The sequence below is a fragment of the Pelophylax lessonae genome (genome assembly GCF_965119305.1).
Source record: "Pelophylax lessonae genome assembly, chromosome: 3".
NCBI lineage: Eukaryota > Metazoa > Chordata > Amphibia > Anura > Ranidae > Pelophylax > Pelophylax lessonae.
Genome location: NC_138770.1, coordinates 277,113,787 through 277,257,965, shown reverse-complemented (window position 1 = coordinate 277,257,965; position 144,179 = coordinate 277,113,787). Strand labels below are relative to the sequence as shown.

Below are 144,179 nucleotides of genomic sequence, written 5' to 3'. Positions count from 1 at the left end.
ATAAAAAGTGAAAAAGTGACAGAACAAATACTGTGATAATGGCTCTTTTACACCATGAGGTCTATGTTTAAAACCTTTGTTGTACAGACATGACAAACATTTTCACAATCGGGCCAAAAATTGCCTTAGTTCCTCTATAAAGTGTGATTCCTATATCATCAATGCCATCGAGTGCCCATAATTATCTATGTAAGGAATAAAAAAAAAATGTATTGTGGCCAATAGATGGTGTTGATGATGAGGAATCACACATAATAGTGGCAATTTTTGCCCTGTGTTGCATTGCATTGTTGTAACGCTGTTTGACTACTACATTTTTGACATGAAAACATACTTAAAACACAAAAACATCAGCTTTATATACAGTATCTCACAAAAGTGAATACACCCCTCACATTTTTTGTAAATATTTTATAATGTCTTTTCCTGTGACAACACTGAAGTAATGACACTTTGCTACAATGAAAAGTAGTGAGTGTACAGCTTGTATAACAGTGTCAATTTGCTGTCCCCTCAAAATAACTCAACACACAGGCATTAATGTCTAAACCGCTGACAACTAAAGTGAGTACTCCTCTAAGTAAAAATGTCCAAATTGGGCCCAATTAGCCATTTTCTTCCCCGGTGTCATGTGATTTATTAGTGTTACAAGGTCTCAGGTGTGAATGGGGAGCAGGTGTGTTAAATTTGGTGTTATCGCTCCCCCTTTCTCATACTGGTCTCTGGAAGATCAACATGGCACTTCATGTCAAAGAACCCTCTGAGGATCTAAAAAAATAAGAACTGTTGCTCTACATAAAGATAGTCTAGGCCAGTGATGGCAAACCTTGGCACACCAGATGTTTTGGAACCGTATCTCCCATGATTGCTCATGCACTCTGCAGTGTAGTTGAGCATCATGGGAAATGTAGTTCCAAAACATCTGGGGTGCCAAGGTTCGCCATCACTGGTCTAGGCTATAAGAAGATTGCCAAGACCCTGAAACTGAGCTGCAGAACGGTGGCCAAGACCATATAGCAGTTTAACAGGACAGGTTCCACTCAGAACAGGCTTCGCCCTGGTCAACCAAAGGGGTTGAGAGCACGTGCCCAGCGTCATATCCAGAGTTTGTCTTTGGGAAATAGACGTATGAGTGCTGCCAGCATTGCTGCAGAGGTTGAAGGGGTGGGAGGTCAGCCTGTCAGTGCTCAAATCATACTCCAAACACTGCATCAAATTGGTCTGCATCGCTGTCATCCCAGAAGGAAGCCTCTTCTAAAAATGATGCAAAAGAAAGCCCACAAACAGTTTGCTGAAGACAGACTAAAGTCATGTATAACTGGAACCATGTCCTGTGGTCTGATGAGACCAAGCTAAACTATTTGGTCCAGATGGTGTCAAGCGTGTGTGGCAGCAACCAGGTGAGGAGTACAAAGACAAGTGTGTCTTGCCTAAAGTCAAACATAGTGGTGGGACTGTCATTATCTGGGGCTGCATGAGTGGTGCCAGCACTGGGGAGCTACAATTAATGGAGGGAACCATGATACCAACATGTACTGTGACATTTTGAAGTAGAGCATGATCCCCTCCCTTCGGATATTGGGCCGCAGGGCAGTATTCCAACATGATAATGACCCCAAACACAACTCCAAGACGACCACTGCCTTGTTAAGAAGCTAAAGGGTAAAATCGATGAACTGGCCAAGCATGTCTCCAGACCTAAACCCTATTGTGCATCTGTGGAGCATCCTTAAACAGAAGGTGGAGGAGCACAAGGTCTCCAACATTCACCAGCTTCGTGATGTCCTCATGGAGGACTGGAAGAGGACTCCAGTGGCAACCTGTTAATCTCTGGTGAACTCCATGCCCAAGAGGGTTAAGGCAGTGCTGGAAAATAATGGCGACCACACAAAATATTGACACTTTGGGCCCAATTTGGACATTTTCACTTAGGGGGGTACTCGCTTTTGTTGCTAGCAGTTTAGACTTTATTTTGAGGGGACAGTAAATTTACACTGTTATACAAGCTGTACACTAACTACTTTACATTGCAGCAAACTGTCATTTCTTCAGTGTTGTCACATGAAAAGATATAATAAAATATTTACAAAAATGTGAGGGGTGTACTCCCTTTTGTGAGATACTGTATATTTATCTATATCTATCTTTCTGAAATCAGAGACCCCTTGGAAAAAAGTGGTTATAGCTGTTATTTTAATGTTACATTATATTTATGCTATTTATGAAATATATTTTCAGTGGAAAGTTCACTCAAATAAATTTTAAGACACACAAATGAAATATAATTCCCATTCAAGTGATTGTACAGGTTCGCTTTTTTTCTTAAAAATAACAAACATGTTATACCTACCTGCCCCGATCCTCCTCTTCTAGGGTGCCTGGCGACTCTCCTGGCTCCTCTTCTTCATTGGGTGCCCTCACAGAGAGCCGCTTTCCATGGGGACACCTGTGCGGGTGCGATCACGAGTCCTGCTGCTGCTTCCATTGACAGACAGCAGGACTCTGCCCCCGCCCCCCCCCCCCACTCCCATGTCACTGGATTTGATTGATAGCAGCGGAAGCCAATGGCTTCTGCTGCTATCAATCTTTATCCAATGGAGCTGCTGGGCTCGTGATCTTCGCAAGAATGATCGGGTTCAGGTAAGAAAAGGGAGGCTGAGGGGGGCAGCTGAAGCACAGAAGTTTTTTCCCCTAATGCATAGAATGCATTAAGGTAAAAAACCATGAGACTTTACAACTCCTTTAAGATAAAATATGAAAGATGATGTTGTGTGGAGTAAATAAATACAAAATATGCATCTGTGTAAGGGCGAAAAGCTACAGTACCCAAAATCATCCATAGGTGATGTTTTAAAAGCCTTGACTGCTGAGAAGCATAGGCTCATTTATGACCAACTAATAAACCAATACCTTGCCCCCCAAAGAAGACAAGAAAGCTGATTAAGTTTGAAATAGGGTAAGGCCACGCTTTTATTGAACTTTGCAAAAGTAACAACTTTCCAAATGTACCAAACAACAATGCCAGTCACGCTTATGCTGTGAGCACCCATAAACATAAACTCACATAGTCTAAGAGGCCTGTCCTTACCATCAGTGCCAGTCAGGCATTAGACTGACCCAAGAATTTACAAAACAACAATGCCAGTCACAGTTTTACAGTGAGCACCCATAAAACATAAACTCATATAGTCTAGGAGGCCTGTCCTTACCATCAGTGCCAGACAGACATTAGACTGACCCCAGAATTAAACTTGCGAGCATAGCCCATAAAGCAACATCAATTGCTGGCAAGGTCAAAACCGCCAATAAAACTGTGACAAAACATCACAACGGGCAGGGGTGGTCAACTCTTGTGACAGCTGCATCTCCTCAGAGCAGTTGGATGTGCCCCAGCGTAGCCTTTTCTTAGAGTTCAGGCTTTACCCAGTCACCTCAGGTATTTGTAGCAAATCCTAAGGGAGCTACTTAACTTCTCTTATAGGTTCACACCCACAGTGATGCCATGCTTCCAGCAGTCAAGGCTCCCTTTCCCTAAAGGAGGTTCAAGGGGCCTTCATTATAGGTTATCAGTTTTGAGTTAATTATGAAATTCATCACTAAAATTATCACTCTCATTCCAGCATGTGTGGTGATACCCAATATGTGTAGCATTATAGACTTTTTTGTATACATTCACTCCCAACACACACATTTGCATTTATATGTACATGTACGTAGGGAATTTTTACATTTATTTATTTTATTTAAATTTAAATTTTTAAACTTTTTTCATGATCCCACAAGTGTAGAGGTAATCGGGAGGTTTTATATCTGTCCAGATCACTTCTTCTAGAAAGCCAGAAGCTGGAAACAGAATAGTAAATAACCTTTGGTTACCTATCAGTGCTGATGTCTGTGCCACCAATAGGGTTAATTATATACATTCAAATACAAAAGCATATGTAATCAGAAAAAAAAACATTTTGTTTGGGTATAAAAGACATCTATAGTCTTAATAAAGTCCTAATCCAGCCAAAACATTTTTGTTTCGGATAGTACAGGAAGGGCTAGCATTTCTGTTAGATTTTTACAATTTGCTTTTCCCCTTTCAAGAGGTTTCCTGAGACCTGAGTCCTGAGATAGGATGAGAGGAACAGGAGGTGTTAGGAATTCTCTTTGATGAGAACAGAGACAGCAACACAGACATTTTTTTAGTATAGTGGGAAAGGTTAGAATCTTTGTGAGGTTATTAGTGATGTCATCTGTTCAGCCACATTTTTGCTAAGAAAAAACAGAATCAGTTTAGGCCCCTTTCAGACGGATAGACTCTGGCAGCGGATCCACCTACTCAGTAGGGAACCTGTTCACTGAACCCTGCTGAGCAGGTAGATGTCACCCCCACTGATGCATAGCGGACACAGACACAGCCCACTCTCCTTTATGGTCGGTTGCCTGTTTCCATCTGACCGGATCCCGCATCTGTTGACATCCGTCGCTCCATAGAGGGCAATGGATGGTCCAATCCTGTCCGCCTAAAAAACTAACAGGCGGAACTGATCAGTTTGCCCATGTGAAGGGGCTTTACATCAGTAATATTAATGTTCTGTTTTAGTTCTGTTTCGTTTAAATCCATTTACATCCATTTTTCATTCACTTCCGTTTTTTTAAACAGAACAGAAATGGGCCTTAAGAGAGATGTATAGCCAAAGCTTGTTTGGCTGTACATCTCCTAAAGATCACAGAAGTGAAGTTTGTTCTGCACTCCTGTGACCCGTTTTCAGCAGAGTGGGCTGAAGTCTGCTCTCTGCTGACGTCACAGATACGTCCAGGTACCACGTCATCACGACAATAAAAGTGGGGATCTGCCAGGTGCCTGGACTGACACCCGGCTCAGCCTCTCAGCGAGCCGTTGAGAGCCTGAATCGGCTGCTCCACCCCTCCACAACCCAGTGTTCCAGTGAGAAAGGAGGGGGTAGAGCTCACTAACTGACAGTCAGCAGCTCTCTGCTCACGGAGCTGTGAGAACCAAGTTATCGGTGGTGTTCGATTGCTCGGTTCTCAGTATAGAGGCGCCGGGGGACAGATGCGGCATCAGACCAATGCTGCATCCACCTAGGTAAGTATAATAGTGGAAAAACATTTAAACCCATACTTCTCAGCAGTGGAAAAACAGATGGTAATGGACAATGTCCGTTTATACCCGTTTGCCCATAGGAATGCGTTTCATCCGTCAACAGATAGATGAAAAAGGAACAAACAGAACCCCTATGTGAAAAGAGCTATATCTTGATCATGTTTGGGCAAACTGATATACAGAAGTGTACAAAAAGTGTGAATCATTTTGAACTGTGGTCTATGCAGTACATACCGTATCTCACAAACGTGAGTACACCGCTTATATTTTTTAAAATATTTTATTATATCTTTTTATGTGACAACACTGAAGAAATTACACTTTGCTATAATGTAAAGTAGTGAATGTACAGCTTGTTTAACAGTGTAAATTTGCTGTCCCCTCAAAATAACTCAACACACAGCCATTAATGTCTAAATTGCTGGCAACAAAAGTACCCCCTAAGTGAAAATGTCCAAATTGGGCCCAAAGTGTGTTACCCAGAAGATATGAGATTTAATTTACCTCAGACAATATTCGGGTTAAATGAGAGTTCTTTGACCATTAGTAAAAGCTTCAAAACAGCAATCGGGATTTATTGATAAATAGACTTGAAGCCTAAATTAATTCACAACAATTTTATCTCTAGTACATACAAAAAGGAAAATATTCAAAGTTTAACTGAACACATATAGCGCATGGGATTCAAAGTATTATGATATGCACCGCAAGACAGACAACAAATACTACAAACATGTATACATTTAAGTGCTAGGAGGTATCCTGATATTTATCAGTGGTTTAAGATGATATGGGGTCCCCTTCTCAGTTCCATGACTCCTCAATCTTCTCTGCTCACCTTGGAAATATACACCTCTATCCCATAGACTTGTATAGGGCTATTCTGATTGGTTCAGCTATCCTGCCCTGTTTCTCCCTCTGGGCGTATCTCGTTCAGGATTGGACAACTTCCTCCTCGCCTAGCTTAGCATAATTCAGCCCCTTGCTAACCCCTCCTCTCTGTTGGAGGGAGAATTTAATTATACATGTTGATTTGCTCTGAAATTGAAATTTTTAGATATGCAAGGTCATATCCGGGGGAAATTATCCAACCCTCAACAGATGGTCCATCTTCATTGCTTATCTTAATGACAGTGCCTTTGATATGGAGGCCGAATTTAAGGGAGGACATGACATGGTATATTAACACTATTGCATTGGCCCCAGGTTGTCTGGCCAACAGTATGTGTTTAAGGGCTCTTTCACACGGGCGTTCCTTTTTTTTTTGCCCGATCAGGTCCTTTTTTTTTTTTTGTAACGGACACGGATGACACTTGTGTCATCCGGTCCGTATGTCCGTTTTTCATCCCATCCGTTTGCGGATGAAAAACTAACATAATGCATGTCTATGTAAATACGGATGTCTGCGGATGACACCACTGACATCCGTTTTTGCTTCAGTTCCGTTTTTTGAAAGGAAGAAAAAATAGGGTTCTCCTCCGTTCAAAAAAACTGAACTGAACTGAACTGAACTGACAAAAAACGGATGTCAGAGGATGATCATCCGATGACATCCGTATTTACATAGAGATACATCCGCAAACGGATGGGATGAAAAACTGACATACGGAACGCCCGTGTGAAAGAGCCCTAAGTGTAAATAGCAGGCCACCTCCTAGGTAGCAAAAAGCTCACACTTCAAACAGACTTATCCTTTTATGTGTTTTAGGTGTAAATAGCAGGTGCCCCCTGGTAGCTCAGGCATGCATTTCAATCGGATTTGTTAACCAGTGATTACTACTGCTTGTCCGTCTGGATTACACAACTTACAAATCTACAATCATATATCAAATATGTGTTTGAAATCAAAACTTTGCACATTTATATTTACATCCATCTATTTACAATTACAAATGGAGATTTATACATAACTCCTCATCAGGCAACACACTAATGGAGATTTATACACACTAATGCAGATTACACATAAACTTCTCATAAGGCAACAAGTGTCAATATTTTGTTTGGCCACCATTATTTTCCAGCATTGCCTTAACCCGCTTGGTCATGGATTTCACCAGAGCTTCATAGGTTGCCACTGAAGTCCTCTTCCACTCCTCCATGATGACATCACAGAGCTGGTGGATGTGAGACCTTGTGCTCCCCCACCTTCCATTTGAGGATGCCCCACAGATGCTCAATAAGGTTTAGGTCTGGAGATATGCTTGGCCAGTCCATCACTTTTACCCTCAGCTTCTTTAGCATGGCAGTGGTCAACTTGGAGGTGTGTTTGTGGTTGTTATGTTGGAATACTGCCCTGCGTCCCAGTTTCCGAAGGGAGAGGATCATGCTATGCTTCAGTATGTCACAGTGCATGTTGGCATTCATGGTTCCCTTAAGTAACTGTAGCTCCCCTGTGCCGGCAGCACTAATGCTGCCCAAACCATGACACTCTCACTACCATGCTTGACTGTAGGCAATTCACACTTGTCTTTGTACTCCTTACCTGATTGACACCACACAAGCTTGATACCATCTGAACCAAATAAGTTTATCTTGGTCTCATCGGACCACAGGACATGGTTTCAGTAATCCATGTGATTAGACTGCTTGTTTTAGGCAAACTGTTTGCAGGCTTTCTTGTGGATCATCTTTAGAAGATGCTTCCTTTTGGGATGACAGCCATGCAGACCAATTTGATGCAGTGTGCGACGTATGGTCTGAGCATTGACAGGCTGGCCTCCCACCCCTTCAACCTCTGCAGCAATGCTAGCAGCACTCATATGTCTATTTCCCAAGGACAACCTCTGGATATGACGCTGGGCACGTGCACTCAACTTTGGTCAACCATGGCGAGGCCTGTTCTGAGTAGGGATCGACCGATTATCGGCAACACCGATATATCGAGGGCCGATATGCACTTCCCCCGATATATCGGAATCGGCCCCAGAAGTTACAGATATTGCCGATATTGTGCGCGGCGCACATGTGACGTCATTCTCCGGCACGCTGCACACGTTCTGCCTTCTAAGACTGCCTCCCACGCCTCGGACAGGCTCATGTGCAGCTAGCTGCAGTCCGGTCACGGTGTCAGCCAGCTACCCACAGGCCCCGGCCCCAGCCACCCACTAGGGTGCCAGCCAGCCACAGCAGGGTACCAGCCACCAGCCATTGACCCACAACAGGGTTCCAGCAAGCCACTCACCCACAGGGTGACACCAAGCCAGCCACCTACCCACCCACCACAGTGTTCCAGCAAGCCAGCCACACACAACAGGCCAGGGTGAGTGACACCAAGCCAGCCACCCACAACAGGGTGACACCAAACCAGCCACCCACCCACAACAGGGTGACTGCAAGCCATGCACCCACCACAGTGTTCCAGCAAGCCAGCCACACACAACAGGGTGACACCAAGCCAGCCACCCACCACAGTGCTCCAGCAAGCCAGCCACCCACCCACCCACCACAGGGTGACACCAAGCCATCCACCCACCACAGGGTGACACCAAGCCAGCCACCCACCACAGGGTGATACCAAGCCATCCACCCACAACAGGGTGACACCAAGCCAGCCACCCACCACAGTGTTCCAGCAAGCCAGCCAGCCACCCACCCACCACAGTGTTCCAGCAAGCCATCCACCCACCACAGGGTGACACCAAGCCATCCACCCACCACAGGGTGACACCAAGCCAGCCACCCACCACAGGGTTGATACCAAGCCAGCCACCCACAACAGGGTGACACCAAGCCAGCCACCCACCACAGTGTCCAGCAAGCCAGCCACCCACCACAGGGTGACACCAAGCCATCCACCCACCACAGGGTGACACCAAGCCAGCCACCCACCACAGGGTGACACCAAGCCATCCACCCACAACAGGGTGACACCAAGCCAGCCACCCACCACAGTGTTCCAGCAAGCCAGCCAGCCACCCACAACAGTGTTCCAGCAAGCCATCCACCCACCACAGGGTGACACCAAGCCAGCCACCCAAAACAGGGTGACACCAAGCCAGCCACCCACAACAGGGTGACACCAAGCCAGCCACCCACCACAGTGTTCCAGCAAGCCAGCCACCCACCACAGGGTGACATCAAGCCATCTTCCCACCAAAGAGTGACACCAAGCCACCCACTCATCAGAGTGTTCCAGCAAGCCATCCACCCACCACAGGGTGACACCAAGCCATCCACCCACAACAGGGTGACACCAAGCCATCCACCCACCACAGTGTTCCAGCAAGCCAGCCACCCACCATAGTGTTCCAGCAAGCCAGCCATCCACAACAGGGTAACATCAAGCCAGCCACCCACAACAGGGTGCCAGCCAGCCACCCACACTGCCAGGCGTCAGCCACCGACCCACAACAGGGTGACAGTAGCCAGCCAACCCACAACATGGTTCCAGCAAGCCACACACACTGCCAGGTGTCAGCCACAGACCCACAACAGGTTGCCAGCAAGCCACCCACACTGCCAGGTGTCTTCACCTGACCCACAACAGGGTGCCAGCCAGCCACCCACACTGCCAGGCGTCAGCCACCGACCCACAACAGGGTGACAGCAGCCAGCCACCCCACAACAGGGTGCCAGGAAGCCACCCACACTGCCAGGCCTCAGCCACCGACCCACAACAGGGTGCCAGCCAGCCACTCACACTGCCAGGCATCAGCCACCGACCCACAACAGGGTGACAGCAGCCAGCCACCCCACAACAGGGTGCCAGCAAGCCACCCACACTGCCAGGCATCAGCCACCGACCCACAACAGGGTGACAGCAGCCAGCCACCCCACAACAGGGTGCCAGCAAGCCACCCACACTGCCAGGCGTCAGCCACCAACTCACAACAGGGTGCCAGCCAGCCAGCCACCCACACTGCCAGGCGTCAGCCACCGACCCACAACAGGGTGACAGCAGCCAGCCACCCCTTAACAGGGTGCCAGCAAGCCAACCACACTGTCAGGCGTAAGCCATCAACCCACAACAGGGTGCCAGCAATCCACTCACACTGCCAGGCATCAGCCACTGACTCACAACAGGGTGCCAGCCAGCCATCCACACTGCCAGGTGTCAGCCACCAACCCACAACAGGGTGACAGCAGCCAGCCACCCCACAACAGGTTGCCAGAAAGCCACCCACACTGCCAGGTGTCAGCCACCGACCCACAACAGGGTGCCAGCAAGCCACCCACACTGCCAAGTGTCAGCCACCGACCCACAACAGGGTGCCAGCAAGCCACCCACACTGCCAGGCGTCAGCCACCGAGCCACAACAGGGTGCCAGCCAGCCACCCACACTGCCAGACGTCAGCCACCGACCCACAACAGGGTGCCAGACAGCCACCCACACTGCCAGGCATCAGCCACCGACCCACAACAGGATGCCAGCAAGCCACCCACAGCAGGGCAGGGTGCCAGCAGCCAGCCAGACATTTTTTAACCTTATTGTCTGTTTCAATTTGCAATGGAGATGGATGAAGACAGAAAAAGTAAAAGTGTGGTTTAGGACTATTTCTCGTCTCAACCATCTCCAGGAAAAGCAGCGTGCAACACATTCACAGACAATATAAGCATGGGATCAGTAACTGCAAAAAACAAAAATATGTCACATCTTTGGGCCCATCTAAGAGTTCATCATATTCAGTTATATCATGCAGCACAGAAAAAACAAAATTAATCTCAATGTGATTTTGAAAAACCTCCTCCACTATCCCAGGCAACAATAACAGATATGTTTCAGAAAAAAAAACGTGTCACTGTTTAGATTCAGATAGAAGATCCCAACTGCTGGACAGAGTAATCACAGAGATGATGGTCACTGATAACCAGCCATTTACAATGGTGTCTGACTCAGGATTTAAGCAGTTGATGTCCATACTTGAGCCACGGTACACACTGAAGAGTGAGAAGTATTCTCGAACCGAAATATTGGCAAAGATTCACCAAAAGGTCATTCAGAAAGTAAAGGCTATGCTGCAACCAGAGAATGCTGGCAACTCACTCTTATTCACGACTGACTGCTGGTCATGGCAAACAGAGTCACTAATGATTCTTACATGCCACTTCATTGACAGCGGATGGACAAAAAGGCAATTGGTGTTGAATACAAAAGTGATGCAAGGATCCCACACTGAGTTCAGTAGAGAAATGTTTCTAGGCATGCTTAAAGACTGGGGAATCAACAAAGACCAAGTGATGCTTGTGCTCCTTCGAGACAGCGGAGCAAACATGCGGAAAGGAATGCTTGCTGATATGTCAGACCTCAGTGTCATGGCACACAACACCCTCCAACTTTCAAATGATGGTCTGTCAAGCCAGAGAGCTTTGATTGATATATGTTTTCAGAAGCATGAAGAGATTAAAAATGTTGTGCTGGCAAGTCTTTTGAATCTTCGATACAAGAACAATGCTTTCTCTTCTGATGATTTATTGGCCAAGGCAAAACAATGGCTGACAGAAGATATTCAACAGGAGGTGCAGGAGGTTACTGCCGAAAAGACAAGTCCAGAACAGCATTTTTATAATCTGAAAGAGCAGCATGCTGCAAAAACAAAAAACGTCCAAAAAGACGACAACGAACAGAAGAGAATCTTCTTCATTGTGGTCGAATTGATCATGACATTTTCAGTGTTTTATTGGGGCCTCATGCGGAGGATTCTTCTGAATCTGCAATATTGAGCCTGGATGATGAACTTGCAGTGAGTGCACTACTGCAGCAGTAGCACTGCTGTATTTTGGCCCATACATCGGTTCGCACAGCCGAGCCAGCTTGCCGCAGTAATTCTGCATTAGGCGGTCAGCAAGTGGTTAACCACTTGCCGACCGCCCGTTGCAGTTTTACTACAGCAAGCTGGCTCGGCTACGCAAACCAATGTAGTACTACGTCGGCCGCACGCGTGGTTCCAGGGGGCCGCCCCCATTAGGCAGCAGGGACTCCAATGCCGCCCACTGAGAAAAAAGAACGGTGAGCTGTTGTAAACACAGCTGACCATTCTTCTCTCTGAAATGAGCACAGAGCGCCTGTGATCCTTCTATATATGATCACAGGTCTCTATGGTAATTTCAAAAGCCCCTCCCCCCCACAGTTAGTAAACACTCCCCTAGGCATACATTTAACCCCTTGATCACCCACTAGGTTAACCTCTTCCCTGCCAATGTCATTATTACAGTAACAGTGCATATTTTTAGCACTGATTACTGTAGTAATGTCACTGGTCCCCCCAAAAGTGTCAAAAATGTCAGTTAGGGGTCCGATCTGTCCGCCGCAATGTACAATATAATACAATACAATGTACAAATATACAAGTAGGCACTTTGTACCCACCTTTAATGTACAGAGAGGAAGAGGTTGAGCTCTAAGAAGAAAAGGTGGAGCCTACAGAGAAAGGGGTGTGGTTTACAGATGACAGGGTAGGTCTGAAATAGGTAGGGGTGTGGCCTTGAAAGGAAAGGGTGGGTCGTAGTTAAATTAGGGGGTGCACAAATGTAGTCTGGCCTAGGGCAGCACAAAACCTAAATACACCACTGAGCAGTAGTCCACTGACTCCAGTCCAATCCACTGTCTAGCTTTTGTCTAGCATTTTTTCTAGCAGTTTTGTACTGACTGCAGTAGTTGCAGTGAGTGCAATACTGCAGCAGTAGTCCACTGACTCCAGTCCAATCCACTGTCTAGCTTTTGTCTAGCATTTTTTTCTATCAGTTTTGCACGGACTGCAGTAGTTGTAGTGACTGCAATACTGCAGCAGTAGTCCACTGACTCCAGTCCAACTCCAATACACTGTCTAGCTTTTGTCTAGCCTTTTTTTCAGCAGTTTTGCACTGACTGCAGTAGTTGCAGTGAGTGCAATACCGCAGCAGTAGTCCATTGACTCCAGTCCAATCCACTGTCTTGCTGTTGTTTAGCTTTTTTTCTAGCAGTTTTGTACTAACTGCAGTAGTGATTTAAAATCATTGCAGTGAAAGCACTACTTCAGCAGTAGTCCACTGACTCCAATCCACTGTCTAGCTGTTTGTCTAACGTTTGTTCTAGCAGTTTTGCACTGACTGCACTGCAGTAGTAATTTATAGTAATTTAAAATTATTGCAGTGAGTGAGTGCACTACTGCAGCAGTTTATGCATCATTCACAATCAGATGATGTGAATTTCTGATGCCCCTGCAAGTGCAGTTTTCTATCAGTTTTCATGCAGTTAAGGTGTGAAGAACGAGTCCTTAATGTTAAAAATGTTAATAAATAAACATTAACATGTTCAGTAACAGATTTGTGTCGAAATTTGTGTTTATTTTGCAAAACTTTAAATGTTCAAAATATCGGCACATATTGGCTGATACCGATATGCAGTGCCCAAAATATCGGTATCGGCAACGAAAAACAGATATCGGTCGGTCACTAGTTCTGAGTGGAACCCATCCTGTTAAACCACTGTATAGCCTTGGCCACCATACTGCAGCTCAGTTTCAGGATCTTGGGAATCTTCCTATAGCCTAGGCCACCTTTAGGTAGAGCAACAATTATTTTTTTCAGATCCTCAGGGAGTTCTTTGCCATGAGGTGCCATGTTGAACTTCCAGTGACCAGTATGAGAGAGTGAGAGCGATAACAGCAAATTTAACACAGCTGCTCCCCATTCTTCACACCTGAGACCTTACCTTGTAAAACGAACGAATGACATGACAGCGGGGGGGGGGGGGGGGGGGGGGGGTTGATTGCTAATTGGGCCCAATTTGGGCATTTCCAATTAGGGTGTACTCACTTTTGTTTAGATTGGTTTAGACAATAATGGCTGTGTTGAGTTATTTTGAGGGGACACCAAATTTGCACTGTTATACAAGCTGTTACACTCACTACTTTGTATTGTAGCAAAGTGTCATTTATTCAGTGTTGTCACATGAAAAGGTATAATAAAATATTTACAAAAATGTGAGGAGTGTACTCACTTTTGTGAGATACTGTACCTCCTATAATGATGGAAGCACATTGTGTAGTATACTAGGACTACCTGAATACGCAAGGCATGATAATTCTGTCTCTTAGGCTACAGTTTCTTTTTGCAAAAAAAATATTTAATTGCATTTTATACGGCTTACCTAAAAATACAATGAGCATTTGTCTTTATGTGCAATCTGTATGCATTGACAGGTGGCATATCTGTAGGAAAGGCTTTGGTCTTTTCTTTTAATCAATACAGCATTGTAAGAGAGGATTTCCCAAGCAAATAACTTTCATTACTTGCCATCCAGTTTTTTGTCGTTTGTTGGCTACATAGCAAAATGGCAATTAAATGCTGTTGTTCTCCCTACAAAGAACAGGGCTGGGCAGGACCTGTGTTCACAGAGAAGCTTACTGGCACAATTTACATGTGTACCTGCAGAAACACGGATATGTATGAATATTCTAGCCACTAGAATGAAATTGTGCATTTACACCTTATGTACATAAATACACATATCAACGCATGTAAATAGGCACCAGATCAAGCATTTTTTTATACTATATTTTTCTGCCAGCTCGTGTCAAAAAGATCCAGTTTAAATGTGATTATTTTAATATTCCCGTGTACATGCAGCCTTAGGAAAAAGATAAGTATTTTTTTTGGTTGCCATGTAGGCATGCCATCCCTTCCTCTCTTCGGGTCAATTCACACTATGTGCGGTGACAGACGTTTTACCACCTGGTAAAATGTCTTTTACTGCAGGGGCACACAGGAAACAATTGTTTCCTATGTGTCCCATTAACACTGCAACACAGCCTAGCAGGGCAGCCATCAGAAAATTCGGGGCCCCTTACAAAGCTTTAGGCCTGGGCCCCCAAGGCTTGACCACCAACATTCCCCAGGGCCTTGCAGCGCCCCTGCACCCATATGGAATGAATGCACCAAGGGCAGGTGCTCCTCCCATCTCCTGACCCTGCTGAGCAGCTGGGCCCCTCAGGATGCCTGGGCCCCCTACATGTGTATGGGCTGTCCCCCCTTGATGGCTGCCCTGCAGCCTAGCATTGCACTTCAGCGTGCTGCAATAAAATTCATACATGCAGCGCACCCGAATTGCACTGCTATATTAGGCATTGCAGCGCATTGTGCTGTCAGACATTGCGATTTAACATATGTACAAGAGTGAATTTTCCCTTCAACTCCCTACTAACTACAGATCCTGAAGAGGAATACTAGTGGGTGAAGAAAGCAGGAGGGGAATGCACAGTGATAAGGAAGAGATGGGGTTGATTGCACCTGTAACACTGTCCCCAGTTTTTCAGGTGAACTAGATGTTTTATATATAAGCTAGGGCTGCACCAATACCAATATCGGTGCTGATGCTAAGCAGTTTTATGAGTACTTATACTCGTGCAAATGCTCCTATACCTTACATAGTTACATAGTTGGTAAGGTTGAATAAAGACACCAGTCCATCCAGTTCAACCTATGATTTGTGTGTGTGTGTGTGTAAGCGTTTATGTCAATAATAAATCCCATATCCCTGTATGTTGCGATCGTTAAAATGTCCATCTAATCGTTTTTTTTAAACTATCGTTGCTCCCTGCTGATACCATTGTTTGTGGAAAGGAATTCCACATCCTTACTGCTCTGACAGTAAAGAACCCTCTACAAAGTTTAAGGTCAAACTGCTTCTTTTCCAGTTTTAATGAATGCCCGTGAGTCTTTTTAAATCCCTCCCACTGAAAAGATTTTTTTCCCTATGCTAAGGTCACCAGTAAGGTATTTGTACAATACTATTATATCTCCTCTCAATTGTCTCTACTCCATGGAGAGAATAAGTTTAATGCTTGTAGTTGTTCCTTATAGCTGAGGTTATCTAGTCCCTTTTATGAGCTTTGTTGCTCTTCTCTGGACTTTCTCTAATTCCTCCACATCCTTCCTGAGGATTGGTGACACAAACTGGTCAGTGTACTCAAGATGCAGCGGGACCAGACTCTTGTAAAGTGGGAGAATTATCCTTTTATCTCTGGAGTATATCCCCTTTGTGATGCATCCTAATATTCTGCTGGCTTTGTTTGCAGCGGCTTGGCATTGCATGTCTTTGCTGAGCCAGTCATCTACTAGGACCCTCAGATCTTTTTCCATCCTGTATTCCCCCAGAGGTTCTCCCCCTAGTGAGTAACTTGCGTTTGTGTTTTTAGCACTCAAATGCATTACTTTACATTTTTCAACATTAAACCTAATTTGCCATGTAGTTGCCCACCCTCTAATTTATTTAGGGCTTCTTGTAAGGTTTCTAAATCTTGTTGTGAAGTTATAGTCCTGGTTAACTTTGTATCCTCAGAAAACACTGAGATTGAGCAATTTATACCCACCTTAATATAGTTTATTAATAAATTAAACAGAATTGGTCCCAAGACAGATCCTCGGTGGACCCCACCTTCCACATCAGTCCATTCTGATTCACTATTTATCACTATTTTTTGGATGTCCCCCTGTAACCATTTTTCTGTCCAGGTACTCACCCTATGGTCCATGCCTACAGACCTCAGTTTGTAAAGTAAACATTTATGGGATACTGTATCAAATGCCTTTGCCCACAGGTCTACCTTTATCTAGGTGGCAGCTCACTTCCTCATAGAAAGATAACTGATTGGGCCGGCAAGAATGATCCTTCATGAATCCATGCTGAATACTACTAATGATACTGTTTTCATCAGCAAATTCTTGGATATGGTCCCTTATAATCCCCTCCAAAACTTTACAAACTTTCCATGTTAGGCTGACTCGTCTGTAGTTTCCAGATATATATCTCGGACCTTTTTTTAAATATTGGTACCACATTGGCTTTTCTCCAATCAGCTGGTACCATTGTAGTCAGTAAAATGTACATAAATATTAGGAACAACAGTCTAGCTATCAACTTACTGAGTTCCTCAGGGACTCTTGGGTGTAAGCCCTCTGGTCCTGGTGACATTTTTATGTTAGGTTTTTTAAGTCCATTTCTGACCCTGGCTTCTGTTAGCCGCACATTCTGTGATGTGTTATTAACATTACAGTCTTGGTTACTATATTCCCCCTTTTCCTTTGTGAAAACTGAGAAGAATGCATTTAAAACCTTTGCCTTCTCCTTGTCTTTTGTAACCAAATTCCCCTGATCACCTCTTGTTAGGCCAATGTGCTTTTGCTTCACTTTCTTACTGTTAATATATTTAAAACATTTCTTGGGATTTTTTTTTCTCGACTCCGCTATGTGCCTTTCGTAGTCTATTTTAGCTACCCTGATTGCGCTCTTACATTGCTTTCTTCAATAACCCCTCAATTTTATATTGTTTTAAAGCTTTTTCTTTTGCTTTTTTATGCATTTTTACGTTAGAATTTAGCCACCCAGGCCTAATCTTAGCTTTTTTATACTTATTGGCCATTGGAATGCACTGGCCAAATTCTAACTTTATTATGCCCTTTAAGCACTCCCATTTTTACTCAGTGTTCCTCGCTCCTAGACAGGGTGGATTTGATTTAAATCAAGTCGATTTAAATCACAATTTAAATCACTTGTAAAATGCCTTAATTTTAAACTCGATTTAAATCATAATTTTTAAAGAGCAACTGTCATCTCTGTCCTACAGCGGCTCCTCCTCTCACCCGCTGCTGACTCACTGACAGTCACATTCAATTTAACGGGACATCTAGTGATGCGGCAGTGACACAACCAGGTGAGTGGATGCCCGCTAACAGGCGCTGCCTTGATGGATCTGAAATGAAAGGTGCTCTTTAAATTTAAGGACTCATTCTTGCTGGTAGTTAGTGTAAAATTGTGTGAATGCATCAATACAGTGCATGCTATCTCAGCTTGCAGAGCTTGGATTCATTGAATGAGTTTACCAAAAATGTAAATATTGCAGAATTTACAGCCTCATGATACATAACTAAGCTCCATTTCATTCTGAATAAACTAAATTATTAATGAATCTTAAATTGAAAATGATCTTTTTCGATAGATTTTTACTTCAAAAGCATTTTATTAACCTCCCTGGCGGTATGATTCTTTTGGATTTTAGGTGCTGAAAGCGGTACCATTATTTTGCATGTAATTCTTGTGAATGAGCAGCCCAAACCAACTGTATACATTTATTATATATTATAACTATATAATATTAATATATTAATATTATAAAATAGCTCCAGTCCCAGAAGCCAACTCTTCAGTGGAAACGCGTCGGGGGGAGCTAGCCGTGCTGTTACAAGTCTCGGATCGTACTGCAGACGTCCGCGACTACCCTGTATATGCTGCTTATTCATCTGGATTTTGTAAGTGTTACTTCACATATTTCTTAATAAACTGAAGGTAATGCACGGTACGGTCTTTTTGGCGATACCCCCCTGTTTGGAAGCCTACAGATCCCCTCAATTTGGAAGTAGCTGGTTGATCCATTCCACCTGAGAATCACATCATCTAGCCGATCAGTTTGGACCTCTGGATATAATACAGTATATGCTCACATCTCTCCATATTGTGGTAAGAGTCCACTCCTATCACTGGGTGTTCACACGTGCATTCAAGTTTACTAATATTCACTTTGGATCACAGTCTGGGAAGAGGTCACACCCACCTCCCATCACTCCCTAACCTCCACTATCTTTTGGACTGAAAGACTTTTTATAGTTTTATATTCCTTGGATATATAGGTTGTGTGTCAACTGCTGGTTCAGCAGACACCATTTCATGAACATTTTTGTTCTCATTATTTTGTTTAGCGCACTTTTGTAATCTATGTTCCATATGTTACAACCTTTTCACATTTAATTTTTTTGCAGTGCTGCTTTCACTTTTCATTTTGTCACAAGGTTCGCGCACCTAATTTCTCTATTCATATATATATGTATGTATACATATATTATGTATACATATATTATATTATATATATATAATAATGTATACAGTTGGTTTGGGCTGCTCATTCACAAGAATTACGTATATATATATATATATACGTGTGTGTATATATATATATATATATATATATATATATATATATACGTATATATATATATATATATACAGTGGGTACGGAAAGTATTCAGACCCCCTTAAATTTTTCACTCTTTGTTATATTGCAGCCATTTGCTAAAATCATTAAAGTTCATTCTTCTTCCTCATGAATGTACACATAGCACCCCATACTGACAGAAAAACACAGAATTGTTGACATTGTTGCAGATTTATTAAAAAAGAAAAACTGAAATATCACATGGTCCTAAGTATTCAGACCCTTTGCTCAGTATTTAGTAGAAGCCCCCTTTTGATCTAATACAGCCAGGAGTCTTTTTGGGAAAGATGCAACAAGTCTTTCACACCTGGATTTGGGGATCCTCTGCCATTCCTCCTTGCAGATCCTCTCCAGTTCTGTCAGGTTGGATGGTAAACGTTGGTGGACAGCCATTTTTAGGTCTCTCCAGAGATGCTCAATTGGGTTTAAGTCAGGGCTCTGGCTGGGCCATTCAAGAACAGTCACAGAGTTGTTGTGATTTTAGCTGTGTGCTTAGGGTCATTGTCTTGTTGGAAGGTAACCCTTCGGCCCAGTCTGAGGTCCAGAGCACTCTGGAGAAGGTTTTTGTCCAGGATATCCCTGTACTTGGCCGCATTCATCTTTCCCTTGATTGCTACCAGTCGTCCTGTCCCTGCAGCTGAAAAACACCCCCACAGCATGATGCTGCCACCACCATGCTTCACTGTTGGGACTGTATTGGACAGGTGATGAGCAGTGCCTGGTTTTCTCCACACATACCGCTTAGAATTAAGGCCAAAAAGTTCTATTTTGGTCTTATCAGACCAGAGAATCTTATTTCTCACCATCTTGGAGTCCTTCAGGTTTTTTATAGCAAACTCCATGCGGGCTTTCATGTGTCTTACACTGAGGAGAGGCTTCCGTCGGGCCACTCTGCCATAAAGCCCCGACTGGTGGAGGGCTGCAGTGATGGTTGACTTTCTACAACTTTCTCCCATCTCCTGACTGCATCTCTGGAGCTCAGCCACAGTGATCTTTGGGTTCTTCTTTACCTCTCTCGCCAAGGCTCTTCTCCCCCGATAGCTCAGTTTGGCCGGACGGCCAGCTCTAGGAAGGGTTCTGGTCGTCCCAAACGTCTTCCATTTGAGGATTATGGAGGCCACTGTGCTCTTAGGAACCTTAAGTGCAGCAGAAATCTTTTTGTAACCTTGGCCAGATCTGTGCCTTGCCACAATTCTGTCTCTGAGCTCTTCAGGCAGTTCCTTTGACCTCATGATTCTCATTTGCTCTGACATGCATTGTGATCTGGAAGGTCTTATATAGACAGGTGTGTGGCTTTCCTAATCAAGTCCAATCAGTATAATCAAACACAGCTGGACTCAAATGAAGGTGTAGAACCATCTCAATGATGATCAGAAGAAATGGAAAGCACCTGAGTTAAATATATGAGTGTCACCGCAAAGGGTCTGAATACTTAGGACCATGTGATATTTCAGTTTTTCTTTTTTAATAAATCTGCAACAATGTCAACATTTCTGTGTTTTTCTGTCAGTATGGGGTGCTATGTGTACATTCATGAGGAAGAAGAATGAACTTAAATGATTTTAGCAAATGGTTGCAATATAACAAAGAGTGAAAAATTTAAGGGGGTCTGAATACTTTCCGTACCCACTGTATATACATATATATGTATATATACGTATATATATATATATATATATATATATATATATATATATATGTATGTATATATATATATATATATATATATATATGTATGTATATATATATATATATATATATATATATATATATATATATATACGTATATTTACATAAAAAGTACAGTAAAACTGCAGGAAAGGGCACTGGGGGGCAATGTAATGTGATTTTATTTTATTTTGAATTGTATCAGTGTGTTTGGTGTGTTTTACATTCGAATTTGCCGCCGGTTCCACCCCCCGGCGGACGTCACATCGCCAGAGACGAAAAGCCGGGGCTCACAGACGATCGGGAGGAAGCTCCGCCGCCGCATACCGCCCGCATTCTTCGCTGGATCCCGGAGAAAAGGTAAGTAAAACCTCTTCCAGGATCCAGCGATCTTCCTAGCGCTGCCCCGAGTGTGGCTCGGGGTTACCGCTTTTGGCTCTAAAATCTAACCCCGAGTCACGCTCGGGAATACCGCTAGGAAGGTTAAAATACATTTTATAAAAATCCAAAAAATCTGATTAAAAAAAAAAAAATTATCGATTTTTATCCACCCTGCTCCTAGGATTTTATCCCATTTAATATTGTGTAGCATAGAGCGCAGTTTAGGTAAGTTGACTATTTTCAAATTCAGTGTACTTGTATTACCCTTGTGCTTCCTATTTCTGTGATTTATACTGAATGTAATTAACCTGTGATCTCTGCCTCCTAAGTTGCCCCTTATTTCCACATCCGTGATCAGGTCGTCTGTGTTGCTTGCAATCAGTAGGTCTAATAATGCATTATCTCATTATCTCTTGTTGGTACATTCGCCAACTGACCTAAAACTGATACTTTTCATGCGGTGCAATTTCAGCTCATACAAAATGAAAGGGGTCAAATCGCACTGCAAAGAATCGCATATGAGTGTCATAGTGATGTCCACCCAGAACGAGGCAAGCCCTGCCCAGCCATCATTTTACGATAGGCTGGGTAGGACTTTTCCTTGCTCCCGTGTGAACCAAGGGTTGTCATAGTAACTTCAGCCTGGGTTCACACAGGAGTAGCGCAAGAAACCGCATGTGAGTCGGATAGGAATCGCGCCGCATTCCTGTTTAAATCACATGCGATTCTTTGCAGTGCATTCATTTTATATGGGCTCAAATCACACTATACTACACAAACTACTACAAATAAATAAGTATCGAAAATTGGTATCAGTAAGTCCTTGAGGTAAAGTATCCTTTTTTTCTTTGTTTGTGTTATAAAATGTTGCAATTAAATAGTCTTTCTTCATAAATTTAGACCAAAATGTATTCTGTTCCATTTTTTTGTCGAAAATAGCCAAAATCAGTGTATATGTTTTAGACAGTAGGAAAGTTATAGAGTCTGCAGACTATGGTATATATACAGTTGGCAACAAAAGTGAGTACCCCCTAAGTGGAAATGTCCTAATTGGGCCCAAAGTGTCAATATTTTGTGTGGCCAACATTATTTTCCAGCACTGCCTTAACCCTCTTAGACATGGAGTTCACCAGAGCTTCAAAGGTTGCCACTGGAGTCCTCTTCCACTCCTCCATGGCAACATCATGGAGCTGGTGGATGTTAGAGTCCCTGCTCTCCTCCACCTTCCATATGGGGATCCCCCTCAGATGCTCAATAGGGTTTAGGTCTGGAGACATGCTTGGCCAGTCTATCACTCAACTTCTTTGGTTGACCATTGTGAGGCCTGTTCTGAGTGGAACCTGTCCTGTTAAACCACTGCATGGTCTTGGCCACCATGCTGCAACTCAATTTCAGGGTCTTGGCAATCTTCTTATAGCCTAGGCCATTTTCAGGTAGAGCAACAATTCTTTTTTCAGATCCACAAAAAGTTCTTTGCCATGAGGTGCAATGTTGAACTTCCAGTGACCAGTATGAGAGAGTGAGAGCGATAACAGCAAATTTAACACACCTGCTCTCCATTTACACCTGAAACCTTGTAACACTGACAAGTCACATGACACCGTGGAGGGAAAATGGCTAATTGGGCCCAATTTGGACATTTTCACTTAGGGGTGTACTCACTTTTGTTGCCAGCGGTTTAGACATTAATAGCGGTGTGTTCAAAGCAAAGCAGGAACACAGGATCAATGCCTTCCCCTAGTAAAAGCACCTCCCCCTACAGTACACAAGCGCTGGATAGGTACACATTTAATGCTTTGATTGCCCCTGATGTTAACCCCTTCCCGGCCAGTGTTATTAGTACAGTAACAGAGCATATTTTAGTACTGATCACTGTAATAATGTCACTGGTCCCCAAAAAGTGTCAAAAGTGTCAGTGTTCAAATTGTACGCCACAATATTGCAGTCCCGCTATAAATCGTTGATCGCCACCATTACTAGCAAAAAACTAAAAATATCCCATAGTTTGTAGATGCTATAACTTTTGCGTAAACCAATGAATCTCTGATATACAAAGACGACATGTGAACCTATATATGAACTATGATATAGAACAGGGGTGGGGAACCTACGGCCCGGGGGCCGTATGCGGCCCTCAAAGTCATTTGGTCCGGCCCCCTGTGCAGCTGAGTCTGTCTCTCAGCTGATCTGTCAGAACAAATCTGATGCTTCCTGTATAGTTCTGGCTCCGTTCTGACAGTCTGAGTGAGTCAAAGGCGGAGTGATATCAAATGCACTCCGCCTGTGACCAATACAGGAAACATTGCTTCTTCCTCCAGCGCAGAGCTGGAGTCAGACTGACCGACACAAACCTGGAAAACCAGTTGCGAGTAGCAACATCATCAATACCAGCTAACATCACACACCTCACCAAAGAGAAGCAGTTGCAGCCATCACATTAGGGGTGAGTTAAATGTTTGACCAAATATAACAGGCACATTTTTAAGTTGATAATTTTGTACGGCCCCCAAATGATTTTATAAATACCCAAATGGCCCTTGGCAGAAAAAAGGTTCCCCACCCCTGATATAGAACAAAAATCACTTTGTTTGGTTTTAAAGGGAACCTGTTACAATTGTGCATGTGCAGAACTTTGAAAACCCAGTAATAAATTATTGTAATTTTACTAGGTATATTTATGTAAGATGCTGAAAAATAAGGTGCGCTAAAATAATCAAAGTGACAAAATGCACAGTGTGAATACAAAATCAATATATACAATCATACATATACGTGATGGTGATCCGGTGAAGCTCAAATAGTGAAACAGCCAAAAAAAAGTTCACAAATCCAAAGGGATTTCACCAAGTGTCACAAGGTGATAAACTTATAAATAAAACTGCAAAAAAACTTGAGCGTGCAATGAACTAATATAAAATTGCAAAGTCCACAAAAGTCTTCACCAGATGCTATAAAATAGTGAAAAGGTTGAAAGTAGTATTTCCAGTGCTGTGTGATTGAAGATCCCGCCACCAACAAGCTATCCTCCTTACCAAATGGATTAGGATGGAACGCAGAGAAAACTCTGATTGTTAGGTTGGGAAGGAGGAGATATCACTAAATAACCACCCTGTGGTATGGTGCAGTAATAGCCTCTTACCAGATGGTAAATAAACCCAGCGCAGGAAATATTCAATAGATGATGCCTTTTCAATGGATCGAATACCAGTAGCTGTGTTCCACTCTCACTATGAGTCCGTGTTTCTATTGGCTCTCCAAGGCGAGCTTGTTTCTGTCTCATGTCCTCTGTGCAGGAGACAGAAACATCTATTGAATATTTCCTGCGCTGGGTTTATTTACCATCTGGTAAGAGGCTATTACTGCACCATACCACAGGGTGGTTATTTAGTGATATCTCCTCCTTCCCAACCTAACAATCAGAGTTTTCTCTGCGTTCCATCCTAATCCATTTGGTAAGGAGGATAGCTTGTTGGTGGCGGGATCTTCAATCACACAGCACTGGAAATACTACTTTCAACCTTTTCACTATTTTATAGCATCTGGTGAAGACTTTTGTGGACTTTGCAATTTTATATTAGTTCATTGCACGCTCAAGTTTTTTTGCAGTTTTATTTATAAGTTTATCACCTTGTGACACTTGGTGAAATCCCTTTGGATTTGTGGACTTTTTTTTGGCTGTTTCACTATTTGAGCTTCACCGGATCACCATCACGTATATGTATGATTGTATATATTGATTTTGTATTCACAGTGTGCATTTTGTCACTTTGATTATTTTAGCGCACTTTATTTTTCAGCATTTATTTCACTAGGTATAGTTCAGGTAGCAGCTTTAAGTTATCAGGGCACCCTTATTTACAATATTTATGTAAGATACCTTATTATGATGTACCTTATTTTCCGGCGTATAAGACGACCGAGCGTATAGGACGACTGGGCGTATAGGACGACTCCCCTAATTTTCAAGTTAAAACTTAGGTTTTGGGCTATACTCGCCATATAAGACTACCCCTCTTCCTAGGCAACCCTATAGGCACTTTTCCACTGCAAGTACGGGCTCGGCTCCACTCGGCCCTGCTTGGCCCTGCTTGGCTCTGTTTGGTTTTCCACTGCATGGTACCGCATGGTACGGTGTTGGAATGGTTCGGTACGGTTTGGTACGGTTTGGTTTTCCACTAAAGTAAAGTGGGTGGGATAACAACGGTTCTCTGACCAATCAGTGGCTAGTAGTGACAAATAGTTAAGGCTGCATGCAAAGGATTGTGGGATATGGTACCGGTACGGCCCTCTTGGAACCACAACTGAGGTGCTACTGTTTAAGCGAGCCGTACCGTTCGGTTCCATGTAGTGGAAAAGCGCCACCGTACGGTACCGAACCGTTCCAACACCGTACCATGCGGTACCATGCAGTGGAAAAGCGCAAAAGCGAGCCGAACCGTTCAGTTCCATGCAGTGGAAAAGCGGCTTAATTATCTCCAAGGTAAGTACCGTAAGTAGGTGTAATCTCTTAACTATCTCCAAGGTAAGTAAGTAGGTGTAACCTCTCAAAGCGCTGGCTGGATGTGTGGGAATACTGTTTCGGTATGTACCCTATGTACCGGTATGTACCCTATTCATTTCCAAGGTAAGTACTGTAAGGTATAATCTCTCAAATATCTGCAAGGTAAGTAAGTAGGTGTAATCTCTCAAAGCGCTGGCTGGATGTGCAGGAATACTGTACCGGTATGTACCGTAGCTTTGGCTACATACAGTATACGGCGCTGAGCCAATCACGGTGAGTGATGTATTCTATTATTGAATACAAAGCCAGCTTGGATTGTCGGAGTCAGAGGGGTGGGCTGCTGATTTTACTCTCTCTGACTCCGCCAATCCGAGCTGGCTTTGTATTCAATATCAGAATACATCACTCACCGTGATTGGTTCAGCACAGTATACTGTATGTAGCCGAAGCTACGGTATATACTGGTACAGTATTCCCACACATCCAGCCAGCGCTTTGAGAGATTACACCTACTTACTTACCTTGGAGATTTTTATACTCTGCGTATAAGACGACCCCCCCCCCCTTTTTTGGGGGATGTTTTTAGGGTTAAAAAGTCATCTTATACGGTAAATACGGTACTCCCTTATGTGGCATTACTTGCGTTGTCTAATCACTGACACTTTAGCTTGAGTGTTTGGAAGTCTGAAGTCATCTGAATTCTCACAGAGTGTGATGTAATGTAGCTGATATGACATCAGCTTTCTATAGACTCCTATATACATATACGTTTTTTTTAAAAAAACCTGTAGATTATTAAATTTCTTCATTATTTTTGTATATTGTACAACAGAGGTCCCCATCCTCCAACCCCAGACCGGTACTGGTTCATGGCCTTTTAGGAACTGGGCCACACAGCAGAAAGTGAGCGGAGGGTGAGCATGCAAAGCTTCATCTGTATTTGCAGTGCTCCTTATTGCTCGCAATACCGCCTGAGCTCCGCCTCTTGTCAGATCAGCGGTGGCATTCGATTCTCATAGGAGCACGAACCCTACTGTAAACTGCGCATGCAAATTGTTATTTTTTTTTTTTTTTTTGCGAATCTAGCTTGGACACTCCTTATAAGTATCCAATGCCTGATGATCTGCAGTGGAGCTGAGGCGGTGATGCTAGTGCTGGGAAGCGGCTGCAAAATTTACAGACTATCATTTGTAAATAAATCAGGTGAATCGACTTTGTCCGTGCTGGAAGAGGATCAACTGCTTGAGATCACAAGTTACGGTGGCCATAAAAGTATGTTTGAGACCACTTCAAATCTCCACAGGTTCTGGATTAAAGTCAAGGAGGAATATCCTCAGACTGACACTAAAGCACTGAAAAGCCTGCTCCCATTTCCCACATCCTATCTTTGTGAAGCAGTTTTCTGCAGTGATGGCCACCAAAGCAATATTACAGAAACACACTTCGGGGGTCACTGTCTCCCATCGCCCCAGATGGGACCATCTAGTTGCAGAAAAACAAGCTCAGGGTTACTACTGATGCTACATTATGGTAAGTTGTGTAAATATTTTAATATTAAGTCCAGTTAATTTTATATGATATTAAAAGATGAGTCTGATTGCACAGGGGACTTTCATGTATCTTTTGCTAAAATTAAGCTGACCTCAAGAACAGACTGCAAAAAAGTAGGTCCCTGCTGACCCATGGACACTCTAAATGTAACCAAGGAAACTGTTTAGCTCGTTAAAGTGCTCAATGTTTGAGAATTGAAAGAAGAAGGCCTTTTCCATAATAACAGAGACTCTGACTAATCTTTCAAATGTGTATATATAGCGATATTTTGACATTTTGAAAGAATATGTTCCTGTTTATATACCATGTATAAAAATAAACTATATTGTCAAAAGTATTTTACATGCACATAAACATTAATGGCATCCCAGGCTTAGTTCATAGGGTTCAATATTGAGTTGGCCCACCGTTTGCAGCTATAACAGCTTCAAATCTTCTGGGAAGGCTCTCCACAAGGTTTAGGAGTGTGTCTATGGAAATGTTTGAACATTCTTCCAGAAGTGCATTTTTGAGGTCAGGCACTGGTGTGGACAAGAAGGTCTGGCTTGCAGTCTCTACTCTAATTCATCCCAAAGGTATTTTGTCGGGTTGAGGTCAGGACTCTGTGCAGGCCAGTCAAGTTCCTCCACCCCAAGCTCGTTCATCCATGTATTTATGGACCTTGCTTTGCGCACTGGTCCAAATAATTTGGTGGGGGAGTTTGGTGTGGGGTTGTTTTTCAGGGGTTGGGCTTCCAGTGAAGAGAACTTTTAAGGCATTAGTATACCCAGACATTTTGGACAATTTCATGCTCCCAACTTTGTGGTAACAGTTTGTGGATGGCCCCTTCCCGTTCCAACATGACTGCGCACCAGTGCACAAACAAGGTCCATAAGGACATGAATGAGCAAGTTTGGGGTGGAGGAACTTGACTGGCCTGCACATTAACCTGATAGAACACCTTTGGGATGAATTAGAGCAGAGACTATAAGCGTGGCCTTCTCTTCCACATCAGTGCCTGACCTTACAAATGCACTTCTGAAAGAATGGTCATACATTCCCATAGACACACTCCTAAACCTTGTAGACTGTTTCCCAGTTGAAGCTGTTATAGCTGCAAAGGGTTGGCCAACTCAAGATTGAACTCTACAGACTTTGACTGGAATGCCATTTAAGTTCATAGGCGTTCAAGGCAGGCATCTCAACACTTTTGACAATATATTGTATATGTAAGTTGGGATTTTTTGAGGAAGGACATGAAGTAACAGAGAGGGTAGATGTTTAAGAAATGGAGCCTTCACTTTGTGTCCATTTCTTGCATCAACCTTTAGGCTCCTTTCACGTAGGCGATCAATCAAGTCTGCCTGTCAGTGTTTCTGGCTGACCTGATCAGAAGGTCTATTCATCCCTATGGACAGGTAGGTGAAAAGGGACTAATGTCTGTTTACACCCGCCTAACTCTTGGGTCGCTTAAAAAAACAAGGGGATCTACCAAGACATACAGACAAACTTCCGGATGTCTGCACTCTTCATAAACGTATTGTACATGTAAACGCAAGGTCATCACAACACAGTGAGGCACAAGAGAAAGATATCGTGTTACGACTAATCGTCAGATAGGCGAAAAATGCCTTAGCCTTTTCTTGTCCCCCTCTGTGTTGTAGTGCCCTTGCTTTTTAAGGTACAATAAAGTTCATGAAAAGTTCAGCCGTCAGTAAGAGGCTGGCGTGTCGGGAGTGCTGGGAAGTGCCTGTACCTTTCCAGCAAACGCATTGCAGGAAACTGCATAGATGTGAATTGGACCCTTTGGAAAAAAGGTGACAGTTGTGCTCAAAAGTTTGCATACCCTGGCAAAAACCAGGAAAATTTTGCATTGATATTGAAAACATTACAGATCATGCCAAAAAACTGTCTTTTATGTAGGGATAGTGATTATAAGAAACCATTTATTATCAAATAGTTATTTGGCTCTTTTTTTAATCATAATGATAACAGAAATCACCCTAATGGCCCTGATCAAAAGTTTACATACCCCAGAATGTTTGGCCTTGGTACAAACAACACAAGGTGACACACACAGATTAAAATGGCAATTAAAGGTTAATTTTCCACATCTGTGGCTTTTTAAGTTGAAATTAGTGTCTGTGTAGAAATAGTCAAGGAGTGTAAAAAGGTAATGGAGCCTTATAAAAATGGAAAAGGATATATAAAAAGATAACCAGAGTTAAGTGGAAATTTTGGGGATCTCTTGATATCAAGCCAAGGTCAGATAAACCAAGAAAGTTTGCATCCACAACTGCCAGAAGAGTTGTTCCGGATACAACGCAAAACCCACAGGTAACCTCAGGAGAAATACAGGCTGCTCTGCAAAAAAAAAAAAAAAAGACAGCGTTGTTTCAAGAAGCAGAATACGACAATACTTAAAATAAAATAGGCTGCATGGTTGAGTTGCCAGAAAGAAGCCTTTACTGTGCCAATGCCACAGAAAAGCCCTGTTACAATATGCCGACAACACCTTGACATGCCTCACAACTTCTGGCACACTGTAATTTGGAGTGACGAGACCAAAATAGAGCTTTATGGTCACAACCATAAGCACTAAAAACCTGATGTTTTCAGGATGTGAGGGCTCTAAAGGCATTTAGAAGCTTGTTAAAAGTGATGACAAGTTGAATACGGCATGTTATCAGAAAATACTGGCAGACAATTTGCATTCTTCTGCACAAAAGCTTTGCATGAGACGATCTTGGAGTTTCCAGCACAACAAGGACCCTAAGCACAAGGCCAAGGTGACCCTCCAGTGCTTACAGCAGAAAAATGGTGAAGGTTCTGGAGTGCTCATCACAGTCTCCTGACCTTAATATCATCAAGCCACTCTGGGTAGATCTCAAACCTACATGCAAGACGACCAAAGACTTTTTATGACCTGGAGACATTTTGCCAAGACGAATGGGCAGCTTTACCACCTGCAAGAATTCAGGGCCTCATACACAACTATTACAAAAGACTGCATGATGTCATTGATGCTAAAGGGGGCAATGCGCAGTATAAAGAACTAAGAAACTTTTGAACGGGTTATTTAATTTGTTTGCTTGTTGCCATGTTTTGTTTCATGATTGTGCCATTCTGTTATGACCAACAATTGTATATGAATCCCATAGGAAAAAAAAGAAATGTGTTTTGCCTGCTCGCTCATATTATCTTTAAAAATAGTACATACTGCATATTACTAATTCTTCAAAGGGATGCAAACTTTTGAGCACAACTGTAAATGGATTGTAATACATCTCAGACAAATAAATAGAAACATTTCCATCTTAACTTACTAGCCAGCCTGCAACAAACTGAATTGTCCTGAAAACGGGTTTAGTTTGCACACATTTGGAAATATATGTGTAAGCTGCAGAGGCTGCAACAAGGCACCCTAGTATTATCTGCAGTCCTAACTATACATTTTGAGAGCCTCCATAGAAGGAACCCATACATACTGTAATAATGGATAGATTGAGGGCAGATATGCCTAGAGAGAGCCCATTCCTCCTTAAAGGCACATGGGTGCACAGAATACCCAGCAAATAGCACAATGCCAGCAAAGGTTTCCAGTGCGCCCCTCACCAAATGCTGTAGTGCATTTCTCTGGATCTGTGAACGCACTAGAAACGCATAGATGTGAAATGCATCCGCTGCACGGACACAGCTGCTGTGTCCCTATGACATGTCGGTGCAGGTCCCTGAATGCACACAGGGTGAGTTCATGAACCCTCACCCACATGCACCTGCATTTCATTTAGGGACAGAGCAACTGTGTCCCAATAGACTAAAATGGGATACTGGCAGAGGGATGCACACAGCACCTGTGCGTTCCCATGCCGGTAAAAGATGGACCTGCATGGGACACAGAGCACAAAGGTAATTGCTTCATGTGAACGGGGCTTTATTTAACGTGTATGTGAACCCTCACATTGTACAACAACCCATTCAGTTAAAATAAAAACGAAAGGCAAAACATTTGTGTATACATATTAGGTGATCACCTTGTTCTCAGCTGCATAAGGAGCTCAGAGAGTTAGGGGAGCAGAAATGGCTATAAATGGGGGGGGGGGGGGGGTTTGTCAGCACAAGCCTGATCACTGGAGCAGAGCAGGCTGACTTCCCAGCACAGCTAGAAAACTGAACAAACTGTTCTCTTGTGCCTAGTATAGTCAGTTTTTAATAGGAAGACAGAGTGACTGGCAAGGACACCAGAGATTTCACACAAAGGTAGCAATGCACAGAGAAGAGGATACTTTTTCGTACAAGTACATGGTACAACAGTCACATATCTGTCCTTGCTGTAAAAATACAGTGATTATCGCTAGCGGCTATAGCAGCCGCTAGCGATAATCGTACGAGAAATATGACAGGCTGGTTGTACCCAAGTTGATTGATGGATCAGCTTGGTACATTCAGCCTGCCCATTAACGGTTCATATCTCAGCCTATTCACCATATTCGAACCGTGTATGACCGGCCTACTGCCTTTGTGGTGTGTGCAAACCCAATTTTAGACGTATTGATTTTGATTCTTAGTAGTGCAACATACTTAGAAGTACACTAATACACTACAGTATTGTTAGGCCTGTACAGAGCGACTGCTGTTTATCTACCAAACTAAAATGTATTGTGTATAGCAACAAATTTCAGTTATTCTTATAGGCAACCCCTACACTTTTCCTTATTTTGTTTTCTAAAATCAGCCCATATTTTCATTATGTTGCATTTTCTCTGCACAATCTTTCAGGAAAGGGAAAAAAGAGTTTAACTTACTAAAGGCAAATAGGCTATTCACTTTGCAAGGGAATATCTAATCATTGGCAAGAAAAATAAAATAAATAAATAAATAAAACATTATTTTTACTTGCACATGCTTGGATGACGGGAGTAAGCAGAGCTTCACCTCTCATTCACCAAGCTGGTGTGGAAAATGTCCTTACAAAGTGAAATTTCCCCTGTAGCGTGGCCTATTTGGCTTTAGTGAATGAACTGTTAATATGATTGTATCTAAACTAGATTTGATGATGATTCATTGGCTCACAGAGTCTGTGTTGTCTTCTGTTAGGTAAATGGGAAATATGTGTTTTTATTACTTGCTTGGGTATTTGAAGAGGACATTTTGTTTTCTAGATTTGATAAGTGTATTATTTTAAATTACTGCATTTATTAACATTTTTTTTTAATGCTAGCTATAGGCATGACATGACATTTGGAAGATCTAAAAGCTGAAAGATAGTCGTCGTTTTATTTATTTATATAGTCGTCATCTCATTTATATAGTCATCATCTCCTTTGGTACTGTACATAATAATAGGTACAACAAGGGTCAGTAGCACAGATAATACAATACATAAAATGTTAAAAATACAAGATAACAAGTACTTATAGTGTAGCAAGTAACAGTATAACAGTAAGAAGAAATAGCAGCAGAGAGGGCTCTAAGAGCATGCAGTCTAAAAGGGTAGAAGAGAGGTAAAGAAACATTTTTGTAGAATTGCCTAGTTAAAGGATCTCCATGGAATGAATGATCTGATTAATATTTTCCCAGACAATCACTGTTTTTACCCAGATAAAAACTGTCTATTCAGTGCATTAGCATGCATGTTCAGCCAAACCAGTCATGTATGTTAATGTAAATATTTTTCATAATATGATTGATATCCTAATCATCACCATCTAAGGCAGCTGTAGCATGCCTTAGGTTCTTTAGTAAAATACCAAATTGGCTATGTGCGGCTTACTTGTCACGAAATTACCATGTTTCTTTTTTTTTTCTTTCTAAAAAGGCACTCTTCAGAACATCAGAGCCATCCAGACTGCGTGAGCAAAACGTTTTTCACTTTTGCCATCGCACAGAACTGGGCAGATGATTGTGCTGCAACATGCCAGGCCTCCTCCTCACCCTGAGCAACCTACTTTTCCTTCTGCCATTGCAATGGGAAAAAGGCCAGTAGTCCTACCTACGCAGCCTCATTCACCAATACGAGTAGCCATTGCAGCCCAGCCACCTTCCTTGGAAGTCCTGAAGGATGACACCTTGGAGCAAGATCCGTCCTTGGAAGAACTGTGTAAACCTCTTTCTTGTAAGCTGTGTAATGTCACCCTGAATTCAGCACAGCAAGCTCAGGCACATTATCAGGTAAGGACCACCGATACAAGTTCTTGCTTCATTTGGATGTTATTCTTTTCAGACACAGAACCACGTAAAACATGTCATAGCTGTTGACTGACCTCATTGATAAGAAATAGACTTGACTTTATCTGTGTATTATCTAAATGGTAGCAAATAACAGATGACCTCATTATGTTGAATCATCTGCAATATAGTTCTGGTATATTTGGAATCATATAAAATACAAAATCTGATGCATCTTAGAATGTACTCAAAATGAAAATATCTAACAGGACTGAATCAGTTCTGCCAGAAATGTTTGCCTACCTACCTAGGTTCAAGAATACTGGAACATAAACATTTTTTCTTCAAGTGTTTCTAAAGTAAACCTTTTTTAAGTTATGGATAGAGTATTGAAAGATTAGAACCTTTGTCAGATGTGTTTTCATATCTGTGTTCCCACTCGGGAGATTTCCTCTCTCTGTCTTGAAGACCATTTTAAAAGGGACTGAAAGTTGAAAAATCCACATTTTGTGTTCTCTTCAGGCACAGGAAGAGTAGAAATCTTTTGAATAGAGTACTTGTTCAAGTGACTGCTATTTATTAGGTTTTTATTTTTTTACTTCATGGAAATTTCCTCTCACATCCTGTGGTGTCTACAAGACATGAAGTCAAGGAAAATCTTAATGGGACACAGCAAAAACTACAAAGTCGTATCCATTACCTGCTCTACCCAAAGCTAAAAAAACTTCTGGCTTCAGATATACTTTGAGGACAGGGATGTTGTTCTGCTTTACCTTCACTAGTTAGTTTACACAGCGGCGTGTCATAGTTAAGAAAGGGGCAAGGAAACTGTAGGCAAAAAATCTTGTCAGCAACTGCAGGCAACAACAAAGTCTAAGCTAAAGGGCAGATAAATGTAGCAAATGGTGTTGCCAGCAAGTTGTAAAGGGCATACTAAGAAGGGTAGTACCAGTAATTACCTGGTCTCCACTTGATTAGCCAAGGGCAAAAGAATGTACGGAGCTGCAGCAAACAGTTGAATTTAGAGACTGACCAGGATAGACTAAGTAAATAGCCGAGAATGCAAGAGAGCAAGAAGTGTAAGGACAGCAAAGCAAACGAGAGTAGCAAAGCAATCAGACACAAATTGAAAACAAATGCACAATAGAGACAAAGGCTTCAGTAAAGTAAAGGTGTGAGGCAGTGAAGTACAGGATAAAAGGCAAAGACACAAAGTGCAAGGTAAGAAGGTAGAAAGCAACATGGTAGGGAGACACAACCAGATAGACCATGAAGCTGATAAAGAAAAGCAGGGCAATAGGCTTTGAGTTTTAGCCGCATTGCATAATTGTAAAGAATCCTCACTTTGATATAAAATCAATGCAAAAAGAATGAAGATGGTGGTGGGATTCCTGGCTAGCAGAAAACTAGTTAGGTCTTAAAAGGCCTTTGATCGAGTGGCCTGGGACTTTATGGCTGCCATGTTAAGGGTGGTGGGTTTCCACACTTAAATGTGCAACAGGATCTTAGCCCTCTGCACAAATTCTTCTGCTAGTGTTAAGGTGAATGGATCATTATCAGATGCTTTCACAATTCATAATGGGACAAGGCAGAGGTGCTCATTGTCACCCCTGATATATATTCTTACCCTGGAGCAATTTCTTTATAGATTAAGCTCGGGCTGTGGTGTCTGGATGGGAGCCTGCCAACATCCATAATATAATTGTAATGGAAACAAAAGGGTTCCCCTGGGTTCGGGACTTTTTAGGCAGACAACCATCCAACAGAGTAAAGAGAGTATATGCATGAATGTAAAAAGTAAGTACAATTTATTCAAAAGTAAAAAGTTGATTCAAATTAACATATAGTGTGAAATATAGATACGAACAGTACATGTTACATGCGGTCTAAGTACATCAGATGGAAAACTGAAGAAACAAAGATCGTGGGTGATCTCCCAAAATAGTATCTTGACGCGTTTCGGGTAATGACCCTTTATCCAAAAAGGTCAATTTGGGGTACACTTCTAATTGTAAATAGAGAAAGTATCAATTAATTAAAATTCATAGTATCATAGTCATGTACAATACAAAAAGAGAAAATGTATATATACATTGCACCAGCCGTCTCTAATATAATAGAAATGTATAAGGTATACGTACCACGTATCCAGTTTTCAGGAGTTCATGATCGCATGTCTAAAACACTGTAGCGGTTAGGAAACCGCAATATTAAACGGGAGCGCGCCGAGGTGGAATGAGAGGCAGAGGCAAGGAAAGAACTCCCCTGTATATCTGGAGGGGGGGGGGAGCAAAGGTATAGCCAGCTGGAAGTAGTAGTGAGTTCTTAGTGCTTTGCTGGAAAAACCCTCCGTAACCTATCCCACAAGAATCTCATAAGGCCAATGGCCAGAGACGCAAGGATATCTGGGTAGAGAAATGATATAATAAAATGGAGTGATTACCATGAGTTCAAGAATGATATGGAGACAAGAAAGGAAGGGAAAGAAAAGAAAAGTATCAAAAAGAATCTCCAAAAGAATATACATGGTGTGTGTAAGTATAAAATTGATAGTAGTAAGGTATAAGTTACCTGTAATTAAAGTATCTTCCTTAAAAGAATATATATATTGTGTGTAAGTATAGAATTGATATTAGTATAAGTTACCTGTAATTAGAGTATCTTCCTTACACGTAGTGCTATAAGAAGGAGTAAATGGAGAAGAAGTTCCGCTTCCACAAAACGGATGGACCTAGGTATATACATGTCAAAGAATACTAATACTGGTAAAACGATCTCCGAGAGGAAAATTGAAGAGCCACAAGAAGGGAAGGGTGTAAAAAAGAAAGAAAAATAAAAATACAAAATAAAATGAAACATAAAAGAGAAGAGAAGAAGGGAGAAGAGAGGAAAAGAGGAGGAAAGAAAAAGAGAAAAGGAGAAAAAGAGGAAAAGGGAAGAGAAAATGGAAAGGAGGAAAAGGGGAAGGGAAGGGAAAGGGAAGTATGAGGAAAGGGAGGGAAAAGGAAGGGAAAATGGGGAGAGGGAGGGGGGAGGGAAAGGGAAGAAACGGGAAAAGAGGGGAAGAAAAGAAAAGAAAGAAAGAAAAAGAAAAGGAAGGAGAAGAGAGTCAGGGGTGGGGGGGGGGGGGGAAAGGATGCATCAGGTAGTGTGTGTGTGAGAAAAGAAGCAATGAACAGTGATGAAGTGAGAAGGTGATAAGTAAGGTCCCAGGAGGGAGCATTCGTGCAGGAAGATGGGGGTCAGGTGAAGTGACAACCCAGTGGTGACATGCCGGTGCATGTGGTAGGTGGGGGGGAGGAGAAAAGGACTGAGCAGTCCCTGAAGCAAAGTACCTAATACTGACCAGGATTTGAAGATCGAGGGATCGCTGGCAAGTGAGTGGAGCTGGAGGTAAGTAAATCAATCAGGGGTTATTTGCCATATTTAGTATTGGAGTTCAGTGGGAATGCGGAAAATAAGTATTAGAACAGTACCTGGTGGCTCGGCAGTCCTTGCGTGCTAACCACGGCGCGGCAAGAACAAACAGTCCCGGTCGCGCCGATTAAAAAGATGCCCGTGCATGCGCCCATCGGGCCAAACGTGCGGGCCGGTCCGATTGGCCAATGAGGTCCCCCGTGTCTGGAGCGCATAGCCCCGCCCACTGAGGGACGTTGGATGGGAGCCTGCGCTCCAGGCACGCCGACGCAATCAAGCCCATCCACTAGGTGACGCTCAACCCCGAACAGGAATGTGGCAGGGGATGTGGAAAAAGAGCAGATCCTGTCCCTTGTGTGCGCCGGGGGGATGGAAAGGAGGGTAAAAGATCGAGAAGCAAGTGGACAAAAATCTACTGGGAAATTACTAGTGCAATGTATATATGCATGTACAATGTACATATAAGGCAATACAGTATGCATACACAATAGACATGCCCATACAAATGTATCAAAATATAGTATCAATGGGAAATATAGAGAAAAGCAAGCAATGATAGAAGATGAGCAGACAAACAATACCAGAGATAGATGCCTTGTGATACCGTAAGCGTCATCCAAGGTATATATATTTATATTTTATATATATATATATATATATATTTTAACCAGATTTCAACAGGTATCATTACATCCTACTGTGTCACATTCTCTGAAAGGTAACAGTATCTACTAAGTAGTAGAAAAGCAGGGGATATGTAGTTATTAAACCTGTACAAGCAGATCATATATATATTACATGTAGCTACTCCCAGGGAAGAAAAGGATGATACCTTTAGGGAGGTATTTAAGCTTGAGGTAATTGTAGCCGTATTAGTGCACTTGCGACAGAGACAATTGAGTACTGTCCGTGATACTTTTTTTATTTGCACTAACATACAATTTTTCAGGACAAGCTTTCGGGGTATGTCCCCTTCATCAAGATCCAAGCAGTACTGCTTGGATCTTGATGAAGGGGACATACCCCGAAAGCTTGTCCTGAAAAATTGTATGTTAGTGCAAATAAAATAAGTATCACGGACAGTACTCAATTGTCTCGGGAGGTATTTAACAGATTTTTTTTAAAACAAATTAGATGGCGAAGAGGACCAAACAGTAAATCAATACATATAAATATAGAGGATACAATGCCAGATATGAATGAATCCATGCATCTAATTATGTTTGGCCTTTAGATATTGTAGGGAACCAGGAGGTTATTGTGGTTCCCAACTCCCTGAGGAGAATCCCTCTAGAAAGGGTTTGAAGCTAATGCTGTCGTTAAGGCCAGGAGGCATGGTGGCTCGTAATTGGTCGATCCATTTGGATTCTTTTTGCAGGAGAGTCTTGTCCCAGTCTCCTCCTCTGCTGCTGGGGTGCACCCTATCCAGGATGGTAAACTGAATGTATGGAAAGTTGCCATTATGTGTGTCGCGCACATGTCTCCCGAGGGGGAGGTCGGGGTTACAAGTGTGCATGGTAGAAATGTGGTAGAAATTCCTGTTTGGTCTTGCCGACATAGAAACAGCCACAGCAGCAGAGGAGGAGATAGACGACACCGACAGTCCTGCAATTGGCATAGTGTAAGGGTTTATATCTAGATCCATTGGGTAATAGGATATTATTATTAGTGTTCATAAACCTGCATAGGTTACAACCCCCGAATCTAAAGATGCCAGGCCTTTTGCAGGGGTCACACTTATATTCCCCCGCAAACTCACTGGTGACTAAGTGGTCTTTTAGAGACCGTGCCTTTCGATATGTTATCTGGGGTTTGTCTGCAACAAAGGAATTGAGGGTAGGGTCTATTGTGAGCAAATGCCAATGCTTGTTGATGATTTTGTATATCTGTTAGTGTTGTCGTGTGTATTTTGTTATAATGCGAGCTTGATGAGGAATTGGTGATTTTGGGTTGGATTCTGGTTTTGTTTTGAAGATCAATTCTTGTCGAGTTGGTAAAATGGCTCTACGATAAGCTTTCTTTAAACAGGCATTGGAATAGCCGCGTTGAAGAAGTCTTTGTCTTAAACTGTCCGCCTCTGATTTGAAAGAAAGTTCATTTGAACAGTTCCTGCGTAATCGCAGGTACTGTCCGTATGGTATTGATCTGATTAGGGGGGTGGGGTGGAAACTTGAGGCATGTAGTATTGTGTTGGCCGCAGTGGGTTTGCGGAAGAGAGTGGTAGAAATACGGCCCTCATTGTCCTTCTTAATAGTGACATCTAAGAAATTAATATGTTGTTTATCGTAATTCTTGGTAAAATTTAGGTTGTATGTGTTGATATTCATGTGTTTGATGAACTCTAATAGGGCTTCCTTGGTGCCTGTCCAGACCACCAGTATGTCGTCGATGTAGCGATTCCATGAAAGTACATATTGGATAAATTGGGACAGATGTTCATCTGATAGTAAAGAGCGCTCCCACGCCCCCAGGTACAGGTTGGCGTACGATGGGGCACAACAAGTCCCCATCGCCACGCCCTGTACCTGGAGGAAGTGGGAGCCATCAAAGGAAAACACATTATGTGTCAGTATGAATTCCAGGGCTCCAAAATGAAATTAAATGTCTGTGATAGATCATAATTTGATTGCCGTAGGACCTGACTAACAGCCCAAGTGCCCTGCTGGTGGGGGATGGAGCTGTATAGGGCTTCCACGTCTATGGCCACCAGCAGGGCATCCGGGGGTACGTACAGGTCCTCAAGTATTTGTAAAAGGTGGATAGTATCCTTTATGTAGGAATGTGGGCTTTGAACGAAGGGAGATGGTTTCTTGTCAATGTATCTACTTAAATTCTCAGTGATGTTACCTTTTCCAGATATTATTGGTCTCCCAGGGGGATCATGAGTATTTTATGTACTTTGAGGAGGCTGTAGAAGGTTGGAATTTTAGGGTACTTGACCCTAATGAATTCCCAAGTGGATTTATCCAGTACATTGGTAAGATACGTGTTATCTACTAGTGTGTAGAATTCTAAATGAAATTTATCAATCGTTATTTTGGGAATTTTTTTATACCAATTGATGTTGTCAAGGATTCTCTGACACATCTTTTTATATTGGTCGTTTGACATTACCATGATATTTCCCCCTTTGTCAGAGGGTTTGATAGTGAGGTGGAATAGCAGAAAACTAGTAAGGTCTTAAAAGGCCTTTGATCGAGTGGCCTGGGACTTTATGGCTGCCATGTTAAGGGCGGTGGGGTTCCACACTTAAATGTGCAGCAGAATCTTAGCCCTCTGCACAAATTCTTCTGCTAGTGTTAAGGTGAATGGATCATTATCAGATGCTTTCACAATTCATAATGGGACAAGGCAGAGGTGCTCATTGTCACCCCTCATATATATTCTTACCCTGGAGCAATTTCTTAGATGCTTGCGGGGTGATCCAGACATCGTAGGATTCCACATAACCGGGAGGAAGCACAAACTGACCGCATACGCGGGTGATCTATTGCTTCCTTTTTCCTTCGGGACCGGCATTTCTTGATACCAACACTGTAAGATGCTCTGTACTAATATCTCTTTCTATCCAGTTTTACAATTAATTACTCAAAGTCCTATGATCTAAGTGCTGACCTTTTGCAGCCGTAAATCGAGTCATATAAACTTCAATTTCCTTTTACATGGAAACAAGACGCAATCAGCTATTTGGGAATAGCACTCCCCTCTAACGCTGTGGAATGACATGAACGTATATATGTCCTCTTGGTGAAACAGCTCCACAAGGATCTACTGTTATGAGATCACACACTTCTGTTTTGGTTTGGAAGGGCGGCGGCACTGAAGATGAATGCTGTGCCTTGCCTTTTTTATGTAATGCAAATGGTTGCGCTTCTTCTAACTAACCTTTTTTTTTTCCTTATTTGCGTAACATGTTCCCAACCTTTCTGTGGCAGAATAAGGCAGCGAGGAATAGCCTTGCCTACCTTTCTCTCCTGAAGACAAAGGCAGGGATTGGCTTTTCTGAGATGCAAAAATACTACAGGGCCATCCAGCTGATAAGGATTATGGACTGGTCAGTCCACTCTGTTTGTAAAGATTGGGTCCAGATAGAACAGGACTTGGTAGATACACCTTTAGCAAATGTTCTGTGGATAAAAGAAAGTTAATGGTTTCTAGATCATCCTCCTTTCTGGGCAGCTCTGTAGGGTTTTTGTTTGGCTGTAAAGACTTGCGGCATATCCTCAGGTTTGGGTCCCCTCATTCCACTTCTGGCAAACCCAAACTTCATGCCAGATATGACGTTTTTTTTTATCAAATTGGCCACATAATTCTCCCCTGGCACACCAATTTTTTTCACAGGGGAAAGTTCTTGGACAGAACAGCCTTAATGAAGCATTTTGAGGGGATACCGTTTCGCCTTTGGTCCTATTTCAAAATAATTAATTTCTTGCTGATACAGAAGTAGAAACAGGCATTTGAAAGACCATTGTTTGTGTTTGAGGCCATTTTCTCTAAGCATTCCCCACAGAGACACAGTCTCCAAACTGTATGCCATTTTATACGTGCACAAGAATACTAGAAAAGGATCGGCGTGCAAAGTGTGAGCGTGAGTCAGAACTTGATTGCCAGTTGGATGATGAAGCATGAGAGCGAGTGAATTTGATGGCACATAAAATCCTCCCTCTGTATCAAGGAAAATGCCTACAAAATTAGAACAAGATGGTACAGGGTGAACTCTTGTTCACAAGCTTACACCATCTGCTTCGGACCGTTGTTGGCAATGCTATATAGAGGTGGAATCCTTTTTACTCATTTGGTGGTCCTGTTCAGATATTCTGGACTACTGGCAGTGGGTTCATGAACTGGTGAACAAGTTGTTGTGTGAGTCGCTGGATTTTGCTTCAATCTAATATTTTACACTATAATACACAAACATTGCAGAGCTACAAGAAATCCTTAGTGGTTCACATGGTTAACTTGGCCAGGATATGTATACCTGCTCATTGGTTACATACTCATCCTCTGAGCATATGGAAATGGCTCGTTAGACTAAAAAGAACGAAAATTTGGAGGAGTTGATCCATATATCACAGGATAAAATGTCAGCCTGTACAACAATGTGGGCTTGTTGGATCCACTTTAAGACCACTGATCTATATAAACATGTTACAGTAAATGGTGGGGAGCGTTGTCTGGGGAGCTTTAAAGCACATGATTAGAGCTCAACAGGTAAGGTGATTGTAGGGATGCGTGGGGATTGGAATGTGTGGTGTGCTGCCTCTGGAAATCTGGAAGCTTACATCATAGAGTGTGTCTCAGATTGTGCAAGGCCATTTTAATCATAGACATCTGCAAAATTGGTGTGGGGTTTTCGGCGGCTGTCCCTTCAGAGAGAGACAAATGGGTGAAAACTGGCGCACAACAGGGGAAGGGGTGTCCAAAACTTCACAAACTCCACTAGTGGACACAGAAACATGCGCTAATACAATAAAATCAGCAACACAATGGTGGCTATATTAAAAGTCCATAATAAAGTCCATATAAATAAAATCTCAAACCACCACACTCCGTAGGCTGCTCTGATGGCAAGTAGAAGGGGTTTGTGGCGAGCTGAAAGGAGAACACAGGCGCCACACTAAGTGCAGTATATCGAGATTTATTAGGGGTTAACCAATGAAAAGGTACTCACAAGAATGTATGTAAAAACAGCATGACAGACATCATAATACAGGCAGTGGTTCCCGGTGTCCTGATTCAGGATGGCTCGAGCGGTCTCAGGACGCTGGGGTGTAACCGATGAACGAACGGTACTTCCCAATTGCGGGGACACAACACTGACCGTCCTGACGTCACTTCCAAAATACGTAATGGCGCCGGCGACGTGTCGTCGGAGCATGCGCTCCTTCTTCGGCCTGAAGAAGGAGCGCATGCTCCGACAACGCGTCGCCGGCGCCATTACGTATCCCGGAAGTGACGTCAGGACGGTCATATGTGTGTATGTATCGAAAATATTAGGCCACTAGCTGGAGGAGCGTGAAAGATTGGAGAATTGCAAACGTTCCATATACATTGGATATAATGCCTTAGCAGATGAATTTTTGATTTTCTTGTGGTTTGAATCCCAATATATTCTTCAGCTTGGTATGCTGAGACATGTGTATACCGTTACTGGGAGAAGGACACCCTTGCTTGTTTTTGTGTTCTCCTTTTTTCTCTTCTCATTGTTATTCATGGCTTTATTATATTTGCAGCTATGTTCTGTCACGTGTAATGTATTTTTGTATTTGCTTGATTTTTTCAAAATAAAATATCATGGAATAAAAAAAAACTGGTAAGGTTCCAACCAGAAACACTGATTCACTAATGTGTGGTCTTGCATGGTTCTTAGGTTTTAGGGCTGGCCCAGTTCCTTATGGGCCTAATCTTGACAAGGTCCATTGCCAAACTATGCTTAGATATAGTGTTACGTAGAAAGATTGCTTTATGTTGGTGTACAGATTGTCCTTGAGTATATAACATTCTTAAAACCTGTGCTGCTCCCAGGGATATAATTAAATCAGGACGTCATTGTAGAAGACAACTACAAATCTGCCGATATGACTGATGGTCCATTGAAAAACAGCTCATGCATCGCAAAGGCCGAATAGACTATTTCATCATAAGGGCAATCCTATTAAAGGCCATTTTCAATTCATTAAACTGATGTGATATGTGCCTAGCTTATTGGAAACGCATGCACTGTCAATTCTTTGTACATTACACTACAAATTATTTGTAAGGTGTAATGGGTACTTGTTTTCTACAGAACTTTTATTGAGCACAATGCATTATATAAATAGCTGCAGGTTGCCATCTTTTTCTGGACAAAGAAGAATCCCATCCCTGCAGGGGAGCTAAATGGTTTAATTAAATTTTTTTGTCAAATTCTCAGTTATTTACTCCTTCAAAGTGTGGGTCTCAAGAATCAAAAGGTTTTACATCCATACCCTAGGGAGCCAAACAATGTAATAGTCATAGGGTCTATGTGGAGGCTCTTAAAGTGATTGTAAAGTCATGTTTTTTACCTATAAAAATAACAAATGTAATACTCACCTGCTGTATGCATTTGATTATGCAGAGCAGCCCGAATCCTCCTCTTCTTGGGCCCCTCTTCTGTGTTCCTGGCCCCTCCCTCCTGTTCAGTGCCCCCACAGCAAGCAGCTTGCTATGGGGGCACCTGAGCCGAGTCAGAACTCCCTGTGTCTATTCAGACACGGAGCCCTGACCTGGCCCCGCCCCGTGTCTCAGCCAATCAGGAGGGAGAATCTTGAACGGCTGAAACACTCATGGACATCGCTAGACAGAGAGGGACCTCAGGAAAGTGTTAAGGGGATGAGGGGGGCTGTTGCAAAAAGAAGGCTTTTTATCTTAATGCAGAGAATGCATTAAGATGAAAAAAAACCTTCTGCCTTTATAACTCCTTTAAGCAGCATGCTTGCAAAGTGCATTACCAAAATCCTCCTGCAGCCACTATTGAAGAAAACACAGACAGGCAGGTAAACAACTTTGCAGCAGAATTCTCTCTATTTACTGATTTGCCCACTGCTTTGTCTTCGCTGGGTACTATGCTGATGTATTCATACAAGGTGAAGAATGGATTACCAGAAATTACAGGGACACAGGGATTTACAGAGTAAATCAGTCCAACCTGCAGGTATTGGGTGCTCTATGAGAAGTTGCCCAAACTTTTGGTTAGTGGCAGAGGTGAGGCTCCAAGTCTACTGACTAAACTACTAACAAAAAAGTTAGCAGCTACACCAAGATCAAAAAAGGCTAACACCTTCATGGGGGACATAATTCAAAACATGGGTATCAAATTGGGATTGTCTTCAGAGGAGTTTTAGAAACTATTATTTAAATTTTGAATAACTTGAACAAGTTGAATATGAAATCATAACTGAATTTGCAGTCTGGCTGCCTACCTCAAGCACAGAGAGACCTTTTGCCAAGACCAGGTTTCATTGGGGAACACTCTAACGCCCAGTCAGAGGGTAACAAAGTCCTTTATTTAAACAGTAGTGCTGCAAAGTACAGATGTTCCTAAGAGATTATTTAATTCCTTATAAGTCAGGATCTGTTAAAGTATTTGTATAACTGATTTCCCACTCGGATACAATTCTATTATTACACACCTACACATCCGCTGCCACAACAGTATTCTCTGACTTTTTTTGGTTGCCGATATACAAACAGAGAAATAGAACTAGATTACCATGAAAGTACTGGGAATGATAAGCATGATATTAATAATTTTTGTTAATCATTAATAATTGTTATAGTAAAGCTAGGGTGTATCTATATAGGCAAAACAAAGATTTTTTGTTAGCAAAAGACAGCAGCAGCTCTATCTAACACACATTTATGCAGATGACTAAATTGTTAATATATATTTCTTAGGGCAAAAACCACAGCAAGAAATTACGCAACTACTGTGCATCAAGTAGCTGTCCTGCTTCATCAAGACTGAATCAAACTTTAGATACAGTATCACCAGGATCGTCATCACCAAATGTAAGAGCTTGGCTTAGTTTTCCATACAAATGTCCTTTTTGTTGAATATGCTTTATGACGTAATATTCTGGCTTTCTTGATGCTATGCTGCCACAAATAAAATATAAATATAGACAACTAATACAGACAAACGGGGACAAAAACTAGAGGGTAGGTCTCCGTCTCTCACTGTTGGGGTGCTGGACTTGTGCTCCTGGTGGTAGAGTATTAGTTTTGAGGCTAAGTCCCACACCGATTCCCCACTGATGACACAACAGAGACAGATGTAAAATAGTCTGACCAACAGAGACAGTATTAGGATGAAAAAATGCTAGAGAGTAGCAGTATACAACAGTTGCTAAATAAAAAAGGTTTCTTGAGGTAATCATACAGAGGAAGATGCAACTCAGCAGCTTGCTTGGAACAGAAGGATGCCAGGTAAGTGAAGTAGTGAACAGATAGACACTCAAGAATAGAAGCACACAAACATTTGAAACAAGTTTAGAAGGCTGTCACACACAGGCAGAAGCAACCCACTAAGCTTATGCTGGAATATTTGATTCTGAAGGCTATCATTGCTTAACTCTTTTTTACATGATAGGTTCCCAGCTGTCACTTGCTTCAATACAATGAGCCCCAGACCTGGAACTAATATGCATCAATATAATATGGTGAAGTCGGGACTCCTGGTGCTTTTTGCTTGTTTCAGGTTAGTGTATTGAAATCAGTGTCAGCATAAATTCCTGACAACTAGTTCTTTTAGATGGAGAGGACAGCAATGACAGCCTACACAATTCGTTAAGACAGGATTCCAGTTAAAGCCTAGGTAGTCTTAATGCTCCCTCTCCCTCCACCTATACCTATAACTATACTAACTAACCTGTGTAAAACAGATGTATATACCTACCTATTTTCAGCCCATTCTGGTCATCTGATCCCTTGTGTCCACCAATGATGGTTGCAGAGGAATAGAGAGTGCCTGACAATGGCTGAGAAAAGTGGGAGTGTTGAGGTCACCCATAGGCTCCCATGTTCCATTGTCGGTGGTCCCTCCTCTTCACTGCAGCCACCGCTGGCAGACACAGGAGACGTGACAAAACTGGAGTGGGCTGAAAATAGGTAAGTATATGTATGATTTTACACAGGTTAGTATAGGTGTTGGGTGGGGGAGAGAGTATTTTTTAAGATTAGTCAGGCTATAGCTGGAATTTTACTTTAAGTTTCAAGGGAATGATAAATCTATACCAAGAATTAGGAAGTCAGGCGTTTGGTTGCATTTTGAGCATTTTTGTGAAAGTTGAGAGTCAGAGTTCTTTGTTCATTGTTCTAGTTTATATTCTTACCATTTGTCTAATGATAATGTATTTTCTGAAATAGCATGCATACAAAAGAAAAAAATAAATAAATCACACCTATCTTGGTTTTTAGGTTACAACCCCAAAATGTGGGGGTCGTGTGATCCTTGCCACTGAGAATGATTACTGCAAACTGTGTGATGCTTCATTCAGCTCTCCAGTGGTGGCCCAAGCACATTACCAGGGAAAGAACCATGCTAAGAGGCTACGACTGGCAGAGACCCCCGCCAATACTTTTACGTAAGTTTCTATGTGCTTGGTGATGTTTTTTAATGTGGTCTCTTTACTTAAGGCCTCTTTCACATGGACCTAGCTGCTGACTCATTATTTATGGTGGATCTTGTAAGCGAGCATAGTCAAAGACTTCTATGGAGGCTTTGGAGATGCTTTGAAGCACCAACAAAGTGACATGGGGCATAATTTTTGAAGCTAAGCAAAGGGAACATAACGTGTGAACAGGACAGTAAGCTTACCATTTTATTTAGTGACAGGTACTTTTATTGGCAGAGTGCTTTAAAAATGGTGTCCAATGCCACATTTTGAAGCAACTATAATCGAGCCCTTAAACTGTCCGGGTTTTGCTGCCTGATGGTGAAAATGTGAAAGGGGCCTTAAAGAAGTCTAGATTCCTCTTCAAATCAGAGCTGAGAAGGTCAGGAAAAACTTGGATTTGGAAGAGTACCTTTTTAATTTTTTTTATTCTGCTTGGTGATAAGTTTGATGGGAAAAGAAACAAAAAGGGTAATGCATTGGCTGTCCTCCATCCTTGCTGTGAGGACAATCATAATTCATAACCACAACCTTGTTCCTAATGCCTGAAGTGGCTATGCAGCTTTCTGCTGTAACTGTGGCAATGACTGCCAAGGTGGCCCAAAAAGTAGGAAAGAAAAAGGACTTTTTGGAATGTCAGGCCACATTTAATTTGTGCTTTACCATATAGCACTGGTGTTTCTGTGGCCAAAGTAGCCAAGTAAGAGCAGGCAACATTAGGATACAATGTTTTTTTTACAATTTGGGTAAAGCTTTGTTTGCTTTGTCTTGCTATCTTTATTCATTATAGCTGCTTTCACACTGAGGAGTTTTTGAAGTGCTTTCGCATTAAAAAAAAGGTGGCAGAAAATCTCAAGAAAAATGCTTCCCTTTAAATTTTATGTACAGTATGTGTTCACACTGGGGCGTTGCACTTCCTTTGCGGTGTAAAAAATCTTGCTTGCCTTATTTTTAGAGCACCACACCTCCCCATTGAAAGCAATTTTCCAGCAAAAATGTGGTAAAAACACAGCAAAAATGCAACCGTGATGCGTTTTTGGTGCAGTTTTTGAGCCAAATGTCCTTTAAAAATGAACTGCAAAAAAGGATATGCGTTTTAATATATTTTTTACTGCAGAACAGTGTGAAAGCCTTATGAGGTAAATTCAGTAAATGGGGTCTTGGGGGTTAGAGGGGAGATTCAGGGAGAGGTCACTATTTTTTGCAGATCAAGTAATATGCAGTTATATCTTGTTTCTCTGCAAGCTCTTCATTGGTGGATGATACAGTTTAGTAAAAGCTGAGCATCTAAAGCATATCAGATTATACATTTTGTTTTTTCCCATTTCCTGTTATGTAGCATAGCTGTTGACAAAATGGTTTACCTAGTAGTAATTTACATTGCCTGTGAAACTTGGTACTGCTAACAAATGGCTAACACAGCCTGACTCCCACAAAAATGCTAGGTAATTCTAGGATTAGGCTAGTTTGAATCTTTAAGGCTGTTATATTCTCCGTGTTGTGAGAGACACAGGACTCTGATCTAGAACAAGGGATGTTTATTCAGGACTCACTGTACACTCCAGCATGCATTACAGGACAGCTCAGTATATCAATGCATCTCTTACATGTCTCTAAGATGGCCACTCTGCCCCTTGACCCTTGTCATCACTCCTGGGCGGAGCCAGCCTTAAAGTAACAGTACATGTGAAACCCTTCAGGTATAACACCTTCCATCCATCCCTAAAAAAAAAACAAAAAAAAAAAAAACACAACAAAACGAGAACAGGCATAAAACAGTAACTAATAATTGTCCAATACAGTCCTCCAACTCAGGAGATTTACATGGCTTCTTCCGAGTCCGGATGTGAGAACAACTTCCAGGGACGCTACGGGGAGAAAATGGCAGCGGATCACTTTCGGCGGGCCCGTCGAAAGTCTCGTAACCGCTCTTGCAGCTGAAACCGGTAAGAAGGACGACAGCGTCGTTGAGGACGGGCACCCAGCGACTCGGGCCGGAGGAAGCAGGGCTGGCCGGAATGGACATCGGCGGGGCCAAGAGGGGATCCCCTGGCTCAGAGGGTGAACAGACCTCTGGACCAGGGCTGGAGGGCTCTGTTGGAGCTGAGTTCAAAAGTTCAGAGTCCCCCCAAGCATCAGTCTCAATGCCTCCTGATCCGGTAGGAGCAGATCCTTGAGACACTGGAGGTGCAGCCGATGTCAGGGATTCGGGCAGCTGAGAACGAGGACGCAATTGGTCCGCATGCCGTCTGCAAATGGAACCATCTTCCATGCAGTCCCTATACATCTTGGGTCCCAAAGTCTCTGCGACGATAGCAGGAAGCCAACGAGTGTTGGAAGCGCCATAGGATGGAGCCCATACCTTTTGCTGGGCTGTAAACCGGGGAATCTCGTCGTGTTCGACCCTCTTGTCTTGAGACTGCCGTACATGTTCCTGGACCGTTTGAGGGCGGAGCATGTCCAAAACAGTCCATGGCTGCAGACCCAAAAGAAGTTCAGCTGGAGTTTTCCCAGTGGTTGCATGTGGTGTGTTTCTGTAAGCAGAAAGGAAGGAGTCCAGCTGCTGGGGTGACAGGGACTGTTGTTTACTTGTAGCCACAGTAGCTTTGAAATAGCGTTTGAAGGTCTGTACAAACCTTTCTGCTTGACCATTTGTAGCCAGGTGGTAAGGTGCGGTCAACTTGTGTTTGATGTTGTGGGCAGTCAGGAAACTCTGAAACTCCTGGCTTGTGAATTGTGCACCTTTGTCTGTGACAATTTCTCTGGGGTATCCAAATGTAGCAGCGAGATGTAACAGTATGTAAATCGTCGCCTTAGTCGTCAGCTGGGTAACAGGAATGACCTCAGGCCACTTTGAATGGGCATCAATAATGATCAAAAAGGTGTGTCCTCTGATCGGGCCTGCAAAGTCCAAGTGTAGGCGAAACCAGGGAACCGTGGGCCAGTTCCAGGGCTGGACGCACCCTCGAGAAGGGTCTCTTGCAGTTTGTGCACACGCATTCACATATGTCGTGATATCTGAGTCTAGGTGTCAGGAAAGGAATTGCCATTCAGCAACAATAGAACGCTGGAGGCAGATCAGGTGTGTCACCACGCCCATCTCCCCAGCCCTGGCCCTATATAAAGCACTCTCTGGCTGTGCTTCAGTGCTGGTTTATCATCAGCTCTAGTACCTGTGTCCTGTTTGTTTATCTGCGTTCCTGCTTTTGACCCGGCTTGCTCCTTGACCCATCTGCACTTCTCCTTGTTTGACCTCGGCTTGCCTGACGACTCTTTGCCTGAACCATACCTCTGCTGGATATTCTGTGTACCTACATCGGCCTGGATTCCACGGATTCTCTCCTTGTCTTACCCCTCTGTACCTCCATTTCCTCGGACTGATTCACTGTGTATGACCCTTGGCCTGGCATTAACCTTGTCTCTTTTCTCTGAGCATCTATAGATCTCCTGGAAGTGGTCCTAATCACCATCCATCCATCCATCCGGGATCCATCCGCATCCAGTGCTCCTTGGGACGTGTCATCTCCTGTTTCACCACCAGGGGTGATCCGCACCGAGCTGCAAGGGAAGCCCTCTCAGCACTTCGGCCTCCACCAAGGTAACTGACACTAGACTCGGCCACCACACATAGCCTCGGGCCTTTTGTTTCATAACTGTGCCCCCGGGATGACCAGTATGTAGCAAGTCCAGAATGTGTCTCCGGAGGGTCTGTGGAACGATCACTCGGTCTCCCCATAAAACACAGTTGCCAGCCACAGTTAATTCCAGACGCCTACGGAAGTAAGGTTCATAATCCTGTGTGACAGCTGCAGGCCAACCGTACCGTACCCAGGAGAGTATTGTCTTAAGGAAGGTATCCTTGGCTGTATGGGCTGCTACCTCCCCAGAAGACAGAAAGGACAGGCTGGTGTAACGACAACTCTTGACTGGTGGAGAAGAGTCTGTTAATGTCCTTGTCAGACGGGACATGGCATCCGCATTAGCATTGGCATCATGGCTGCGATACTGGATTTTGTAGCTATATGCTCCCAAGAATAGGGCATAGCGTTGAAGATGGGCCACAGTCGTCTGGGAGATGCCTTTGTCAGGGCTAAAGATATGAAGGAGTGGTTTATGATCAGTCAGTATGGTGAATTCCCTACCATACAGGTAAAGATGAAACTTCTTAATTGCCCATATGCGCGCTAGAGCCTCTTTGTCAATGTGAGAGTAATTGCTTTCTGCTTTTGTCAAGGACCTGGAGGCAAATGCCACTGGTTTCTCTGACCCATCTGGTAAAACGTGAGATAGCACAGCCCCTAGACCATAGGGTGAGGCATCACAAGCCAAGGTAAGAGGCCTTTGGAGGTCATAGTGCACGAGCATGCGTGACGCCAACAGCTTTCGCTTAGAAACTTCAAAAGCACGTTGGCATGCAGCCGACCAGTTCCATCTGGAGTGTTTCTCCAAAAGCTTGTTCAACGGAAACAAAGTGTGTGCTAGATCTGGCAGGAATTTGTGGTAATAGTTCAGCAAGCCCAGGTATGATCGCAGCTGTTGGGGCTGGAGCTTTTACTAAAGCATCAACTTTGGCGTCCGTGGTGTGTATACCCTCTGCATCCACAAGGTGGCCACAAAACTCCAATTTAGGTACCATGAATTGGCATTTCGTCAAGTTCACTTTTAGACCCTGCTCTTGGAGTCTCACCAACACAAGCTCCACGTTACACTTGTGTTCCTGGTCCGTCAGGCCCGTGATGAGCATGTCATCTAACAGGCACTGTGTGAAAGGAATGTCCGCCAAAATCTCATCCATTTTGCTTTGCCAAATGGCGGGGGCGGAGGCTACACCAAACACCATCCGATTGTATTCATACAGTCCCTTGTGAGTGTTGATGGTTAGAAACTTGCAGGACGAAGGGTGGACCTCAAACTGTAAATAAGCTTGCCTGAGATCAAGCTTGGGGAACTTTTGACCTCCTGCAAGAGAGGCAAAAATGTCATCTACTCTGGGTAGGGGATACTGGTCTATCTCCAGTTGAGAATTTAGTGCCATGCGGAAATCGCCACAAATGCCTAAGTCCCCATTCGCTTTCTTTACTGGTACAACTGGTGATGCCCACTCGCTGTGCTCTACCTTTGAGATGACACCTTGTTCCTCCAGCCGGCTTAGTTCAGCTTCCACACCTGCTCGGAGTGCGAAAGGTACAGTCCGAGCTTTGAAGAACCTAGGCTGGCCGTTGGGTTTCAGCCTGAGTCTCACACAGTCATGCTTTATTTTTCCCAAATGGTTATCAAAGACTTGTGGGAATCGCTGTTTCAGGGATTCCACCCATCCCTCTTTATCTCCTGATGGGATTGGTTACGGTGTTGCAGGGGTTTATGGCGATGTCCGGCATGCCAAAGTGAGCAATCCAGTCTCTCCCAAAGAGAGGGGGTCCCCCATGTTCTAGGATATATAATGGCATTCTCTTCGTCTGACCCTTGTAGGATACCTGTACTTTCACGTACCCCAGTGGGTGGAGTATCTGCTTTGAGTATGTCTGCAGTTTGATTGGTGTTGGACGGACAGTTGTTCGGATCAGAAGTTTTCTCCATTGTTTTTGGGTGATAACTGAAACTGCTGCTTCTGTGTCTACATCCATCTTGAGTTTCTTTCCTTCCACGGTTACCTCTACAGTCATTGCTGAGGGTGCTGAATGCATATGATGTATGTCCAATCTGTGGAGCACTTCCTCATCCTCTGATTCTGATGACGATATATATCTTCCCACCATATATGCCTTTGTCCTGGTGTTCAGAGGTTGTTTATTTCGCACCATCTTACTACGGCAGACTCGTTTCAGATGGCCTGCCTTACCACAATTATGACAGAGCTGATCCTTATCATGGTCTGTATTCCCACAACGGTAGCAAGCTGACTCCCGGCTTGGTGAGGGTCTATAGTTTGCTGCTGTTGGCTTGACTGCTGTTCTGAAAACTTTCTCTTTAACCTCTTCCCTTCTTCTCTGGGGGTTCAATGCCTCTATCTTTCACAGCCATTTCCATCACTGAAGCTATCTCAATTGCCTTTGTAAGGATAAGATCTTTCTCTGTTAACAGTCTCTTTTGGCTAGACTCACTATTTAGTCCCATGACAAACTTATCCCTCAGTGCAGTCGGTAAGTACTCCCCAAAAGAACAGGTTGAGGCTAGTCTGCGAAGGGCGAGCACATAAGCCTTATTATCTTCACCCGGCTGCTGCTGCCGCTGATAGAACCAGAATCTTTCTGCAATCTCTAGTTGCTTAGGCTGGAAGTGATTCCCTAACAGTGTCAGGAGCTCTGCCAAAGTCTTAGTTGCTGGTTTTTCAGGGAAAAGGAGATCCCTAAGAGTGTCATATGTCCTAGCACCAACCACTGTCAGAAATACTGCTACTTGCCTGTCGCCTGGGATGGCATTTGCACAAAAATACTGTTCCAGTCTCTCAATCCAGGAACTCTAGGTTGTCTGTTCTCCATCAAATTCACTTAATGTCCCGATCAATGACATTTTCCTGCTGGGCTCTGTGGGTGTTTGTATCCAGCTGACAATCCAGAGTTTTATTTCTTCTTTTCTTTTCTCACACGGATAGTAACCTTGTAAATCCCATCCTCGTCGCCACTGTTATATTCTCTGTGTTGTGAGAGACACAGGACTCTGATCTGGAACAACGGATGTTTATTCAGGACTCACTGTACACTCCAGCATGCATTACAGGACAGCTCAGTATATTAATGCATCTCTTACATGTCTCTAAGATGGCCACTCTGCCCCTTGACCCTTGTCATCACTCCTGGGTGGAGCCAGCCTTAAAGTAACAGTACATGTGAAACCCTTCAGGTATAACAAAGGCCCCTTTCACACTTGCGGACCTGAAAAACTGACAGGTGGATCTGAACGGATGCCCCGTGCATCTCTATGGGGCATCGGATATCAGCGGAGACATGACCGCTGACATCTGATCCGATCCTTTCCGTCAAACCCGGACGGATGGAAACCCTATTTTCCCATCCGTCTGGCGATTCCCCCATAGAGAACAGCGGGGACCTGACAGTTCTGTCTCCACATACAACGCAGAGCCAGAGTTGCCATCCGCCTGCTCAGCGGGGGATCGGCGGATCAATCCTCCCGCTGAGAAAAACGGAGTCTGCCGACGGACTCCAAGTGTGAAAGGGGCCTAAGGCTTATTTAGAACTCCACATGTGACAGACATGGCCTCTTGCATGTGATTGAAAAAACCCACTGTGTATATAGTTGTGTAGCTTTTTGTTTTCACGGAGCTGCGTAAACATTCATAATGCATTGATGCATTTAGGTCCGATTCACACTTATGCGATGCGGGAAGGCTGCGAATCCGCAGCCTGTTCCCGCATCGCACACGCACCTCCGGCAGTTCACACTGCCATATGCGATACGCTGGGGGTGTCAATGTAATCTTAATGACACCCCCAGTTTGATCGCATATCGCAGTGCGATCTTGCAGTTCGCACATGATCGGATCGCACAAGTGTGAACCGCTGTGCGATCCGATCCTGATGCGGCTGCCAAAAAGGGTCCTGTGCGAGTTTGCTGCGGGTGCAAATTTAGCCATACAAAGTGTATGGCTAAACTCGCACCGCACAGCCGATCGCATGTAATGAAGGAGCAGTGCGCTCCGACATTACATGCGAACCCCGCACTCGCATAAGTGTGAACCGGGGCTCAGAGCCATAAAAAAAAACATAAAACATTTTACATTTGAGTGCAGCCGTTTATACACATACGTATATGCAAAAATGTAACACTAGGAAGAAGGCGCGTCACTAGACGTGTGTCAGTCCAATAGACGTAGTTGACACATTTTAAGGGACTTGCCCTCTTCCTCAGAGATACGTAGCTCTGAGAAAGAGGGCAAGACCCTCAAAAGTGTCAGCTGCGCCTATTGGACTTACACACGTCTGGTTGTGCTTTGGTTTTATGCCTGTGAATTTTCTCTCTTTGTGAGTATAATGGAGTGTTTTACTATTATTTATTAAGGTCCTTTACACTAGGCTGGTGCGCCTTCTTCCTATTTTTCAATTTTAGTTTGGTGTCCCAGTGTACCAAAGAGGACAGCAAAGCCGTGGTGCATCCATTTGTGGTCACAGTTCATCTTCCTAGGTGGTTCTGATCGCTGGTGCATGGTGGAAGTTCTATCCTTTTTCTATCCTTTCCACCATGAAGAGTATCTCTTCTTAGCGTGGACTTTTGGTGCTATTTAGTGAAAGTATATATGATTGTATGCACAAAAAAAGCAACCCTAGCAGCTAGAAGAGGACGAAGAGGGATTTTACGCATATACAGCAGGTAAAATAGGTATTGAACACGTCACCATTTTTCTAAAGGTGCTTTTGACATTAAATTTTCACCACGTCGGTAACAACCAATGCAATCCATACATACAGTACAAAGAAATCAAAACAAATGAGTTCAGAAATGTAGTTAAGTGTAATAAAATGGAATGACACAGGGAAAAAGTATTGAACATGCTAACTGAAATGTGTTAAATACTTTGTAGAAAATCCTTTGTTGGTAATGACAGTTTCAAGATGCCTCATGTATGGAGAAAGTAGTCTCATGCATTGCTCAGGTGTGATTTTGGCCCATTTTTCCACACAAACAATCTTTAAATCTTGTAAGTTCCGCGGGCCCCTTCTATGAACTCTGATCTTTAGTTCTTTCCATAAATTTTCTATTGGATTCAAGTCAGGTGGGCCATTCTAACAGCTTTATTTTCTTTCTTTGAAACATATTGAGAGTTTCCTTGGCTTTGTGTTTGGGATCATTGTCTTGCTGACTTGTCCACCCTCATTTCATCTTCATCATCCTGGTAGATGCCAGCAGATTTTTAACAAGAATGTCTTGTCATTTTCCATTCATCCTTCCTTCAATGTTAAGAAGTTTGCCAGTACTGCATGCTGAAAAACAGCCCCACACCATGATGTTCCCACCTACAAACTTCACTGTTGATATGGTGTTTATAGGGTGATGTGCAGTGCCATTTGACCTCCAAACATGGTGTGTATTATGGCAGCCAAAGAGTTCAATTTTGGTCTCATTTGATCAGACTGTATTCTCCCAGTATTTCACAGGCTTGTCTAAATGTTGTGCAACAAACTTTAAATGAGCTTCAGCATGCTTTTTCTTCAGCAGTGAGCATGCATATAGACTATGGTGATTGAGTGCATTACATATTGTTTTCTTTGAAACAATTGTACCTGCTAATTCCAGGCCCTTTTGAAGCTCTCCACAAGTGGTTCCTGACTCTTGGAAAACTGTTCTGATAATTCTTTTCACTCCTCTGTCATCTTGCACTTGCTCATGGCTGGTTTATGGTGTAATTATGTTCTTTCCACTTACGGATTATGCCCCCAACAGTCCTCTTCTCGGGTCTCTCTTTGCAGCTCCTGGCCCCTCCCTTCAGTCAATTGAGTGCCCACACAGCAAGCAGCTGAGTCAATTGGTTTTCACCCTCGCTGTTTTTCGATGGCTTGGATTTTGACCGTCCTTCAACAAGGTGTCAAGCAAAAATTGGCCTTGAGTACCATCAAGGGCCAGGTGTCGGTCTTGGTGGTCTTATTTCAGCGACCCCTGGCAACTAATTTTCTGGTGCGTACTTTTATTTAAGGGGTGCGCCACCGATGACCAGGACTGTGGGGGACGGGCTGTACCTGATGGGGGCTCCTGCCAGGGCCCCCCCTTCCTGCCTGTGCCATTTTTCTGAGGCCTAGGGATCACTGCGTCCCTGGGAGCTTTGTGGTGCCGTGTGGGGCTGCCATTTTCTTGTAGCCTGTGTACTTAATGCATGGCGGCCATATTTGTGTAGTCCGGCAGCCATTTTTATGTGGTTTGCCATTGAAAATGGCGGCCATGACAGTGGAGCCCTCTGGGAGGCAATTTCGGTGGTGGGAGCCCCTCCTCATACCCTGGTGCTGACTCCTGGATCTTTTCATTTCCTGATCGCTGTTCGTGCAGTGCAGATTCTCCTGGTAGCTGCGGTGTCTGGTTTCTGTGGGGTGGTAAGTCTGGTGGGGTCCTCTCCCTTTCTACTGAGGATCGATTGGTGCTCTGTGGCTGGCAACTGGGTGGGCTGCCAGAGCAGTGGGGGGCTGTCCCTTAGCAGTGTTTTACACTGTTTTGTGGGGTCCTCCTGGTGACTCGTGGAGTCTTTGGAGCACATCTCCACACCCAATCCCCTCTCTATAGCTGCGGGGCCCTCCGGGTCCCATCCATCCATCGATGCAGTGACAGCAGTCTTGGAGTCTTTGTTGTCCCGGGTGGAGGTGGCTTTTGGGGGACAGGCTGGCAAAAAGCGCCCCCTCGCCTTGCCCTGCCTCATCTGTCTCATCAGATCCTGTATCAGATTCGGCCGCCACGAACGTGGGTCACCCTGCTGGGTCTGCGACCACGTGCCCTGAATCCTCATATAGTGAGGAGGATTCCTCCACTTCTACAACCGCGTACGAAAAGGTGCTGGTGGACGCACTGATTGTAGTTGTGCGTGAGACCTTAAAGATGAAGGACGCAGCTGAAGCTGCGGCGGAGGCGCAGTTTCCCTTTGGCAATCACAAGCCATCCAGACCAGAAAATGTGTTCCGTTACCCCTCCTATTTTGACAGAATTGTCACTAAATAGTGGGGACGACCAAAGCTTCCCCTGGGGTCCCTAAGCGATTTTGCTAGGTGATACCCCTATGAGGAGTCTCTTCTGAAGCGGACTGTTCCACTGGTGGTGTACCCTCCGGTTTACAGATTAAACAAGACAACTATGATTCTGGTTGAAGAGCCCTCGGCCTTTAAGGATCCAGCTGACAGGAATGCTGTGGCCCGCAATATGTACACCCTGGCTTGTTCGGCACTGAGGCCAATATTCACCATTGCCCTGGTGTCGCAGACCGAATGGGCTAGGCTTTTGCGCCATGAACTGGAGGGAAAGTTGCTCCCCCCCCCCTGCCTTTGCTGAGCTGGCAGACCAGCTGGTCCAGGGGCTGCATTTTATCTATGATGTCTCTTTGCATGCAGCTCCCCTAGTGGCTTGGCGTGTCTTTTGGCTCAAATGCTGGTTTGCGAACCAGACTTCTAAAAAAGGACTTGACAAGACTTCCCTCTCCAGGAGATCGCCTGTTTGTTGCTACCCTGGATGACCTCATTAAAGGTCTCACGGGGGGAAGAGTACCTTTTTTCTGCAGGCTACTAAGGACAAGGACCCACGTCTTAGACGTGGATCCTCCTTCTCGGCTCATAAGAAGATTTTGTTCCTTAGTCCTTCCGACTGACAAGGGATCAGAGCCCTTCGGGGCCTCCTCTGGAGGATCCAAGCAAACTTGGTCTGGCAAGTCAAGAGCGGGCTTCTCCAGACCCGCGGACAAGGCCCCTTCAGCATGAAGGTGTGCCCTCATCCATATCTGAGGTATAGGAATGTCTTCGCTGGTTCCCAGACCCGGGGACCCCCCTGGTACAAGTCAAGACCTTTTACTATAAAGGGTGATGGTCCTGGTTCCAACTTCGGAATGTTTTTAGGGGTTTTACTCAAACCTATTTACAGTCCCTAGGAAGGAAGGCAAGGTGCTGCCAATTCTGGACCTTAAGGCACTGAACTGCTTTGTGCGGGTGCAGAAGTTCAGAATGGAGTCCGTTCGCATGTGCATCAGGGGGATTTTTCTTGGCTCCATCGACATCAAGGATGCTTACCTTCACATTCCAATATGTGTCGGTCTCCAGCGCTTTCTCCACTTTGCCGTAGGAGAAGAGCATTATCAGTTTGTTGCGTTACCCTTTGGTCTCGCTTCTGATCCTCGGGTCTTCACGAAAGCGTTGTTACACCAATGGGGGATTGTAGTACTGGGCTACTTGGACGACCTTCTGCGAGCGGAGTCTCCTACTGCTCTGGTGGAAATCCTAGAAACTACCATACAAGCTTGAGGGTGTTTGGCTGGATTCTGAGTTTTCAGAAGCCTGCTCTGGTTCCGTCCACAAAGCTGGACTATCTGGGTCTGACTCTGGACTCGGACCTTAGCCAGAGTGCTCCTTCCTCTGGACAAACTCCAGAAACTGCAGGCTGTAATTCGTCTCCTGTTTTCAAGCAGATGGTAATCTCTCTGGACTTGCATGCGGGTGCTGGGCCTGATGGTGTCTACCTTCAAGGCGGTTCCAGTTGCACAGTTCCATACGAGGTCCCTGCAAAGGCAGATTCTGGCCAAATGGGACAAGAATCCTGTCACGATCACTCAAGGTTAGGCCCGGGGAATGGATCGTCAGCTGCAGATACCACTCAGAAGTAGGCTTAAAGATAATATTAAGTCAGATGACTTTAGAATATCTTAACTCATTACAGTGGTAGACTCACCAGCATCTGTAGCAGCATAGGTAAGCAGGTGGTAACGGACTGACTCTACACAGAAGTAGTAGCAGCGTACAGGGAATGAGCAGGGCTAAGATAGAAACTGTCCTCACTCGGTTGCAGCAGCATGCAGTAAGAGTGAACAGGCGGCCGAGTATTAGTAGACTTATTGCTTGAAGTGAATGGAAATAGATGGAGAATAACCAGAATAACCCTAGGGGGTACTTATCAGTTCAGTAGCAACTTCAAGGAGCAGTGGAACTGCAGGCATCAGCATCAAAGGAGGAGGCAAGCTAAGCACGGTTCCGGGATGTTATCGGACCAGAGGGTAACGGGGACCCAGTAATTAAACTAACTGAAACAGGAGAGGTTTTCTTGGTAACGGGTATTTTATTTTGACATGCAAAAGTACTGTCAATGTAATTTCCGCAAGAGCCGGAATCGACCATGCCCCTGGTTGTGATCCTATTTTGGTCCCAATGCAAGGTTAAATGAACAAAAAGATATGGGTTAGAAGATTGGGTTGTTACCCCCTCCCCTCCCACCAAGGTATCGAGACACTCACCCTCCTTCTTATGTACAAGTGGACAACTACTTATCAAATGATCAGCAGAGGCACAGTAAATACAAAGGTTTAGAGACCTTCGGCGAGCCCGTTCCGTAGATGTTAAAGGGGATTGTAACATGCCCACCTCCATGGGAGTGGGTTCCTCAGATATGTGTCGAGGTGGGGTTTGTGGTAATACCACAGATCTTTCAACCTTCCTTTCACGCAGACGGTGATCAATATTGATACTAAGGTGGATTAAGGAGTCAAGGGTCTCAAGTAATTCAACCCGGGCAAGTTCGTGTTTAACAGACTCAGATAAACCAAGCCGAAATTGTGTTTTTAGAGTGATCTCATTCCAACCTGAGTCAAGGGCCCACCGCTTGAACTCTATTACGTAGTCCTCAGCAGGCCTTTTCCCTTGTCTTAATGCTCTAAGATGACTGTCTGCAGTACTCTGTTTATTGGAATCCTCATATAATCGAGAGAATGCTGCTATAAATTCAGAATTGGAATTTAGTAGTGGGTCTTCACGTTCTAGAAAGGAATCCGCCCAGGCACGTGGTTCACCAGACATTTAAGATATAGTAGTACAGACCTTAATACGGTCTGTGCTATAGGTGCGGGGCTTTAGACCATACATTAATCTACATGCGTTTATAAATTCGCAGAATTTCTTGCGATCTCCAGTAAATACTTGTGGTGGATTTATTTTAGGCTCTTGAGGCTGTGTGGCAGCAAGTTGTGAAACTTGAGCAAGTTGCTGCCGTAAAGCCTGGTTCTTCATCTGTACCTCAGAGACGGTCTGCACCAGTGTATCCATCTTCTGAGAGAGATGCAGAATGCGAGTGGCCATATCTGCTGGATCCATTTTTTCTAGGTTCGTGAAATATTAAGTCAGATGACTTTAGAATCTCTTAACTCATCACAGTGGTAGACTCACCAGCATCTGTAGCAGCGTAGGTAAGCAGGTGGTAACGGACTGACTCTACACAGTAGTAGTAGCAGCATACAGGGAATGAGCAGGGCTAAGATAGAAACTGTCCTCACTCGGTTGTAGCAGCATGCAGTAAGAGTGAACAGGCAGCCGAGTGTTAGTAGACTTATTGCTTGAAGTGAATGGAAATAGATGGAAAATAACCAGAGTCCCCTAGGGGGTACTTATCAGTTTGAGTAGCAACTTCAAGGAGCGGTGGAACTGCAGGCATCAGCATCAAAGGAGGAGGCAAGCTTAGCACGGTTCCGTTTCTGGTGAGGATAGGAGAAGGTGCAGGTCTTCAGCAGTCTCCGGTAGTGGAAGAGGGAGCAAGGAAGCAGGCTAAGGGATCCAGGTGAGTGGTTGTGGTTGCACGAACAACGGTATGAAACATACCGTTGTTTTAAATAGCCCTTCGGAACGGCGTTGGGAAGTGACATCACACGTGACGTCCAACGTCAGCACGCGACATATGCGTTCCACCGGACCAAGTGGTGGAACGCAAACGGGTAAGTATGTGATATTCTTACAAATCCACAGTCACTGGACAATCTGATCCAGCTGAGCCAGGGAATGAAAGAGTCTCTGATATGGTGGCTTCGTTCTTCGGCACTTTAGCTGCCAAAACCTTCCTCCCCACTGTTTTGGACAGTGGTCACCACGGATGTCAGCCTGTCTGGCTGCAGAGGCGTCCTCTGCAAAATTTCTGCTCAGGGGGTCTGGACACTGGAAGAGTCCAGACTACCGATCAATGTGTTGGTACTCCGAGCAATCAGACTGTGCCTGGAACATTGTACGGATCATCTTCAGGGATGTCCACATTCAATCGGACAGTGCCACAGCCATACCAATCACAAGGGGGCAGCTCTGGAGGTAGCCGGCATTCTAAGGTGGGCAGAACGGTTAGTTTCAGTCCTCTCCGCCATACACATTCCTAGGTGAAAAATTGGCAGGCGGATTACCTCAGTCGGTAGGCTTTGGACCAAGGGGAGTGGTCCCTCCATCCGGTGGTATTTCATTAGTTGTGTCTCTGGTGGGGCATCTACGAGGTTGATCTGTTGGTGTCCCAGCTGACAGAAAGGTGCAGAGGTTTGTGGCTCAGTCATGGGATTCCCTGGTGGACGCCATGGATGTGCTGGTGGCCCCGTGGGGTCAGTATAATCTAATTTACGCCTTCCCTCCTCTCAAGCTTCTGCTAAGACTTCTACACAGGATCAAGGCAGAAGGGATTTCGGTCATCTTAGTGGCCCCTGGCCTGGTCTCGCCGATCTGGTTCGGCTGGTCGCCGATGTTCCTTGGAAGCTTTCTCTCAGGGAGGATCTGCTGTCCCAAGGGCCAATTTTCCATCCTGCTTTACAGTCGCTGGCTTTGATGGCTTGGCTGTTGAACGCCAGGTGCTGATGGATACAGGTTTGTCTGTTAAAAGCTCGGAAATCTACTTCTAAGAACTACCATCGTACGTGGTGTGAGTCTCTTGGGGTTTATCCTCGCTCTTTTTTCGGTGGGTCCGGTCTTGACCTTACTTCAACGGGGGTTTAAGCAGAAACTGGTCTTGAGTACTATCAAGGGTCAGGTGTCGACCTTAGCGGTCTTCTTTTAATGCCCCTTGGCCACATACTCCTTGGTTAGGCACTTGACCCCTCCAGTGTGGTCTCTGTTGCCGCCTTGGGACCTCAATTTGGTGCTTTCAGTGCTTCAGAAGTCTCCTTTTGAGAACCTTAGGGAGATTCCCCTGCTTAAGCTATTCCAGAAGTTGGCCTTTTTGGGAGCTTTCACCTCTGCATGCAGGGTGCGGGAATTGGCGGCGTTACCCTGTCGTTCACCTTACTTGGTGGTTCACAGTGATAAGGTGGTTCTTCACCCCTGTCCGTCGTTCCTTCCTCAGGTTATCTCTGATTTTCATTTGAATGAAGACATTGTGTTGCCTTCCCTATGTCCCAGGCCAAAACATCTGAAGGAAATTGCTTTGCATGCTTTGGATATGGTCTGGGTGATTAGGGTGTACCTGGCAGCTACGGAGTCTTTTAGGAAATCTAAATTGTGCTTATGGATGGGCTGCGGAAAGGGATGTCCGCTTCCTCTGTGACCATTTCCAGATGTATCAGACAGACGGTGATTCAGGCCTTTTTCATCAAGGGTAAGGTTCCTCCTTTCCTGTCAAGGCGCACTCTACTCGGGCACTCATTGGCCTTCCATCATCAGGCATCAGGTTTGCAAGGCGGCCACCTGGTCGTGGCTGCACACTTTCACAAACTTCTATAAAGTGGATGTGTTGACATCTGCAGAGGCTTTCTTTTGGCTGCAAGGTTTTGCAGGCTGCTGTTTAGAGGACCTGGTCCCCTTTGGGAGTGTTTGTTTTTTTTCTGGTGAACTCCAGTTGTTTTGGTTGAGCTCCTGTTTACCTGGTTGGCTATAGTTAGCCTTGGGAATTTCTTTTTTGTTGTTCCCACTCCTCATGTTTAACCACTTTACCACCGGAGGATTTTGCTGTCCTACGTCCAGGCCACTTTTTGCGATTCGGCACTGTGCAAATTTAACTGACAATTGCGCGGTTATGCAACGCCGTACCCAAACGAAATTTACGTCTTTTTTTTCCCACAAACAGAGCTTTCTTTTGGTGGTATATGATCACCTGTGCGATTTTAATTTTTTGCAATACTAATAAAAAAATGCGACAATTTTGAAAAAATAACAATATTTTTCTACTTTGACAGTTAAAAAATATCCAATATATTCAATTCTTGTCATATATTTAGGCCAAAATGTATTTAGCTACATGTCTTTGACAAAAAAATTCTCAATGAGTGTATTTGTAACCGCTTTAAGACCGGAAGATTTTACCCCATTCCTGACCAGGCCATATTTTGCGATTCAGCACTGCGTTACTTTAACGGACAATTGCGCGGTCGTGCAATGCTGTACCCAAATTTATGTCCTTCTTTTTCCCACAAATAGAGCTTTCTTTTGGTGGTATTTGATCACCTGTGCGATTTTTACTTTTTGCACTATAAACAAAAAAAGAGCAGCAATTTTGAAAAAATAACAATATTTTTCTCATTTTTTTATATGAAATTCCCCCCCAAAAAATGTTAAAATCAAAATTTTTTAACATTTTAGGCCAATTAGTTTTCCGCTACATATTTTTGGTAAAAAAAATCGCAATAAGCGTGTATTGATTGGTTTGCGCAAAATTTATCGCGGCTACTAACTACGGGAAATTTATGTCATTTTTATTGTTTTTTTTTTAAACTATTAATGGCGGCGATCTGTGATTTTTTTTGTGGGACTGCAACATTGCGGTGGACAGATCGGACCCTTGACTGACATTTTTGACACTTTTGGGGGTACCAGTGACATTACTACAGTAATCAGTGCTATAAATATGCACTGTTACTGTAAAAATGACACTGGCAGGGAAGGGGTTAACTTTTATTGGTGATCAAGGGGTTAATGTATGCCTGGTGCTTACTAACGTGTGTGGGGGGAGGGGACTGTGTGACACAGGCACAGATCGCAGGTTCAGCTATGCTGAATCCTGCAATCTGTCACTGTTTGTCACTTAGGAGGTCCGCCCGCTTTGTTTACACAAGCGGGCGGATCTCCACACTCGATCGCTGACGATCGGGGAAGAGCGGCGGTGATCACCCCCGCTCCTCCCCTGGTCCGACTCCCGTTGTGACTGAATACAGCTGGAGCGAGCCTCCGGCAGCGCGCGCGCCGCCCACAAGGGGAGGAATCCAGAGACGTAGGTCTACGTCGCTGGACGATTTTGAGCCACTTTGCCGCAGTACAGTCAACGTGACCGGTTAGCAAGTGGTTAACACTGCTTTGGGATATTCCAATGGTTAAGAAGATCAGGAGCTGTGTCCGTGAATGAACGAAAGAGAAAATGGGATACCGTAAAATCCATTTCTCTGATGTTTTTTGACAGACACAGCACCCTCTGTGGAGTTGTAACTTTTCTGACACTATAACAAAACTGAGTACCTATAGCAGAGAAAGGGAGTATACCCACTGGGACTGCCCAGAGGCGTAGCCAGACTTTTTTTCTGCCTAGTGTCCTACTCCTGTAGGGGGCAGTATAACCTAATGGTTAAGAAAATCAGGAGCTGTGTCTGTCAATGAACATCAGAGAAATGGAGTTTACGGTAAGTCAAAAAGCCCATTTTTTTTAAACATTGGTAGCTGCATAAAGGTACAACATTTAATAAAGTTAACAAAAATTGTTCTACAATTCCTAATGCTATGGTTTAATGACACTTAGGGACTCGGCAGAATGCAAGAGAAGAGCTCGAAAAGAAGGGAATGAACATAAGATGATGCAAAATAGAAGAATCGTCTGCTCTCCGCAGAATAATACAGGTATTCTATCAGGGGGACTTGTCCAGGCGGGAGCTGAGAATAGATAGCTTATTGCTACCATGGTAACAGATAAAGGATCTGCTTGTCTGGAGTATGTTAAATGAATATTATGCAGAGACATACACACCTTCCCAAAAATTCAGTTCAGTCTAAATGAACTCTACCTGTAAAGATGACTCAAACGTAATAAAATGTATTCTGTAATTATTTTTCAATGCATAAATCTTTAACAGAAGGCAGCTGAGATTACAAACTACATACAGATGCAAAAGGCCAGATATGAAATGAGAGGGAAAATGTATACTGTATGATTTATCAGCTGTACAACAAACATTAAATTAAACATTGCTTGCTGCTTCTAATAAAGTATACTATTGCTTATTGTAAGTAAAATCGACATGAAATTGAATAAATAAATAAAAGTATAGTCCCCTGTTAAAGGTGAATGGTAGGGAAAAGCACAAGTTGTCCTGCAGTGCAAGGGGAATGCTGATAGGAGGAAAGAGCAGAGAGACAGTGAGACAAACTCATTAGTCAGCTGCTTCTCCTTTTAGTGTTCGGTCACACCGAATGCAGCTTTGAAATCACACAACTTGAAATTGCCCGATTTCTAAGCTGCGTGTCAGTGTAACTTCAGGTGCGACTTGGAAAACATCTGTGCGACTTCATACACAGATGTCTATGCAAGTTGCACCTGAACTTGCAAAAAGTAGTTCAAGAACTACTTTCAAAATCTGTCTGACTCCGATGGAGTCGGAGTCGCACCGATTTGACTTCTTCCATTGCGGATAATAGGGTGCAACTTGTCCTGCTATTTGAAATGATAAAATCACATGACAGGTGGCACCGGTGTGACCAGGGGCTTAGTGTTCAGTCACAGAGTGGGTGTGGGAGGGGCCTCATAAGGGCTTGTCTCTATTGGTGTTACAGATTTACTTCATGCAATAGAGTCTCCTTTTTTTTTTGAACATGTGCAATCACCTTTGGATTGGGAAGTTGTAAGGTTGCCCAACACTACTGCGCTTAAATGCCACACATTCTTTTTTTTTTTTTTTTATGCCTTGCAGTGCTGCTGCTTCTGTGGTTACAGTGCAATCACCACCCTAATATCAATAAATGTATATCTACTAACAGCGAAGTGCTCCTTAATATAAAATTATCAAATGTAGACTCAAATATGCATATAAACAACAAAGCTCATAATATTTACACAGTCATCATAAGTCATGTGCAGAAAAAAGTAAGAAACGTGAAAACAATCCCGTACATCATCCAACTAGGTTGTAAAAAATAAAAAAATAAACGTGGGAACAGTCCCATATATCATCCATTTAGGTTAGATCATCCAATTAGAAGGTATTGTAAGTGTCCATTCCAGAAAAAACACCACCACAGTTCATGTGCCACAAGTAAAGGTAAATCTTCCACAGTAATATAAATAGAAGAAAAATTTCCGCGCTAGATGTGACAGAAAACCAAATGATTAAGAACAATAGTGAGCAGCTGGCACAAAATCAACTAACAGTGATTCAAAAAATACAATAAAAACCAAAAAGTGCAGCGCTGAAATCAGTATACAATTATATAGCTGAAAAGCTCATATAAAGAAAACAAAAAAGGAGAGGGGATAATGTCCAAATGAATAGTCCCAATATTTAGTGCAGAGATGTGAATCCACGTGCAAAATAACTTTCTTCCAGTGACACCAGGGAAAAGTGTAGGAAGGGGACACCCTTGTGCTCAGGTATAACAAGCAGCTTACCGAAATTCCGTGGCTGCTCAGTTTAATGAGACAGCCTCTCCCAGCTAGTAGTAAGTACTAGTAGTACTAGTGGGCCCAGAAGTAGTAGTGGGCCCAGAAGAAGTCTTTCTTATGACGAAACGTTGGCGATCCCAGACATAAACGTCCACACGCCCCCCAACGAAGCCGGCTGTTTATCCATATGCTGATCTGGAGACTTGCGGGACGCCGCGGTTAGATCCATGACCGGCACATACTACATGCCTGTTTTTGTCTTTTAAATTGTAAGTAGTTTTTTTAATAAATTTACCTATTGGTTTACGGGATTACGCTATGGGCCTCTGTTTCTTTCTACATATGGCTTTACGCTCAATGGAGTATATGAGAAGTTCCAAGTGTGCCACATATTAATGTGATCGGTTTAACAACACACCGGAAACGGCTTTCGGCTTTTGGAGTCTTTCGAAGCACCTGAGCTTGATATCGGTTGACCTACTGGTTTACTACTAGCTGGGAGAGGCTGTCTCATTAAACTGAGCAGCCACGGAATTTCGGTAAGCTGCTTGTTATACCTGAGCACAAGGGTGTCCCCTTCCTACACTTTTCCCTGGTGTCACTGGAAGAAAGTTATTTTGCACGTGGATTCACATCTCTGCACTTAATATTGGGACTATTCATTTGGAAATCTTCCACAGTATATGAAATCTTCCACCATGGACTGACACCAAAGAGTGTCACCCACGTGGCAAATTGTGTGTCATTCTCACCTGACATAATGGACCCCTTAAAATTATCAAGGTGGCCCCTTTATTCTCCTTTTTTCTTCTTTCCTTTTTTCTTTTCCTTTCTCTATCTCTTCCTATTCTTTTCCAAATTTTCTCTCTCTTCTTTACACTTGATGCTCTTGCCCTAATATGGAGGGTATATCACTACGACCCTGTCTGGTTGACTGTTGGCAGTACATTTACCATCAATATACATTGTGACTGGTGGCTCGGAAGATGTTAGAGCTTCCTCGTTGAAAAGTTTGCTGTTGCTAGGCCCCCTCCTGTCGCCCGCCTTGGGGGACGGGGGCGTGACTGGCAGGGCTCCTGGTGGGGTGCGCTGCGTTGGGGGAGGTATGCTGGAGGCAGTTTTTGCCCCCCTCCTCCGGTGTGGGCTCTTGTTCGGGGGTCCTCTGGGGCTGGCACTGTTTTTCTGTACTATACCCGTAGCCACTTGGTGTCTATCTGGGCGTTCGCCGCCAATGGCCCAATCTACGTCATATGGTAGATATGAAGTTGTATTTTCCATGCAAGATGTTCCCGGAAACTGGCTTTTTATGCTGTTATGCTTTTGGCCGTGTTTGGCCTTATCCTGTATATTTTCCTTGTTGTACTGTGTGTTTTGTGTTAACTAAAATAAAGATTATATAAAAAAAAAAAATAATCAAGATTGTCAAAAGTGCTTTAACCTCCCTGGCGGTCTGATTATGTCAGAATTTTTGTGCTAAAAGCGGTACATTGTTTTGCATGGAAATATGTTGTTTTATATTTTAGGCCTGTAATTCTTAGGAATAACCCACTTAAATCTGTCCAAACAAGAGTCTAGTAGACATCCCGGGTATGATAAAGTTTGAAACACGTAATCATAAATTATAAAATAATAATAATACATTTTCTTCAATAATATAATCAAACCAAAAACACTGAAATGTGTACAGACAAGGGATGCAATATTACTAGTCACTGTAATAAAGGTTTAGTAAACATCTCGGGTATGAAATATTTTGAAACATGGGACTGCACAAAGTCCGACGTCACAATCGGGACAATAGAATCTGGTTTCTTTTCTTATTTTCCTTCCACTGTCATCTCTCTTCGAGCAACAAACCACGCACACTCTTGTAGGTGCTGACTTTTTCTTAGTTGGTGGGATGTAGTCCATGAAGTGATGACCAGTCAGGCATTCTGGGTTGACAACGCCAAAAGCACGGCTTCCAGATTTGTTCACAGCCATTGATGGTGTTTAGCTCAAAGAAAGAGTTCTGGCGCTACTCCAACAGGTAGTTTCCTGAAAATATCATGCAAACATGTAAAACACAAATATCCATAAAAACACTGTTCGCCCAATCCTAAGTATTGGATAGCTTGTAGATGTGATGAGGAGAAATTAAAGGATGGCGCTCAGGTGTGTTAATAGCTGATAATTACCCCAAAGGAGACATAGATAAATGATCCAATAAAAGTTTATTCCATGAATCCAAAGATAAAAAGCAATACCATGAATCCAAAGAGGCAGCAGTGATACACAGAGACTTCATGGACTGGTAGGAGGAATCACTCATTTAACACATTGCTTTTTATCTTTGGATTCATGGAATAAACTTTTATTGGATCATTTATCTATGTCTCCTTTGGGGTAATTATCAGCTATTAACACACCTGAGCGCCATCCTTTAATTTCTCCTCATTGATGGTGTTTGATGACTCAGCAAGATTTTTTGGCAACTTTTCAAATAAAGTCCGGATGAATCACAGGCTTGTCTCTCTTTTTTTTTTTAGCAGAATGTAGGCATTCCACAAGCATTGCTCAAGAAGATGTCTGAAGATCTACTTATAGTATTTTTTTGCTGCTTCCTCATAGCTGAGTAGAATGTCATTGGTTGGTCGGCTCTATCAACACCTCCCATGATGTTGTTGTAGTCTATCACTACTTGTGGCTTCATTACTTCTTTCCCACCTTTCGTGCGTACCATAACAGTGGAGATGTTATGCACTGTACTCATTGGGCACACATCTTTCTTGTCCCTCCATCGCAGTGCCATCATTTTGCCTTCCTGCCAGGCAACCATTTCTCCTGTCTTGAGCTTTTTTTTTGCCAAACCTTTGTGGCATGTCGCGTCAGTTAGCCCTTACGGTTCCATAGGCATCAGTTTTGTTGTGCAGTAGAACCTCATAAAATTCATGTATAAAAAGTGTCCGTTACACAATAGCCCTGATTTAGCAATGGCTCAATTAGTGAAAGAACAGAAGATGTTGCCATTCCATAATTACTGTATTTTTCATAAATTTTTGTTCCTTTTCCAGTGTATATCACTGAATTCCAAATGTAGCTAGTTGACGATTCGCATAGCCCTCTTTGATGCAATGTATTGCACCCAGCTGAGCCTTCCCTTGTAGGCCATTAGACTTTCATCTATGCTGATGTCTCTTTCTGGCACATAGCTCTGTTGGAAATTCTGAAGAATCATTTGATATACCTCCCAAATTTTTTTTTTAGTTTTGGTGCAGGATGAGTAGTTTCATCAAATTCTTCATTATTTTCAAAGTGGAGATATTTCATTACGAGGGAAAATCTGTATTCTGACATGACCGTGCCCAAGAATGGAGAAGCAAGTAATGTATTGGTTGTCCAATACCACTTCTGCAGGGGTTTCCCAGCCACTCCCTGAAAAATTATTAGGCCCAGAAATTTCCAAAGGTCATCTTTGGTCACTGGTTCCCACTTTCTGCACCTTGCAAACCTCCAATGCGTAGCGCATTGTTGCTCTTTGTACCGGTTGGTCTTGATAACTAGTTTTTTTAATAACCACATCGGTCAAAAATAATTGTAGGTGTGTCAAGGGGTTGTCATGGTCAACGTCCACTTTCATACCAGGTGCTCCTGTAAATGTGAATCTTGGGGGCACTGCCTGATCCGTACCGCAGTCAATAGAGCACTAAGTCCGCACATCACTGAGCTCAGTCGCAGAATTGTCACTGTCGTCACTTTCCGAACCTGATGACGAATTTTCCTAAGAATCGCTATCGCTCAGTTCTTCAAGTAACTCAGTTTCGCTGTTGCTGTTTTCCAGTTCGTCTAAAAACGCTTTTGTGCAAAAAGAACGCTTTTTGGATGCCATGTTCATTCTCAATTTTCCAGGCACAAAGAACTGGAAAAGCACAGGCAGGGCACTGAAAAAGTCACCAGGTAAAATCCTGAGGTGAAATGGCTTGATACAGTGTAATCCAATAGGATAACAACTTTGTATCATGTCATTTGTTTTAGTTACTTTTTTGAAATTGTCGCCGGTTCCACCCCGCTGCGTCGTGACGCTCGCAGGGAAGGGAACCGGAAGACAGGTGCTGACATCTGCCGAGCACACAGCGGGAGAACAGCGGGAGGATGGCTGGAGGACGACTGGGGAGGACGGCGGGGGATCGCCGGGGAAGGTGAGTTTTATTGTGGGGTAATCCCGAGTGTGGCTCGGGGATATTGCTTCTGGTACTATATTAACCCCGAGCCACACTCGGTAATACTGCTAGGGAGGTTAATCACATAGACAACAGGTCGGCAGCACCCAGGTCACATCTCTATATTCCGCAGCTCTTGCATAAAAACGTTCAAAGAGATGCAAAGAAGATCCAATAGTGTACTATAACCAGTGACTTAAAAAAAAAAAAGAATAAAATGGATTAACAATCACAATGTGCAGAGACATTTACAAGTGTCACTTGTGTGTGTGTCTGCATTATGAGTGTTACACCTTTTTATTCTTTTATTTTTTATTATGCAAGAGCTGTGGAATATGGAGATGTGACCTTGGTGCTGCTGACCTGTTGTTATTATTATTGATATTATTAATATTATTATTATTATTATATTATAGATGGTAAAGTCATGGGAAGGGGATCGAGGAGGAGGACATACTACAAGCTCAATTTTAGAAAGATATAAGTTTGAGGAAGTGGTATGACATCCATACTGATATGCCGCTCGGTAAGTGATGTGAATAAAGTGCTCTAGATCACCTTGATTATTTTACCCACTTGTTGAACGCCAGCAGTACATACAGTATCTTACAAAAGTGAGTACACACCTCACATTTTTGTAAATATTTTATATCTTTTCCTGTGACAACACTGAAGAAATTATACTTTGCTACAATGAAAAAAGTGAGTGTACAGCTTGTATAACAGTGTAAATTTGCTGTCCCCTCAAAATAACTCAACACACAGCCATTAATGTCTAAACCGCTGGCAACAAAAGTGAGTACACCCGCTAAGTGAAAATGCCCAAATTGGGCCCAATTAGCCATTTCTCTTACGTCCTCTGACAGTCGCTGCCCTCATATAGTCTTCACCAATGGGGTATTGACCTCTTATCCACAGGAGTAAGCTAGGCAGAAGATTTTGTTAAAAAACACAAAACTTTGCATAGACACACCTACAGGGGGCTGTCCCTCTCGTCCAATACCCCCGGCTAGCCTCATTCCCAATTCAGTTTGTCTTTTGCCTAGATAGGAGTAGGCAGGCTTTCCTGTGCTGGGGCTACAGTCTCAGCCTTTTCTTCTGTTTTTCATTTAATTTTATTCTCTGCTAAGTGTGTTTTTTCTTTACACTGATAGCTTTTTATTTGTTCCTGCGCTTAGTCAGACTTCGGAAGACTACAGCGTTTGCGGAGCTGGGAGTCGGACTGGTTATACTAGAGCCTTACCGAATCCCAGCCTGCCATCGAGTGTTTAGCAGGCTATGCGTACGCCCAGGCCTCGCAAACTACCTGTCCCTGTCCTCAGGGACAAAGCCCGCAAAGTGGCCACTTCACTAGGATACGCCGCGTGTGGCAAACATCCTGTTTTGGCTGACGGCACCCCCACCACCCGGGGTGGGAGGCTTCCCGTCGCAGAGTGGCACCCACAAAATCGCATGGATTGGTGAGTACCATGCTACCCCCTCTGTCTGTGACATTGTATGCTGGGGGTGTGTGTGTGGGGCCTTCTCTCCTGGGGATAGCAGTCTGTGTAGAGTCTGTGTGATCCCCCTCATGGCTGTCCGTGTGGTCCCTGTGTCTCCCTCACGGTCCCTGCTGGGGCGCTATCTGCAGTTATACCGCGCTGTGGGGGGTGTGCGGGGGTCCCTGAGCCCCTTGGGAGAGTGTGTGTCACTTTGGGGTACAGACTTAGTTAATCGGGGCCGCCGGGAGGTAGGATCGCGGGGCCGCCATTTTGGATGTGGGCAGTCAGCTGTGGCTTCTGTGAAGGGCAGTCAGCAGCCATTTTCTAAGTGTAATTTGCGCCCTTCGGGCGCCATTTTGCGTGTGGCACTGTGTCTTTTATTAACAGGGCTCGGCGGCCATTTTCCTGAAGCCTCCCCCACTTTCTATTGGCAGCCATTTTTGGTTAGCTCAGGGCCTCTAGCGGCGTGACTTTACATCCTTTCTGCAGTCGGATCGAGCTGGGAGCTGGTATAGTACAGCTACACTTCTGGGGGGCTTTCTATGCTGCTTTTTGCGGGGTCGTGCCTTGCTGGCAGCTATGTTACTTGGTATTTAGCGGCACATGCTGGTCCTCTTTGCGGCGCTTTGTGGCGGGATCCGCTGCTGACGCTGATTTAAAGAGCCAGCACCCAAAAAATTTTTAAGTATTTTTTTTGGATTCCCGGAGCAGCATGTTCCCCCCAGCGCTGGTGGAGGGTTCAGGTACGCCTAAATCCTCTGCCATGGCTCCCTTGCTGTGCACTTGCTCTGAGTGGATCTGTTTATGTCTGAACGGACCGCTAGAACATGGCCCAGGCTGTCTCAGTCTTCTGATTCTGAGCTAGATGTGGTTGCCACGGACTGTGTGCCCCCTGCAGGGTCTCAGTCCTCTCATTCAGAAGGGGAGGTGGAGGAGGGCAATGAGGGGGATGTTTCCCCCGCTCGGTCGGCCAAAGAAAGAGCTGCTATGTCTGCACTTATTAGTGCTGTTCAGAATACATTACACTTAGAGGATGAGCCCCATCCGCCGGGTAAGCAGTCATCATTTGGGACCCGCAGAACCCAGACAGCGGCTCAGGTATTTCCCTGTCCCGCTGAGTTTCACGAAACGGTGAACGAACAATGGCGCAATTTAAAGCGCACCTTTGTGGTACCTAAGCGGTTTCGGTACTGTTGTCCTTTTGCGTCTCCAACGGATTCGCACTGGATTGTGGCCTCTAGGGTGGACCACACGGTATCCAGATTACACAAGGCCACTCTGATGCCCACGGAGGCTTATCCGGTGCTTAAAGACCCGGCGGATAGGCGGGTGGAATCTCTTCCCCGCCACTTTTATGTGGTGGCAGGTTCCTTGCTGAAGCCTGTGTTCGCCTCAGTAATGGTCTCTGTGGCTGTGGTGGAGTGGACTAGGGTGCTCAGACGCACCCTTGTGGCTGATTGCGCCCCTCCTGCTACTTGGAGATGGTGGACCAAAATTGTTCAGGCGGTTTTTATGCCTGTGTGATGTGGCCTTGGATGAGGCCCCTTTAGCCTTACGCTTCTCTGCTGTCGCAGTGATAATCCGTCGCCTTGTGTGGCTGTAGAGCTGGTCGGCAGACCAGACTTTCAGGAAGATGGTGTCTGACATCCCTTATGCAGGGAATTGCCTTTTTGGGGACTCCCTGGAGGAGTTGGTGAAGGGGGTCACTGGGGGGTGAAAGCACTCTGCTGCCCCATGTGTCCAAGGGTACGTTTTTTCCTTTAATCCCAACCAGGGGTCCTTTTGTGGCTTTAAGGCACATGACAAGGGCGAATCCTTCCAGGCCTCTGGTGCCCAGAAGAAGCCTTGGGCGGGCAAGTTTATACCTGCCCACCCTGGCACGGCAGCCCCGTCCGCCATTCAGGACAGATGGGTTCAGGAACTCATTCGGTCGGGGTACATTTTTCGATCGCGCCCAGCAGACAGATTCTTTCCCTCAAATCTTCATTGACCCCAGATCATTTTCACGATCTTCAATGGGCAGTTCAGGATCTCCTCGCCCAGGGGGTGATCGTCCCGGTGTCACATCGGGACAGGTTTTCGGGGGGTTTTACTCTAATCTGTTCACGGTGCCCTGAAAGGATGGCAAGGTGCGTCCGATTCTGGACCTAAAGTTTCTAAACCGCTTTGTGAGGGTTCAAACAAATCCCGTATGGAATCCCTCTGATCAGTGGTGGCCTCTCTGAGCCCGGAAAATTCCTGGCTTTAATCGACCTCAAGGATGCTTTTCTACACATCCTTATATTCGAGGGTCATCAGAGGTACCTCCGATTCGCGGAGGAGCGCTATCAGTTCGTGGCATTACCTTTCGGTCTCGCCTCGGCTCCAAGGGTGTTTACCAAAGCTTTGGCTCCTTTTCTGGCCCTGTTGCGGGCGCAGGGGATCGCTATCCTTGGATATCTGGACGATCTCCTGTTGAGGTAGAGTTCCAGTTTTACTCTGTTGCGCGTTCTGTCAACCACGCTCCAGGAGTTCAGGTGAGCCATCAACTTTTAGAAGTCGACATTGCTCCCTTCTGTTCCTCTCCCTTATCTGGGAATGGTCCTGGACTCCGTCCATGCAAGAGTTTTCCTGCCGGAGGACATACTCTGGACTCTGCTGAACGAGGTCAGGTCCCTCAGGGACAGCGAATCCTCATCACTCAGGACCTGCATGCGGTCCCTAGGCTTGATGGTGTCAGCCTTCGAGGTGATGCCGTTTGCACAGTTCCCCACGCGATCTCTGCAAGCGGAGATCCTTGCAGGTGGGACTGGCATCCTCAGTCCTTGAACAGGAGGATGTCTTTGAGTCACTGGGTCAGAGCGGACCTTCTGTGGTGGCTCCAGTCTCCGACTCTGACAGAAGGGAAATCCTTGCGGCCGTTGTTATGGACGGTGCTCACCACGGATGCCAGCCTGTCGGGCTGGGGTGGCGTTCTGGGCAAATTGTGTGCCTAGGGCACTTGGTTGTAGGAGGAATCTTCCCTACCGATACATGCCTTGGAACTGAGAACGATCAGACTCCATTTGCTCCGTTGGTGGGATCGTCTTCAGGGCCACCCTGTGCGGGTACAGGCGGACAACACCACTGCAGTGGCGTACATCAATCACCAAAGGGGCACCAAGAGTGCCCGGGCGGCCGAGGAAGTGGCGGAGATTTTGCCTTGGGCTGAGACGCGGGTCTCTGCGCTTTCGGCAGTTCACATTCCAGGTATGGAACACTGGCAGGCCGACTATCGGAGTCACCAGACCCCAGACTCCTACACCCGGAGGTGTTTTAGATGCTGTGTGCGCGATGGCGCGCCTCCTCTAAACAACAAGGTGGGAAGGCTCGTGGCAAGTACACGCGATCCTCTGGCAGCCGCCTCGGACGCGCTGGTGGTGCCTTGGAATCAGTATCGCCTGATTTATGCCTTCCCTACGGTCCAGTTGTTGTCACGGTTCCTTCGCAGGTTGGTCTCGGAACTGAGGTTGGTGGTCCTGGGGGCCCGGACTGGCCACGCCGGTCTTGATACACGGACGTCATGCAATTGGTCGTCGAGCCTCCCTGGCGACTCCCCTTACGACACGATCTGTTGTCTCAGGGGCTGTTCTTCCATCCTGCTTTACAGTCGCTGGCCTTGACGGCGTGATTGTTAACAGCCAGATCTTGAGACATCGTGGTCTCTCACCGGAGGTCACTCATGCCTTGCTTAGAGCTAGGGAGGCCTCGTCCGGTAAGTTTTTCTTATCGTACCTGGAAGGCTTGCTTCGCCTGGTGCGAATCGCAGGGTTTCCACCCTTGCTACTTTTCGGTGGCAAGGGTGTTAGCCTTCCTGCAATCCGGTGTGGACCTACGTCTTGCGCTGTTGAGGGTCAGTTATCTGCGCTGGCCATTCTTTCCAGTGTCCTTTGGCGTCAAATTCCTTGATCCGCACCTTTATTCAAGGGGTGCGTCATTTGGCCCCCCTTGGGACTTCTTGAGATTCCTCTTCTTGCACTGTCACGGAAAGTTGCCTTTCTGGTGGCGATCACATCTGCTTGCAGTGTGTCGGAGTTGGCGGTCTTATCTTGCCGCTCCCCCTACCTGGTGGTTCATAGGGATAAGGTGGTCTTGCGACCTCATCAGTCCTTCCTTCCGAAGATGGTGTCTGATGTCCATCTCCATGAGGACATTGTTTTGCTTTCGCTGTGTGCGAATGCTACACATCCTACGGAGTTTTGCCTTGCATTCCTTGGATGTTGTCAGGGCGATCAGGGTTACCTGTCGTCTACTGAATCCTTCAGAAGGTCGGATTCTCTTTTTTTGTCCTTCCTGAGGGCCTCGGAAGGGGATGGCTGCGTCTGCGGCAACCGTTCCTGTCTGCTTCAGACGGACAATTGTACAGACTTATTCGCCTAGGGATCGGGTTCCGCCCTTCCCTGTCACGGCGCACTCTTCTTAGCGGAGGGTGCGTTTTGGGCCTTTCGCCATCAGGCGTTGGTGTCCCGGATGTGCAATGCGGCGCCCTGGTCGTCCCTGCACACCTTTACAGAGTTTACTAACTTGATGTTTTTGGCATCGGCAGATGCCTCCTTTGGCCACAAAAGTTCTGAGAGCGACAGTACTTTGGGGGAGACATGGCCTTTTTAGCGTGTCCCCTCCTGTGGGGGGTTTTTCCCCCTTGGTTATTTTACCTTCCTGGGTTTGTTCGCTACTGTTGAGCTTTCCTGTTACCCAGTGGGTTACCTTTCTGGTTCAGATAAGGTTCGTTTATCTGACCTTGGGTGCTTCGTTACCTTGAGACGTTTGCGTTTCCCACCCCTCATGTCTACACTGCTTTGGGACATCCCATTGGTGAAGACTATATGAGGGGCGGCGACTGTCAGAGGACGTAAGAGAAAACTGAATTTTTGTAAAATCTTACCGTAAAATTCCTTTCTCTGAGTCCTCTGACATTCGCCGCCCCCACCCCTCTTTTGGGGATCATGGACTATCTACTGCTTGCTACCAAACTGAATTGGGAATGAGGCTAGCCGGGGGTATTGGACCAGAGGGACAGCCCCCTGTCGGTGTGTCTATGCAAAGTTTTGTGTTTTTAACAAAATCTTCTGCCTAGCTTACTCCTGTGGATAAGAGGTCAATACCCCATTGGTGAAGACTATATGAGGGGCGGCGACTGTCAGAGGACTCGGGGAAAGGAATTTTACGGTAATATTTTACAAAAATGCAGTTTTTTCCTTCCCAGTGTCATGTGACTCGTTAGTGTTACAAGGTCTCAGGTATGAATTGGGAGCAGGTGTGTGCAATTTGGTATTATTGCTCTCACTCTCTCATACTGGTCACTGGACGTTCAACATGGCACCTCATGGCAAAGAATTCTCTGAGGATCTGAAAACAAGAATTGTAAAGATGAGACCAAGATAAAGATGGCCTAGGTTATAAGAAGATTGCCAAGACCCTGAAACTGACTTGTAGCAGGGTGACCAAGACCATACAGCAGTTTAACAGGACAGGTTCCACTCAGAACAGGCCTCGCCATGGTCGACCAAAGAAGTTGAGTGCATGTGCTCAGCATCATGTCCAGAGGTTGTCTTTGGATAATAGATGTATGGGTCCTGCCAACAATGCTGCAGAGGTTGAAGGAGTGGGGGGTCAGCCTGTCAGTGCTCAGACCATACGCTGCACACTGCATCAAATTGGTCTGCATGGCTGTTGTTCCAGAAGGAAGCCTCTTCTAAAAATAATGCACAAGAAAGCCTGCAAACAGTTTGCTGAAGACAAGCAGACTAAGGACATGGATTACTGGAACCATGTCCTGTGGTCTAAAGAAACCAAGATAAACTTATTTGGTGCAGATGGTGTCAAGCGTGTGTGGCAGTAACCAGGTAAGGAGTACAAATACAAGTGTGTCTTGCCTACAGTCAACAGTCAAGCATGGTGGTGGGAGTCTCATGGTCTGGGGCTGCATTAGTGCTGCCGGCACTGGGGAGCTACAGTTCATTGAGGGAACTATGAATGCCAACATGTACTGTGACATACTGAAGCAGAGAATGATCCCCTCTCTTTAGAGACTGGGTGGCAGGGCAGTATTCCAACATAACCCCTTCCAACCCTGGAAGGGGTTATATAATAGATTATAAAAAGGAAGAAGAAGTGATTGGTGCTGCCAGTATATATGTGAAATACAATAAATAATCTATATTGACATGGTGTGTATACAAAAAGGGAAAAGTAGATGTATGTATGTATATGTAGAGGAAAATAAATTATTAATATATAAATCACCTCTGAATTATTAATAATTTATTTTCCTCTACATATACATACATACATCTACTTTTCCCTTTTTGTATACACACCATGTCAATATAGATTATTTATTGTATTTCACATATATACTGCTACTGGCAGTGGTGGTAGGAGGCTGGAGTGGTGGATTAGAAAGGAGCACAGCCGCATACATTACATTACTCACTCGTGCAGGCTGCAGCCCTCCCCACACGTTCAGTGAGTCTCACTCTCCGCCCTAGTTTTCTCAATGGCACATTCAGGGAGCCAATCACGCCGTGAGTAGCGGCACAGCGAACCAATCAGGTGTGCAGGCACGCGTGATTGGTTAGCTGTGCAGCTGCTCACGGCGTGATTGGTTGCCTGAATGTGCCATTGAAAAAAACTAGGGCGGAGAGTGAGACTCACTGAACGTGTGGGGCGGGCTGCAGCCTGCAGTGGATTAGATGTGTGAGTTCTCCTCCGAGTCCCTGCCTAACACGGAAGTCTGCGAGTCCTCCTGTCCTCCTCCGAGTCCCTCCCCCTGCCTATGCAAATATCGTGACCTCGGCGATATGAATATCGCCTACGGCCTCAGAACGATAGTCGATATCATATCGACTATCGTTCAGCCCTACTTTGGACCCAATTTGGACATTTTCACCTAAGGGTGTACTCACTTTTGTTGCCAGCGGTTTAGACATTAATGGCTGTGTGTTAAGTTATTTTGAGGGGACAGCAAATTTATACTGTTATACAAGCTGTACACTCACTACTTTACATTGTAGCAAAGTGTCATTTCTTCAGTGTTGTCACATGAAAAGATATAATAAAATATTTACAAAAATGTGAGGGGGGTACTCACTTTTGTGAGATATTGTATACTGACGCAGGTCGGCTCTGTCCCGTGAAACAAAGTAACTGTACACCACTTCACAGGGGCGCACGCAGGCTTATTGTCCACAGGAGGAGTCAATCAGCGGGTTCGGTGGCCACGATTGCCGCCGGGCACCCGCAGATGCTCTCTGGAGACAGAATGGCAGTCTGCCGTTGTAAACACGGCAGACCAGGGTGCTGTTAGTAATGAACAGAGGGATCTTGTGTTCCTCCTATTTAGGAACACATGTCTCTGTTCATTCAGTGAATTCCACCCCCAACAGTTAGAAAACACCCCCTAGGGACACATTTAACTCTTTGATCGCTCCTGGTGTTAACCCCTTCCATGCCAGTGTCATTGGTACAGTAACAGTGCATATTTATAGCACAGATTACTGTAGTAATGTCACTGGTCCCCCCAAAAGTGTCAGTTAGGTGTCCGATCTGGCTGCCGCAATGTCGCAGTCCCGCTAAAAATCGCTGATCGCCGCCATTACTAGTAAAAAAAGTAAATAAAAATGACATAAATCTTTCCCCTAGTTTGTAGATGCGATAACTTTTGCGCAAACCAATTAAGATACACCTATTGGGATTTTTTTTTTTACCAAAAACATGTAGCAGAATACATATTGCCCAAAATGATGAAAAATTTGATTTTTACATTTCATTTTTTTTTTGAGAATGTTTTATGGCAGAAAGTAAAAAAATAGTTTTTTTTTTTTTTTTCAGAATTGTTGCTCTTGTTTTTGTTTATAGCGCAAAAAATAAAAATCGCACTGGTGATCAAATACCACCAAAAGAAAGCTTTATTTGTGGGAAAAAAAAGACATCAATTTTATTTAGGTACAGCGTTGCACGACCGCGCAAGTGTCAGTTAAATTAAAGCGGTGCCGTAGTGCAAAAAATGGCCTGGTCGTTAGGGGTAAAACCTTCTGGTCCAGAAGTGGTTAAGGGGTCCATCACATCAGGTGAAGAGCACCCAACTGGGTACATGATTTTGGTGGTAGTCCTTGGTGGAAGAGGAAGAATTCTTATATTGTTGCACATAAACTATGGTGGTGTTTTTTCTGGACTCTTACAATCTAATTGCATGATCTAACCTAATTGGATGACATATGAAACTTTTATTATGTGTTTTTTTACTTACAACCTAGCTGGATGATGTACGGTATTTTTTTTTATGTGTTTTAATGTTTTCTGCACATTACTTATTAAGTAAATTTATGGGCTTTATTGTTTATATGCACATTTCAGCCCACTGTGTAAATATCAAACTGGATGACAAAAAAACAAATCTTTTGGCAGGTAAAACAACCCCCTTTGTGTATTTTTTCCGTGTGTTGAGAAGTTTGCCCGGAGTTCAGTGTTAAAGGATAGCACTGTGTATGCTTTGATTGCATTATGGTTCATGTTAAATGTTCTTCAAAGGATACTTTGCACTGCCAAGCAAGGTCCACTTATTTATTCTTGGCCCTCATCTCAGCAGAGTACAGCAGTGTGTGATGGTGTGTGTGTGGGAAAGGAAAGAGGGGGGGGGGGCAAGGGGGGTGCAGTGTGCAGCCTGGTCAGTGGGGCGGGATGGAAACAGAGGGGTGCTGTGCCTGGGACAGCAGTGCACATCTTCAGGACTACTTTGTGATAGAACAGCATGGTGACTGGCATGTCCCAGCTTTAATTCGCAGATTGACTCTTTTTAAAGATCATGTACAGTAGTTGGCATCACTGAATGTGCAGGCATGGCCAGTGTGTTTTCCAGTGTGTCTGTACAATTTCTCTGCAACCTGACATCTGGGCAGGATGCAATTTCTGAACAGAAACGAAATCCAGTAAAAGGTAAAGAACTATTAAAGGGGATGACATTTGCAGACAGAACTAATAAAGGGGATGACATTTTCAGACAGTAAGCAGAATTTTTACGCCATAGTATGGATGGCTACAGTTTAGCTTTAAAAGTTTCAGGCACCAGGCCTCAATATAACTGTTCTTACTATTTTTACTTCTGTATTTTTAAAATCAGTATTTGATTTTTAATTAGACCCGAGTTTTAGCATGAATACAGTCACACCTATTACATTACATTTAGAGGATGAAGTATTCTTGTTCATTACATTTTTTTGTTGACAGAATTTTCCTTTGTCTGAATGCAATGAGTTAATAAACATTCTATTGTTAGCATAACGGAAATAACAATTTGAATAACCTATTTCTCTTCATTAAAAATGTCTCTAATCTAATGTTCTTTTAAGAATAGTCCTTAATCACAGTTATTTCAATGAGACAGCTGTATTAAACCATATGCCAGTTTTCTCTTTCTTCTGTCAATATAGTAAATACATTGTATATTTTAGGGACATTTAACATTTAACTTGCTGTAATGGAAATATTAAAGTGTATCTATAGCTCAAATGTTTTATTTATTTATGTGGGGAAGGTTACAATTTCTGTCAAGTTTTACTGCTGTTCAGTGCTCAGCTAGAAAGATTTATCCTCACTTCCTGTCCCAGGGACATGCATTTTCACCAGACAGGAAGTGAGGGAAACTCTCCAACAGCAACACAAACAGAAGTAAAAATTCTAGAACCTGAAGAGCTCTGTTCGTCCGACTCCCCACTGCGCCACAAGATCTCCTCGCTGTATAAGCTCCTGACGAGCCCTGAGCCCGCCTTCAGACCCCTATTCTTAACCCGTTGGGAAAAAGATCTAGGGCTTTCTCTGTCCGACCATCAGGTGGAGCGTATTTTCTTCTTTACCTATAAGACCTCTACGTGCTCCAGATATCAAGAAGCCGGGTACAAATTCCTGACCCGGTGGTATTTCACCCTGGCCAGGCTGCATAAGATGTTCCCCTCGTGTTCGGATCTTTGCTGGCGCTGTGGGGAAGAGGTGGGATCCCTTCTCCACATATTCTGGTCCTGCAGTCGCCTACGCCCCTTCTGGGCAGAGGTACTGCGCATCTCGCAGAAGTTCACGGATCATACCCTCACTCTAGATCCCGCACTCTTCCTCCTCCACCACAATAGCTTTCCGCATTCGTCCTACCGGAAGTCGATCCTGCCGCTCCTACTCACGGCCGCCAAGAGTTTCATCCCTCTTCTCTGGAAACAGTCACAGCCCCCCACAGTGGCCATGTGGTTGAGAAAAGTAGCAAATATTAATGAAATGGAAGATCTAGTGGCGGCTGAACGAGGCTTGCGAGAAAAGTTCCTCAAACGGTGGTACTACTGGCATGAGTTTAGCTTCTCCGCTGAATGAATACAAAGATATGCTCGCTTAACTGGGTGTCGGCGTGCGGGTTGGCCATCCCCCCCTCTTTTTTTTTTTTCTCCCCATCCTTGCCTTCCCACTCTCACCACTCTTTACCCCCCCCCCCCTACTGCTTTCTCCTCCCATCACCTTTCTCTTCTTTCTGCTCTTCCCCCTTCTAGAAAACTACCCTCCCCCTGGGCATGTATGCACTTCATATACGGTGATGACTGTGGGTGTCAGCCTAGTTCCTCCTCACCTTAACGGACCGGCCGTTTGAGAAATGCCGGTGGAGGGGAGGTCCTGTCTGGGAGATCTGCGCCCCGCAGCCCACGTTTTTTTTTTAACTTCCATATACTGTTATAGCGGTTTGAACACATGTTCTCTCATAATAATGTCTAAACCACCGGGAACAAAAGTGAGTACCCCCCTAAGTGCAAATGTCCGAATTGGGACCAAAGTTTCAATATTTTGTGGCCACCATTATTTTCCAGCACTGCCTTAACCCTCTTGGGCATGGAGTTCACCAGAGCTTCACAGGTTGCTACTGGAGTCCTCTTCCACTCCTCTGTGAAGTTATTACGGAGCTGGTGGGTGTTAGAAAACTTGTGCTCCTCCACCCTCTGTTTGAGGATGTCTCACAGATGCTCAATAGGGTTTAGGTCTGGAGAGATGATTGGCCAGTCCATCAACGTCTTGGAGGTGTGTTTGAGTTCGTTATCATGTTGGAATACTGCCCTGCAGCCCAGTCTCGGAAGGGAGGGGATCATGCTCTGCTTCAGTATGTCACAGTACATGTTGGCATTCATGGGTCCCTCAATCAACTGTAGCTCCCCAGGGCCAGCAGCACTGATGCAGCCTCAGACCATGACACTCCCACCACCATGCCTGACTGTAGGAAAGACACACTTGTCTTAGTACTCCTCACATGGTTGCCACCACACACAGTTGACACCATCTGAACCAAATTAGTTTATCTTGGTCTCACCAGGCCACAGAACGTGGTTCCAGTAATCCATGTCCTTAGTCTGCTTATCTTCAGCAAACTGTTTTTGGGCTTTCTTGTGCATCATCTTCAAGAGGCTTCCTTCTGGGATGACAACCATGCAGACCAACTTGATACAGTGTGCGGCGTATGGTCTGAGCACTGACAGGCTGACCGTCCATCCCTTCAACCTCTGCTGCAATGCTAGCAGCACTCATACGTCTATTTCCCAAAGGCAACCTCTGGATATGAAGCTGAGCACATGCACTCAACTTCTTTGGTCGATCAAGACGAGGCCTGTTCTGAGTGGAACCTGTTCTGTTCAACCGCTGTATGGTCTTGGCCACCATGCTTCAGCCCAGTTTCAGGGTCTTGGCAATCTTCTTATAGCCTAGGCCATCTTTATGTAGAGCAACAATTCTTTTTTTCAGATCCTCAGAGAGTGCTTTGCCATGAGGTACCATGTTGAACTTCTAGTGACCAGTATGAGAGAGGGAGAGCTATAACACCAAATTTAACACATGTGCTCCCCATTCACACCTGAGACCTTGTAACAATAAAGAGTCACATGACATCAGGGAGGGAAAATGGCTAATTGGGCCCAATTTGGACATTTTTACTTAGGGTTGTACTCATTTTTGTTGCCAGCGGTTCAGACATTAATGGCTGTGTGTTGAGTTATTTTGAGGGGACAGAAAATTGACATTGTTCTACAAGCTGTACACTCACTACTTTACATTGTAGCAAAGTGGCATTTCTTCAGTGTAATCACATGAAAAGATCTAATAAAATATTTACAAAAATGTGAAATGTGAGGGGTGCACTCACTTTTGTGAGATACTGTGTGTGTGTATATATATATATATATATATATATATATACATAGTGTGTGTGTGTGTGTGTGTGTGTGTGTGTATGTGTGTGTGTGTATATATATATATATATATATATATATATACACAGTAGGGAAAATTATTTTCTCTTTCGTTCATTGACGGACACAGCTCCTTATGTTTTTGACAGTTGGGTTATGCTGCCCCCTACACTAAGCAGGAAAAAGTTTGACTACGCCTCTGGGGCAGTTCCAGGGGGTATACTCCTACTCTCAGCTATAGGCGTTCCGTTTTTTTCTGCCTAGTCAGGGGTAAGGACCTAGTTCCATACTGGGATCTCTGGTCCTGGCAATTGTATCCTTTTAAATTGAATTTTTTTCTATCTTTGTTGTTCCTGTAAGAATCTACTATTAACTGGCTGAATAATCTAGATCCAGAGGGTCCCCCCAATCTGGCCAGTGAGAGTGCTAGGTCGGCAGCTATCATAGCCCGAACGGGGGCTTGCCTGCTAATTAACCACCTCCCACCCGGGCCATAGTACATATACGGCCGGGTGGGAGTCTCGTCCTTCTGAATGGACGTTCCGGAACGTCCTTCAGAAGGAGCGAGATCGCGCCGCCGCGGGCACGCGCAGCGGCGCGATCCCGATGTGCCTGTGTCCCTCGGACACAGCGCAACAAGATGCGTCAGGAGGGCCCTGTGATTGGCCCTCCTGATCACATGACGGCTGTGTCCAATCACAGCCGTCATGCAATGTAAATACAGCCGTTGTAACGGCTTCGATCTCTTCTCCTCCCTGACAGATCCTGTCAGGGAGGAGAAGAAGAGGATCGATACTGGAGCTGGGGTGATCAGTGAGTATTTCTAAGTACTCACTGATCACAGGGGGGGTCTGTGCTGGTAATCAGATGATTGATTACCAGTGCAGCCCTGGGGGGAGGGGATGCCACTAGAGCCCCCAGGGATGCCCACCCATGACCACCAGGGATGCCCACCATGGCCACCAGGGATGGCAAACAGCCTGCCAGTAGTGCCCTCCTATCAGTGCTGCCCACCAATGCAATATATCAGTGCTGCCCACCAGTGCCCGTTATTGCCATCCACCAGTGCTGCCCACCAGTGCCCATTATTGCCCACCAGTGCTGCCTATCAGTGCCCATCAGTGCCCCCCATCAGTGCCAATCAGTGCCGCCCATCAGTGCCAATCAGTGCTGCCCATCAGTGCCGATCAGTGCCACCTATCAGTGCCCACCAGTGCCCATCAGTGCCGCCGATCAGTGCCCATCAGTGCTGCCTATCAGTGCCCATCAGCGCTGCCTATCAGTGCCCACCAATGCTACATATCAGTGCTATCTATCAGTGCCACATATCAGTGTCCATCAGTGCTGCATATCATTGCTACCTATCAGTGCCCATCAGTGCTGCATATCAGTGCCACCCCATCAGTGCCACCCCATCAGTGCCACCCAATCAGTGTCTCCTCATCAGTGCCTGTCAGTGCGGCATCATCAGTGCAGGAAAAAACGTATCTATTCACAATATTTTATAACCTAAACAAAAAAACTTTTTTTTTTTTTCAAACTTTTCTGTCTTTTTTTATTTGTGCACCAAAAAAGAAAAAACCTGACAGTGATCAAATACCACCAAAAGAAAGCTCTATTTGTGGGGAAAAAATGACACAAATTTGGTTTAGGTACAATGTTGCATGACCGCGCAATTGTCATTCAAAATGCAACAGCGCTAAAAGATGAAAATTGGTCTGGGAAGGAAGGGGGTTTAAGTGCCCAGTATTGAGGTAGTTAAACATCTTGCGAGAGCGCATAAGACCTAGCCTCGCCCTGAGTCACAGTGTTCCTCCCCTATTCTGATGGAGTGGTGGTCTGTCTGGAGCGGTGCCTATCTGTTCCTGGTATGGTAAATACCTGTCTCCCCTATATTCCTGAAGGTTTTTCGGGTGGACTTGGGCCCCTACCTCTGGCAGTCAGACTCCCGGGTTCCCCTCTTGCCTATGCAGCATCTCCCCCCCCTTCTAGGTGATCCTCTGCGGACTTGTTCCCCCCATCTGCCTACAACACCACCCCTAATGGGGTGGGAATATCTTTTAAGTTGGTCTGGGTTGTTGAGCTGGCGATGGGGGGGGGGGGGGTGCGCGCCACCGGTGACTGGATGATCGACTTCTTGGAGAGGGCTGTACCTGGCTGGTGGGTGCTCTTGCCAGGGCCCCGCTTACTGCTGGGCTCATGTTCGGTGCTCCTGAGGTCCCCCCTTGGCCACCCGGGAGCCGCTATTTTCATAGGACCTTTTCTGCTGTGGATCGTGGCCATGTTTGTGTAGCCTTGGTGGCCATTTTATTGTGGTTTATCATTGAAAATAGCAGTGGCCATGTTTTGAGGCTATAGGGGCAGTGATTTCTGCGGTGGGAGCTGCTCCATATCCCCTCGTGCTGACTCCTGGATCTTTCTCTTCCTGATGGACACATGGTGAACAGTTTGCCTGGTGCTGTAAGTGCCTGATCAGTGGTGGTGAGTCTTTTCGTGGGGTTTTCTCTCCTCTCTCTGCTAAAGCAGTGGTAGTGCTCTGTGCTGGACCCTCTGGTACCGCCAGCGCGGTGGGGGGTGCCTCTAGCCATGTTATACACTTTTTTTGTGTGGGTCCTCCTTTTTTCCTTTAGAGTTCCTGGAGCACATTTCCCCACCGTTTAGAGGCTTCCGGGCCCTCTGGGTCCCACCAATCCCTGACTGCACTGACGGCGGTCCTGGAGTCCTAAGTGTCCTAGGTGGATATGGTCCTGGGATAACGGGCTAGCAAAAAGCGTCCCCCCACCTTCCCCTTCTTCACTGTCTCATCAGATCCTGATTCTTATTCGGCTGCTGTTACCCTTCTGGGTCTGCATCCACACACCCTGCTTGCTCAGACAGATGATTTCTCTGCTCCTCTAGCCATGAAAAGGCACTGGTGGATGCGCTGATTGTGTTAATGTGTGAAAGATGGGGGATGCGGCTGATGCTGTTGTCGGAGGCACCGGTCCCTTTTGGCACCTACAGGCCCTCCAAGGTGGCGAGAGTGTTCCCCTTCCCCTCTTACATTGATAATATTGTCACTAAGGTTGTCCAAAACGCACCTTTGCAGTCCCTAAGTGTTTTGTGATGCGGTATCCTTATGAGAATTCCTTGCTTAAAAAATGGACGGTCCCAGCTGTAGTGGACTCGCCGTTCTCCAGGTTAAATCAAGCCACCTTAATACTGGTTGAGGAGTTCCCAGCCTTTAAGGATCTGGCTGATAGGAGGTCGGAGGCTCTAACCCGCCATATGTTAACTGTGGCTGGTTCGGCACTTAGGCCGGTATTTACTGTTAATTAAAGTGAAATTATATTCCCACCAGCCGCGCATTAACCCAAAACAAACATTTTAAAATATAAATGAATCAGTGTCATAAACATATAACTATTTATAAATGAACAAAAGTCCAAAAATGTGCCCTGCAATAAATTAATTAATTAGTGCCAAAAAGCATATAGTTATCTAGAGGGTCCGAGGTATTCCTTCAGTGCTTACCACCTCCACGATGGCACAACGGACCTTTCGGAAAGTACCTTCGCTCACCCGATCACTATCTTCCGGTATGCCGCGTAGCCGCGCCCTGACACGTGTTTCGTCACATCCGAATTTGTCAAAGGGGGGGTACCTCGGACCCTCTAGATAACTATATGCGCTAATATTGTTTTATCCTATGTGAGTGCAATAATATTGGGCTTGATTTTTAATTAAAAAAAGGTCAAACTGTATTGCACTAGTGGACTCTTTTTCTCCTTACATATACATCTGAGTGAGGAAGAGGTGACATGCAGGAGCAGTCTGAGGAGGATTCCTTGATTTTGCTACATTGATTTATTATGCGCATTGGGCCCTAACCATGAAGATGGTGGGCATTAGTATCGGATGAGTTGCCTAGCTTCTAGAGTCCAGACTGCTGATCAATGTACTTGAACTCCGAGCGATCAGACTTTGTCTGGATCATTGGACAGTTCGCCTTCAGGGGTGTCTGGTACGCATTCAATCGGACAATGCCACGGCTGTGTCCTATGTCAATCACCAAGGAGGCACAAGAAGTGCCCTGGCAGCTCAGGAGGTAGCCAGTATTCTAAGGTGGGCAGACCGAATCGTTCCAGCCCTCTCTACCGTACACATTCTAGGGGTGGAAAATTGGCCATTAGATTATCTCAGTCGACAGGCGGTGGACCAGGGGGAATGGTCTCTTTATCCAGAGGTGTTTCATCAGTTGTGTCTCCGGTGGGGTACTCCTGAGGTGGACCTGTTTTCTTCTCATCTCAACAGGAAGGTACAGATGTTTGTGGCACGGTCTCGGGATCCTCTAGCCGACGCCACAGACACCTTAGGGGCTCCTTGGAGCCAGTATTGCCTGATTTACTCCTCCCCCCCTCTCAAACTTCTGTCAAGACTCCTGCACAGGATCAGGGCAGAAGGGATTCTGGTCATATTAGTTGCTCCAGACTGGCTTTGCCAGTCTTGGTACGCCCATCTGGTACGGCTGGTCGCCAATGCTCCTTTGGAGACTTCCTATCAGGGAAGAGCTGTTTTCCCAAGGACAATCTTCCATCCTGCTTTACGGTCGCTGGCTTTAATAGCTTCGGGGATGAAAGCCAGGTGCTGAAGGATAGAGGTTTGTCTGTATCAGTGATTCCTACGCTGTTAAAGGCTAGAAAGTCCACCTCTTGGAAGATCTACCATCGTACTTGGAAGAGGTACATTGCGTAGTGGGAGTCTCTTGGAGTTCACCCTCGCTCCTTTTCAGTGGCTTGGATATTGGCTTTCCTCCAACAGGGTAGGGGGGGGGGGGGGGGTGAGCAGCGCCTGGCCTTGAGTACCATCAAGCATCGGGTTTCGGGCTGTCTCGTTTTCTTTCAACGTCCATTGGTCGATCATTCCTTGGTGTGCACCTTTATCCAGGGAGTTCAACTCTTAGCTCCTCCAGTGCGGTCTCCATTGCCGCCGTGGGACCTTAATTTGGTGCTGTCTGTTCTTCAGAAGCTTTCCTTTGAAAGTCTTTGGGAGGTTCCCCTACTTACGTTGTCCCAGAAGGTGGCCTTTTTGGTGGCTGTTACTTATGTGTGCAGGGCATTGGAGCTGGCGGCGTTGTCTTGTCGTTCACATTCCCCTGTGGTTCACAGAGATAAGGTGGTTCTTCGTCCTTGTCTGTCGTTCCTTCCAAAGGTCGTCTCTGATTTCCATTTGAATGAAGAGATTGTGTTGCCTTCCCTGTGTCCCAGGCCTCAACAGCCTAGGGAAATTGCCTTGCATTCCCTGGATGTGGTTCAGGCAATCAGGGTGTACCTGGCAGCTACAGTATTTTTTCGGAAGTCAGACTCACTATTTGTACTCATGGATGGACCTCGAAAAGGGGTGGCTGCTTCTGCTGGGACCATTTCCAGATAGTTCAGACAGATGGTGATTCAGGCCTATTTAATTAAGGGTCAGGTTCCTCCTTTCTCTGTTAAGGCGCACTCTACTCAGGCGATTAGTGCTTCCTGGGCCTTCCATCATCAGGCGTCAGTGCTGCAGGTTTGCAAGACGGCCACCTTGTGGTCTATGCACACTTTCACAAAGTTTTATAAGATGGATGTGTTGGCATCTGCGGATGCTTAGGCTGCAAAGTTTTGCAGGCTGCTGTGTAGCGGACCTGGTCCTCTTTGAGGGTGTATTGTTTTTTTGAGGTGAGCTCCAGGTGTTTATTTTTGAGCTCCATGTTACCTGGTTGGCTATAGTTTAGCCTTGGGAATGTTTTCTTGCTGTTCCCACCGCTTATGTTTGACACTGCTTTGGGACGTCCCTACTGTCAAGAAGATAAGGAGTTGTGTCCATCAATGAACGAAAGAGAAAATGGGATTTTTGACTTACTGTAAATGCCATTTCTCCGAGTTTCATTGACGGACACAGCACCAATCCCTCTGGAGTTGGTTTTCTTCGGACACTGCTTGTAACAAAACTGAACAAAACTGAATGCCTTATAGCTAGAGAGTAGGAGTATACCCCCTGGGACTGCCCTATAGGCATAGTCAAGTTTTTTTCCTGCCTAGTATCCTACTCCTGTAGGGGGCAGCATAACCTAACTGTCAAGAAGATAAGGAGCTGTGTCTGTCAATGAACATCAGAGAAATGGATTTTATGGTAAGTCAAAAATCTTGTTATGTGATTCCCTTCAGATTTGCCCACACACAAAGAAAATCATTTTTATTTTTTTATTTTTATTTTTTTTATCAAAGGTGTATTTTAAATGCTAGAGACAAAATATAAAAAAAAAAAAACACTTGCCAATGAACATATAAATTATTCAGAGAAGGAATAGAGAAAGTGCTGTGGTCAGGTGAGAACAAAATTGAGCTCTTTGATATTAACTCCACTCGCCACATTGGAGGAAGAAAAATGCTAATTATGACCCTAAGAACACCATCCCTAAAGTTGAGCAAGGAGGTCGAAACATTATGCTTTGGTGCTGTTTCTCTGCTAAAGGTACAGGCCGACTTTGCCACATTGGGGGACCAATGGACAGGGCCATGTATTGTAGAATCTTGGATGAGAACCCTCTTCCTTTACCCAGAACACAAGATGGGTTGTGGGTGGGTCTTCCAGCATGACAATGGCCCAAAACATACCACCAAGGCAACAAAGAAGGGGCTCAAGAAGAAGCACATTAAGGTCATGGAGTGGCCTAGCCAATCTCCAGACTTTAATCCTATAAAAAATGTATGTAGGGAGCTGAAACGTCAAGTTGCCAAGTGACAGCCAAGAAACCTTAGTGGAGAAGTATGAGAAAGGCAAATTTAAGTAGTACATATCACCTTCATTCTTCCATGACTTTTCTTTTCTTTCCTCGGTCCTTTAATGTGTGAGATACAAGCATTTGAACGGTCAGTAAAGAGCCAATAAAGACTGATTCTCTGTTTGAAAGTTTGGAGGGGGATGGATACTACTCAAGCAAAACGTCTCTCTTTCAGTCCCTCCTTCCTTTGAGCATGTTGCTGTGCTTAATGAAAGGTGCACACCGGAACTGGTGGCGAGAATGTGCACACTTTTAACATGCCTCTGTTTCCATGGCAATGTGTACCACGCTAAAACCAGGAAGTGGAGGCAGTGTGACAAGCCCTGCACTCTCTTTACCTCCAGCAGCTGTCCAGTCCCGTGTTCTGAGCTGCTTTCAGCTTCCGATTGTTTGTTCTCTCCTTTGCTGCTCTCCACACCTTCGGAGACCCACACTTCTGGTACGCTCGGTTGCACCATTATTTTTATCTCCTTTGCTGTTGTATCTGTCGGTCTTTTCCAAGTTGGAACCTCTTTTTGATACACAGCCACTAGCTTTATTTACATACACATTCTGTGGCCACTTAGTATGACTGGGCTGTTAGCATGTAAGTGTGATGTCTGGCACTGATACCTTGGGTTTCAAGACAATGTTGTCTTTTTATAGGTGTGGTGGGTGGTTCCTTTTGATATTTTGTCAGCTTTCAGCCTAATGTTTGTTATTTTCAACAATAAATTTTTGTAATTTGGTACTCTTTGACTTTTGGTCTTGTGTTTGTAATCATACCACGGCGGCACACATATATGGTCCTTTAGGTGGTTCTTCTTGCCTGCCTGTGTTTTTTTATATGCTCTCCACACCCTCCTCTGATTATCCGTGACTTCCCCCTGTGTCCGATTGCCCCCCCCCCCCCCCTCAGCATTTAAAGCTTCTGCTCCAGCCGCAGTCTCTTGTGAATAGTGGTGAAATGAAACCCTCCTCCACTTACAAAAATCAATATATTATCCGAAAAAATATAAATATTAGTGAAAACACCTATACCCAAACTCATCAGATTTTTAAAGGCTACAATAAGGAACAGTGGGGAAAACCCCTTAGGGTAAAACTTCAATTACCATGTGCAAAAAAAATGTGAAGATTTAAGAAATGTTATCCAGGATTTCGTTTAACAGGATTTAGTTTAGGAAGAAAGGATCACTATGGCACATGGAAGGCAGAAAGGATCACTATGGCACTTGGAAGCCAGGAAGGATGGGTTACTATGGCACTTGGAAGGCAGGAAGGATCACTGACACTTGGAAGGCAGGAAGGATGAATTACTATGGCAAATGGAAGGCAAGTAGGATCACTGACACTTGGAAGGCAGGAAGGATGGATTACTATGGCTAATGGAAGGCAAGAAGTGTCACTGGCATTTGGAAGGCAGGAAGGATGATTTACCATGGCACATGGAAGGCAGGAAGGATAGATCACTATGACTCGTGGAAGGGAGGAAGAAAGGATCACTATGGCACATGGAAGGCAGAAAGGATCACTATGGCACTTGGAAGGCAGGAAGGATGGGTTACTATGGCACTTGGAAGGCAGGAAGGATCACTGACACTTGGAAGGCAGGAAGGATGAATTACCATGGCACATGGAAGGCAGGAAGAATAGATCACTATGACACATGGAATGCAGGAAGGATGAATTACTATGGCACATGAAAGGCAGGAGGGGTCACTAATACTTGGAAGGCAGGAAGAAGGGGTTACTATGGCACTTGGAAGGCAGGAAGGATCACTGACACTTGGAAGGAGGAATTACTATGGCACATGGAAGGCAGGAAGGATGGATCACTGTGACACATGGAAGGAGGGAAGGATGAATTACTATGGCACATGGAAGGCAGGAAGGATCACTGACTCTTGGAAGGCAGGAAAGATGGATTACTATGGCCCTTGGAAGGCAGGAAGGATCACTGGCACTTGTAAGGCAGGAAAAATAAATTACTATGGCACATGGAAGGCAGGAAGGATGGATCACTATGACACATGGAAGGCAGGAAGGACCACTGACACTTGGAAGGCAGGAAGGATGAATTACTATTGCAAATGGAAGGCAAGAAGGACCTTTGACACTTGGAGGGCAGGAAGGAGGAATTACCATGGCTAATGGAAGGCAAGAAAGGTCACTGACACTTGGAAGGCAGGAAGGATGAATTACTATGGCACATGGAAGGCAGGAAGGATCACTATGGCACTTGGAAGGCAGGAAGGATGGGTTACTATGGAACTTGGAAGGCAGGAAGGATCACTGACACTTGAAAGGCAGGAAGGATGAATTACTATTGCAAATGGAAGGCAAGAAGGACCTTTGACACTTGGAGGGCAGGAAGGATGAATTACCATGGCTAATGGAAGGCAAGAAAGGTCACTGACACTTGGAAGGCAGGAAGGATGAATTACCATGGCACATGGAAGGCAGGAAGGGTCACTAACACTTGGAAGGCAGGAAGAATGGGTTACTATGGCACTTGGAAGGCAGGAAGGATCGCTGACACTTGGAAGGATGAATTACTATGGCACATGAAAGGCAGGAAGGATGGACCACTGTGACACATGGAAAGCAGAAAGGATGAATTACTATGGCACATGGAAGGCAGGAAGGATCACTGACTCTTGGAAGGCAGGAAGGATGCATTACTTTGGCACATGGAAGGCAGGAAGGATCACTGACACTTGAAAGGCAGGAAGGATAGGATACTATGGCACTTGGATAGCAGGGAGGATCACTGACACTTGGAAGGCAGGAAGGATGGATTACTTTGACTAATGGAAGGCAAGAAGGATAACTGACATTTGAAAGGCAGGAGGGATGAATTACTGTGGCTAATGGAAGGTAAGAAGTGTCACTGACACTTGGAAGGCAGGAAGGATGAATTACTATGGCACATGGAGGGAAGGAGGGATCACTATGGCACTTGGAAGGCAGGATAGATCACTATGGCACTTGAAAGGCAAAAAAGATGGGTTACTATGGCACTTGGAAGGCAGGAAGGATCACTGACACTTGGAAGGCAGGAAGGATGAATTATCATGGCACATGGAAGGCAGGAAGGCTAGATCACTATGACACATGGAAAGCAGGAAGGATGAATTACTATGGCACATGGAAGGCAGGAGGGATCACTGACTGTTGGAAGGCAGGAAGGATGGTTTACTATGGCACATAGAGGGCAGGAAGAATAGATCACTGTGACACATGAAAGGCAGAAAGGATGAATTACTGGGGCACATGGAAGGCAGGAAGGATCACTGACTCTTGGAAGGCAGGAACGATGAGATACTATGGCACTTGGAAGTCAGGAAGGATCACTGACACTTGGAAGGCAGGAAGAATGGGTTACTATGGCACTTGGAAGGCAGGAAGGATTGATCACGGTGACACATGGAAGGCAGGAAGGATGAAATACTATGACACATAGAAGGCAGGAAGGATGAATTTTTATGGCGCATGGAAGGCAGGAAGGATCACTAACACTTGGAGGGCAGGAAGGATACATTACTATGGCACATGGAAGGCAGAATTGATGGATCACTATGACACATGGAAGGCAGGAAAGATGAATTACTATGTCACATGGAAGGCAGGAAGGATAGATCACTATAAAGCATTAATTCAGGAAGGATGAATTACTATGGCACATGGAAGGCAGGGAGGATAGATCACTATAACACATGGAATGCAGGAAGGATGAGTTACTATGGCACATGGAAGGCAGGAAGGATCACTGACACTTGGAAGACAGGAAGGATGATTTACCATGGCACATGGAAGGCAGGAAGGATAGATTACTATGACAAATGGAAGGCGGGAAGGATAGATCACTGTGACACATGGATTGTAGGAAGGATCACTGACACTTGGAAGGCAGTAAGGATGAATTACTATGACAAATGTAAGGCAAGAAGGATAACTGACATTTGGAAGGCAGGAAGGATGAATTACTGTGGCTAATGGAAGGCAAGAAGGGTCACTGACACTTGGAAGGCAGGAAGGATGAATTACTATGACACATGGAAGGCAGAAAAAAGGGGTTACTATGGCACTTGGAAGGCAGGAAGGATCACTGACACTTGGAAGGCAGAAAGGATGAATTACTATGGCACATGGAAGGCAGGAAGGATGGATCACTTTGACACATGGAAGGCAGGAAGGATGAATTACTATGGCACATGGAAGGCAGGACGAATCACTGACTCTTGAAAGGCAGGACAGATGAATTACTATGGCACTTGGAAGGCAGGAAGGATCATTGACACTTGGAAGGCAGGAAGGATAAATTACTATGGCACAGAGAAGGCAGAAAGGATGGATCACTATGACACATGGAAGGCAGGGAGGATGAGTTACTATGGCACATAGACGGCAGGAAGAATAGATCACATTGAACATGGAATGCAGGAAAGGATGTATTACATTGGCACATGGAAGGCAGGAAGGGTCACTAACACTTCTAACACTTGGAAGGCAGGAAGGAGGGGTTACTATGGCACTTGGAAGGCAGTGAGGATCACGGACACTTGGAAAGCAGGAAGGATGGATTACTATGGTACTTGGAAGGCATGAAGGATCATTGACACTTGGAAGGCAGGAAGGATTAATTACTGTGGCACTTGGAAGGTAGGAAGGATAACTGACATTTAAAAGGCAGTAAGGATGAAATACTCTGGCACTTGAAAGGCAGGAAGGATCACTGGCACTTGGAAAGCGAGAAGGATTAATTACTATGGCACATGGAAGGCAGAAAGAATCATTGACACTTGGAAGGCAGGAAGGATAAATGACTATTCCACATGGAATGCAGGAATGATCACTGACACTTGGAAGGCAGGAAGGATGGAGTACTATGGCACTTAGAAGGCAGGAAGGATCACTGACATTTGGATGGTAGAAAGGATGAATTACTATGGCACTTGGTAGGCAGGAATGATGGGTTACTATGGCACTTGGAAGGCAGGAATGATGGGTTACTATGGCACTTGGAAGGCAGGAAGGATGAATTACTGTGGCACATGGAAGGCCGGAAGGATGAATTACTAAGGCAATTGGAAGGCAGGAATGATGGGTTACTATGGCACTTGGAAGGCAGGGAGGATGAACTGCAACTCAATTTATAATATTTGTATCGTGTTTTTTTCTGGATTTTTTAGTCTCTATTATTTAAAATACACCTATGATAACAATTATAGACTCTTTCTTTCTTTGTAAGTGGACAAACCTACAAAAAATGCAGGGGATCAAAAAATTATTTTTCCCACTGTGTGTGTGTGTACAGTATATCCCAAAAGTGAGCACACCCCTCAAATATTTGTAAATATATTATTATATCTTTTCATGTGACAACACTGAAGAAATTACACTTTGCTACAATGTAAAGCAGTGAGTGTACAGCTTGTATAACAGTGTAAATTTGCTGTCCCCTCAAAATAACTCAACACACAGCCATTATTATTTAAACCCGCTGGCAACAAACGTGAGTACAATTCTAAGTCAAAATGTCCAAATTGGGCCCAACTAGCCATTTTCCCTCCCCGGTGTCATGTGACTCGTTAGTGTGACAAGGTATCAGGTCACTGGTCACTGGAAGTTCAACATGGCACCACATGGCAAAGAACTCTCTGAGGGCCTGAAAAAAAGAATCATTGTTCTACATAAAGATGGCCTAGACTATAAGAAGATACCCAAGACCCTGAAACTGAGCTGCAGCACGGTGTCCAAGACCATACAGCGGTTTAACAGGACAGGTTCCACTCAGAACAGGCCTTGCCATGGTCGACCAAAGAAGTTGAGTACACGTACTCAGCATCATATCCAGAGGTTGTCTTAGAGAAATAGATGTATGATTGCTGCCAGCATTGCTTCAGAGGTTGAAGAGGTGAGGAGATCAGCCTGTAAGTGCTCAGACCATACACCACACACTGCATCAAATTGGTCTACATGGCTGTCATCCCAGAAGGAAGCCTCTTCTTAAGATCTTGCACAAGAACAGTTTGCTAAAAAAAAAGCAGACTAAGGACATTGACTACTGGAACCATGTCCTGTGGTCTGATGAGACCAAGATAAACCTATTTGGTTCAGATGGTGTCAAGTGTGTGTGGCGGAACCAGGTGAGGAGTACAAAGACAAGTGTGTCTTTCCTACAGTCAAGCATGGTGGGGGGAGTGTCACAGTCTGGGGCTGCATGAGTGCTGCCGACTCTGGAGAGCTACAGTTCATTGAGGCAACCATGAATGCCAACATGTACTGTGACATACTGAAGCAGAGCATGATCCCCTCCCTTCGGAGACTGGGCCGCAGGGCAGTATTACAACAGGATAATGACCCCAAACACACCTCCAAGATGACCACTGCCTTGCTAAAGAAGCTGAGGGTAAAGGTGATAGACTTTACAAGCATGTCTCCAGACCCAAACCCTATTGAGCATCTGTGGGGTATCCTCAAATGGAAGGTGGAAGAGCGTAAGGTCTCTAACATCCACCAGCTCTGTGATGTCATCATGGAGGAGTGGAAGAGGACTCAAGTGGCAACCTTTGAAGCTCTGGTGAACTCCATGCCCAAGAGGGTTAAGGCAGTGCTGGAAAATAATGGTGGACACACAAAATATTGACACTTTGGACCCAATTTAGACATTTTGTCTTAGGGGTGTACCTACTTTTTGTTGCCAGTGGTTTGGACATTAATGGCTGTGTGTTGAGTTATTTTGAGGGGACAGCAAATGTACACTGTTATACAAGCTTTACACTCACTACTTTACATTGTAGCAAAGTGCAATTTCTTCAGTGTTGTCACATGAAAATATATAATATATTTACAAAAATGTGAGGTGATGTACTCACTTTTTTAAGATACTGCATGCGTATATATATATATATATATATATATATATATATATATATATACATACACATGGTATATTCGTAGCTGCTAGAGGGTAAGTTGTTTTTTTTTTTATCCACATCCCTTTACTTATCTCCGAGGACTAATAAGGTCCTCCCGAGATTTCCAACTCATTAATATACAGTCAATTATAGAATATTCAACTAAGACAAGATATTGCTAAGACATCAAGTCTCCTTCTCTATTCCTACTCGTTCAGTCCTGTCTTTATATTTAATTGACCCTTACCTTCTGATCCTGTCCTTGTTTCCCTTCCTTCTTTCTATCTGTTCATTCCCTTCTCTCTCCCTCTTCTTTTCTGTATTACCCCCCCCCTTTCTCCCCTCATTCATACCCACTATCACACAATCGCACACCTTACATCCCCAAGCACCAACCAACAACCTAACTGAACACAAAAAAAAAAAAAAAAATAAAAAAAAAATAAAATAAAGGGGAACCCCTTACAATAATTATCCTCCCCTCTCCCACTCCTCCAGCCCCCTTCAGGCAGAGTTAGCGACCCTTTCCCTCTCACGTATTTTCCGCGATCTGAGATGATGGTAGTAACAATTGTTTACCCGCATCCGAAGATATAAACAAATTCCAAATTCTCCATGTCTTTTTATATTGCTCCTGTCTATGTTGTGCAGATAGCACAAGGTCCTCCATTTTATTGATGTGTTCTAATTTTCTTACCCACTCATACACGGAGGGCGCTTGTCTTTTTCTCCAGTGTTGGGGAATACATGCTCTTGCAGCATTCAACATGTGTGGCAATACTGATCTAACACATTTCCTCTCTGACTGCCCTGGAATCTGTAAAAGGCAGAAGGCAGCTTCTCCCTCGATTTTAAAGTATGTAACTTTTTGGACTATGTCACCAATCTCTGACCAAAATTTCTTTATCTCAGGGCAGTTCCAGAAAATGTGATATATTGTACCTTCCTCTTCTCCACATCTCCAACATCTATCCGTTTCTTGGGTATACCACCTATGCATCTTAACTGGTGTATTATACCACCTTGTCAAGATTTTATAGTTTATTTCCTGAATTTTAGTGCATTTAGTTGGTCTAAATATTGCCCTAAACATGCTCTGTTTCTGTGTATCCGTTATGTCTATATTTAGATCCGCTTTCCATTTTTCCAGCCATTTCAAGTTTGGTTGGTTCAACGGAATGTTAAGCATTTTATATAGAATAGATAATGGGCGATCTATACCTCCTATTTTTTCACAGATTTTTTCAAAATGCGTCAGTGGTTTCTTAAATTTTTCCGGCTCTGGCAGCGACTCTAGAAAGTGTCGCAACTGAAATGCCTCCCATAAGAGTAGCCTATATGTTCCCTCCCCATCTATTAGTCTACTGATTGAAGGCCACGTCCGCTGGTTCGCAAATGTTTTGATACCATCTTGTCCTGTTTCCCACAGTTTTTTAAAATGCTGTCTCTCTAGGCCTGGAGTAAATTTGGGATTTCCCAAAATCGGATATAATGGGGATTCTCTTGAGGTTAAATTTTGTCTCAGGCTCTGCTGGAACCCTATTCTTATTGTATTTCCCAGCAAGGGGTGTGTCTTCAGGGATTTGGGGAGTGTCTCATAGCACCAAATTGCTCTCTTTAATGAGACCATCGTTTGTATTTGTTCCATTTGGACCCATCTTTTCGTTTCCTGATGGTGCCACCAGTCTAATATTCTATTTGTTTTTTTTTATCTATTGTTCATTTTATTTTGATAAGTCATATATTGTTGACTGCGTAATTACAATATCACATCCATAGCCACTTTATACACACAATTTAAGGCCAATTTAGGCAGAATCAAATTAACCTATTAGCATGCCTTTGCAGTGTGGGAGTAAACACACAAAGGGAGAACATGTGAACTCAATGCAGATAGTGTCCTGCCCACAATTTGAACCAGGTACCCCAGTGATGTAAGGGCTCGTTTACACTTGCTTCAAAATGTGGCATTGAACGTCATTTTTTTTAAAGTGTTCCTTACAGTCCAGTTCACATGTTGTGTTTGCTTTGCTTCAAAAATTATACCCCATGTCGCTTTTGGGCTGCTTCAAAGTGTCTTTAAAGCCTTAATGGAGGTCTATGACAAAGCTCATTTAAAGCACCTGCAGCTTTTGAGAGGCTTGGATTCAGCTTTAGCTTTGGTTTGTTTTGGAGGTATTGCCGATATAAAATATCCAGGGACACACATGGTGTGCAATATAGGATTGCTATTGCGGAATGTGAGCGGTGACCAGAAAGAGAGGACTGAGTGGCAGAGGATCAGCAGAGCTGGGGGACCGGAGCAGGAAAAACTAGCTATGTGGTGTGCAGTGTGGGAACAATATAGCGGTAGGTTAGCAGGGACCAGAGAGAGAGGAGGATGAGCAAACCAGAGGATTAGCAGAGCTGGGGGTTACTACTGAGCGGGGGTTCAGCAGAGCTGGGGGTTACTACTGAGCGGGGGTTCAGCAGAGCTGGGGGTTACTACTGAGCAGGGGGTTAGCAAAGCTGGGGGTTACTACTGAGTGGGGCATCAGCAAAGCTGGGGGTTACTACTGAGTGGGGCATCAGCAAAGCTGGGAGTACTACTAAGCAGGGGATCTGCTGAATGTGGGTACCAATGAGCCTGGGATCCTCTGAACGGGGGTACTAATGAGCTGGGGATCTGCTAAGTGGGGTTACTACTGAGAAGGGGTTCTACAGGGCCCCTTTAAAACAAATAGAAAATCAACACACACAGGGGGCGTTTGCCAAGCTTCATTAAAGTTTCAAAAAAGCATCACTGAAGCATAATCAAAGCATTAAAACCACGTAAAAAAAGCATGGGGAAGCGGTAGGTGTTTTAATGTGTGTTGAAGTGTAAATGAGCCCTAAGGCATAGGTGCTAACCACTGAGCCACTGTGCTGCCCTGTTTTTAATAATATAACTGAAGCTGAAGTGTGCTTAGCTAAATAATGAACTGTTAAGCAGTGTTTTAGTATATTTTTCTAGAGTAATAATTCCAAATCTGTTTTAGTTCATTAATCCTATCTAGCATTCAGTGGATATTGTTGGAAATTGGCATTTTGTCTGTCTGTCTATCTTCAAAGTGGAACTTTAAAAAGACTTGGAGATGTTTAGAAGGTTGTATTGTGGTGTGTTTCCCTTAACTTTTGGTGGTACATTTTCTTAACAGGAACATAGTCCTAATAAGTTAAGAAACTGTATACTTTCCCTACTCATTCCAAAATGAAGAAAGTGTTTTGTCTAGAATTTCACTTTTACACAAGAGCCGTGTGAAGACCCACCACTGGGTCTCTTGCATTATTTGCTACTTATATTGCCTGTGCCTTTCAGAGGTAATTACAGTTCAGTTGACCTAACTGGAATCGTTCAAAGCAGAGACTGATGGTATCAGGGACAGTAAAATAATGGCTGAGAGTGGTTGAATGTTACATTATACCTCTTTAGTTAGGCATGACCTCACTCAAAATGTGTCATTATAACTCTTAACTAAATGAAAAGTATTGGGTGGAATTTAAAAATATTTGATTGAGTCCAGGAAGTAGTGCAGAGTGTGCCGCGGGGATGTGCTAAGTGCAGAAGCACATCAACTTTGAAATCATCTCCTAAAGTATATCTATAGCTATTTTATTTTTTCTGTCTTGGATACAGTGGCGAAAGATTAAACCCCTGCCAGGTTTTTTTTTTATTGCTGTCTGTGTACCATTGTGAAAAATTCAGAAGAGCTTGTCTTGCCTTTTACATCATTGTCTCCAGTATACAGTATCTCACAAAAGTGAGTACACCCCACACATTTTTTGAAATACTTTATTATATCTTTTAATGTGACAAGACTGAAGAAATTACACTTTGCTACAATGTAAAGTAGTGAGTGTACAGCTTGTATAACAGTGTAAATTTGCTAGAAGTATGATAGGGTAATTGGCGCTGTCAATAGTTTTAAAGAATGTGTATATATATATATATACAGGGGAATGGTATACAGGCATACCCCACTTTTAAGTACACAATGGGACCAGAGCATGTATGTAAAACGAAAATGTACTTAAAGTGAAGCAATATCTTTTTTCATTTCTCAATGCATGTAAATACACTAGTTCCATAGGAAATCTTGGTCAGCTTGACATGGCACTGCTCCCAAACCATAAGTGACAAGGACACCAAGCTTGGGGAGCATGTTAAGGGGATCCAGGACTATGACATGGTAGATTACGTAGGCAAGCTGGCCGACCACAAATAGGATATATTATAGTCCTGGGTCCCCTCTCGGTGCTCCCTAAGTTTGGTATCCCTGTCACGTATGGTTTGGGAGCAGTGCCATGTAAAGCTGACCAAGATTTCCCATAGACGCCAATGTTAAAAACCGGGAGTAGTGCCATGCCAAGCTGACCAGGCTGTGTCTATACTCGCGAGTGTATGTAAAGTGAGTGTACTTAAAAGGGGTATGCCTGTATCTAACAAATGCAAAGACGATGTATAAAAATGTGATAACGATGGTGTAAATAAAGGTTCTTATATATACCCAATGGTTTCAATGTAATGCCACAGTATGTATTCTAATCAACAAAGGATATACTTATATCATTAGTAAATAATTAATCATAAACCAGTAAAATGAAACAACATAAATAAATAAAATATGTGCAGTGCCAACAAGCAATAAATATATTTCAACCGGTGGAAAATAAGTGAATCTAAAAATAAATAAATAATTATTGTGGCTGGTGTAATAAATAATTTAAACACTAGGTGGCAATATTGATAAAAAATGTAAAGTGTGGATATCCAAGTAAAAAAACAGTTGTAAAGTGATAAAATGTGCCAAGTGGTATATTAATATCAGAAGAAAACTGTCAATACCAAAAAAGTGAGATAATGGATATCCAGGTGAAAAATCAATATATAAAATAAATACTAAAAATTAAATATCGTGCCAAGTGAAAGTAAAATAGTTTGAAATCTATAAAAACACTTTTAGGAATTCCAAGAATAAATATACACAGATAATTAAATAGTCCATAATAAAAGTGAAAGAAGTCACTATATAGCCCGGACACTGTATCTTTATTTTAAATGTGAGTACTTCATGTCAAATGTTTAATAAACAGACACATTTTGCAGTACATCACTATATTAGTGTTTTCTATCCATATAATCTCGGACATCATTGCTAACACTCTGGAGTGCTGCCCAAGATCCCATACCACATTGCTTTCCTAATTACCTTATTACTGGAAGGAGGAAGTGCATTTGATCCCAGAAGGAGTGGAGAGGCTCACCGCAGTTTTTCGGGGAACACCCCATTAATCCAACGCTGGTTACCCCTGTAGGGGTGCCGCTCTCTGGTGAGTGCGGGCTATATAGGAAGGGGAGCACGGAAATTCCCTCACCCGACACCCACAACCTGATCCATCACTGGGAAGCACCCTCTCCATCCATGAAAACCTTCTTTGGCACTTTATAGCACACTATTATTGCACCACTTTGGAAGATCATTATATTGATCAATATTTGTGGACTTCTTTCACTTTTATTATGGACTATTTAATTATCTGTGTATATTTATTCTTGGAATTCCTAAAAGTGTTTTTATAGATTTCAAACTATTTTACTTTCACTTGGCACAATATTTAATTTTTAGTATTTATTTTATATATTGATTTTTCACCTGGATATCCATTTTCTCACTTTTTTTGGTATTGACAGTTTTCTTCTGATATTAATATACCACTTGGCACATTTTATCACTTTACAACTGTTTTTTACTTGGATATCCACACTTTACATTTTTTATCAATACTGCCACCTAGTGTTTAAATTATTTATTACACCAGCCACCATAATTATTTATTTATTTTTAGATTCACTTATTTTCCACCGGTTGAAATATATTTATTGCTTGTTGGCACTGCACACATTTTATTTATTTATGTTGTTTCATTTTTCTGGTTTATGATTAATTATTTACTAATGATATAAGTATATCCTTTGTTGATTAGAATACATACTGTGGCATTACATTGAAACCATTGGGTATATATAAGGACCTTTATTTACACCATCGTTATCACATTTTTATACATCGTCTTTGCATTTGTTAGATATACCATTCCCCTGTATATATATATATACACATTCTTTAAAACTATTGGCAGCGCCAATTACCCTATCATACTTCTATCATTTTTTATATAGTTTTTTACTATATTTTTGTGGTAGGCTGCAGCCAATCCAATAATCAGATCCATTTGCGCGGAATTTTTCTTTCATTACAGTGTAAATTTGCTATCCCCTCAAAATAACTCAACACAGCCATTAATGTCTAAACCACTGGCAACACAAGTGAGGGCACCCCTAAGTCAAAATGTCCAAATTGGGCCCAAAGTGTCAATATTTTTTGTGGCCACCATTATTTTCCAGCACTGCCTTAACCCTCTAGGGAATGGAGTTCACCAGAGCTTCACAGTTTTCCACTGGAGTCCTCTTCTACTCCTCCATGACAACATCACAGAGCTGGTGGATGTTAGAGACCTCATTCTCCCCCTCTTACATGTAAAGATGCCCCACAGATGCGCAATAGGGTTTAGGTCTGGAGATATTCTTTACCAGTCCATCACTTTTACCCAGAGCTTCTTTAGCAAGGCAGTGGTCATCTTCGAGGTGTGTTTGGGGTCGTTATCATGTTGGAATACTGCCCTACCGCCCAGTCTCTGAAGGGAGGGATCATGCTCTGCTTCAGTAAGTCACAGTAAATGTTTGCGTTCATGGTCCCTCAATGAACTGTTCCTCCCAAGTGCCAGCAGCACACATGCAGCCCCATACCAAGACAATCCCACCACCATGCTTGACTGTAGGCAAGACACACTTGTCTTTGTACTCCTCACCTGGTTGTCACCACACACGCTTGACACCATCTAAAAGCAAATAGGTTTATCTTGGTCTCATCAGGCCACAGAACATGGTTCCAGTAATCCATGTCCTTAGTCTGCTTGTCTTTAGCAAACTGTTTGCAGGCTTTCTTGTGCACCATCTTTAGAAGAGGCTTCCTTCTGGGACGACAGACATGCAGACCAATTTGATGCAGTGTGCAGCGTATGGTCTGAGCACTGACAGGCACAGGCTGACCCCCCACCCCTTCAACCTCTGCAGCAATGCTGGCAGCACTCATACGTCTATTTCCCAAAGACAACCCCTGGATATGGCGCTGAGCAAGTGCACCCAACTCCTTTGGTCGACCATAACGAGGCCTGTTCTAAGTGGAATCTGTCCTGTTAAACAGCTGTATGGTCTTTGCCACCATGCTGCAGCTCAGTTTCAGGGTCTTGGCAATCTTCTTATAGCTTAGGCCATCTTTATGTAGAGCAACAATAACTTTTTTCAGATCCTCAGAGAGTTCTTTGCCATGAGGTCCCATGTTGAACATCCAGTGACCAGTATGAGAGGGTGAGAGAGATAAAACCACATTTAACACACCTTCTCCCCATTCACACCTGAGACTTTGTAGCACTAACGAGTCACATTACACGAGGGAGGGAAAATGGCTAATTGGGCCCAATTTGGACATTTTGACTTAGGAGTGTACTCACTTTTGTTGTCAGCGGTTTGGACATTAATGGCTCTGTGTTGAGCTATTTTGAGCGGACAGCAAATTTACACTGTTATACAAGCTGTACACTCACTAGCAAAGTGTAATTTCTTCAGTGTTGTCACATTAAATGATATAATAACATTTTTACAAAAATGTGAGGGGTGTACTCATTTTTGTGAGATACTGTATATACAGTATATCATATTTATAGAGGAAAGGGGTTGCAGTAATAAATGGTTTAAGGGTAATACAGAAAAAGTGGAGTACACACTAGTGCAGTAATGGCGAACCTTGACACCCCAGAGGTTTTGGAACTACATTTCCCATGATGCTCAGGCACTCTGCGGTGTAGATGAGCATCATGGGAAATATAGTTCCAAAACAACTGGGGTGCCAGGGTTCGCCATCACTTCACTAGAGGGTTCAAGCACAGTAATATTGGTAAGCCGCTGAGCCAGTGCCCAAAGTGTTAATTCCATGCTAAATGCCCAGAAGAGTTCCTGACTTCAGCTTCACTTCACTTGAAACCTTTTCTCATCACGTTCCTTCTTATGCTTAGTACACAAGATGAGATTGGAGAAATGATCGTCTGTTTTTTTTTTTGCATGCTAGTCTTGAATCGAAAATATAGAGGTTACTAAAATCACGAACATTCTCGTGCGACAGAATAGAAATTTGGAAGTGATGTAATAATTTCTATTGTATTTGTATTGTATTTTCAGCCAAGAGCTGATTAAACGAAAATCGTATGACTTGGTATAATACGAGAAACATTTTTGCGTTTGTCCCATAGAATAATTTCGCATGACCTGACGTGATCGGCTCTCGAAAGCTGTGTACGAATGATCAGATTATTGTACGATTGCTTCAAAAGCTGTATTTTTTGTACGATTTTCTGTTTGTGTGTACTAAGCTTTAGGGAAGTTACAATTCTTCAGAAGAGAATTAAATAATATAATAATACTTTATATTTGCTGGTTAGCTAGCTGATGACCCAGAAACAGCTTCAGGACATCAGGCCGACACTTTTTATATATTTGTTGGTTCACTTGCTTTAGTAAAAATTATTTTGTTCTGATGGTGTCATTCACATCCCCTTTTTCTGTAGACCGTTTTGACATGCCAGCTTTATATAAATTATAGGGTAACTTACTGATATGATGGTTTCTAAAAACTGCTTAAAACCATCAGAACATTTATGTTTAATAAACGGGTTCTTTACAAATTCATAACTGAGTTCATTTTCTCCTTCTTCATACTAGAGTTTTGAAAATGCCTTTCTCCCCATTCACCCTTATTTCTCCAAAAAACACAGATGTTCACCTAGGGGAATGCTGGAGGGGAATCCAAGCATTCCTCCCAAGCTAGGCACTGATTATAACTGTGTGCATCTCATATGAAAGTAACAGAGTGGCCTGCAGGGAAATTAATACAGACATATCCTATCTCTTTTAACTCACTTTTTAGCTGACATTAACTCACAGGGCAGCATCCTGTCACCAGAGCCACAGCAATGATGATTGCTTATGATTCTCTGCCAATAGGCAATCAGTAAGCACGATGCACAGGAAGACCCTGAGTATTTTGAGAAGATTTGTAAATATATTAATAGAGCTGTAGCGAAATTTATGGCATTGTTACAAGGTCTGTCTTTCGGGCATGTGGATTTAGAGGGCGGATTACATGTTTTTATCAGCCTGATCAAATTCACTGATCAGATATTGCAATTGACATTTTTAACCTGTACTTGCAGACGTTTGGGGAATTGGCCGTGGGCCGGGTGGGGTGCCATGCTCATTGTGGGTGAGCATAGCGTCCAGGATTTTAAGTTTTAGTAAATATTAGCTCAAGCTTTAATAGCTGAACTAGATGTGTGGTTGGGTAAATTTTAAATGGTTTTACAGTGTATGGATTTAATACATTTATATTAATACCTATAATAAAAAGGCCGCGGCCTATTGCATCCACAAGTTCTTTGAGTCCAGTGTGTTATTTATGTTTTTTTTTTTTTTGTTCTGCCTATGGTACCATGGAAATGGGAGGGACATACAATGTCCCCACTCACCCATATATGGCACAGTGGCAGACAGTTAATGCTGAAATTAAAAAATGTCAGTTAAAAATACTTACCTGGGATTGTTGTTCCTGTTGTACACGGTTGTTTGGCATGAGTAGTTCCCTATAAAAGAAAATAAACAATGCCACTTGTGAGGCAGTCGGCGGGGATCTGAAGAGAAGACACATTCCACCCTCCCACCCCTTGTCGCTGCTACTGTTATGAGGTTTTGTTCCTTTTAAAGTGAATGAAGACTTTAATTTTTAACAATTATTAGACCAAGCTTTAATAGCTGAGCTAGATGTGTGGTTGGTTAAACTTTAAATGGTTTTACAGTGTATGGATTTAATCAATTTATGTTAATACCTATAATAAAAGGGCTGTGGCCTATTGCATCCACAAGTTCTTTGAGTCCAGTGTGTTATTTATGTTGTTTTATATGTTCTGCCTACGGTACCAAATATTTTTCAAGGTTCACAACACAGATTTTTGTCAACCTTCCCATGTAAACACACAACAGGCTCAGTTCACACCTGAGTGTTTTTCAGCTCGTAAAACGCTCATCTCTGATGTTCCCAAACACCCAACAAGCAAAATCCCATTCATTTCAATGGCCCCTGTTCACACATGAGCGTTTTGTCACCTGAATCTCAAAAAAGACATGAGCTTTTTTTTTTTTGGCAGATTAAAAGCGTTTTTAGTCAGATGTCAATGCCTGCCTCCAAACACCTGCAAAAAACACCCAAGAAACACCTGAAAAATGCCCAAGAAAACGCTTGAAAATGATATGCTCAGGTCTGAATGGAGCTTAAAGGCTGTTAGAAACTGTTACAAATTAAGCCTGTAAGAATCTACTATCAACTGCCTGTAAGAATCTACTATCAACTGCCTGTAAGAATCTACTATCAACTGCCGGACTGGGCGACGGACTGGATAATCTAGATCCAGAGGGTCCCCCCAGTCTGACCAGTAAGCGCGCACAGGTCTCCACTCCGCGCTGGGTCAGCCACGGCACAGTCCCACTGGACGGGGGGTGGCCTGCAAGTTAAACGTCTCACGAAGGCGCATATGACCTGGCCTCGGCCTGAGTTGCAGTGTTCCTCCTGGCCGACAGCCACCCACATCCCAATGAAGCAGTGGTCTGTCAAGAGCTGTGCCCACCCTGTTCCTGGTATGGTATGTAGCTGTCCCCCCTATATCCCTGAAGGGTTTATGGGGTGGACATGGGCCCCTCCCTGGGACAATGGGATCCCGAGTTCCCCTCTCTCCCCCCCAGCCCTCTAAAAATTTGGTGGTCACTGTGTGTAACAGACTTACCTGACTTCCTGTTCCTCGTTCCATGTTACCTGACTTCCTGTTCCTTGTTCCATGTGTGGCCCCACCCATCCTTTACTTAAGGCATGAACTTCATTCCCTCAGTGTTTCAGCAACACATCAGACGCCGATGATCAGCTCCCTCAAGCCTTCATCTCCTGTGACTGTTCTTAGACTACCTCCGTCCTTCATACTTTCTACACGACTTCTTGGATCACTGCTCCATATACTAGCAGAATAGTGTACTTCAATTTCAGCTAAACTGCAGTTCCCATTTAACTCAGCTAACAGCAAGTATATTGCCTTGAGCTAAATTGTTTCCTCTGCTAAAAAAGTCTCACTGTGATGTTACTGTAGCCTGTATGACCAAACCTCACATTGGTAAACATAGCTCCGTTACTGAGTGGTTGACTTCTGCAGCTGAGATCCATACGGGTAATTACGTGATTGTTACACAGTGGGTCTTTAGGCCGGGACCTGAAGGGGAAACGGCTTCCTCTTGCCTTGGCGGAGATGGCGGATCAGTTTATCCAGGGGCTACAGTTTTTCTGTGATGCCTGTTTGGATGCAGCTTCTTTGATTTTAGGCTGTCTGTATCAGCAGTGGTCCTTCGGGGTCTTATCTGGCTGACAATGCTGGACTGCGAACCAGACTTCTAAAAAGGCCTTATCTGATCTCCCCTATGTGGGGGATCACCTGTTTGGAACTTCCATGGATGACATCATTAGTAGACGTGGGCCATTCTTTTTAGCTCATAAGAGGCCTTTTTTCGTCCCTGAAGGGATAAAAGTCCTTCAGGGCCTCCTTTCGGAGGTTCCAAGAGGACCTGGTCTGGCAAGCCACAAGGGGCTCTTCCAGACCTGCGGACAAGGTTTCCTCTGCTTGAAGAGGCACCCTCACTTGTATCTGGGATGGGGGGACATCTTCGCTGATTTCCGGATCCCTGGACCTCTCTGGTACAGGTCAAGTGGGTCCACAAAGTCATTCGTTCTGGCCACAAGATCGATTTTCGTTCTTTTCCCCTGGAAAGGTTCTTCCCTTCCAACCTGCACTTGACCCCAGATCGCTTAAGGGGTCACTTTGGGGCAGTGCAAGACTTGTTACTTCATGGGGTGATTGTCCCGCTTCTGGCTTCGGAATGTTTTCAGGGGTTTTACTCAAATCAGTTTACAGTTCCTGAAAGGAAGGCAAGGTACGTCCAATTCTGGACCTCAAGGCGCTAAACTACCTTGTGCGGGTACAGAAGTTCTCAATGGAGTTCAACCGCACGGTATTGGCGTCCCCACATCTGGGGGATTTTCTCGCTTCTATCGACATTAAGGACGCCTACCTTCACATTCCAGTATGTACCGGTCACCAGCACTTCCTCCGCTTTACTGTGGATGAGGAGCATTATCAGTTTGTGGCGTTTACCCTTTTCTCGCCTCCGCCCTGCAGGTCTTCACAAAGTATTGGCCCAGGTGCTAGCATTGTTGCATACTGGGGTACCTGGATAATCTTCTTCTGCGAGCAGAGACTCTGACTGCTCTGATGGACGCTTTCGAGATTACTCTGCGATCTCCGAGGGAGTTCGGTTGGATTCTGAACCTTAAGAAGTCTGCTCTGGTTCCGTCTGAGGTCATCCCTCTGGGCTTGCATGCGGGTGCTGGGCCTGATGGTGTCTACCTTTGAGGCGGTTCCGTTTGCACAGTTCCACATGAGAACTCTCTGCAAAAAGGAATTCTGGTGAAATGGGACAAGAATCCACAGTCACTGGCTTCATTCCCTGGCACTTCGACAGGGAAATCCTTCTCCCCCTGTACTGGGCGGTTGTCACCACGGATGCCAGCCTGTCCGGCAGGGGAGGCGTCCTCGGCACAGCTTGTGCTTAGGGAGTCTAGACTCGGGAAGAGTCCAGACTGCCGATCAATGTACTGGAACTCCAAGCAATCAGTCTTTGTCTGAATCATTGGACAATTTGTCTTCAGGGGTGTCCCGTACAAATTAAAATGGACAATACCAAGGCCGTGACCTATGTCAATCACCGGGGGGGCACAAGAAGTGTCCTGGGGGATCGAGAAGAAACCGGCATTCTAAGGTGGGCAGAACGATTGTTCCAGCCCTCTCTGCTGTTCACAATCCATAGAAGGTACAGAGGTTTGTGGCATGGTCCTGGGATCCTCTGGCCGATGCCGCAGACTCATTAGTGGCTCCTTGGTGTCAGTATCGTCTCATTTATGCCTTTCCCCCTCTCAAACTTCTGCCAAGACTCCTGTGCAGGATAGAGGCAACAAGGGATCTCGGTCTTTCTAGTGGCTGCAGACTGGTCTCGCCGGTCTTGGTTCCTGGCGATCTGGTATGGCTGGTCGCCGATTCCCCTTGGAGACTTCCTCTCAGGGAAGATCTGCTGTCCCAAGGGCCAATCTTCCATCCTGCTTTACAGTTGCTGGTTATAACTGCTTGGCTGTTGAAAGCCAGGTGCCAAAGGATAGAGGTTTATCTGAATCGGTGATTCCTACATTGTTAAAGGTTAGAAAATGTCCCCCTCTAGGAAGATCTACCATCGTACTTGGAAGACGTACGATGCATGGTGTAAGTCTTTTGGAGTTCTCCCGCGCGCCTTTCTGGTGGCTTGGATCTTGGATTTCCTCCAACGGCGGGTTGAGCAGCGCCTGGTCTTGAGTACCACCTAGGGCCAGATTTTGGCCTTTGCGGTTTTCTTTCCTTGGTGTGTATCTTTATCCAGGGAGCTCGACACTTAGTTCCTCCATTGCGGTCTCCATTACCGCCGTGGGTCCTCAAGTTGGTGTTGTCAGTTATCCAGGAATCTCCCTTCGAAAATATCGGGAGGTTCCCCTGCTTATGTTGTCCCAGAAGATTGCCCTTTTGGTGGCTATTACATCTGCGTGCAGGATGTCGGAGCTGGTGGTGTTGTCTTGTTGTTTACCTTACCTGTTGGTTTACAGAGCTAAGGTGGTTGTTCGTCCCTGTCCGTTATTCCTTCCAAGGTCGTCTCTGATTTCCATTTGAATTAAGACATTGTGTTACCTTCCCTATGTCCCAGGCCTAAACATCCTAAGTAAATTGCTCTGCATTCCCTGGATGTGGATTGGGCAATCAGTGTGTACCTGGCAGCTATGGAGTCTTTTAGGGAGTCAGACTCAGTATTTGTACTCACGGTTGGACCTCAAAAAGGGATGGTCGCTTCTGCTGGGACCATTTCCAGATGGATCAGACAGACAGTTATTCAGGCCTATTCAATTAGGGATCAGGTTCCTCCTTTCCCTGTTAAGGCACACTGTACTCGGGCGCTTAGTGCCCCCTGGGCCTTACGTCATCAGTCATCAGTCATGCAGGTTTGCAGGAGGCCATCTGGTCGTCTGTACATACTTTTAAAAAGTTTGATAAAATGGATGTGTTGGCATCTGCGGATGCTTCTTTTGGCCACAAGGTTTTGGTACTTTTAGTACCAAAAGTCGTCGCCATTCCACGAGCGTGCGCAGTTTTAAAGCATGTAGGTGTCATTTTACTCGCCATAACATTATCTTTCACGTTATAGAAAACAATTGGGCTAATTTTACCGTTTTCTTATTTTTTTATTGTAAAAAGTGTATTTTTTCCCAAAAAATTGTGTTTATAAGACCGCTGCTTAATATGGTGTGTCATAAAGTATTGCAACAATCTCCATTTTACTCTCTAGGGTCTCTGCTGAAAAAAAAAATATATGTTTGGGGGTTCTAAGTAATTTTTTAGCAAAAAGTATTGATGTAAACAACAAGTGTCAGAAATAGACCTGATCCTTAAGTGGTTAAAAGCCACAAGAAGGTCTAGGATGGCTTGTGTTGAAGCTCATTTATTGATTTATAGGAATTTACTATAGTTTAAAGTGGTTTTAAATATAGAAGGTTTTTTGCCTTAATGCATTCTATGCATTAATGTATAAAAAACACCTGGGTACAGCTTCCCCCTCCAGCCCTCCCTTATACTTACCTGAGACCCATCTTGATCCAGCGATGTGCATGAGAGCAGTGGCTTTCCTGGGTCTCCTTCTCCTCATTTGCTCACACAGCAGTGGGAGCCATTGGCTCCTGCTGCTGCCAATCACAGCCAGTGAGTCAATCTGCAGAGAACGGGCGGGATGGGGGGACCAAACCACACTCTGTGTGTAAATTGACAATGTCCATTCACAGCAGCACAGCTCTTAAAAGAGCCTGCTCGAGTGCCCCCATGGCAAGCGGCTTTCTATTAGGGGCACTTGGCAAAGGGAAGGGAGCCAGGACCACCGGCAGGGGACCCAAAAAGAAGAGGATCGGGGCTGCTCTGTGCAGAACGTAAGTATATCATGTTTGTTTTTGAAAAAAAAAAGAAAATGAGCCTTTAGTATTACTAAAATTACTGTAGTCTGGCCACAGGTGCATGTTAAAGTCATGTGTCTAACTATTGGACAACAAAGTAGATGTAGCCTGTACAGAGGATCAAATCCGGTTAAAAGAGTTGTATTTTTTAAATTTAAAATGATACTGCTATCCATGGTAACCATACAGTGAATTTTGCATCTAACAACTGAACAGAATCCTTTTCTACTTCTGTTGTGCTTTTCACAATATTTTTCACATTGTTATGTAATTTAACACATCAGCTGGGGTTTAGAAATATATGTTATTCGTACAGTACAGGACAAAGGCTTGCTATTCACAGATCCTGGGTTATAGGTTGCTACCTTCATGTGAATGGACACTGGCAAAGCTTTTCTGGACACATCCCCAGGCATACCCCTATAACCCTACTCCACTCCATGAGACCTCCGTTTTTTGCTAGTGTCTCTATAGGTGATACACGACATCTCCCTTACGGAAAAATCATTCTATGCTTAATAGTTTATTTTTTATACTTCAGATTCTTCAGTCAGCTCTTCATTCAACTCTTCACTGCCTTCTAATACAACAATAGAAACACTGCATTCAGATTGATGCAACCTTGATAAATTCTTTGGAGCTGTACCCTGACCTGACACTATGGGGATCCCAGTAATGTTGCTTTGGGCACTGGATCCTGCTTGAACGCTACCCCCAACACTAAGCGCAATGCATGTAGTTAGTTGTATACAGTTCCAAGGCTGTGGTCCATCCCTATGGAACCCAGAACCTGAAGACCCCTGGGGGGGGGGAGGTATGCCCACTGTTGCGGGGAAAAATAGGGACCAGCGACATGGACAGGTAAGACATGGTTACTGTGTATTGGACTGATACTGTAACCACATTTATTACAGGTTTCCTGAATAGTAATTGTTTCTACATTCAAAATATTAGGAAACCAGGAATTGTGTTCGAAAAGTATTCAGTTACGGGATGTTACATTTTTCAAACTTGACAGTAAAAAATCCAGCTTATTCTCAGGTGGATAACTAGGAGTTACATCACACCACAGGTAGCCCTATTACCACGGCATCTACCTAGAGTCCTTTGCAAGGTACTAAGGCACTTCCTGCAGCCTTTTTGCCACAATGACCTCAATACAAGGCAGTGAACACCTGGGTTGCTGTGTACACCTTGCCCCATTTCTGCACCCCACTCCATTGGTACCTCACAGGAGGATACTGAAAAGAAACCACTACAAAAGCTCAGGCAAATATTTGCTGTATTGGTGGCCTGCAAAACACTACTCTTAGTGATGATACTTCTCTTGCATCAGAACAAGACCCTATTTTACGATGTCTCTGCATTGATTTCCAGCTCTGTCTCAGACATGCAATAAGTGGCCTATCTGACCAGGGCAGATTTTTCTGTGACTATGGTAAACTTTCTCGGACAATAGCTTTAATATAGCCATCCCTGCCCAGAGTTTAAAAGTGCCAAGCTCCTTCTCTACTCCTGCCTTCTGCTGGAGTTGGAAAGTGAAATGGCTCCTCTAGAGGGTGCAGACATTGATGGAAAAGAAGAGGATCTAGAGGAGATGTTAGAGAAGGCCACGGAAGATTTGTCACTGCCATCCTCTCATGCACCTGATGCTATAGCTTCACGCAATGGGGTTGATTTACTAAAACTGGAGAGTGCAACATATGGTACAGCTTTGCATAAAACTACTCAGCTTCCAGTTTATTTGTCAAAGCCTAATTGAACAAGCTGAAGTTAGAAGTTGATTGGAAAGTAGTTGCTTTCCCTTATGTTTCCTGCTTCACTTTAATTTCTTATTTGCTGATACTTTGATACTAGTCACTCTAGCACCTTCACCCCCCTCTAAAACTGTGTGTGGGGGTCATCTCTTGTGTACTGGCTGATCTGTCTCTTCTCTTTCCACTTTTTCTTCAGCTGTTATGTAACTATGGTCACATATTCTATTTATTAAATATCTTTTTGCTAGGGTTGTCTGATTTGGACTCCATTCAATGCATGAGCTACACTTTGCCATAGCCCTTTGCCCCTCTGGATGTTTCTCAGCCCAACCCTTGTCTCTTCCAATTGGTAAGCCACCAGACTTTCCATCTGGTGGCTGACCCATTGGATTATTTTAACATTGTTTAAGCATTTTTGGTTATTTCTATTTATATGTACATAAGTGTGGTTGGTTACCAGTTCTCCCTGTTTTTTTTTTCTTATAATGTTTTTCCTAATCTACAGACATCCTGTCAGAAACATCAAACTCCTGATGAAGTGAACATTGTTTCACGAAACGCATTGAGATTCATGATGTTTTTCGCTTCTGTATTTTGATTGTTACTTTGTATTAGTTGTATCAGTCTTGAAGACTAAAGTGCTTAACCACTTCCCCTGGGTGAATGACATATGACGTCATGGACTTTGAGTGAAGATATCTGAATGATGCCTGCAACTACAGGCATCATCCAGATATCTTTTCTTTCAGCCAGCGATTTCCTACAATGTAAAATCCATCTTAGTGTCTGTTTAACCACTTGATTGCTCTTACAGGTGGCAGGAGGGGGACACCCCCTCCCCCTTCCATGCATCTTTTTGCTTTTTTTCCTGGGAGATCTACAATCAACTGCCGGGCTGGGCGACGGGCTGGAAAATCTACAGTAGATCCAGTGGTCGCCCCAGTCCAGGCAGCGAGACCTATGCGCTAGGTCGGCCACGACGTAGCCTCACAGACAAAGGCTGGGCCTTGAGTTAAACATTTCGCAGGGTCGCATATGACCGGGCGTTGGTCCGAGTCACAGTATCTACTTAGCCAACAGCTCCCCCACTTCAGTGGCGAGGAGTTCTGTCTGGAGCATCACCCGCACCATCTAGTGGTAAGTACAGTCCCCCCCCTCTCTCCCTTTGTGCGGTTTGGGATGGATGCGGGTACCCTCGAGGGATGGTCGGGCCAGCCTGCGGGTTCCCTTCTCCCATCCTAAAGTCCCTCGGTTGAGCTGGGCTCCCAGTACCTTGGTCTGGGCAAGTCCCAGTGCAGAGGGCGCAGCGGAGACCCCTAGGTGTATTTCCTGCTGTGTGCAGTGTGGGTTATAGTGCAGTTGGGGGACCCAGTGCAGAGGGCGCAGTGGAGTTCAATTAAGTATGTCCTGCCGGGTGCAGAGTAATGTACAGTACTTTGGGGGGTCCCTTTGCAGGGACGCAGCGGTGCAGATTGCTCAGGGAGGATCCTGGCAGCCTGTTCTTAGTGCCTGGAGCATCTGGCAACCATGATTGAGAAGCCCGTTACATCACAGCGGCCATTTTCCCTTGGTTTGGCTTGGCCTCCGGCCAGCGGCCATGTTTGTGTGGTCCGTGATGTCACAGCAATCATTTTCCCCTATTCCGGTGGGACTCTGGAGACGGCTGGAGCCGTGTGGTGATGCTGGGGCTCCTCCTCTTCCTCTCTCCTGGGATCAGGGCTGTCTTTAATGTGGGGCAAGAGGGGCAGCTGCCCTGGGCCCAGTCATTGTGGGGCCAAAAGCAGCTGTCCCTTAAGCCCGCGCTGCCCGCAAATAGTTGATAAGTAGATTTGGCTATTGTGAGGGCAGAACTGAATGTTGGGGGCGCTGGTGATTGGTTGGGTATTATGTCCACAGCCTGTGTGGTGATTGTCCAGGGAGAGCGCCTGTCAGTCCCAGGCACACTAACACTGACCCCTCTCTCTCTCTCTCTCACCACATTCCACAAGCCACAGACCATTGACCTACTGAAGAACTTCTTTGCTAGAGGGTTCGATAGGGTGTATCTGGTGTTAGCCTAACATCCACTGGACACTATCAAGGTGATATCTCTCTGGGGGGAGGGGGTTCCTATGTATTAATGGGGTAGTATGGGGGAGAGGGCCCTGTCACTGTGTAATAATGGGGGGGGGGGGGGGTATTATGGGTGGAGGGGTCCTGTGTAATGAAGGGGTTGGTATGGGGTAGGGAATCTTGTGTAGGGTAGTATTAGGAATGGGGGTCTTGTGTAATGATGGAGGTAGTTTGGTGGAGGGGTCCTGTGTAATGATGGGGGGGGGGGCAAGTAAATGTTTGCCCAGGGTCCAATTATTATTGAAGATGGCCCGGTCTGGGATATATGAATTAAAAGGCACTTATGGTGAATGCTGGGTCCGAATTGAGTCCTTGGGGGTCACTATATCTCTCTCTCGCTCTGCTAATTGGTGTCCTGAGCATAGGGGGATTCTTAGTGGTGCCCAAAAAAACTTTTTTTGTGCTGCGGGGGTCTCCTTTATCTTGATGGAGCCTCAGGATCACATCTCCTCCACTGACCCCCTCATGGAGGCTGTTGGTAATAATTCAGACTCGCATGACCCTAGGCATCAAAGTTCCTTCAGATATCTGGCGGCACTCAATGACACACACAGAGACAACAGGCATGATGTGAAAGAATGCTCGGTTTATTCAAACTGTGAAATAGTTTTTATAGAAGGAAAAAAGGGGAAGTCCCTTTTTCAGTAGATTATACATAGAATTTGTACAAGAATAGTTTCAGCAGTTTACCATTAGGTGCTTCAAGTCACGTACTTGCATGCAAGCCAATTAAAATAAGGCATAGTTATAATTGGCATTATATCAGACTTGCTCTAAGGAATAAGATAAGGCAAAATTGGCACTTAAATCAAGCTTACTCTAAGGGCCGGCCTGACCTCAAAGCGTAATGTCCTGTTGAATAACTTTCAAGGGCATTTGCTTAGATAGGCTTTTTAATTAAACTAGGGTTTTAGTCACAAGATGGAGTCGAAGGAACAAAATGGAGGATAAACATTCCTTCAATCACCTCTTAAATCATTTTCAACTATAGTGATTTCATTCAGATTTTGTTCCATAACTCATCTCCAACATATACAAGTATCGTGTTCCCTCAGGGTGTGGTGCTGCCTTGGTGTCCCTATGTATTATGCATAAAATAGACTTGTAGCATAGGTAGAGAAATAAAACAAAAAGCAATACCATTACAATAAGAATCACAGCTTCTCTTATCCATGCAAATATTGACCCAAAGGGGAAATCAAACCTATTCTTTAAATAATTCAACCCATCTTTGGCTATATATCTGGCCATTTTCCTGCAAAGTTGCAACCTCCTGTCTATGTGTTTGAATGATCTCATAATAATCGGGTATTTCAAAACTGGTGTTATGTATCCATGTGCAACACTCATAGTCAGTAGCAGATCCACACAGCCCAGTCAATGCTACACCCATTTGTTCTATTTCCATCTCATTCATTAGCACCTGTTTACTCAATGTCCGTAGTTCAATTGTTCAGAAGACCCACCTTTAACTTTGTTTCATTTTTAATCTGATCTAAAATAAATAAATAATTGTTTATCCTTTTCATCAATTCTATTCCCCACCCAGTTTACCTTAAATGAAAAATGGAGGATTTAAAGTATATCTAATCTAAAGTGTAGATACCTACTTTCCTTTCCCTGTCTGATTTACCAACTCTACCAACCCTAACAACAAGAAAATCTTATTCGGCTATGTTAGGGCTGAAAAATCTAAAATATCCAAAAAATATAAAAATGAAATGTTGGACTAACAGAAGAACAGCAAACTTTTCATTTTGAAAACACAGGAGCGGATATGAACATCAAATTTTCCTTTCCAAGAGTTTAAAAGCATAGAAACTTGTCAAACTCCTCCAAACCTGGTGATGGACAGCAGAGTCTTAGACATCCGGTGATCAGATCACAGCTGCAGCACAGCAATTGCAATGCAGTAGAACTGAAAGAACTGTAGAATACAAAGTCCATATCCTCCGGACTATTGCAGTTCACAAGTCATAAACGTGCAGGTACATAACCACCATGGTAGGTGGAACTTTACAGACCATTCAGGCACTTGACCATCAGAGCAGATAAAACAGTTCAGGTAATTGACGACCAGAACAGCTGAACCAACAGTTCAGCTGCTGATCAGTGGCAAAGTCCTTATACACAGTTGCTGCTGTCAAAAGGTTTGTCTTCTTTCTCCAATATACTTGTGGTTGACATCAAGACATTGATGTGCTGATGGCAGTCCTACAGTCCTTGGTATCCTGGGTGGAAGTGGCGTGTGGGAAAAGGCCCAGGAGCCTGGCTCCTTCTGCTCAGTTTGTCTCATCTGATTCTGGTGCTGCTGTGGATGTGGCCTGTCCAGCGGGACTTGATATCACGCCCCCCGATCTGTCCAATAGTGAGGATGATTCCTCCACGGTCGCAGCAGCGAATGAGAAAGCACTGGTAGACGCACTTATTACCGCAGTGCATGAAACTTTAAAAATGGAGGATGTGGCTGATTTGCCAAGGACGTGGTTGTTTCTTTTGGTACTCACAAGTCACCTCGCACACCTAAGGTGTTTCCTTATCTTCCTTATTTGGACAGGTTTATCTATAAGGATCAACCAAAGCAATCCTTTGTGGTCCCCAAACGTTTATGAGTATGTTACCCCTTTGAGGAATCACTTTTAAAAAAGTGGACTAGTCCACCAGTGGTGGACCCTCCTGTTTCCAGGTTGAATAAAGCAACCATGATCCCATTAGAGGAATCCCCATCCTTTAAAAACCCGAATGACAGGAAAGCTGAGGCTGTGGCACGCAACATGTTTACTATGGCTGGTTTGGCATTGCGGCCAGTCTTGGCATCGACCCTGGTGTCTCAAACCCCTAACTGAATGGGTCAAGCTCTTGCATCAGGATCTGGGGAGTGAGCAGGATCCCACTGCTTATCTTGATTTAGCGGACCAGTTGGTCTAGGGGCTGCAGTTTATTTATGATTCAGCTTTGGATACAGCTCCTGTGCTGTCCAAGCTTTCTGTTTCAACGTTAGTGCTTAGGCGCGTGCTGTGGCTTAAGAATTGGTCTACAAAACAAGCCTCCAAGAAAGCTCTCATCAATCTGCCCTTTCAAGGCAATCGCCTGTTTGGGGCTATACTGGCTGACATAATTTATGGTCTCGTCGGGGGGAAGAGTACCTTTCTGCCAGTCTAGGAAAGGTAAGGAGCTTCGTCACAAACCTGGGCCCTCCTTTCGTGCTTCCGGGACTGCTGATAAGGGAAATAGATCTTTCAAATCTTCCCCGGGAAGTTCCAAGCAACCTTGGTCTGGTAAGCCTAGAGCTGGCTTCCCTGGGTCCGCAGAGAAGACCCCTTCAGCATGAAGGTCTGCCCTCACCCATACCTGGGGTGGGGGGACATCTTCACTGGTTTCCGGCCCGTAGACCTCCTTTGTGAGGTTCCAATATACAAACAGAAACAATTTTGCCCTGGGGACTTTAAAATGAGGCTACACACTCACACACATAGTACCATAAAATTCAAATGATTTATTTTGACAATGATAGAAATGGTAAATACATAGAATACAAACATGTTTGGACTGATCAGTGGTGTCCATTACAACAACATAGACAATATTATAATATATATGCAATAGCAGTGTGAACCTGCATTCAATGCGTATATGAAACATATGTTGAACATGATAGAATGTAGTAGCCTTGTATTGTACTGACGCATTTCGCGAAATATGATTCGCTTTGTCAAAGTAGGTTTCTGCCATGTATTTACAAAGTAAAAAATGTTGTCAATAATACAGCTATGTTTGTATGAAATGTTCAATGTAAAAAGGAGCAAGCAGACATCAAGGCTCCATACTCACTATATCAATCTCAACATGAAAGCGCCGGATACGCTGGTCCATAAAAACGTCTAACCTGGGAGCTGAGGGGGAGACCCCAGTGGGCGCGGGGACCACAAGGAAAGCAGGATGAAAGGTGCCATGATGTATACCCGTATACCTATATTAGGTTGGAGAGATCAACCCAAAGAACCAATCAGCAATGTGTATATGGGGGTGTGTATATATATAGATTCTATATATATATTTGCATATAGTCTATAAAATATATTAAAATATAATGAAAATAGTGATTGGGCATGAGTGATCCTAGTAGTCTAAAGGAGTGCACAAAAATTGGTATAGGTGGGAGCAACACTGGTGTCCACAGCCAAGATGTTGTTGATAAAAATAAGGGGGATTGAATAAAAACAAAAAAAATGTAAAAAAGTAATAAATGAATGCCAGATAAAAATCAAAAAACATTACAAAAATTGAAAAAGTGAAAAAGATTGGGAAAAGCGTTACCAGAAAGTGTGGATGGTGATGTCCTGCTTGTACCAAGGGATCCCCAGACCGGCATCCGGAGTTTCCCCCAACGCCATGTGTGGCCATAGAGAAATGCGGGGAAGCCATAGCGTGGAAGCACACTCGGTGTGACCGCCAGGTATGTGAACGGCCGGCGGTCTCCTCGCTTGTATGGCTAGATGGACTGGTCACCGCATTGGCGTGCAACGCCCGCAACATATGCGGAAGCTACACCCCAAGCGCGGGAAGACATGGCGCCAATGCACATCGGGGTCCGAGGTGCATTGCAGCTCCCGGAGACGGAGAACCAGCTATTCCAAGGCTTAGCCAAAGGCTGTTGATGAAAAAGTAAAAAATGTATGTGTTTGTATAAATGGGTGTTGTCAGCACTATTGTAAAACATATAAAGGTACATTGTAATAATGGTGTGTATGATGGCGATACAGATCACTGGGGGGGGGGCGCAGGTGTCTTCCACCTAAATATATTACGAGCGAGGAGACCGCCGGCCGTTCACATACCTGGCGGTCACACCGAGTGTTCTTCCACACTATGGCTTCCCCGCATTTCTCTATGGCCACACATGGCGTTGGGGGAAACTCCGGATGCCGGTGTGGGGATCCCTTGGTACAAGCAGGACATCACCAAACACACTTTCTGGTAACGCTTTTCCCAATCTTTTTCACTTTTTCAATTTTTGTAATGTTTTTTGATTTTTATCTGGCATTCATTTATTACTTTTTTACATTTTTTTTGTTTTTATTCAATCTCCCTTATTTTTATCAACAACATCTTGGCTGTGGACACCAGTGTTGCTCCCACCTATACCAATTTTTGTGCACTCCTTTAGACTACTAGGATCACTCATGCCCAATCACTATTTTCATTATATTTTGGGGTTTAGGCCCTGAGTCTCCTTGTGCAGATATTATTCCTGCAAAGGTTCGGGTGACGTCCGAATTACCTAAGGCAGGGCTCAAAATTTAAAGTCCTGAGCTACTAGCCAGGCCTTAAGGGTTACTCGCCACCAGTTGCCCCACCCAACTCCTACCCTGCCCCGCCCCTAAACACGCCCTCATAAATTATCTCATAAAATGACACTGTTAAATGTTTTTGCATTAATGCAGAAGTTACAAAAATAAATATTAATAACGTTTTCAGTGCCCATCAGTGCAGCCTAATCAGTGCCCATCAAGGGTCTGGAACCCCCAAATCACTCTCCTAGTACCCCCCCCCCCCCAAATTTCACATCCTAGAACAAATCCTACCCGTCAAATCCTCCCCCCATCAAAATTTTCCCTCTAGCACAAAAAAACCCCATTATTCCTACTGGCACAACCCCCCCCCCCAAATACCCCTTTTTAACAGCCCCAAGACTTCCTGTTCTGGCACAAATCCATCCCCCCACCCCATTCCAATAATCTCTACAAGGACGATCCCCAAATCCCCACTCCTGGCACAAATCCTCACCCCCCCCAGCACGAATCACTCCTCCTAGCACCCCCCCCCCCCAATTCCCCTGCTAGAAGAAATCTTATATTGTCACCTCTCAAATTCCCCATCCCAGCACAACCCCCCTCCCCCCCATATCGATCCCACCTAGAAGTAATCATCTTCTCCCCACCCCTCCTAGTACAAATACTTTTTGGGGGATTGTCCTTGGGGGGGGATAAAGAGAATTTGTAGCAGGAGGGGTGGGGAGAAGATGATTGATTCTAGGTGGGATCAATATGGAAGGGGGGGGGATTGTGCTGAGATGGGGGGTTGTGCTAGGAGGGGGGGACTGTGCTGAGATGGGGGGGTTGTGCTAGGAGGGGGGGACTGTGCTGAGATGGGGGGGTTGTGCTAGGAGGGGGGATTGTGCTGAGATGGGGGGGTTGTGCTAGGAGGGGGGGGTTGTGCTAGGAGGGAGGGGGGATTGTGCTGAGATGGGGGGTTGTGCTAGGAGGGAGGGGGGGATTGTGCTGAGATGGGGGATGTGCTAGTAGGGAGGGGGGATTGTGCTGAGATGGGGGGTTGTGCTAGGAGGGGGGGACTGTGCTGAGATGGAGGGGTTGTGCTAGGAGGAGGGGATTGTGCTGAGATGGGGGGATTTTGCTAGGAGGGGGGGTTGTGCTGAGATGGGGGGGTTGTGCTGAGATGGGGGGGTTGTGCTAGGAGGGGGGGTTGTGCTAGGAGGGGGGGATTGTGCTGAGATGGGGGGGTTGTGCTGGGATGGGGGGGTTGTGCTAGGAGGGGGGGGATTGTGCTGAGATGGGGGGTTGTGCTAGGAGGGGGGGATTGTGCTGAGATGGGGGGGTTGTGCTAGGAGGGGGGGGGGATTGTGCTGAGATGGGAATTTGGGAGGTGACAGGATAAGATTTGTACCCCAGTGTAGTTCTCCCTTTCCTCCAGCATGCAGACCTCAGATACAGCGCGGCACATCGCTCTGTGATCCTCCTCTTCATATGCCAGAGCGGATGAGGAGCAGAGGAGGAGAATAAGAGAAGCCTATTCCTGCTGTCAGTATAGCAGACATCAGATCGGGACTTCTTCTCCCCTTAAAGAGTCAGAGTGGAGGTGGAGCGGAGGAGAAGACAATTAATTTCTAAACCTTTGCATGGACAGCTGGCGGGAGAGATGTGGCTGCAGAAGGACACTGGATGTCAGATCCAAACTATACAGAGTTTGTTATCCCCTGTCCTCCGAGTCAAAGCAAGCAATGTGGAAAGGGGGCGGGTAACAAACTCTGTATAGTCCGGATCTGACATCCAGTGTCATTCCTGAGCCGCAATCTTCTTCCCCTTCTGCAGCCGCTATACTGACAGCAGTGTGAAGCCCGGCGAGAAGACAGAGAGAGAGCACATCCCGCTCTCTCCTGTCACAGAAACACTCCTGGCAGCGCCCCCTCCACCTCCCATGACACAGACGCCCAGGGCAGCCATCCATCCACCCTCCCTTGTACCGGCTCGCCTAAAAAAGAGATGATCGGCTTACCCCCTCCATCAGTACTGCTGGCCGGATAATGTCAGCGGCGGATCATCCCGCTGTACCAGCTTTAATTGTAATTGCCGGGCACTCGCCGACATACACATCCCGCCTCCTAGCCCGGCTTCTTTGATAGACAGAACACGTCCTGGTTGGCCAGGTGTTCTGTCTATCAAAGAAGCCGGGCTAGGAGGCGGGATGTGTATGTCGGCGAGCGCCCGGCAATTACAATTAAAGCTGGTACAGCGGGATGATCCGCCGCTGACATTATCCAATCCTTCGGCCGGCTTTCCTCTCCTCTCTTCCCCTGACCAGAGCTCGCGCTACATAATTTTCCACTCGCAAAATGCGAGTAGGCGAGTGGAAAATTTGAGGGCTGACCTAAGGTCCCCTCTATCCCTGTCCAGAAAATGTAATTACCTAAGTCTGGTTTTAATTCTGACCAGGGGGGTCCTTCCTTTGGACAAACTTCTGGAACCACAGGCCATGATTCACTGGCTGCTGTCAAACAGACAGTTCTCTCTCCCGACTTGCATAAAGGTTCTGGGTCTGGTGGTATCCACCTTCAAGACAGTTCTATCTTCACAATCCTGCATGCAGCTCCTTCAGCAGGTTCAGCCCCACAGGAAGTTCGTGGCAATGTCACGGGTTCCTCTGGCAGACTCCGTAGATGTCCTAGAGGCACCATAAAGCCAGTATCTTCCTCGGCTCAAGTTTCTTCCGTGGTTCCTGCGAGGAATTAAGGGCAAGGGTCTTCTAATCATTCTGGTGGCTGTAAATGTCCCTTGGGGGCTACCTCTCAGAGAGGACCAGTTATCCCAAGGGCTGATATGCCATCCTGCTTTACAGTCGCTGGTTTTATCTGTTGAAAGCCAGCTACTGAGGGACAGAGGTTTGTCTGGATCAGTGATCCCTACTATTAAGAAGTCAAGGAATTTGACTTCTAGCAAGATACACTATCGTATGTGGAAAACATACATTTCTTGGTGTGAGACGATTGGCGCTCATCCTCGTTACTTTTCTGTGGCTCGGATCTTGGCCTTTCCTCAATGGGGCGTTGAGCAGAAGTTGGCCTTGAGTACCATCAAGGACCACATGTCTGCCTTAGCAATCTTCTTTCAGCAACCCTTAGCTTTAGTTTGGCTTCTCCTGTTTGTTTTTTTTTTGCTGCCATGGGATTTAAACTTAGTACTCTCGGTTCTCCAGAAACCTCCATTTGAGAATATTCGGGAGATAACCTTGCCTATGTTGTCCCAGATAGTAACATTCTTGGTGGCTATTACCTCGGCCCGCAGGGTATCAGAGTTGGCGGCACTATCCTGTTGTACTCCCTATTTAGTGGTCCATAGAGATAAAGTGGTCTTCGTCCCTGTCTGTCATTCCTGCCCAAAGTGGTCTCTGACTTCCATTTGAATGAGGACATTGTGTTGCCTACCTTGTGTCCCAAGCCGGCTCATCCCAAGGAATTTGCTTTGCATACCTAGGATGTGGTTCGAGCGATTCGGGTGTATCTGGCAGCTACGGAGTCCTTTCAGAGTTCAGACTCACTTTTTGTGGTCACACAAGGACCAAGGAAAGGGCTGGCCGCTTCTTTGGCTACCATCTCTAGATGGATCAGACAGACAGTGACTCAGATAAAGGCAAGGGATAAACCGCGCTAGAGTGGTAAATTGAGCTGCAACTTCAAGTGTGACAACACCCCAATAGTATATAAATAATAATAAGTCGCGCTAAAAATAGAGTAAATAATCCCAACAAAAATTCTTAAAATAGATGTTATGGATATCAGAAAAGAAAGTCCACCTTAGATGGATACTGTTCACCAGGTAATAGATATATGAAGATCCCAATAAAGTCTTTCAAATGGTGCTGAGTCCAATTTGTTGTATATGTAGTGATAAGTGGCGTTGAATCCCCTCAATAAAAAAGAAAAAAGAATGCCATAGCATAATACCACAAGGAAAATATAATAATAAATGCCGACACCTCTAATAGTGTGCTAAATGAGGAAAACAGTTCACCTCTAGAGTGATTAGAGAGTGAATTGAGTACTAATTACCAAAAAATAGAAAATTGCAAACTATGATTCCAAAAGGAAAGGTAAAAAGTAGTGACACTTTATAAGATAAATAAATCCCCGGGACCGGATGGCTTGCACCCGAGGGTTCTTAATGAGCTCAGCCAGGTGATTGCCAGACCATTATTCTTGATCTTTAAGGATAGTTTACAGACGGGTATGGTGCCAGCTGATTGGAAAAAAGCCAACGTGGTACCAATATTTAAAAAGGGGCCGAGATATATCCCGGGTAACTATAGGCCGGTCAGCCTAACATCAGTAGTCTGCAAAATTTTGGAGGGGATGTTAAGGGACCACATACAAGACTTTAGTAATGAAAACGTTATTATAAGTAGTAATCAGCATGGATTCATGAAAAATCGTTCGTGCCAAACCAATCTATTAACCTTCTACGATGAAGTGAGCTGCCACCTAGATAAAGGTAAGCCTGTGGATGTGGTGTATCTGGACTTTGCAAAGGCCTTTGACACCGTTCCCCACAAACGATTACTGTACAAACTAAGGAAGGTAGGCATGGACCATAAGGTGAGTACCTGGATAGAGAACTGGCTCCAGGGGAGAGTACAGAGGGTGGTGATTAATGGGGAGTACTCGGATTGGGCGGGTGTGGAAAGTGGGGTCCCCCAGGGTTCTGTCCTGGGACCAATCCTGTTTAATTTATTCATAAATGATCTAGAGGAGGGGATATCTAGTACAATCTCAGTATTTTAGTATTTGCAGATGATACTAAACTAGGCATGCCAATATCTTCTATGCAGGATGTGGAAACCTTGCAAGCAGACCTGAACAAAATAACGGGGTGGGCAACTACATGGCAGATGAGGTTTAATGTTGAAAAATGTAAAGTAATGCACTTGGGGGCCAGAAACCAGAAAGCAAGCTACTCACTAGGGGGGGAACCTCTGGGTGAGTCTAGGATGGAAAAGGACTTGGGGGTACTGGTAGACAACAAGCTTGGCAGTGGCATGCAATGCCAAGCCGCCGCAAGCAAAGCCAACAGAATACTGGGATGTATAAAAAAGGGGATTTACTCCAGAAATAAAGAGATTATTCTCCCACTCTACAAGACTCTGGTCCGGCCACATCTGGAGTATGCTGTCCAGTTCTGGGCACCGGTCCTCAGGAAGGATGTGCTGGAACTGGAGAAAGTCCAGAGAAGGGCAACAAAAATAATTAGGGGAATGGAGGACATCAGCTATGAGGAAAGACTACAAGCACTGAACCTTTTCTCTCTGGAGAAAAGACGATTGAGGGGGGATATGATATCAATGTACAAATACTGTACTGGTGACCCGAGCATAAGGAACAAATCATTCAGAGAAAGGAGATACAGTAAGACACGTGGCCACTCACTAAAACTAGAGGAAAGGCGGTTTAACCTTAAAGTGCGTAAGGGGTTCTTCACTGTAAGAGCGGTAAGGATGTGGAATTCTCTTCCACAAGCAGTAGTATCAGCAGGGAGCATTGATAGTTTCAAAAAACTATTAGATGGACACCTTAGAGACCACAACATACAGGGGTATACAATGTACGGTTAAAAGCAAACACACACACGCATCATGGGTTGAACTGGATGGACTGATGTCTTTTTTCAACCTCACTAACTATGTAACTATGTAACTATGACCCTTACCAGACCATGATAAGGGAAGCGCATAACACAGATGAATGACAAGATGATCCAGTCCTTCTTGCAAAAAAGGATCCCAATTCAGTGGGTAACAATGGCTCAAACAAAAGGAAAAACCATAGCATAATACCACAAGGGGTAAACCATAAAAGGTTATATAGGTTAGGCAAGTGAGAAACCCAACACCACAGGTGTCTGTTAGATTAGATCATATGCACCGCCAAATGTGTGTGACAAAGGTGGGTACTTATTACCAATAAGCCAAGAGCCCAAAGAGGGAAGAATAATAATAATGTGGATGATGGAGAATTACTCAAGTGGTGACACCCATTAAGCTAATCCCCTTACCAGAACCTGATAAGGTAAGCGCTTCTAGAGATCAAACTGTGGAGTTCCTAATGGCAATGGAGATATCCTCATAGACCGCTCCTCAGCCAATAAGCATTACGGAATGGTGCCCATATCACATAAAAGAAAGTGGGGACGCCATGGCATAAAATCCAACAGTAAGGTTTAATAGACATAAAGGAATTACACTCACATAGATCCGCCGGCTGCTGCTGTCTCATTGCTTATTGTCTGAGCTTGTTACATCGGATCTATGTGAGCGCAAAAAAAATATATTTAATGTTTGGCGGTTCTAAATAATTTTCTAGCAAAATATTATGATTTTTACATGTAGGAGAGAAATGCCAGAATTGGCTTGGGCTGGAAGTGGTTAATTATCATTATGTACATATGTGCTCTGTGGTGCATCTGTTTGTTTTTTAATAATTTTCTCTATGTAGTAAAGTTTTTTTTTTTTTTTTAATACATATTTTATATATGGTATTTGCTTGCACCCCCATTTAAAGTCCCTTTGGCCAATCCTATTTGACTTCTTTATAAGTTGATTGGTTACCATGCACAGTTGCACCATATTTTGCACTCCCCAGTTTTAGTAAATCAACCCCATTATGTTTGCCAATGTAGCTATGCTCTCTTTTGCTGTACGCAAAACCCTCAGCATTGTCAGATCTCCTCTATCTTACCATGCCCCCTTGGGTACTAAGAGACTTGCTAAGTTTAAAAAGACATTCCCCATTCATGAACAAAAAGAATTGGCAATCTATGATGATTAAGTTAACCCTGAAAAAGATTTTCAAGAATCATAGTCAAACTCTAGCCAGCGGAAAAAGACTATACTAAAAAGTGGTCTGTTACTGTAGTTTATCCTCTCATTTCAGTCTTAAACTTATATGTATTTACTGTACCTAAAGAAAATATTCCTTAATTAATGGATTCCACTAACAGAAAATTTGATGCACTTTTAAAGGCTCTCTTCATTCTTGCGGGCCCAGCTCTGTAACCGGCTATTATTGGTATTTCCATTTGCCAGTTTGCAGCAAACTGGATTAGAGCAAAGCACAAAAAGCAGGATCCTCTCTTCCAGGACCAAACATTGGCAGAGCACTTGCAGACACTACCCTCCATTGGGCCATTTGGAAGGTCCTCGGGCGTGCTGGACACTGTCCTGATAACCTGGTCACTTTGGGTCCATTGTGAATCAATATGCTTTTTACATTTTTATATTTGTGAGTATATATCTTCTTGATTTAGTTTAATAAACTGCATTTGGGTAATGCACAAGGTTGGTGCGCCCTCTTTTTGTTCTTTACACAGTAGACACTACCCTTTGCCTTACTCGTTTACATTGATACCCTAGAACAAATCATGACACAGATTTCCTGAATTTCTATCCATATGCACAAAATCTTGTAGCTAAAAGCCTGGTAAGCTGAAACTGCTTGCAAACGTCACCTCACACGCATGCGCTTTTGGAGGAGGATTTTTATTTTTTTTTTTTTGAGGCACTGGACAAATTCATCAAAGAAGTCACAGGAGAAAAATAATTTTTACACAGCAGAAGGTTCCTATACCCCCTTCCTCAGGGACTTCTACCTCAAAAAGAAGAGTGCCCCATCACTGTCTTCAGCCTTCTTCTTCTTCAGAGCCAAAAGTCAGGCCTTCCTTTTTGACACAAGTCATGGAACCTACCTAGTCCACCTCAGGATACTCTACACAATAAAGCTGCGACCTCACTCCTACGAGTGGGGGTCATTTGTTTCAGTTTGCCCTTCAATTGATGGTTTTAAAGGGTGCAAAATAGAGTTTGAAACTCTACCCCCTTATCATTTTTCCCCAACAAACCAATGATACTCTTTCCAAGGACAGCTAGATTTGCAGACTGCCTTGAACCATCCCTTGTCCAAGGGAGTAGTTGTTCTGGTTCCTCTGCAGGACTGGTTCATAAAGTGTTCATCCCATCCTGAACCTAAAATCCTTAGACAAGTACCTTCATGTTCCAAAGTTTTGCAAGGGGAATAATAAACAGTAGATTTCCAAGATGCTTATGTACATATTCTCATTTGCCTGCCTCATCTATTCCTGTGCTTCGCACTTGGAGACAAACCTTTCCAATTTGTCACACTGCCATTTGGTCTATCCTCTGCAAACAAAGTATTCACAGTATTTTCCCCTTCTAGCCCTCTTAAGAACTCGGGACATTTTTTGTACCTGAAAGACTCCTCTCCTCTTCATATATAGTATCCCTGCAAACATCCAAAGGACTATTCAGATGCTTGAGGCCCTAGTTGGGTAATCAACTTTTAGAAGTCTTCACTCTAATCTTCCCTAGAATACTTTGTTCTCATTCTGGACACAACCCAGGCAAAAGTCTTCCTTTCAGAAAACAAAATTCTCTACGCTCTCAGTTTCGGATCTTAAGATCAAAGTGAGATTCACAATGAGAGTCCTTGGACTTATGGTGGTTCCATTTGAGGTTATCACTCAATTCCATTTAAGGCCTCTCCAGCACAAAATCTTGATGGCCTGGAACAAGCACACTCCATCTCTTGAGTGCCATGTTCACCTTTTCAGCCAATAAAGGAACTCTCTAGCTTGATGAACTTCCAATCCAGCCTTGACAATGGGGAAGACATTTCTACCACACACAGATGGAGGGTGATAACAGATGCCATCCTTACAGGCTGGGAAAGAAGTGTTCCAATCCCTCACAGTTCAGGGAACATGGTCACACAAAGAAGCCAATCTCCCCATCAACATCCTGAAGCTCAGAGCAATAAAACTAGCTTTTGAACCACTGAATTCCCCATCTTCAAGGTCACTTGTTCAGGGTACAAACAAACAGTGCCGTAGCTTTGGTCCTATATCAACCACCAGGGGGGTACCAGGAGTCAAGAAGCCTTAATGGAAGTAGGTTTGATCATCTCATGGGAGGAGAAACACTGCCCAGCCATCTCTGCTGGTCACATCCCAGGAGTGGACAGTTGGAAGGTGGATTACCTCAGCTGTCGCTGCCTGGACCAGGGGTCCTTCATCTGAGCATCTTCCACCATCCAACATCTTGGCTTCCAGGTTCAATAACAAATTAATTCTGTTGGTAGCCAGAACTTTAGATACTGTACTCTAGCACTGGCATCAGATGCTCTGATAGTTCCCTGCTCAATTTTGTATATGCCTTTCTTCCAGTGTCAATTCTGCCTTATCTGATCCACAAAAAAGAGCAAGAGAAGAATCTTACATAGTAGTTGAGGTTAAATAAAGACATCAGTCCATCCAGTTCAACATTTACAGGTGTGTGTGTGTGTCAGTGGCCTGATCATTTCCCTTAACCCTGAATGTTGTGATATGTGAGATGCACGTCCAAGAGTCTTTTAAAAGTAGCCATACTCCCCGCAGCTACCACCAATTGTGCAAGAGAGTTCCACATTCTCACCGCCCTTACAGTGAAGAACCCCTTACACAGCTTAAGGTTCAACCGCCTCTCCTGTAATCTCATTGTGTGGCCACATGTCCTCTTACACTCCTTGAGACCAGAGGTGGGGGACTCGAGTCACATGGCTTGACTTAAGTCAGACTTAAGTCACCAGTTTGAGGACTTGAGACTTGCCTGACTAAAATTAATAAAAGACTCGACTTGACTTTGACTTGGTATTCATGACTTGAGACTTGACTTTGACTTGAATGACTCGAAATTACTTTAATGACGCCCTCAAAACGCGTCAGTCAGCCTAAGCTACAGCAGCTCCGTGCGGTTCTGCCGCACGCCGTCCAGCACCACGCAGTGCTTGGCCTCCTTGGAGACGTCTTTATTTATACATTGAATTGTTGATATGTGTGTATTATCACACTTTGTTTGTGAGTATATTTTATGCTTTTTACTATTTTAATAAATGTTTTTAGTGGTAATGCACTAGGTCGGTGCGCCCCTCTTTTTGTTATATTTTTCTTCAAAACCCACTATAGCCAGATGAAAAAGACAACTCATCTCAGGAGAAAAACACTCCAGAACGGTGGGTGTTTCCTGGCCATTCCAACATCAAGCCTCTGTTGTTCATATCTTCCTCAGGTTTTTTTTTTGCTTGGTTTTTTTACTTTATTTCCATACTCTAGGTACTTGGTCCGTTTGGGTGACTTTCAGCTATCAGGTCAGTAGCAATGGTAGTTGTTATTTGACCCACAGTGACCCATATTTTTGGGACAGTGGGCTGTACCACTATATCTATTTCTCTTGCTGTGGTACCTGTTTTTTATACCCAAGGTGGAACAATTTATTGATACATAGCCTTTAGATATTTACACATATTATGTGGCTATTTAGTATGATTGGGCTGCTATTATGTGAGTGTGGCGTCAGGCGCATATTTATAGGTGTTTGGTTTTAAGACAACGTTGTCTTTTTTATTTGATATGGTGGGTGGTTTCTTTTTTTAATTATTTTTAGTTTAATTTTTTTGTACTTTCAATAATACATTTTTTGACTTTTAGTAATTTTCTTATAACCACACCCCGGTGGCTCATATATATATATATATATATATATATATATATATATATATATATATATGGTCCTTTGGGTAGTCTTCTGTATCCAGCCTGTGTCTTGTACTGTACTCCAAGATATGGAATTTACAGATAAGTCAAAATCCCTTTTTTTTTAGTGTATCCGCACTGTATATTCTGGCACACCCCAGTGCTGTAATGAATGAACTTCCAAACATGCACCGAATTATGTCATTCCAGTCCATCAAGATGGCTGAAGATCACAAACTTGGAAGAAGTCAAGATGGAGACATTAATGCCGGCGACACATTCTGGCATCCACTCTCTTCTCTCTGCATAGAAGCGAACAGGCAGGAAGTTGTACTTTGCTGATGTAACAGCAAGCAGAAGTGGCTGAAAGCATAGTTATTACTCCCTGGTAACATGTTGACATGCTGGTACAGTAGAGCTCGTACACACTATGGTAAAATTGGAAGAAAAATTCCATACGAGGCACAATTATTAAATTTTCGTATAGTGTTTACAAAGCTTTCGACATCCGATTGCGACTTTGCAAATTAAATTTTCCGAAGGAACAAACTCCAAATTTTTTCTTGTAAGTCAACAGAATGAATTATTTTCATTTGATGTGTACTGTTTTCGTACAACTTTTATAAGAGAAATATCCAATATGAAAGACTGTGCATGATCAGAAATAACAAAAAAAAGCCTTTGTCATGCGAGAATTTCCGTACATTATTTCTATCCTCAGTTCCGACTTACTGTGAAACATTGAGGAAAAGTGTCCGATAGTTTGCCCGATTATCTTATAGTGTGTATGAAGCTTAAAGTATTATTGTTGTTTTTTTTTAAAATAACAAACACGTTATATTTACCTGCTCTGTGTAATGGTTTTGCACAGAGCAGCCTCTTCTCAGGTTGCTCGCCGGCACTCCTGGCCCCTCCCTCCTGTCAGATGCCCCCACAGCAAGCAGCTTGCCTGGGGCACCCAAGCAGGCACTCTCCTGACCTACGTCTTTGTGTGTCATTTCACACATGGAGCTGTGGCTTGGCCCCACCCCTCCATCTCCTGATTGGCTCTCCGACTGTGATTGACAGCAGTGGGAGCCAATAGCTCTTTGTTAGATCATGTCAGGACTGGTTCTGAATGGGGGTGACTTTCATTTTTGAGCAGCTGATGCACTTGCAGGGCTCTAATGAGAAAAATGGCAGGGTCTACATTCCTTTAGAAATGAATAACCCTCCAATATCATCTCACCAAAACTGACATTTTTGTTTCAGAGGACTCCTAAAATTTGACTTAGTGGGAAATTCTCTGAAAATTGGTGAGCCAATCATACAAATAGGAAAATTACAACTCTGGTGGCATTCTGTACAGAAATTGTGTATGGAATGGAAGCAGTGTAATCAGTAAAAGCACTGTTCCCAATGGATGAGAGGGTAGTAGGGAGCGTGTCCCTGTTGGACCATCTTTAGTGCAGTTGAGCCCGGATACCTGAAACTGTTAACCCCTACAAGGCCAGAAGTTTAGCAGCAGCAGGAAGAGAACAGGGTAGCCCTAAAGTAAAGATTTACCAGAATCCATCAGCCTGCTCATCGCGGGATATACTTCATTACAGATAAGTAATGTAACTAAAGCTGTGTAGAGAGAAAATGTTTTTTAACTAAGCTTCAACTTTAAAGGTTGAGGATGGTCTGAAAAACAACAGTGGGAATGTGTATTCCCATGTTACCAACATCTGATGTTCTTGCATGCACTTTACTACAAGCCTATGAATGTATTATGTAAATCAGCTTGTTTACCATTACTACTACAAAACACCTGGGCATTGAAAGTGCAAGAGGTGCAAACGTTGCAGGATAAAAAATAATGGAGACAAGCAGTATGCCATAAATATTAATGTTATCGAGCTACTTGGAAAACATAGATTCCACTGTATGCTTACAATATTTATAATCTGGAAAACAATTTTTATAATTTCAAAATAATCACAAGAATTACTGATTCTATAACTACAGTATACTATGTGATATAAAGAAGTGGCTTATTTGCTTGTAAACAACTGATGTGTTAGAGGTGAAAGCCACACTTCATTTGGAGAGTTGTGCAGAGATAAACCCTTAGGGCCCCTTTCACATTTGTGCAACTTGTCCTGCGATTTGGGGGTGGGTTGAACAAAATAATGATCCAATTCCCCCATCCACTTATTTGATATGGATGGGGGGATCCTCCCACTGTGGCATTTGGCTCTGGGGGTGAGGAGACTTCCCCATCATCAGAATACAATGACCAGTGCTGCCACCTATAGCCAGCAGCACTGATCCATTGGGAAAAAACAGACAGGCTAGTTGTACAGAAGTCAATCAGTAGATCGACTTCTATACAAGCAGGTGCCAATACATGGATTGAAATTTGTCCCCTCCTTGTTGAACTGGCGGAATTTCAATCCATACATTTTCAGCTTACGACTTGGTTTAGATCAGGGCTCTCCAAACTACGGCCCTCCAGCTGTTGTGGAACTATACATCCCATGAGGAATTGTAAAACTCTTACATACATCACTAGGCATGATGGAATTTGTACTTCCTAAACAACTGGAGGGTCATAGTTTGGAAACCCCTGAGATAGATCCATGCGGCTGAATGTAGGGCACCCTATTAATTTCAGTTAATTTTGTGACCCTTTCTGTGCATCCCACAGTACAGAGTTGAGAGCAGACATGCAAAAACAAATGGTGTTTGTTTAGCCCTAAGCTATATTAACCACTTGCCGACCACCGCAAGTACATATACTGCGGCGGTCAGCCCCTCCTGGGCAAAGTGACTTACCGGTACATCACTCGCCCACGAGCCAATAGGGGGCGAGTGTGCACCGCCGGAGGCGCGCTCCCGCCTCTGCTCGTTCCCTGACATCCCTGTGCGAGTGACCGGCGGCTCCGATGTCTGCCGGTCACTCACGATCTCCCGTTGGAGAGGAAAAAAGGCAGGCGGTTAATGTAAACAAATCCGCCTGTCATTCTCCCTGGTGTAACAGCAGAGACTATATGATCCTGCTATGTAGGATCGTATGTCTCTGTGGTTACATCAAAACTTTGTAAAAACTTTGTAAAAATTTCAAATTTGCATAGGAGGTTTTGTAGGTGGATCTGGAAAGTGAAGGAGCATGGTAAAGATAAATATAGACTTCTTTGGAGCCTACGTTGAAAGTGGAACCTCTTATTTTTGTCTAGTCCAAGCAAAGTAAAGATTCTCCAGGGAGCGTGATTTACATCTAAACTGTTCAATTATCAAAAATCCCACTGCAGTGGAGAAACAGCTACTCTTTCTGGTTAGGAACATTTACTATTTTACAGGTCCAGATGGCTCCAACTCTGTCAGAGATGCATAATTGTTAAATAGTCCACAGTATTTGTATGGCTCCACTTCTTTGTGTGCATCTTGCTGCAGGCAGCTGTAAGACTGGGTACGTATGGGCCAAATATTGGCTAATTCAACGGAAACATGCTGACGTTTGATCAGTGTGTACAGCTGCGTCTCTGGCAAAAGCCAGTCTAACAACTGGCATTTGTCTAAAGGACAATGGCTACGTTTGCTAACCAGTGTGTTGCGGGGAGTTCCTCTCAGAACACAAAGGCGTGTGACAGAACATTGTTAGTGTTAGTGCAGCTGTCAGTTTTTTTTTTTTTTTCAAACCCCCTGTGGGTACCAGGCTTAAGTCATTTAAAAATGGTGGAAATGTGGAATCTCTTGTTTCTCTGCAGATCTGAGTATTTTATTATATGGCTCTAGATGGTGCTGTGCATACTGTATACTGTTAAACAGCACCATCTGAGAACATCATAGTGAGGGTGGGATGATGGGATTCACATTACCCCTTTCCTTAATTTCCTTCATTTCCTAGGGAGCTTGACTCATATTCAAGTCAATCATTCTGGTTGATAGATTTGCTCATTTGCCTTCTGAGAACATAGGTTGGTTTTACCAGGTGCAAACACATTTTTGAGACATACTTACAAACTTATTTACAGCATGGGCATGCAAACATTTGTTTTTTTGTTCCTTATTTGAATTTTCTTAATGATCTAGAAAAGTAGCAATGAGCTGATTTCCTTCATGGTCTAGAAAAGTAGCAATGAGCTGAATTAATTAGCCAGAAAGAAATTAGGGCTAGCAACAAAGTAGTGAGAAGGAAATCATGCCTTTCGTTTCTCAGCATATTCCTTATCAAAGTAGTAAATGCTCTGTGTATAAAACACATGTATTACATAAGAGAATGCCCAAAATCCCTCTATATGTAAACACATCTGATTTGTTATTTGAGCTTTATGGTGGCCACAAACCTAGACATTGAGCAGGCTGAGTGACAGTTCTGAGGTCTGTAGGTGCGAGCAGGAAACATCAGACCCTCCCTGACTGGGGTTGGTTAAAAATAACAAATAGATGCTTTTGGTGTTGGATGTGGATGTTGGATGGTGTTGGATGTGAAGAGGCCAGTGCTCTGCAAGTTCCCCTTGTGCTGTGATCCTGTCTTGCTGACAGCTTCATAACTACAAGACACAATAGTGATGCAGGGGTCGGAGGAAAGAACCATTGCACAGAAAGTTGAGGTATACAACGCCCGCACACTGTGGTTGTTGAAATACCATCCGAAAGCTTATTCACGCATTCACATCACAGCATAGAATTGCAACATTTTAGGGCCATGCAGCACCCCTTCATCAGGCATGTGACATCCATGGTGTGCTGTTGATATATACCTTAACCTTGTGTTGATTCTGGTTTTAACCACAACACCCACCTATTACAACACAATTTCCAGGAATGTCCGTTATGAGAATATTTTACTGGGATTGCACAAAGCAGGGGACGAAGGCATCCAAAACCACTGCAAGTGTTGAATGTAAAGAAGCTGTAGCTCTGCAAACCAGGGAGTTTGCGTCTTTTCCATTGTCCCTTGTTTGACAGATTCCTCTTACCTACTTTACACAACCTAAAGCTAAGGGTTGTACTAGGATTCCACTGAATTTACGTTACAATATATAAGTATTTGTGAAGCTTAGGTTTTTTAGTGTCTGAGGTGACAAACACATTTCAGTTTTTTCAGACATCCACTACAGCTATAAGTTCACTACTGTGATAGCCAATTATCTGGGATTAAAATGTATTTGAAGGCCGCATTCATCAAGATTTTAAAACCTAAGGCACTGAATGAAGATGAGTCTTACTGCCAAGAGAATATGTCTTTTCTGAATTAATGGGCCAAGCCATCCACTTTGTCTTTATATTATGCCTTGCTAATGAAAACATATGAGAATGCTCTTCAATATTTCTTTGGAAGGTCACCCCATGCCTTCTGCCAAAATCCTCCATCAATTTATGTTGGTTTTGATGACAATTGACAGAATTTTTTATTTTTTTTCTCTCTTAGGTCCATATTTCAATCCCCGTTCGCGGCAGAGAATTCCTAGAGACCTGGCTATGTGTGTAACTCCAAGTGGACAGTTCTACTGTTCAATGTGCAATGTGGGAGCCAGTGAAGAGCTTGAGTTTAGGCAACATCTGGAGACAAAACAGCACAAAAGTAAAGTTTCTGAGCAACGCTACCGCAGCGAGATGGAGAATTTAGGCTACATATAGGGAAATGACCACTATCAAGTTGTATTTTATGCTTGACTTTATTTTTGTTATTACCACTATATCTTGTAACTATTTCACAATTTGGAGGCCTTTCAAGAACTTCTCAACATGGTCTTTCCAATTCTGGAGATCTATTTGTCTCATGTTTCTCCCTGACACTGAGATAATGATTACCACTCTTTTAGATCTGTTACAAAAACCTAACATACCTGTGCTCTGTAACGTCAGGTCATGGGAAATGTCAGTGATTGCTGATTGTGCATTTTATCCAAGTATCCCTTTTCATGGCTGCACACAAAAGTGCATTCCTTCCATCAGTGATCCCCAAATAATGGCTTTTGAGTCACATTTAGCATATTCATCTTTGATGTTGCTCATGGCAGATATTCAGCAGTTGTTATAGTGAACCTGTCCTGGCACGTAACATGTACCTAAAGTAACCGCAGTGGAATGAGTATAGGCTTTAAATTTGAGGTTTAAAATGTGGGTGGTACTTAGCTCTGGGTTAGTGGTCCAAGGAGCTCTGCTGGGATCAACCCTTGCTACCCAAGGTACTATCTAGGCCAGGTTTTGCTCCCTTTTAATACTTCTACTCACCTTATACATTTCTCATGTAAGTGAAAATAATTAAAGGTTTCCTTATTTACTCTTTATTTGTTGAAGAGTAAATTACACCTTGTATGTGGTTTTCAAAGGAAACAAAGTGACACATTTATGTTCTGTTCTGTATACATTGTTAAAGTTTACAGCCAAACTATTTCAGTTTTTGCTATCAAAAGATACAGAATGAATTGCACACCAAAGAGGCATATCAACCAGATTTTCCCCCACATGGCCTCTTTCCTTTGGTAGCATGAGATGATTTTAAAGTTTCACTCCAGTGAAATTTGAAAACAAAACCTTAAGATGTATGCAGAGAGCATCGACTGAGCTCGCTTTTATCTGTAATATGGTGATCCTGGAACACATCTGCTGATGATGGCAAGCGCCAAATGTGCTGTCCTGCTAGGAAAAAGGAAGGGGTGTGTCCTCACTCTGCAGTTTGTGTAGTTCCATCTCCCTGCTTTTCTTGTCCATTCCATGCAAAATATTATATAAGTGTCCAGAAAACAGGGCTGTTGCCTAGAGCATGCCACCTGCTGACTGTAAGTAGTAAATGTGAAATATTCATATGCAGTTTTTCATATTTACATATTTAAAACACACATATATATATATATCATTTTTAGTGTTGAACATAATATTTTAAGTGCATGGAAGCTAAAAATTGTTTTTCTTTTTCTTCCATTGAGGCACACAGGAGATCTTAAACTGGAAGCAAAGTCCACTTTTTAACTTGTACTTACAAATAAGCCTAAAATAAGGCTTACCTGTAGGTACATTGAATATCTGCTAAACATAAACTGTTTGGGAGATATTCACACGGGATGCAGCCAGTGACATCACCGGCGCATGCGCTCTATAGGGACAGCCTATCCCGTGCCATACCTTCAGAGCTCCCGTGTGCATGTGCAGGAGTTACGTCATCGCGTCTCGACCATTCATACAGCCGGAGCCTGCGAACGGGGAAGGAAACCTGGTGAAGATGGGGAGCCATGACAGCGCTGCGCTGGAGGGCTCAATGTGCAGGCAAGTCTGTCATAAGGTTCCAGTATGTGGTGCATATTAGTACATTATGGCTTAAACCTGCAGGGGGCCAAATTCTTTTTATTGTTGTGGCTGCTTACTATTGATTTAAACTTTTTGGTTATACTGCCACCTTTAGGGGGATTGGACACCGGCAAACAAAAAACTGTAGACCAGCCCAGGATAAAACCCCTCTTACTACCAGCATGCATACATTGTTTGCTAATGTTCATTTTTTAAAAGACTCTTCTGCACATTGCTGCTGTAGTTTTCTCTTTTGATCAACATCTATCCACAATGGTCATCCTCAGCTTGGCTTTTGGATTGTACCACAACCACACTGCTTTTTGCGGGGCTAGCCTGATAAGAGACCTTCAGCACTGAGTTGCATGTGGGTACATTCCAGACTCGGTTATGGTTAAAGTGGATGTAAAGTTTAGACATGAAATATGAACCCTATAATATATCCCTCTATAAGTGTGCAGTGTCAGTTAAAAGCACTAAATGTCATTTCTGTCTGCTGGTTTGTTCCTCTGCTTTCAGCATGAATCACTTCTGAGAAGTTTTCCTGACACCAAAAGAAAAAAAGTTGACAGGGGAGGTCTTTGAGCACTACTTGGATTTTTCAGCATCAAGCAAATGATTCCAGATTTGTAAGGCTGCCACCTGGTCTTCTCTTCAGACATTCTTTACCACTTCAATACAGTGCACTTTCATCCCCTTCCTGCCCAGGCCAATTTTCAGCTTTCAGCGCTGTCACACTTTGAATGACAATTGCGCAGTCATGCTACACTGTACCCATATGAAATTTCTATCATTTTTTTCACACAAATAGAGCTTTCTTTTGGTGGTATTTAATCACTGCTGGGTTTTTTATTTCTTACTAAAAAAAAAGACAGGAAATTTTGGAAAAAAAACGTTTTTTTATTTTCTGTCAGTAAATTTTGAAAAGAAGTAATTTTTCTCCTTCACTGATGTGCGCTGATGAGGCGGCACTGATGGGGACTGATAGACTGCACTGATGGGCGCTAATGAGGTGGCACTTATGAGCACTGATGAGGTGGCACATATGGGCACTGTTGAGGTGGCACTGATGGGGAGGTACTAATATGCCACACTGATGGGCACTGATAGGTGGCACTGATAGGCAGCACTGATGAGCACTGATTGGCAGGCACTGATGAGCACTGATAAGCTGCACTGATTGAAAGGCGGCACTGAAAGGTGGCACTGACAGGCACTGATGGGCGGCACTGATGGGCACTGACAGGCAGCACTGATGGGCGGTACTGATGGGCACTAACAGGCAGTACTGATGGATATTGATGGGCAGCACAGATGAACAAGCACTGATGGGCACTGACTGGCAGCACTATGGGCACAGATTGTGGGCACTGATAGTAGGCACTGTGGGCACTGTTTTTTAACTTTCTGTAATCAGGGCACTTGTGATCAGTGCCCTGATTACCTGTCCTAGAGTCCTCTTTGAGGAGGAGCCACTGATCGGCTCTCCTCGCCACACACTCTGACAGTGTGAGGCGAGGAGAGCTGATTAACGGCAATTCTTCATTTACATGTGACCGGCTGTGATTGGACACAGCCAATCACATGGGTAAAGAGCCAAGTCATTAGCTCTTTACCAAGATCGGGGTTGCGCCGTGTACTAGCAACACGGCACGGCCACGATCGCCGCACTGTACGCCCCCCCCCCCCGGGCGCTTGAGAGAGGCCGTCCTAGGGCGCTGTCATATGACGTCGTCCCAAAACGAGAGCCGCTCCGCCGTTATGTGACAGCGGGCGGGCGGTAAGTAGTTAAATTGGTTGTAAAGCTGAGACATGAAATATGAACACAGAATATCATTCTATAGTGCGTATAGAGTGTCATTTCTGTCTCCTGCCCTGCTCCTCTGCTATCAGCATGAATCACTTTTGACAAGTTTTCCTGACACCAAGAGAAAAAAGGTGACGGGAGAGACCTCCAGCAGATTGACAGCCTCAGCTCTGTTCCTGTGAGCTGTGTGGAGATGGATGTGTCCCTTCCCTTCAATCAGCTCAGTCCTCTTCTTACTGAGCTCTTACTGAAAAAGTCAGATAAACAGGTACAACTTATGTAGCAGGATTTGTTCATCTCTGAACAAACTGAGGATAGTCCCTTCACTGGGTATATGGAATGGTTTACAACCACTTTAAATAAGCCGTGGTGCATTTTCCAGGTCCTTTCTCATGTGACTGTGGAATCTGAATCTGGGTCTTTCTGTGCTTGAGAAGTCAATTTGAACCATTTAGAGAAATCTTTCTATTCTCTCCCACAATGTTACTTTCCTTGTAGCGAACACCTCTGTGTGTTGAGTGCCTGAACTTGGCAGCCTTATCTTGCATAGAAACCATTTTGTTTTTGCATAGAGACAAGGTGGTGTTGCGGCCTAGGACTTCCTTCTTTATTAGGGTTCATATACACTAGGAGCAGAAAAAATGCCAGAACCTCTGGCAGAAAAAGCGGCATAAGACACGCTCATAGCAGTTCATATTGCACAAGAGTTTGGAGAGTTTATGGGCATTTTTTATAAGCAAATTTTTTCCAAAACATTTCCCCTTTTTTCTGCCTAAAAACTTTATCAAAAATGCACTTTTTCTGCCTCTAAATTCTCTGCTTCAAATATGCCTCTAGACTCCCTAATGTGCATGGACACCTAGGATAACATTAAGCTGCTTCTACAGCCTGAAGAAAAAAAAAAAGCGGTGTAGAAGCACCGTTGTTGTTTCATTGGGTCTGTTAGCAATTGTTAGCTGTCTTGCCTACCCCCCAGTTGGACTGCTTTTTGGATGTCTTGAAGGTTTAAGATTTCCTTTTTCCTTTATTGAATGAGAAGGAAAATTGTTTTTTATACTCTCAGTACCTTCTGTACTACATTGCTGCAAAACCAAAGCTGGTTGGTAGTAGTGGGAGGTATACTCTGGGTCCGCCTACAGTTTGCACGTTAGTGTCCAATTCTCTTGCAAGTGGTAGTATAACACAAAGATTTAAGACTTTCTGTATCCCTCAATCGACTCCAAGAAAAGTATTTAATATTGAGTATGAAAATCCTCTTTCTCTGTATGTTTGGCAACATGTCCCACTGTATGTAGTTTTCCTAAACAAATAGTTTTTGTTAATCTCTTGCAAACATTTTTACCTGGAGATCCTGGCAGTAACATCATCTTACAATGCTAAGCCACTGTAATGCAGTTAATAGTAGTGTTGCCTGCCTGCTGTACAAGCTCCTTAAGTTGTATCAGATAGGCGGCCCAAAGGCCAACTGAAGAAACTTATACACATATACATACAGTGGATATAAAAAATTCTACACACCCCTGTTAAAATGTCAGGTTTCTGTCATGTAAAAAAGGAGACAAAGATAAATTAATTCAGAACTTTTTCCACCTTTAATGTGAC

At 44.1% G+C, this 144,179-nt stretch overlaps 1 protein-coding gene across 1 annotated transcript; it reads left to right on the top strand.

Annotated features, from left to right (window-relative positions):
* Positions 1-32,986: 32,986 nt before the first annotated feature.
* Positions 32,987-139,649, top strand: ZMAT3 (zinc finger matrin-type 3). The gene is made up of 5 exons (XM_082252588.1): positions 32,987-33,332; positions 45,165-45,278; positions 46,686-46,852; positions 65,027-65,124; positions 138,912-139,649. The coding sequence occupies exons 1-5, from the start codon at positions 33,060-33,062 to the stop codon at positions 139,118-139,120; spliced, it is 861 nt and encodes a 286-aa protein (XP_082108714.1). The 5' UTR covers positions 32,987-33,059; the 3' UTR covers positions 139,121-139,649.
* Positions 139,650-144,179: the final 4,530 nt, after the last annotated feature.

Excerpts from the sequence above, each read along its gene's own strand:
- ZMAT3 (XM_082252588.1), top strand. The coding sequence starts at position 33,060 with ATGATTGTGCTGCAACATGCCAGGCCTCCTCCTCACCCTGAGCAACCT. Across the intron at positions 45,279-46,685 it reads CAGGATCGTCATCACCAAAT|GTTACAACCCCAAAATGTGG; the intron begins GTAAGAGCTTGG and ends CTTGGTTTTTAG. Across the intron at positions 46,853-65,026 it reads ACCCCCGCCAATACTTTTAC|GGACTCGGCAGAATGCAAGA; the intron begins GTAAGTTTCTAT and ends AATGACACTTAG.